The sequence below is a fragment of the Zea mays genome, chromosome 7, assembly GCF_902167145.1.
Source record: "Zea mays cultivar B73 chromosome 7, Zm-B73-REFERENCE-NAM-5.0, whole genome shotgun sequence".
Classification (NCBI taxonomy): Eukaryota; Viridiplantae; Streptophyta; class Magnoliopsida; order Poales; family Poaceae; genus Zea; species Zea mays.
The window spans coordinates 9,784,745-9,928,923 of record NC_050102.1 but is presented as its reverse complement, the minus strand read 5'-3'; the positions used below and the strand labels follow the sequence as shown (position 1 = coordinate 9,928,923).

The following is a 144,179-nucleotide window of genomic DNA, read 5'->3' as shown; positions in this document are numbered from 1 at the left end:
CCTCGCCTCGGCAAAGCCCGACCCTCCCTCGGGGGCTAAAAGGGGGGCAACCCCCTCTGCGTCGAAATTTTCCTCGAAAAAAGATCTCTTCTGCCAGAATATCTTTCGTGCTTTTTGACTACTTCGAAAAGTGGATCCTGAAAACGATGGAGTACACGTAAGCAGCCAAGGCTGACCGAGCCGAGGGACTCCTACGCCTCCGGGATACGGATACCTCACTCATCACCTTCTGCGATAAGTAACTCGCGTTCGGATAAGTGATTCCGCGAACCGAACAAGTCTTCACGATTCGGAAGCTCTTCTGCCAAAGCGATCCTTCGAGCCTTATCGACTGAGTCAGTGACAGGGCCTCATGGACGGGTGAAAGTGCGCGTAAGCGGTAAGGCCGACCGAGCCGAGGGACTCCCACGCCTCCGGGATATGGATACCTCACTCATCACCTTCCGTGAGAAGCAACTCTCGCTCGCACAAACATCCCTGTTGCCGGCAAAAAAGTCCAGATACTTGAAACAAGAGGAAAAGAGACGCAGCTGTACAACGCAGTGAGGGTGTGCGTTCTGGCCTCGGCGGCCGTTGAAGGCACACGCTACAAGACAATCTGATCCTGCAGGCTCGGGTCTTGACACTGGAAGGGGGCAGCAGCACCCTCGGCATCGACGACACCTTCGGCGAGGTCCGACCTAGCCTCGGACGGCGACACGGTCCAAGGATCTCCGCTCTAAGGGACAACGTCATTGCCACGCCCGGGCAATTGCTGCCTGGGTCTTCTCCGGAAATCTGGCCCGAGCAGGCGGCTCGGCCGGTCACTCTGGGGCCTCGGCCAACCATCTTCCAAGGGCGTCGGCCCGACCCGAGGCCTCGGCTGGTCAACTCCGGCGTCGGTCCCGCTAGCGGACAACCCGGCTAGGCTCCGGCCAACCAGGTTTCATTTTTGAGCCAACTCTGCCCCTGCTCGTGCTGATATCGCTACCCCTGGCCTCGGCTCGTCGAAGAGCGGCCAAGGGGTCCCTTTAACTAGGCTAGAGAAGCCTCAGACAACAAGGCCGACCGAGCCGAGGGACTCCTACGCCTCCGGGATACGGATACCTCACTCGTCACCTTGACACGGGGCGACTCACGCTTGGTGAAGCGGTTCAGACAACCAACAGGCAAGTCTTAGTGCTCGAAAATGAGGAAAAAACACGGCTCCGTGCCAAAATTACATACATGTTCAGGCCTCGACAGCCACAATGAACAAAAAACACTGGCATTCAAAGTGCCATTACAAACGGAACTCCGGTTCCCCCTGCGTAGGTACGAACAACCCGACTCCATGGGGGAGGGCCTGCGGAGCAACAGAAGACCGACGAACGGCACGCCGTCACCCGCTCCAGCAGCAGCGACGACGACGACTTCTGCCCCGGGGGGCTGAACAGCGGCAGCACTGACCTCAGGGCGGATGATGCTGCCAAGAGGCCCCCGCCCATGCCCAAACTCGTGAGGCAAGGACGGGCAGAAGGCCGTAGAGTTGGAGGTCGGTCCGTGGCCGACCCTGGCTATCTCGCCGGTGGAAGAACCTCTTCTAGCTGCCGTGGCAGACGCCGGCGCCGCGAGCGGCTCCGAAGCCACTCGCGTCCGAGACCCAGGCACGGTGCAGCTGCTGGCGCCACGGACGACGACCGCCCTTCCCTCCGATCACTGAGTGAAGGAGCGGGCCACCGCCCGCGCAGGGGCCGACCCCAACTCGGCACACTCCCCTCCCAGCCCTGGTGATCCTTGAGGCTGAGGGAGGGGCAGAGGCCGCAGCCCGGCTCGCTTTCCCCCACCATCAAGCTGGAGGTCACCATCTCGGATGACCGCCGGCGGAGGGGTGCAGCCGGGCTGCATGATGAAAATCCTTGAAGCCAAACGATGGCTGAAAGGTACCAACTCCCACGGAGTTGCGTTCCTCCAACGATGAGGCAAAAAGACGGCGGGTATCCCCCATCCGGGGGCTTGGAAGGTGGAAAGACACGATGCATAAGGGAGCGCGAAGACATGGTCGCCTTCCAAAGGGGTCACCCCCCTTTTTAAAGGCGACTATCCCTACTCGCGTCCTCAGCCGTCACGGACTGAGTCTTCTCCAACACGCTCCAAGGCCCTCCCCTGCGGCGCGGGGGCTGGGTCCCACATGTCATGCAAGCCGACTCAGAGCAGAAAAAGCCAAACCGCCGCGCGCGGTGCACACGACCGCCCAGCGGTTACAAGTGACCCTCCACTTTTGCCCAGACCAACGGGCGAAAGGGGCGGGCAGCCATGCGGACGGCATGCAACCGCGCTACGTGGGCACGCTTCTCCGACTCCCGACACGCCCAGCATGGAGGCCCAGGCCCACGCGTCACGCAACCGGCACGCCGGATGCTTCATGCAAGAAACTGCACCGCCACTTGCGCCACCGCCACGCCTCCTCGATTGCGGAACCAATACCGCGACTCGAGGCGACCCAGCGCACGACCCAGCAGCGCTAGCCTGGCGCGGCGGTCAATGCGGTCAAAAATGGGCCGGCAGTAATGACGGTGGCAGGCGGGCGGGAGCAGCGATCACGTCGTCAGCCAAGCTCACGTCCCATCCAGGGGCAGCAAGAGAACCCCCTCTCACGGCGTGAAGACAACGCGTCCGTGACCCGTTCCTCGAACGGCTCGCGCACGCGCAACGGCCGCCCCGCCAACCACTCGCCCCGTCGCATTAACTCCGCGGCGGGACAGGCGGCGCCTCTGGCAGGAGAAGCGGGCGACGCTTCGCCTTCGCCGTAATAACCGCGCCAAAAAAGGTACGCCGCGTCGTTCGATTTCGTATCCTTTTCCTTTTTTCCTCTTTCTCTCTCTCTCTTGCAACAGGGACCGGGAAAGGGGGATACCCCGAAAAGGATCCTTCCCCGTGAAGGAACCAGGCTCCGAGCCTCCTTACTGATCAGAGGTTCGAAGGTTGGCCCCCCGAAGGGTTCGACAGCTGCCTCAGATCATGTGGACCCTACACCCACTACTGGTCAGAGGTTCGAAGGCCGGCCCCCCGAAGGGTTCCACGGCCGCCTTAGGCTACTCGGGCTCCGCGCCCATTACTGATCAGGGGTTCGAAGGCTGGCCCCCGAAGGGTTCACAGCCGCCTCAGACGCCGAGCGAGGGATGACCAGGGGTACGTTCGATACATAACCAAGGCTCGGGCTGCGCTCCCGAGGTACCCTAGAACATTTCCGAGACCAGCGGGAGCGATCTTGTAACGGAATCCCATCGGAGGGAGGCATCGAGCCCTCGGACCCCGTCGCCAGGGGACCGGATCCGGCAGATCACCCGCAGGTACTTTTGGGCGTGCCTCTGGGCCCCTAGCCGACCCCTAACGAACGGGGCACGGACGTCCACTCGGATTACCCGCTTGCAGCTCACCGGAGACACCATGTTCGGCGCCCATCGAGGGCAACATGGCGCTTTCCCCCCTCCTCCTTGCGAAAAGGCGACGCAGGGGCATATGTAAAAAAGCCGAGTCTGTCCCTGATCGCCCTCTCGCCCTGTGCAGAGGCTCGGGGGCTGCTCTCGCAAACCCGTCTCTGGCCGAACCGTTGACAGCGTCAACATACCAGCCCGAGAACTTGGGACCCGACCGTACACCCGGGCTACGGCCAGCTCGCATGAGGAAACGACCAGACCAGCCGAAGCATTACGCGAGGCATTAAGACCTCGAAGGAGTGAAACCACTCCTCCGAGGCCTCGGGGGCTACACCCGGCGGGTGCGCTCGCGCGCACCCACTGGAACAAAATGCAACCGAGAAAGGCTGGTCCCCTTGCAAAAAAGTGCGACGAAAGCCTCCAAGCGAGTGCTAACACTCCCTTCGAGGCTCGGGGGCTACTGTCGGGGACCATAATTAGGGGTACCCTCAAGACTCCTAATTCTCAGCTGGTAACCCCCATCAGCATAAAGCTGCTAAGGCCTGATGGGTGCGATTAAGTCAGGGATCAGTCCGTTCGAGCGACTCGATCACGCCTCGCCCGAGCCTAGCCTCGGACAAGGGCAGCCGACCCCAGAGGATTTCCGTCTCGCCCGAGGCCCCCCTCCGACGGCGAACATATTCCCGGCTTGCTCGAGGCCCTGCCTTCGCTAAGAAGCAACCCAGACTAAATCGCCGCACCGACCGACCAAATCGCAGGAGCATTTAATGCAAAGGTGGCCTAACACCCTTATCCTGACATGCGCCCCCAGGCAGAGCCGAAGTGACCGCCGTCACTTCGCCGCTCCACTGTCCGGCCTGACAGAAGGACAGCGCCGCCTGCGCCGCGTCGACTGCAGTGCCACTTGACAGAGTGAGACTGACAGGCAGTCAGGTCCTGTAGAAGGCACCACAGGAAACTCCGCTCCCCCCGACCCAGGGCTCGGACTCGGGCTAAGTCCCGGAAGACGGCGAACTCCGCTCCGCCCGACCCAGGGCTCGGACTCGGGCTAAGTCCCGGAAGACGGCGAACTCCGCTCTGCCTGACCCAGGGCTCGGACTCGGGCTAAGTCCCGGAAGACGGCGAACTCCGCTCCGCCCGACCCAGGGCTCGAACTCGGGCTAAGTCCCGGAAGACGGCGAACTCCGCTCCGCCCAACCCAGGGCTCGGACTCGGGCTAAGTCCCGGAAGACGGCGAACTCCGCTCCGCCAGCCCCAGGGCTCGGACTCGGGCTAAGTCCCGGAAGACGGCGAACTCCGCTCCGCCCGACCCAGGGCTCGGACTCGGGCTCAGCCCCAGAGGACGACGAACTCCGCTTCGCCCGGCCCCAGGGCTCGGACTCCGCCTTGGCCTCAGCCGACGACCTCCGCCTCGCCCGACCAGGGGCTCGGACTCGGCCTCGGCCACGGAAGACAGACTCGACCTCGGCTTCGGAGAGGCTTCCACCTCGCCCAACCTAGGGCGCAGACCAGCCATGTCAACGGGAGGCGCCATCATCGCCCTACCCCGAGCTGACTCGGGCCGCAGGAAACAAGACCGGCGTCCCATCTGGCTAGCTCCGCCAGATAGGCAATGATGGCGTCCCGCATGCTCTGTGACGACGGTGGCTCTCAGCTCCCTTACGAAAGCAAGAGGACGTCAGCAAGGACCCAACTGCTCCGACAGCTGTCCCTCCGCCAGGCTCCATCGCTCCTCCGACGGCCACGACATCACACCAGCTGGGTGCCAAAATCTCTCCGGCTGCCACGATGGCATGTACTTAGGGCGCTAGCTCTCCCCCGCTAGACACGTAGCACTCTGCTACACCCCCATTGTACGCCTGGATCCTCTCCTTACGCCTATAAAAGGAAGGACCAGGGCCCTCTTAGAGAGGGTTGGCCGCGCGGGGACGAGGACGAGACAGGCGCACTCTTGGAGCCGCTCGCTTCCCTCTCCCGCGTGGACGCTTGTAACCCCCTACTGCAAGCGCACCCGACCTGGGCGCGGGACGAACACGAAGGCCGCGGGATTCCCACCTCTCTCACGCCGTCTCCGGCCGCCTCGCTCCTCCCCCCTTCGCGCTCGCCCTCGCGCTCGACCCATCTGGGCTGGGGCACGCAGCGACACTCACTCGTCGGCCCAAGGGACCCCCCGGTCTCGGAACGCCGACAAGTGCAAAAATTAAATTTCACATTTGTCACACTCCTTCGGTTCCCCAATTTTATTGGCAACTTACTCCTGCTTTGGTTCATCACATTTCACATCTTAACCAACAACTGCATGATAACAAAACCAGCATCAAATGTTGCCCCTCGAAATCGAACAGCGGAACCAAAGCAATTGGAAAAGTGAAATCATCTAACCTTTTAGTTTGTTGTACCTTGACCTCCTCTTTTAGGTCATCGCATTTCACATCTGAGATAACAACTACGTAAAAACAAAATTAGCATTAAAAACTTGTCCACAAACAATGGCAGCAGAAGCAATGTGACTACCAGTGACGAATCAGCGTGCCGAGTACGGGGCGGGGGAGGGGCATGCGTAGGTGGGGAGGAGCTCGGGGCGATGGACATCTGTTTTTAGAGCTTTACCAAGTATCAGGAGTCCTAGGATACCCTTGACAGCGAAGATTCTTGTAAGCTTTTTCCTTGCAGCGTCAGAATAAGGGATGGCAAGCCATGGCATTGAACTCATGCTTGCTTGGAATTCCCCCTTGCTGCGGTCTATCGAGACGAAGATGACCTCGAAGCTTCCCGGTCTCAAGATTTTCAGCTCGTTATACACCTCCTTGAGTTGTTTGGTGAAGACATGGCAAGGTGGGCACCAGTGTGCTCCAAAGTACAGGCCGACTGTCTTGCCAGCAAGGTCAGCTATAGGAATCTAAAAAGAAAAAAAAACATTGTCATAGGAGAAATTAAACTGTAAAACTAAACCAAGTTGATTAAATGGTCAGAATGAAAAAAATGCAAAGGAGGGCGCACTTAGTATGGCATCACAATCACCAACACAACAACTGCGTAGTAGTACTTATGGAAGTAGTTTTGGTTAATGAGAAATTTCACGAGTTTTTTTGTTCATTTACCTTTATGTCATCTGCACTGATGACATAGTCTCTCTCCTCGCAGCCAAGAAGCTCCTGAAGCCGGCCTCCTCCTCTCCTGGCATCGTCCATGCTCTCCAGCTCCCTCCTCCTCTGCGCACTGAACGGGTACGCATCTACTCCATACTCGCCAACCAGCCTCACCGCGTCCTCTCCACATCCCAGCCCACTGGACGGCGTCGCTGACACTGACAGAGGGATCAGTGTCGGGATACGCTCGATGGCGAAGCGCACGCACAGCTTCTGCCGTAGTAGGCCAGCAGCGTCGAACGGTACCGCGAGCCACGACATGCCCTGGAAGTGGTCCCGGAAGCTGGCCTCGTCGCGGTCCAGCGACACGAAGATTATCTCGACGCTCTTGCCGGCGCTCCGGAGCGCCGTGTAGGCCTGGAGTAGAGTCGGGGTGAAGCTCCTGCATGGCCTGCACCAGTGAGCCGAGAAGAAGAGGCAGATGCAGGCCGTCCTCTCTTCGATGGATGATAGAGGTACTTCCTGTTTTTTTTTTCACAAACAAGAAATCATTTCCTTATGAGAAGTAGCACAGCAGAAACAAAAACACACACACACTATGATTCCTCTCACCTTTCCTTCGTTCGAGAGAAGAAACTGAACGCCAGCCAACTGCGACATGTTGCCCTCTTTCTCCACCTCTTCCCCTCCTTCCATCTCTCCCGTATAGACGTGTTGCGCTGACGATGGAACAAAGAAAACCTGTCGATGTTCTGCGGTTTCGTCGTAAACATCGATGTGCTTCCGGTTTTAAGGATTGCCATTGCTACGGTAGGATAGGGATAGGCAGATAGCATCTTTGACATTGGCATGTTGTGTGTGCGATTGGTGGAGTAATATTCTAGCATTATGCTTCCCAACATCCCAGCGGACGGAGGGAGGGAGCCATGGTGGAAACATAAAGGCTACCTATGATTCGGCACCGGAAAGATACAGATAGCGCGGCGGCGGCACACACAACCGCCGCACCCGAGGAGAATGCAACGGCAGACGAATCAGCGAGAGATCTCCAAACCCCTAGCATTGGTTGATTACTTGAACGGAGTGCGCAGGGGGTGGTGGGCTGAGTGGGTGGGGTGGCGAATCGGCGGTAGTCTCGGGCTTGGGGCAACCTGGTCATCGCACGAGGGGGAGACGACGGTAGTCTTGGGTGAGGGGCGGGGTGACGGGGTCGGGCATTTATGGCGTGCAGCGGCGACCGTGGTGGGGGCGAGTGAGGTGGGCGCGGAGGAGCTGAACGCGCGGTGCGGGGGCGGCGCCATGGATCCTGCGGCGCAGCGAGATTAGTGGGGGAGGAGAGGGCGAGGGCGGAGCCGTGGGTGGATGCCTACTTTGCTCTCTTATAGAGTAGTAAAGATAGAAGTGTAGGACAGTAGGACACAGGACGAGCATATAAGGTTGAAACAATCTTTGCGAATCTTTGCGATTGAGCCCTGACAAAGAATCGATTTCTCATTTACAAAGTGATATCTGAGAGCATCAAGAGGGGGTGAATAGGTGATCCTGTAAAAATCAAACAATAATAGCCACAAGACTTAGTTATGATAGAGTTAGTACGACTAAGTAGCTTGAAGCGAGTTCTTGCGAGCACAAATAATCACAGAGAGAGCAATCACAAGAGACACACGATTTTATCTCATGGTTCGGCCAAGTAACACTTGTCTACTTCCACGTTGTGGCGTCCCAATAGACGAGGTTTGCACTCAACCCCTTTCAAGTGATCTAATGATCAACTTGAATACCACGACTTTCTTCCTTATAGTCTTTTTCCCGTTTGCGAGGAATCTCCACAAGTTGGGGCCTCTCGCCCTTACAATTAATATTGATCACAAAGAACGTGCAAGAGTAAGGTTGGGAAGAGCAACACACACAAGACTCAAATACGCAGCACAACCACGCACACAAGTCACGACTTGAGCTCGAAACACAACGCATGGAGTTCACAACTCAAATGGAGCTCAAATCACTATCACAAAGAATCGAATGCGTGAAGTTAGAGTCTTGGAGCCTTAGGATGCTTAGTGAATGCTTGAAGTTGGAGTCTTAGGATGCTTAGTGAATGCTTGGGTTCCTCCTCAATGCGCCTAGGGGTCCCTTTTATAGCCCCAAGTCAGCTAGGAGCCGTTGGAGAGAAACTTGGAAGGTCATCCTTGTCTTCTGTCGTGTGGTGCACCGAACAGTCCGGTGCACCACCGGATAGCTACTGTTCATGTCCGGTGCACGATTTCTTTCCATACGGAGAACAGTCGACCGTTGCAGCTTCAGGCCTGTTGGCGCATCGGACACTGTCCGGTGCCCCTGCCGACCGTTGGCGTGACCACGTGTCGCGCGAAGATTGCGCGGCCGACCGTTGGCGCTGGCGACCGTTGGCTCACCAGACAGTCCGGTGAATTATAGCCACGTTGTCTTTTTGCTTTTCCCGAGGGCGACGAGTTCGCCGCGGATGACTCACCGGACGGTCCGGTTCACCACCGGACCGTCCGGTGAATTATAGCCGTACGCCGTCGTCGAATCCCGAGAGCAGCATTTTCACCGGAGACCAGCCTGGTGCACCAGACACATCGAACAGTACGTTGTGCCAGGCCGAGCTGGACTTTGGCTGCACACAACCAAGTCTTTTGCAATTCGTTTCTTTTCTTCTCTGCTTTGTTTCTAACACTTAGACAAATACATTAGTATACAAAAACCAATTACTAAGTCTAGAAACATACCTTGTTATGTGATTTGCACTTCTTGCTTGTTTGGCACATAGTAACTCACTTACTATGTGTTGGACACTTAATCACCAAAACATTATAGAAATGGCCTAAGGGCATATTTCCCTTTCAATATCCCCCTTTTTGGTGATTATGCCAACACATCAAAAAGCAACCAAAATAAGTGCAACATCAGTGCAAATGAGGACCAAATTGTTTTTACTATAATTTGGCATATTTGGATCATTCTTTGCCACCACTTGGTTTGTTTTTGTAAATCAAATCATTTTTCCTATCTCTAAGTCAAACACACTTGTTTGGGCAAATCAAGAGATATTTCAATGGAAAAATTGATCAAGTACCAAAAACTCCCCCTTTTTCCATAATAAAAAAATTCTCCCCCACAAGAGACCAAATTTTGCAATAAGAGTATTTTGGACAAATCAAAAGTTCTAACTCTATTGTTTTCAAAATTCACAAGTGGTAGCTGATCCATTTGCTTTGTCCTTAATTTCTCCCCCTTTGGCATTAAGCACCAAAACAGGGTCATTCTTGGCCCTTTAACCCCATTGCCTCACAAAAAATGTCAATTAAGAGCAAAAAGTGAAAGGGAAATGTGCCCTTGGGCCATTTCTAAGTGTTTTGGTGATTTAGTGTTCAACACAAGTGCCTAAGTGTCAAATGGTGGACAAAGTACAAATCAAGTATAAATGTATGTTTCTCAGACTTAGTACATTGTTTTAGAGACTAATGTATTGTGTCTAAGTGCTGGAAATAGGAGAAATCAAATTGGAGAAGAGATGGCCTTGTTCAGCCAAAGCCAGCTCTGTCTGGGTGCAACGGACTGTCCGGTGGTGCACCGGACAGTGTCCGGTGCGCCAGACTGGCTCAGGCGAACTTGCTGCTCTCGGGAAGAAATTAACGGCGTACGGCTATAATTCACCGGACTGTCCGGTGTGCACCGGACAGTGTCCGGTGAGCCAACGGTCGCCGGGCCAACGGTCGGCCGCTTAATCCGGGCGCGACGCGTGGCCGAGCCAACGGCTAGAAGGGGGCACCGGACTGTCCGGTGTGCACCGGACAGTGTCTGGTGCGCCAACGGCTCCAAAGCGCTAACGGTCGGCTACGCCAAAGTAGGAAAGAAATCCGCACCGGACTGTCCGGTGGTGCACCGGACTGTCCGGTGCGCCAGGCGATAGAAGGCAAGATTTGCCTTCCTGGAATGCACTCAACGGCTCCTAGCTGCCTTGGGGCTATAAAAGGGACCCCTAGGCGCATGGAGTAGTAAATTAAGCATTCTCTAAGCATTCCTAAGCACTAAGACATCGATTCCGCGCTTTTGATTCCTTGCAATAGCAATTAGAGCTCTAGTTGAGTTGTGAACTCATTGAGTTGTGTTGTGAGCTCTTGTTGCGACTTGTGTGCGTGGTGTTGCTGTGATTTCTTGTCTTGAGTGCGTTGCTCATCCCTCCCTTACTCTGTGCTTCTTTGTGATCACCAAAGTGCAAACGGGATATAGAAAAGCAAAGCAAAACACCATGGTATTCAAGTGGGTCTTTGGACCGCTTGAGAGGGGTTGATTGCAACCCTCGTCCGTTGGGACGCCACAACGTGGACTAGGCAAGTGTTGGACTTGGCCGAACCACGGGATAAACCACTGTTTCTATCTGTGATTGATCTTCTTGTGGTTATCGTGTCTTGCAAAGACTCTTCTCTAGCCACTTGGCATTCTTGCGCTAACTCCTAATCAGTTTTTTGTGGCATTAAGTTTCAAGTTTACAGGATCACCTATTCACCCCCCCTCTAGGTGCTCTCAATTGGTATCAGAGCCGTTCTCTTCAAGAAAGGGACTAATCGCCCGAAGAGATGGATCCTAAGGGAAAGGGGATTGTGATCAATGATAAGGAGAAGGAGTCTTTCGTCAACGAGCCTAAAGATGACAAGCCTACCGACTTGGGCTCGGGCCACAAATGAAGAGACGGGAAGAAGAAGAAGACGAGGCGCATCAAGGAGATCGTCTACTACGACAACAGCGACGAGTCCACTTCTTCCCAAAAAGACAACAACGACAACGACTACGACAAAAGAAAGACGGTTAATTCAAACTTTTCTTTCGACTACTCTCGTATTCCGCAAAGTACAAATACTCATTTGCTCTCCATTCCACTTGGCAAACCTCCTCACTTTGATGGAGAGGACTACTGATTTTGGAGTCACAAAATGCGTAGTCACTTGTTCTCTCTCCATCCGAGCATATGGGAGATAGTAGAGAGTGGAATGAAATTTGATAGTACTGATAGTCCCATGTTCATTAACGAGCAAATTCACAAAAATGCACAAGCTACTACTGTTCTTCTAGCTTCATTGTGCAGGGACGAATACCATAAGGTGAGCGGCTTGGACAATGCCAAGCAGATCTGGGACACCCTCAAGATCTCACATGAGAGGAACGACATCACCATGCTCACCAAGATGGAATTAGTGGAAGGCGAACTCGAGAGATTCGCGATGATAAGAGGGGAGGAGCCAACCCAAACATACAACAGGCTCAAGACCCTCATCAACAAGATAAGGAGCTATGGAAGCACGCGATGGATGGACCACGACGTCGTCCGCCTAATGCTAAGGTCCTTTACCGTCCTTGATCCACATCTTGTGAACAATATTCGTGAGAATCCTAGGTACACGAAGATGACGCCCGAGGAGATCCTTGGAAAGTTCGTAAGCGGGCGGATGATGATCAAGGAGGCGAGATACATGGACGACGCGTTGAACGGTCCAATCCATGAGCCTCAACCCATTGCTCTCAAGGCAACGAGGAGCAAGGAGGCGCTACCCAGCAAGGTAGCACAAGTTGAGGCGGCCGGGCTCAATGATGAAGAGATGGCCCTCATCATCAAGCGCTTCAAGACGACGCTTAAGGAACGCAAAGGACAGCCTTACAAGAACAAGACGAAGGGGAAGCGCTCATGCTTCAAATGTAGTAAGGTTGGTCATTTTATCGCTAACGGTCTCGATAATAATAGTGACCAGGAACAAGGGAACAAGAGGGAAAAGAAGAAAGCTTACAAGAAGGCTAATGGCGAAGCACACCTTGGCAAGGAGTGGGACTCGGATTGTTCGTCGTCTGACTCCGACAACGAAGGACTCGCCGCCACCGCCTTCAACAAATCGCCCCTCTTCCCCAACGAGCGTCATACATGCCTCATGGTGAGGGAGAAGAAGGTATGTACTCGAAATACTACTTATACTTCTTCAAGTGAGGACGAGTCTAGTGATGATGATGAAATAGATTATACATGTTTATTCAAGGGCCTAGATAGAACCAAGGTTGATAAAATTAATGAATTAATTGATGCCTTGAATGATAAGAATAGATTATTAGAAAAGCAAGAGGATTTGTTGTATGAAGAACATGATAAATTTGTAGAGGCACAAAAATCTCATGCTTTAGAAGTTAAAAGGAATGAAATGCTTTCTTGTGAACTGTCTGCTTGCCATGAGACAATTTCTAGATTAAGGAGCATAAATGATAATTTAAATGCTAAGTTAGAAATAGCTAGTAAATCAACATCTTGTGTAGAAAATGTTGTAACTTGCACTAGGTGTAAAGATTTTGATATTGATGCTTGTAGCAAACACCTAGCTTCAATTTCTAAATTAAATGATGAAGTGGCTAGTCTTAATGCCCAACTTAAGACTAGCAAAAGTGAATTTGATAAGCTAAAATTTGCAAGGGATGCCTACACAATTGGTAGACACCCCTCAATTAAGGATGGACTTGGCTTCAAAAGGGAAGCCAAGAACTTGACATGTCATAAGGCTCCCATCTCTATCAAGGAGAAAGGGAAGGCCCCTATGGCAAATAGTGTGCAAAAGAACCATGCTTTCTTATACAATGATAGGAAATATTCTAGGAATGTTCATTGCAATAATGTTGTTTCACATGCTTATGATATGACTGCTTCTAGTTCCCATGTTGTGCATGGTAGAGATATGCCTAGGAAAAATATTCATCATGTGCCTAGAAAGAATATTGTTCATGTTCCTAGGAAAGTTATGAATGAACCCTCTACAATATATCATGCTTTAAATGCTTCCTTCGCTATTTGTAGAAAGGATAGGAAGATAGTTGCTAGAAAATTAGGGGCAAAATGCTAGGGAGACAAAACTTGCATTTAGGTCCCTAAGGATATTTGTACTAACCTTGTAGGACCCAACATGAGTTGGGTACCTAAGACCCAAGCCTAAATTTGCCTTGCAGGTTTATGCATCCGGGGGCTCTAGCTGGATTATCGACAGCGGATGCACAAATCACATGACGGGGGAAAAGAGGATGTTCTCTTCCTACGTCAAGAATAAGGATCCCCAAGATTCAATAATATTCGGTGATGGGAACCAAGGCAAGGTGAAAGGGTTAGGCACAATTGCAATCTCAAATGAGCACTCTATTTCTAATGTATTCTTAGTAGAGTCGCTTGGGTATAATTTGTTATCTGTGAGTCAACTTTGCAATATGGGATATAATTGTCTATTCACTAATGTAGATGTGTCTGTCTTTAGAAGAAGTGATGGTTCATTAGCTTTTAAGGGTGTATTAGACGACAAACTTTACTTAGTTGATTTTGCAAAAGAGGAGGCCGGTCTAGATGCATGCTTAATTGCTAAGACTAGCTTGGGCTGGCTGTGGCATCGCCGCTTAGCACATGTGGGGATGAAGAACCTTCACAAGCTTCTAAAGGGAGAACACATGATAGGTCTAACCAATGTTACTGTCGAAAAAGATAGACCTTGTGCAGCTTGTCAAGCAGGTAAACAAGTGGGAGGAGCGCATCACAGCAAGAATGTGATGACCACATCAAGACCTCTGGAGCTGCTACATATGGACCTCTTCGGACCCGTCGCCTATCTAAGCATAGGAGGAAGTAAGTATGGACTAGTTATTGTTGATGACTTTTCCCGCTTCACTTGGGTATTCTTTTTGCAGGATAAATCTGAAACCCAAGGGACCCTCAAGCGCTTCCTAAGGAGAGCTCAAAACGAGTTTGAGCTCAAGGTGAAGAAGATAAGGAGCGATAATGGATCCGAGTTCAAGAACCTTCAAGTGGAGGAGTACCTTGAGGAGGAAGTGATCAAGCACGAGTTCTCCGCTCCCTACACACCACAACAAAATGGTGTGGTAGAGAGGAAGAACATGACACTTATAGACATGGCGAGGACGATGCTTGGAGAGTTCAAGACCCCCAAGCGCTTTTGGTCGGAAGCCGTGAACACGGCTGAAAGGGAATTAGGCTTACACCTAGTTCCTAAATAATTTTGGTGGTTGAATTGCCGAACACAAATCTTTGGACTAACTAGTTTGCTCTAGTGTATAAGTTATACAGGTGCAAAAGGTTCACACTTAGCCAATAAAAAGACCAAGTGTTGGGTTCAACAAAAGGGCAAAGGAGCAACCAAAGGCTCCTCTGGTCTGGCGCACCGGACTGTCCGGTGTGCCACCGGACAGTGTCCGGTGCACCAGAGGACTTCAGCTCAAACTCGTCGCCCTCGGAAAAATCCAGTGTCAGCGCGCTAAAATTCACCGGACTGTCCGGTGTACACCGGACAGTGTCCGGTGCTCCGAAGAAAGACGCGGCTCAGGAACTCGCCAGCCTCGGGTTTTCACTCCAGCCGCTCCGCTATAATTCATCGGACATGTCTAGTGTGCACCGGACTGTCCGGTGCATCCTCGGGGCAACGGCTACTTCGCGCCAACGGTCACCTGCAGGCGCATTTAATGCGCGCCAGAAGCGCACAGTCGTCAGGCACGCGGAGCAGGCGCACCGGACATTCTACAGTACATGTCCGGTGCGCCACCGGACATCCAGGCGGGCCCAGAAGTCAGAACCCCAACGGTCGATCCAACGGCTATTTGGTGACGTGGCTGTCGCATCGGACATGTCCGGTGTGCACCGGACTGTCCGGTGCGCCATCGAACAGACAGCTTCACCAAACGGCTAGTTTGGTGGTTGGGGCTATAAATACCCCAACCACCCCACCATTCATTGCAATCCAAGTTTTCCACTTCCCAACTACTTACAAGAGCTCTAGCATTCAATTCTAGACACACCAAAGAGATCAAATCCTCTCCAAATTCCACACAACGCCCTAGTGATTAGAGAGAGTGATTTGCTTGTGTTCTTTCGAGCTCTTGCGCTTGGATTGCTTTCTTCTTTCTTGATTCTTTCTTGTGATCAAACACTCACTTGTAATTGAGGCAAGTGACACCAATCGTGTGGTGGTCCTTGCGGGAACTTTGTGTTCCAAGTGATTGAGAAGAGAAAGCTCACTCGGTCCGAGGGACCGTTTGAGAGAGGGTAAGGGTTGAAAGAGACCCGGCCTTTGTGGCCTCCTCAACGGGGAGTAGGTTTGAGAGAACCGAACCTCGGTAAAACAAATCCGCGTGTCTCACTTCATTATTCGCTCGCGATTTGTTTTGCACCCTCTCTCGTGGACTCGATTATATTTCTAACGCTAACCCGGCTTGTAGTTGTGATTGTTTTTTGAGATTTTCAGTTTCGCTCTATTCACCCCCCCTCTAGGCGACTTTCAATTGGTATCAGAGCCCGGTGCTTCATTAGAGCCTAACCGCTCGAAGTGATGTCGGGAGATCACACCAAGAGGGAGATGGAGACCGGCGACAAGCCCACTACAAGCCACGGGAGCACTTCATCGGAAGAATCCCGCACCAAGAGGAAGGAGAAGAAGAAGGACTCCTCCAAACGGAAGGAGAAAAGATCTTCTTCCTCACACCACAAGGAGAAGAAGGAAAAATCTTCTTCCCACAAGTCGCATCGGAAAGGCGACAAGCACAAGAGGATGAGGAAGGTGGTCTACTACGAAACCGACACTTCATCAACATCCACCTCCGACTCCGATGCACCGTCCGTAACTTCTAAGCGCCAAGAGCGCAAGAAGTTTAGTAAGATCCCCTTACACTATCCCCGTACATCTAGACATACTCCATTACTTTCCGTTCCATTAGGCAAACCGCCAACTTTTGATGGCGAAGATTATGCTAGGTGGAGTGATTTAATGAAATTTCATGTAACCTCACTCCACAAAAGTATATGGAATGTTGTTGAGTTTGGAGCACAGGTACCTTCTGTAGGGGATGAGGATTATGATACGGATGAAGTGGCCCAAATCGAGCACTTCAACTCCCAAGCCACAACCATACTCCTCGCCTCCTTAAGCAAGGAGGAATACAACAAAGTGCAAGGGTTGAAGAATGCAAAGGAGATTTGGGACCTACTCAAGACCGCGCACGAGGGTGATGAACTCACCAAGATCACCAAGCGGGAAACGATCGAGGGGGAGCTCGGTCGCTTCCGTCTTCGCCAAGGGGAGGAGCCACAAGATATGTACAACCGGCTCAAAACCTTGGTGAACCAAGTGCGCAACCTCGGGAGCAAAAAGTGGGACGACCACGAGGTGGTTAAGGTTATTCTAAGAGCTCTCATTTTTCTTAACCCCACTCAAGTTCAATTAATTCGTGGTAATCCTAGATACCCACTAATGACCCCCGAAGAAGTTATCGGGAATTTTGTGAGCTTTGAATGCATGATTAAAGGCTCAAAGAAGATCAATGAGCTTGACGAACCTTCCGAGGCACAACCGGTGGCCTTCAAGGCAACGGAGGAGAAGAAGGAGGAGTCTACGCCGAGTAGACAACCAATTGACGCCTCCAAGCTCGACAATGAGGAGATGGCTTTAATCATCAAAAGCTTTCGCCAAATCCTCAAGCAACGGAGGGGGAAGGACTACAAACCCCGCTCCAAGAAAGTGTGCTACAAATGTGGTAAGCCCGATCATTTTATTGCAAAATGTCCTATGTCTAGTGACAGTGACAGGGGCGACGACAAGAAGGGAAAGAGGAGAGAAAAGAAGAAGTACTACAAGAAGAAGGGCGGCGATGCCCATGTTTGCCGGGAGTGGGACTCCGACGAGAGCTCCACCGAGTCCTCCTCCGACGAGGACGCCGCCAACATCGCCGTCACCAAGGGACTTCTCTTTCCCAACGTCGGCCACAAGTGCCTCATGGCAAAGGACGGCAAAAGGAAGAAGGTTAAATCTAACTCCTCCACTAAATATGAATCTTCTAGTGATGATAATGCTAGTGGTGAGGAAGATAATTTGCGTATCCTTTTTGCCAACCTTAACATGGAACAAAAAGAAAAATTAAATGAGCTAATTAGTGCCATCCATGAAAAGGACGATCTCTTGGACTCCCAAGAGGACTTCCTAATCAAGGAAAATAAGAAACATGTTAAGGTTAAAAATGCTTATGCTCTAGAGGTAGAAAAATGTAACAAATTATCTAGTGAGCTAAGCACATACCATGACACTATTGACAACCTTAGAAATGAAAATGCTAGATTAATTGCTAAGGTTGATTCTCATGTTTGTGATACTTCAATTCCCAATCTTAGAAATGATAATGATGATTTGCTTGCTAAGATTAAGGAATTGAATGATTCTCTTGCTAGCCTTAAGATTGAGAATGAAAAATTGCTTGCTAAGGCTAAGGATTTTGATGTTTGCAAAGCTACTATTTCCGACCTTAGAACTAAAAATGATTTGTTACATGCTAAGGTTATTGAATTAAAATCTTGCAAACCCTCTACACCTAATGTTGATCATGTTTCTATTTGTACTAGATGTAGAGATGTTGATATCAATGCTATTCATGATCACATGGCTTTAATTAAACAACAAAATGATCATATAGCATTATTAGATGCCAAAATTGCCGAGCATAACTTGGAAAATGAAAAGTTTAAATTTGCTAGAAGTATGCTCTATAATGGGAGACGCCCGGGCATCAAGGATGGCATTGGCTTCCAAAGGGGAGACAATGTCAAACTTAATGCCCCTCCAAAGAATTTATCTAACTTTGTTAAGGGCAAGGCTCCCATGCCTCAGGATAACGAGGGTTACATTTTGTACCCTGCCGGCTATCCTGAGAGCAAAATTAGGAGAACTCATTCTAGGAAGTCTCACTCTGGCCCTAACCATGCTTTTATGTATAAGGGTGAGACATCTAGCTCTAGGCAACCAACCCGTGCCAAGTTGCCTAGAAAGAAAACTCCTAATGCATCAAATGATCATGCTATTTCATTCAAAACTCTTGATGCATCATATGTGCTTACTAACAAATTCGGCAAGGTAGTTGCCAAGTTTGTTGGGGGCAAACACAAGGGCTCCAAGACTTGTGTTTGGGTACCCAAAGTTCTTGTTTCTAATGCCAAAGGACCCAAAACCGTTTGGGTACCTAAAGTCAAGAACTAAAATTGTTTTGTAGGTTTATGCATCCGGGGGCTCAAGCTGGATACTCGACAGCGGGTGCACAAACCATATGACAGGGGAGAAAAAGATGTTCTCCTCATATGAGAAAAACCAAGATCCCCAACGAGCTATCACATTCGGGGATGGAAATCAAGGTTTGGTCAAAGGATTGGGTAAAATTGCTATATCACCTGACCATACTATTTCCAATGTTTTTCTTGTAGATTCTTTAGATTACAATTTGCTTTCCGTATCCCAATTATGTCAAATGGGCTACAACTGTCTATTTACTGATGTAGGTGTTACTGTCTTTAGAAGAAGTGATGATTCAATAGCATTTAAGGGAGTGTTAGAGGGTCAGCTATACTTGGTAGATTTTGATAGAGCTGAACTCGACACTTGCTTGATTGCTAAGACTAACTTGGGTTGGCTCTGGCACCGCCGACTAGCCCATGTTGGAATGAAGAATCTTCATAAGCTTCTAAAGGGGGAACACATTTTAGGACTAACCAATGTTCATTTTGAGAAAGACAGGATTTGTAGCGCATGCCAGGCCGGGAAGCAAGTTGGCACTCATCATCCACACAAGAACATCATGACTAGTGACAGGCCACTGGAGCTCCTACACATGGATTTATTCGGCCCGATCGCTTACATAAGCATCGGCGGGAGTAAGTACTGTCTAGTTATTGTGGATGATTATTCTCGCTTCACTTGGGTGTTCTTTTTGCAGGACAAATCTCATACCCAAGAGACCTTAAAGGGATTCTTGAGATGGGCTCAAAATGAGTTCGGCTTAAGGATCAAGAAAATTAGAAGCGACAATGGGACGGAGTTCAAGAACTCTCAAATTGAAGACTTCCTTGAGGAGGAGGGCATCAAGCATGAGTTCTCTTCTCCCTACACTCCACAACAAAATGGTGTAGTGGAGAGGAAGAATCGAACTCTATTGGACATGGCAAGAACCATGCTTGATGAGTACAAGACACCGGATCGGTTTTGGGCCGAGGCGGTCAACACCGCCTGCTACGCCATCAACCGGTTATATCTTCACCGAATCCTCAAGAAGACATCCTATGAACTCCTAACCGGTAAAAAGCCCAATATTTCATATTTTAGAGTTTTTGGTAGCAAATGCTTTATTCTTGTTAAGAGAGGTAGAAAATCAAAATTTGCTCCTAAAACTGTAGAAGGCTTTTTACTAGGATATGACTCAAACACAAGGGCATATAGAGTCTTTAACAAGTCCTCAGGACTTGTTGAAGTTTCTTGTGACGTTGTGTTTGATGAGACTAATGGCTCTCAAGTAGAGCAAGTTGATCTTGATGAGATAGGTGAAGAACAGGCTCCATGCAACGCGCTAAGGAACATGTCCATCGGGGATGTGTGTCCTAAGGAATCTGAAGAGCCTCCACATGCACAAGATCAACCATCCTCCTCAACGCAAGCATCTCCACCAACCCAAAATGAGGACGAGGCTCAAGATGATAAAGAGGAAGAACACAATGATGAGCCACCTCAAGATGACGGCAATGATCAAGGGGGAGATGCAAATGATGAAGACAAGGAGGATGAACAACCAAGGCCGCCACACCCAAGAGTCCACCAAGCAATTCAACGAGATCACCCCGTCGACACCATCCTCGGCGACATTTATAAGGGGGTAACTACTCGATCTCGGGTTGCACATTTTTGTGAGCATTACTCTTTTGTGTCCTCTATTGAGCCACACAGGGTAGAGGAAGCACTACAAGACTCGGATTGGGTGATGGCGATGCAAGAGGAGCTCAACAATTTCACAAGGAACGAGGTATGGCACTTAGTTCCACGTCCTAACCAAAATGTTGTAGGAACCAAGTGGGTCTTCCGCAACAAACAAGACGAGCATGGTGTGGTGACAAGGAACAAAGCTTGACTCGTGGCCAAGGGGTATTCACAAGTCGAAGGTTTGGATTTTGGTGAAACCTATGCACCCGTAGCTAGGCTTGAATCAATTCGCATATTATTAGCCTATGCTACTTACCATGGCTTCAAGCTTTATCAAATGGACGTGAAGAGTGCCTTCCTCAATGGACCAATCAAGGAGGAGGTCTATGTTGAGCAACCTCCCGGCTTTGAAGACAGTGAGTACCCTAACCATGTTTATAGGCTCTCTAAGGCGCTTTATGGGCTCAAGCAAGCCCCAAGAGCATGGTATGAATGCCTTAGAGATTTCCTTATTGCTAATGGCTTCAAAGTCGGCAAAGTCGATCCTACTTTATTCACCAAAACACTTGATAATGATTTGTTTGTATGCCAAATTTATGTTGATGATATTATATTTGGGTCTACTAACAAATCTACATGTGAAGAATTTAGTAGGATCATGACACAGAAATTCGAGATGTCTATGATGGGGGAGTTGAAGTATTTTCTAGGTTTTCAAGTCAAGCAACTCCAAGAGGGCACTTTCATTAGCCAAACGAAGTATACTCAAGACATTTTAAGCAAGTTTGGAATGAAGGATGCCAAGCCCATCAAGACTCCCATGGAAACAAATGGGCATCTCGACCTCGACACGGGAGGTAAGTCCGTGGATCAAAAGGTATACCGGTCGATGATTGGTTCATTGCTTTATTTATGTGCATCTCGACCAGACATTATGCTGTCAGTTTGCATGTGTGCAAGATTCCAATCCGACCCTAAGGAATCCCACCTTACGGCCGTAAAACGAATCTTGAGATATTTGGCTTACACACCTAAGTTTGGGCTTTGGTACCCTCGGGGATCCACATTTGATTTGATTGGTTATTCGGATGCCGATTGGGCAGGGTGTAAGATTAATAGAAAGAGCACATCGGGGACTTGCCAGTTCTTGGGAAGATCTTTGGTGTCTTGGGCTTCAAAGAAGCAAAATTCGGTCGCTCTTTCTACCGCCGAAGCCGAGTACATTGCCGCAGGCCATTGTTGCGCGCAATTGCTTTGGATGAGGCAAACCCTGCGGGACTACGATTACAAACTAACCAAAGTTCCTCTTCTATGTGATAATGAGAGTGCAATCCGCATGGCGGATAATCCCGTTGAGCATAGCCGCACTAAACACATAGCCATTCGGTATCATTTTCTTAGAGATCACCAACAAAAGGGGGATATCGAGATTTCCTACATTAACACTAAAGATCAATTAGCCGATATCTTTACCAAGCCACTTGATGAACAATCTTTTACCAGACTTAGGCATGAGCTTAATATTCTTGATTCTAGGAATTTCTTTTGCTAAACTTGCACACATAGCTCATAAGTATACCTTTGATCATATCTCTTTTATATGTTATGACTAATGTGTTTTCAAGTGTATTTCAAACCAAGTCATAGGTATATTAAAAGGGAATTGGAGTCTTCGGCGAAGACAAAGGCTTCCACTCCACTCTACTACTCATCCTTCGCCGTCACTCCGCATCACTCTCCAACGCTGGTATAATCTTCACTCATTTATCTTATGACCAATGAAGGAGAAAGTACTTCATAGGGCTCTAATGATTCCGTTTTTGGCGATTCATGCCAAAGGGGGAGAAAATATGAGCCCAAAGCAAAAGGACCGTACCACCACCCTAATTTTAAAATTAATGATTTTCAATTGAATGAAAAATTTCAAAATTGGTATCTCTTTGTGTCCTAAAGGGGGAGCAAGTAGTATTTCCAAAATTGATGTCTTAAAACCCTCTTGAACACTAAGAGGAGAATTTATTTGAGGGGGAGTTTTGTTTAGTCAAAGGAAAAGCATTTGAAACAAAGGGAGAAAATTTCAAATCTTGAAAATGTTTCTTTCAATCTTACTCATTTACCTTTGACTATCTTGCAAAAAGTTCTTGAAAAGAATTTACAACAGATTTTGCAAAACAAAACTAGTGGTGCAAATATGGTCCAAAATGTTAAAAACAAAGAAGCAATCCATGCACATCATGTAAGTATTTATATTGGCTCAATTCCAAGCAACCTTTGCACTTACATTATGCAAACTAGTTCAATTATGCACTTTTATATTTGCTTTGGTTTGTGTTGGCATCAATCACCAAAAAGGGGGAGATTGAAAGGGAATTAGGCTTACACCTAGTTCCTAAATAATTTTGGTGGTTGAATTGCCCAACACAAATCTTTGGACTAACTAGTTTGCTCTAGTGTATAAGTTATATAGGTGCAAAAGGTTCACACTTAGCCAATAAAAAGACCAAGTGTTGGGTTCAACAAAAGGGCAAAGGAGCAACCAAAGGCTCCTCTGGTCTGGCGCACCGGACTGTCCGGTGTGCCACCGGACAGTGTTCGGTGCACCAGAGGACTTCAGCTCAAACTCGTCGCCCTCGGAAAAATCCAGTGTCAGCGTGCTAAAATTCACCGGACTGTCCGGTGTACACCGGACAGTGTCCGGTGCTCCGAAGAAAGACGCGGCTCAGGAACTCGCCAGCCTCGGGTTTTCACTCCAGCCGCTCCGCTATAATTCACCGGACATGTCCAGTGTGCACCGGACTATCCGGTGCATCCTCGGGGCAACGGCTACTTCGCGCCAACGGTCACCTGCAGGCGCATTTAATGCGCGCCAGAAGCGCACAGTCGTCAGGCACGCGGAGCAGGCGCACCGGACATTCTACAGTACATGTCCGGTGCGCCACCGGACATCCAGGCGGGCCCAAAAGTCAGAACCCCAACGGTCGATCCAACGGCTATTTGGTGACGTGGCTGTCGCATCGGACATGTCCGGTGTGCACCGGACTGTCCGGTGCGCCATCGAACAGACAGCTTCACCAAACGGCTAGTTTGGTGGTTGGGGCTATAAATACCCCAACCACCCCCACCATTCATTGCAATCCAAGTTTTCCACTTCCCAACTACTTACAAGAGCTCTAGCATTCAATTCTAGACACACCAAAGAGATCAAATCCTCTCCAAATTCCACACAACGCCCTAGTGATTAGAGAGAGTGATTTGCTTGTGTTCTTTCGAGCTCTTGCGCTTGGATTGCTTTCTTCTTTCTTGATTCTTTCTTGTGATCAAACACTCACTTGTAATTGAGGCAAGTGACACCAATCGTGTGGTGGTCCTTGCGGGAACTTTGTGTTCCAAGTGATTGAGAAGAGAAAGCTCACTCGGTCCGAGGGACCGTTTGAGAGGGTAAGGGTTGAAAGAGACCCGGCCTTTGTGGCCTCCTCAACGGGGAGTAGGTTTGAGAGAACCGAACCTCGGTAAAACAAATCCGCGTGTCTCACTTCATTATTCGCTCGCGATTTGTTTTGCACCCTCTCTCGTGGACTCGATTATATTTCTAACGCTAACCCGGCTTGTAGTTGTGATTGTTTTTTGAGATTTTCAGTTTCGCCCTATTCACCCCCCTCTAGGCGACTTTCAACGGCTTGCCACGCCATCAACAGGGTCTACCTTAATCGCCTCCTCAAGAAGACGTCATACGAGCTACTAACCGGTAACAAACCCAATGTTTCGTATTTCCGAGTTTTTGGGAGTAAATGCTACATTCTAGTGAAGAAGGATAGGAATTCCAAATTTGCTCCCAAAGCCGTAGAAGGGTTTTTGTTAGGTTATGACTCAAATACAAAGGCATATAGAGTCTTCAACAAATCATCGGGTTTGGTTGAAGTCTCTAGCGACGTTGTATTTGATGAGACTAATGGCTCTCCAAGAGAGCAAGTTGTTGATTTTGATGATGTAGATGAAGAAGAAGTTCCAACGGCCGCAATACGCACCATGGCGATTGGAGATGTGCGGCCACAGGAACAAGATGAACGAGATCAACCTTCTTCCTCAACAATGGTGCATCCCCCAACTCAAGATGATGAACAGGAGGCGTGTGATCAAGGGGGAGCACAAGATGATCATGTAATGGAGGAAGAAGCGCAACCGGCACCTCCAACCCAAGTTCGAGCGATGATTCAAAGGGATCATCCCATCGACCAGATTTTGGGTGACATTAGCAAGGGAGTAACTACTCGGTCTCGATTAGTTAATTTTTGTGAGCATTACTCCTTTGTCTCTTCTATTGAGCCTTTTAGGGTAGAGGAGGCCTTGCTAGATCCGGACTGGGTATTGGCCATGCAGGAGGAGCTCAACAACTTCAAGAGAAATGAAGTTTGGACACTGGTGCCTCGTCCCAAGCAAAATGTTGTGGGAACCAAGTGGGTGTTCCGCAACAAACAAGACAAGCACGGGGTGGTGACAAGGAACAAGGCACGACTTGTGGCAAAAGGTTATGCCCAAGTCGCAGGTTTGGACTTTGAGGAGACTTTTGCTCCTGTGGCTAGGCTAGAGTCCATTCGTATTTTGCTAGCATATGCCGCTCACCATTCCTTTAGGTTGTTCCAAATGGATGTGAAGAGCGCTTTCCTCAATGGGCCAATCAAGGAGGAGGTGTACGTGGAGCAACCCCCTGGCTTCGAGGATGAACGGTACAACGACCACGTGTGTAAGCTCTCTAAGGCGCTCTATGGACTTAAGCAAGCCCCAAGAGCATGGTATGAATGCCTTAGAGACTTTTTAATTGCTAATGCTTTCAAGGTTGGGAAAGCCGATCCAACTCTTTTCACTAAGACATGTGATGGTGATCTTTTTGTATGCCAAATTTATGTCGATGACATAATATTTGGTTCTACTAACCAAAAGTCTTGTGAAGAGTTTAGCAGGGTGATGACTCAAAAAATCGAGATGTCGATGATGGGCGAGTTAAGCTACTTCCTTGGGTTCCAAGTGAAGCAACTCAAGGATGGGACCTTCATCTCCCAAACGAAGTACACACAAGATTTGATCAAGAGGTTTGGGATGAAGGACGCCAAGCCCGCAAAGACTCCAATGGGAACCGACGGACACACCGACCTCAACAAAGGAGGTAAGTCCGTTGATCAAAAGGCATACCAGTCTATGATAGGGTCTTTACTTTATTTATGTGTTAGTAGACCGGATATTATGCTTAGTGTATGCATGTGTGCTAGATTTCAATCCGATCCTAAGGAGTGTCACTTAGTGGCTGTGAAGCGAATTCTTAGATATTTAGTCTCTACGCCTTGTTTCGGGATCTGGCATCCAAAGGGGTCTACCTTTGACTTGATTGGATATTCAGACTCTGACTATGCTGGATGTAAGGTCGATAGAAAGAGTACATCGGGGACATGCCAATTCTTAGGAAGGTCCCTGGTGTCATGGAGTTCTAAGAAACAAACTTCTGTTGCCCTATCCACCGCTGAGGTCGAGTATGTTGCCGCAGGACAGTGTTGTGCGCAACTACTTTGGATGAGGCAAACCCTTAGGGACTTTGGCTACAATCTGAGCAAAGTCCCACTCCTATGTGATAATGAGAGTGCTATCCGCATGGCGGATAATCCTGTTGAACACAACCGCACAAAGCACATAGACATCCGACATCACTTTTTGAGAGACCACCAGCAAAAGGGAGATATCGAAGTGTTTCATGTTAGCTCCGAGAACCAGCTAGCCGATATCTTTACCAAGCCTTTAGATGAGCAGACCTTTTGCAAGTTGTGTAGTGAGCTAAATGTCTTAGATTTGTGGAACTTGGATTGATTTATAGCATACATGTGTTTATGCCTTTGATCATGTTCCTTATGCATTTTGTTGTTTACTTATGGTGCTCAAGTTGTACAAGCACTCCCCGGACCTTACAAGTCCATTTGCAAGTGATGCACAAATTTAGGGGGAGATGTGCTACAACTTGACCCTTTGAGACTAACTGTGTGCTTGAGTTTGCTTAACTTAGTCTCAAAGATGGTTTGAAAGGGAAAAGGTGGACTTGGACCATGCAAGACTTCCACTGCACTCCGATGAAAGAGTAACTTCTTCCAAGTTCATCTTTGCACTCTTATTGCCTTTTTACTCTAAGTTGAAGATTTTGGTGAGGCAATGGGGTTAAAGGGCCAAAATTGATCCCGTTTTGGTGCTTGATGCCAAAGGGGGAGAAAATAAGGCCAAAGCAATAAATGGATCAGCTACCAGTTGTGAATTTTGAAAATAGTAGAGTTAGAGTTTTTGTTTGTCAAAATACTCTTGTTTGTCTCTTATTGTCAAAAGTTGGTCTCTTGTGGGGAGAAGGCTTAATTATGGGAAAAGGGGGAGTTTTTGAAATCGTTGATCAATTTCTCTTGGAACAACTCTTGCTATGTCTCAACAAGTGTTTTTGACTTAGAGATAGGAAGTTGAGGTTGATTTGCAAAAACAAACCAAGTGGTGGCAAAGAATGATCCATATATGCCAAATTTGATTCAAAACAAATTTGAGTTCTTATTTGAATTGATTTTGTACTTGTTCTACTTGCTTTATGTTGTGTTGGCATAAATCACCAAAAAGGGGGAGATTGAAAGGGAAATGTGCCCTTGGGCCATTTCTAAGTGTTTTGGTGATTTAGTGTTCAACAGAAGTGCCTAAGTGTCAAATGGTGGACAAAGTACAAATCAAGTATAAAGGTATGTTTCTCAGACTTAGTACATTGTTTTAGAGACTAATGTATTGTGTCTAAGTGCTGGAAACAGGAGAAATCGAATTGGAGAAGAGATGGCCTTGTTCAGCCAAAGCCAGCTCTGTCTGGGTGCACCAGACTGTCCGGTGGTGCACCGGACAATGTCCGGTGCGCCAGACTGGCTCAGGCGAACTTGCTGCTCTCAGGAAGAAATTAACGGCGTATGGCTATAATTCACCGGACTGTCCGGTGTGCACCGGACAGTGTCCGGTGAGCCAACGGTCGCCGGGCCAACGGTCAACCACTTAATCCGGGCGCGACGTGTGGCCGAGCCAACGGCTAGAAGGGGGCATCGGACTGTCCGGTGTGCACCGGACAGTGTCCGGTGCACCAACGGCTCCAAAGCGCCAACGGTTGGCTACGCCAAAGTAGGAAAGAAATCCGCACCGGACAGTGTCCGGTGGTGCACCGGACTGTCCGGTGCGCCAGGCGACAGAAGGCAAGAATTGCCTTCCTGGAATGCACTCAACGGCTCCTAGCTGCCTTGGGGCTATAAAAGGGACCCCTAGGCGCATGGAGGAGTAAATTAAGCATTCTCTAAGCATTCCTAAGCACTAAGACATCGATTCCGCGCTTTTGATTCCTTGCAATAGCAATTAGAGCTCTAGTTGAGTTGTGAACTCATTGAGTTGTGTTGTGAGGTCTTGTTGCGACTTGTGTGCGTGGTGTTGCTGTGATTTCTTGTCTTGAGTGTGTTGCTCATCCCTCCCTTACTCCGTGCTTCTTTGTGATCATCAAAGTGTAAGGGCGAGAGGCTCCAAGTTGTGGAGATTCCTCGCAAACGGGATATAGAAAAGCAAAGCAAAACACCATGGTATTCAAGTGGGTCTTTGGACCTCTTGAGAGGGGTTGATTGCAACCCTCGTCCGTTGGGACGCCACAACGTGGACTAGGCAAGTGTTGGACTTGGCCGAACCACGGGATAAACCACTGTGTCTATCTGTGATTGATCTTCTTGTGGTTATCGTGTCTTGCAAAGACTCTTCTCTAGCCACTTGGCATTCTTGCGCTAACTCCTAATCAGTTTTTTGTGGCATTAAGTTTCAAGTTTTACAGGATCACCTATTCACCCCCCTCTAGGTGCTCTCAAAAAGGCAATGAGAGCATAAGTATGAACCTGGAGGTGAGTACACTAATACCGGAGTGCAGTGGAAGTCTTTGCATTGTCCAAGTCCACATTTCCTTTTCTATGCACCTTTGAGATTACATGAAGTATGAAAGTCGCCTAGAGGGGAGGTGACTAGGCAAATCTGAAATTTATAAACTTTAAGCACAACTACAAGCCGGGGTTAGCGTTAGAAATATAGTCGAGTCCGAAAGAGAGGGCGAAAACAAATCACAAGCGAATGAAGAGTGTGACACGGTGATTTGTTTTACCGAGGTTCGGTTCTTGCAAACCTACTCCCCGTTGAGGTGGTCACAAAGACCGGGTCTCTTTCAACCCTTTTGAAAGGGAAATGTGCCCTTGAGCCATTTCTATATTGTTTCGGTGATTAAGTGCCCAACACATATTCTCTAAGTGATAAATTGTGCCAAAGATTGAAGAAGTGCAAATCATGTAACAAGGTATGTTTCTAGACTTTAGTACATTTGGTTGAGCACTAATGAAGTTATCTAAGTGCTAGAAACAGGAAAAGAAAAGATTGGAAAAGAGTGCATGTGTACAACCAAGACTCAGCTCGGCTTGGCACACCGGACTGTCCGGTGCGCCAAGCTGGACTCCGGTGAACAGGCCACTCTTGGGAATGTTTGGCGGCGTACGACTATAATTCACCGGACTGTCCGGTGGTGCACCGGACTGTCCGGTGAGCCAACGGCCGCCAGCGCAACGGTCGGCAGGGGGCACCGGACTGTCCGGTGTGCACCGGACAGTGTCCGGTGCGCCAACTGACTCGGCGCTGCAACGGTCGACTTCACCAGAAAAGGAAGGAGATCGCGCACCGGACATGAATAGTGGATGTCCGGTGGTGCACCGGACTGTCTGGTGCGCCACCCGATAAAAGGCAAGAATTGCCTTATTTGTTGGTTTCCAACGGCTCCTAGCTGCCTTGGGGCTATAAAAGGGACCCCTAGGCACATGGAGGAGTCACCCAAGCATTCACTAAGCAATTCTAAGTCTCCACACTCCGTCTCCACGCATTTGATTGATCGTGTTAGTGATTTGAGCTCCGTTCTAGCTGTGAACTCTCTGTGCTTCATTTGAGCTCAAGTCTTGGCTTGTGTGCGTGTGTTGTGCTGTGTATTTGTGTGTGTTGCTCCCAACCTTACTCTTATGTTTACATTGTGATCTTTGTTGTAAGGGCGAGAGGCTCCAACTTGTGGAGATTCCTCGCAAACGGGAAAGGATATAAGCAAAGAAAAGCTGTGGTATTCAAGTTGATCATTGGATCACTTGAAAGGGGTTGAGTGCAACCCTCGTCCATTGGGACGCCACAACATGGAGGTAGGCAAGTGTTATACTTGGCGAACCACGGGATAAACCACTGTATCTCTTGTGTTATCTTTCTTTGTGATTATTGTGATTCGCAAGAGCTCACTCTATAGCCACTTGGTTCTTTTGAGCACTAACATCTTTATAACCAAGTTTTGTGGCTATTAGTTGTTGAATTTTACAGGATCACCTATTCACCCCCCTCTAGGTGCTCTCAATTGGTATCAGAGTTGTTCTCTTCACGTAAGGGAATAATCGCTCGAAGAGATGGATCCTAAGGGAAAGGGGATGGTGGTCAACGACAAGGAGAAGGAATCCTTCCTCAACGAGCCTAGAGATGACAAGCCCACTGACTCTGGCTCGAGTCACAAGAAGAAGGACGGGAAGAAGAAGAGGCGCATCAAGAAGATCGTGTACTACGACAGCGACGAATCTTCTTTACCAAGAGATGACGACGACGAGAAAAAGAAACCGGTTAATTCAAATTATTCATTTGATTATTCTCGTATTCCTTTTAACTCCAATGCTCATTTGCTTTCAATTCCTCTTGGTAAACCTCCACACTTTGATGGAGAGGACTACTCTTTTTGGAGTCACAAAATGCGTAGTCATCTATTCTATCTTCATCCTAGTATTTGGGAGATAGTTTAACATGGAATACAATTTGATAGTACCGATAACCCTGTGTTTATCAACGAACAAATTCATAAGAATGCGCAAGCTACCACTGTTTTGTTAGCATCATTGTGCAGGGACAAATACAACAAGGTAAGCGGCTTGGAGAACGCCAAGCAAATATGGGACACCCTCAAGATATCGCATGAGGGGAACGACACCACCATGATCACCAAAATTGAGTTGGTGGAAGGCGAGCTAGGAAGGTTTGCCATGATCAAGGGAGAGGAGCTGACGCAAACGTACAACAGGCTCAAGACCCTGGTCAACAAGATCAGGAGCTATGGGAGCACGAGATGGACGGACCACGACATCGTCCGACTTATGCTCAGGTCTTTCACTGTTATTGACCCTCATCTTGTGAACCTCATCCGTGAAAATCCTAGGTACACAAAGATGACGCCCGAGGAGATACTCGGAAAGTTTGTGAGCGGGCGTATGATGGTCAAGGAAACAAGATACGTTGATGATGCATTGAATGGCCCAATGCCCATCTATGAGCCCCAGCCCGTTGCACTCAAAGCAACAAGCAGCAGCAGGGAGGCGCTACCTAGCAAGGTGGCACAAGTTGAGGCTTCCGGGCTAAACGAAGATAAGATGGCCCTCATCATCAAGCGCTTCAAGACGGTGCTAAAAGGACACAAGGAGCATCCCAACAAGAGCAAAGCAAAGGGAAAGCGCTCCTGTTTTAAATGTGGTAAGACTGGTCATTTTATAGCAAATTGTCCCGATAATGCTAATGACCAAGAACAAGAAAAGAATGGGAAGAGGGAGAAGAAGAAGGCCTACAAGAAGGCGAAAGGCAAGGCACATCTTGGCAAAGAATGGGATTCGGATTGCTCTTCTTCTGACTCCGACGACAAAGGACTCGCCGCCTCGGCCTTTAACAAGTCATCTCTCTTCCCCAACGAGCGTCATACTTGCCTCATGGCAAATGAGAAAAAGGTAAGCGCTCGAGATACCCCTAAGTATACTACTTCAAGTGATGATGACTCTAGTGATGATGAAGTATATTACACAAGCTTATTCAAAGGTTTAGATAGAACCAAAGTAGATAAAATCAATGAATTGATTGATGCTTTAAATGAAAAGAATAGACTTTTAGAAAAGCAAGAGGATATTTTATATGAAGAGCATGATAAGTTTGTAAGTGTGCAAAAGTCTCTTGCTTTAGAGATTAAAAGGAATGAAATGTTTTCTTCAGAATTATTTGCTTTGTCATGAAACTGTGTCTAGCTTAAAGAGTATTAATGATGATTTAAATGTTAAGCTAGAAGTAGTTAATAAATCTAGTTCTTGTGTAGAGCATGTTGTCATTTGTAATAGGTGTAAGGATTTTGATGTTGATGCATGTGTTGAGCATCTTACTTCTATTACAAAATTAAATGATGAAGTGGCAAGTCTTAATGCCCAACTTAAGACTTGCAAAAATGACTTTGATAAGTTAAAATTTGCTAGGGATGCCTACACCGTTGGTAGACATCCCTCAATTAAGGATGGACTTGGCTTTCGAAAGGAAGTCAAGAACGTAACAAGCCAAAGGGCTCCCATTCCCAACAAGGAGAAAGGGAAGGCCCTTATGGATAGTAGTAATCAAAAGAATCATGCTTTCATGTATAATGATAGAAAACTTTCTAGAAGTTCTCATTATAATAAGAGTTATAATGCTTTTGATTCACATGCTATGATTGCTTCAAGTTCTAATTTTAATGGTAGGCCTAGGAGAAATTTTGTGTCTCATGCTCCTAGGAAAATGTGTAATAAACCTACTGAAAGTCGCCTAGAGGGGGGTGAATAGGGCGAATCTGAAATTTACAAACTTAATCACAGCTACAAGCCGGGTTAGCGTTAGAAATATAATCGAGTCCGAGAGAGAGGGCGCAAAACAAATTGCAAGCGAATAAAGAGTGTGACACACGGATTTGTTTTACCGAGGTTTGGTTCTCGCAAACCTACTCCCCGTTGAGGTGGTCACAAAGACCGGGTCTCTTTCAACCCTTTCCCTCTCTCAAACGGTCCCTCGGACCGAGTGAGCTTCTCTTCTCAATCAAACGGGAACAAACTTCCCCACAAGGACCACCACACAATTGGTGTTTCTTGCCTTGGTTACAATTGAGTTGTTCGCAAGAAAGAATGAAAGAAGGAAGCAATCCAAGCGCAAGAGCTCAAAAGAACACAACAAATCTCTCTCACTAATCACTAAAGCCTTGTGTGGAATTGGGAGAGGATTTGATCTATTTGGTGTGTCTAGAATTGAATGCTAGAGCTCTTGTAAGTAGTTGGAAGGTGGAAAACTTGGATGCCTTGAATGTGGGGTGGTTGGGGTATTTATAGCCCCAACCACCAAAATATGGCTGTTGGAAGTGTGCTGTCGCATGGCGCACCGGACAGTCCGGTGCGCCAGCCACGTCAGCAGACCGTTGGGGTTCGACCGTTGGAGCTCTGTCTTGTGGGCCCGCCTGGCTGTCCGGTGGCTCACCGGACAAGTCCTGTAGACTATCCGGTGTGCCACCCGCGCGTGCTCTGCTCCTCTACGCGCGCAGGCGCGCATTTAATGCGTTGCAGTCGACCGTTGCGCGAAGTGGGCGTTGCTCCCGCTGTCACACCGGACAGTCTGGTGTGCACCGGACACTGTCCGGTGAATTATAGTGGAGCGGATTCCCGAAGCTGGCGAGTTCAGAGTTGCTCTCCCTTGGGGCACCGGACACTGTCCGGTGGTGCACCGGACAGTCCGGTGAATTATAGCGGAGCCCTCTGAAAATTCCCGAAGTTGAAGAGTTTGGCTTGGAGTCCCCTGGTGCACTGGACACTGTCCGGTGCGCCAGACCAGGGTGCCTTCGGTTGCCCCTTGCTCTCTTTGTTTGAACCCTTTTTTTGGTCTTTTTATTGGCTTATTGTGAACCTTTGGCACCTGTAGAACTTATAGACTAGAGCAAACTAGTTAGTCCAATTATTTGTGTTGGGCAATTCAACCACCAAAATCAATTAGGAAATAGGTGTAAGCCTAATTCCCTTTCAATCTCCCCCTTTTTGGTGATTGATGCCAACACAAACAAAGCAAATATAGAAGTGCATAATTGAACTAATTGTAAGTGCAAAGGTTACTTAGAATTGAGCCAATAGAAATACTTATAAGATACACATGGATTGTTTCTTCATTATTTAACATTTTGGACCACGCTTGCACCACATGTTTTGTTTTTGCAAATTCTTTTGTAAATTCTTTTCAAAGTTCTTTTGCAAATAGTCAAAGGTAAATGAGTAAGATTTTGAGAAGCATTTTCAAGATTTGAAATTTTCTCCCCTTGTTTCAAAATGCTTTTCCTTTGACTAAACAAAACTCCCCCTCAAGGAAATCCTCCTCTTAGTGTTCAAGAGGGTTTTAAGATATCAATTTTGAAAACACTACTTTCTCCCCCTTTTGAACACAATAAGATACCAATTTAAAAATCAACCAATTTGAAAATCATAGTTTAAAATTAGGTAGTGGTGCGGTCCTTTTGCTTTGGGCTACTTTCTCCCCCTTTGGCATGAATCGCCAAAAACGGATACTTAGAGTGAAATATAAGCCCTTGTCTAACTACTTTCTCCCCTTTGGCAAATAAAACATGAGTGAAGATTATACCAAAGACGGAGAGTTGCTCGGAGCGACAACGAAGGATGTGTTACGGAGTGGAAGCCTTTGTTTTCGTCGAAGACTCCAATTCCCTTTCAATACACCTATGACTTGGTTTGAAATATACTTGAAAACATATTAGTCATAGCACATGAAAGAGACATGATGAAAGGTATATTTATAAGCTATGTATGCAAGACATCAACAGAAATTCCTAGAATCAAGAATATTTAGCTCATGCCTAAGTTTGTTAAAAGTTTGTTCATCTAGTGGCTTGTTAAAGATACCGGCTAATTGATCTTTAGTGTTAATATATGCAATCTCGATATCTCCCTTCTGTTGGTGATCCCTTAGAAAATGATACCGAATGGCTATGTGTTTAGTGCGGCTATGCTCAACGGGATTATCCGCCATGCGGATTGCACTCTCATTATCACATAGAAGAGGAACTTTGGTTAATTTGTAACCATAGTCCCTAAGGGTTTGCCTCATCCAAAGTAGTTGCGCGTAACAATGACCTGCGACAATATACTCAGCTTCAGCGGTAGAAAGAGCTACGGAATTTTGCTTCTTTGAAGCCCAAGACACCAAGGATCTTCCCAAGAACTGGCAAGTCCCCGATGTGCTCTTTCTATTGATTTTACACCCTGCCCAATCGGCATCCGAATATCCAATTAAATCAAAAGTGGATCCCCTAGGATACCAAAGCCCAAACTTAGGAGTATAAACTAAATATCTCAAGATTCGTTTTACGGCCGTAAGGTGAGCTTCCTTAGGGTCAGCTTGGAATCTTGCACACATGCATACAGAAAGCATAATATCCGGTCGAGATGCACATAAATAAAGTAAAGAGCCTATCATCGACCGGTATACCTTTTGATCGACAGATTTACCTTCCATGTCGAGGTCGAGATGCCCATTGGTTCCCATGGGTGTCTTGATGGGCTTGGCATCCTTCATCCCAAACTTATTTAGAATGTCTTGAATATACTTCGTTTGGCTAATGAAGGTGCCCTCTTGGAGTTGCTTTACTTGAAATCCTAAGAAGTATTTCAACTCCCCCATCATAGACATCTCGAATTTCTGTGTCATGATCCTACTAAATTCTTCACATGTAGATTCGTTAGTAGACCCAAATATAATATCATCAACATAAATTTGGCATACAAACAAATCATTGTCAAGAGTTTTAGTAAATAAAGTAGGATCGGCCTTTCCAACTTTGAAGCCATTAGTGATAAGAAAATCTCTTAGGCATTCATACCATGCTCTTGGGGCTTGCTTGAGCCCATAAAGCGCCTTAGAGAGTTTATACACATGATTAGGGTACTAACTATCTTCAAAGCCGGGAGGTTGCTCAACATAGACCTCTTCCTTGATTGGTCCATTGAGGAAGGCACTTTTCACGTCCATTTGGTAAAGCTTAAAGCCATGGTAAGTAGCATAGGCAAGTAATATACGAATTGGCTCAAGCCTAGCTACGGGTGCATAGGTTTCACCGAAATCCAAACCTTCAACTTGTGAGTATCCCTTGGCCACAAGTCGGGCTTTGTTCCTTGTCACCACACCATGCTTGTCATGCTTGTTGCGGAACACCCACTTGGTTCCTACAACATTTTGATTAGGACGTGGAACCAAATGCCATACCTTGTTCCTAGTGAAGTTGTTGAGCTCCTCTTGCATCGCCACCACCCAATCCGAATCTTGTAGTGCTTCCTCTACCCTGTGTGGCTCAATAGAGGAAACAAAAGAGTAATGCTCACAAAAATGTGCAACACGAGATCTAGTGGTTACCCCCTTATGAATATCCCTGAGGATGGTGTCGACGGGGTGATCTTGTTGGATTGCTTGGTGGACTCTTGGGTGTGGCGGTCTTGGTTCTTCATCCTCCTTGTCTTGACCATTTGCATCTCCCCCTTGATCATTACCGTCATCTTGAGGTGGCTCATCTCTTTGATCTTCTACTTCATCAACTTGAGCCTCATCCTCATTTTGAGTTGGTGGAGATGCTTGCGTGGAGGAGGATTGTTGATCTTGTGCAATTGGAGGTTCTTCGGATTCCTTAGGACACACATCCCCAATGGACATGTTCCTTAGCGCGATGCACGGAGCCTCTTCATTACCTATCTCATCAAGATCAACTTGCTCTACTTGAGAGCCGTTAGTCTCATCAAACACAACGTCACAAGAAACTTCAACTTGTCCAGAGGACTTGTTAAAGACTCTATATGCCCTTGTGTTTGAATCATATCCTAGTAAAAAGCCTTCTACAGTCTTAGGAGAAAATTTAGATTTTCTACCTCTTTTTACAAGAATAAAGCATTTGCTACCAAAGACTCTAAAATATGAAATATTGGGCTTTTTACCGGTAAGGAGTTCGTATGATGTCTTCTTGAGGATTCGGTGTAGATATAACCGGTTGATGGCGTAGCAGGCGGTGTTGACCGCCTCGGCCCAAAACCGATCTGAAGTCTTGTACTCATCAAGCATGGTCCTTGCCATGTCCAAAAGAGTTCTATTCTTCCTCTCCACTACACCATTTTGTTGTGGGGTGTAGGGAGAAGAGAACTCATGCTTGATGCCCTCCTCCTCAAGGAAGCCTTCAATTTGTGAGTTCTTGAACTCCGTCCCGTTGTCGCTTCTAATTTTCTTGATCCTCAAGCCGAACTCGTTTTGAGCTCGTCTTAGGAATCCTTTTAAGGTCTCTTGGGTATGAGATTTTTCTTGCAAAAAGAACACCCAAGTGAAGCGAGAATAATCATCCACAATAACTAGACAGTACTTACTCCCGCCGATGCTTATGTAAGCGATCGGGCCGAATAGGTCCATGTGTAGGAGCTCCAGTGGCCTATCAGTCGTCATGATATTTTTGTGTGGATGATGAACACCAACTTACTTCCCTGCTTGACATGCGCTACAAACCCTGTCTTTCTCAAAATGAACATTTGTTAGTCCCAAAATGTGTTCTCCCTTTAGAAGTTTGTGCAGATTCTTCATTCCAACATGTGCTAGTCGGCGATGCCAGAGCCAGCCCATGTTAGTCTTAGCAATTAAGCAAGTGTCGAGTTCAGCTCTATCAAAGTCTACTAAGTATAGCTGACCCTCTAACACTCCCTTAAATGCTATTGAATCATCACTCCTTCTAAAGACAGTAACACCTACACCTGTGAAAAGACAGTTGTAGCCCATTTTGCATAATTGAGATATGGAAAGCAAATTGTAATCTAAGGAATCTACAAGAAAAACATTGGAAATAGAATGGTCAGGAGATATAGCAATTTTACCCAATCCTTTGACCAAACCTTGATTTCCATCCCCGAATGTGATAGCTCTTTGGGGATCCTGGTTTTTCTCGTAGGAGGAGAACATCTCCTTCTCCCCTATCATGTGGTTTGTGCACCCGCTATCGATGATCCAACTTGAGCCCTCGGATGCATAAACCTACAAAACAAGTTTAGTTCTTGACTTTAGGTACCCAAATTGTTTTGGGTCCTTTGGCATTAGACACAAGAACTTTGGGTACCCAAACACAAGTCTTTGACCCCTTGTGCTTGCCCCCAATATACTTGGCAACTACCTTGCCGGATTTGTTAGTTAAAACATAAGAAGCATCAAAGGTCTTAAATGAAATGTTAGAATCATTTGATGCCTTAGGAGTTTTCTTCTTAGGCAATTTTGCATGGGTTGACTGCCTAGAACTAGATGTCTCACCCTTATACATAAAAGCATGGTTAGGGCTAGAGTGAGACTTCCTAGAATGAATTCTCCTAATTTTGCTCTCGGGATAACCGGCAGGGTACAAAATGTAACCCTCGTTATCTTGAGGCATGGGAGCCTTGCCCTTAACAAAATTAGATAATCTTTTAGGAGGGGCATTAAGTTTGACATTGTCTTCCCTTTTGAAGCCAATGCCATCCTTGATGCCAGGGCGTCTCCCACTATAGAGCATGCTTCTAGCAAATTTAAATTTTTCATTTTCTAAGTCATGCTCACTAATCTTAGCATTAAGTTGAGCTATGTGATTATTTTGTTTTTTAATTAAAGCTAGGTGATCATGGATAGCATCAACATTAATGTCTCTACATCTAGTACATATGGAAGTGTGCTCAACGGTAGATGTAGAGAGTTTGCAAGATTTTAATTCTACAACCTTAGCATGCAATATATCATTTTTACTTCTAAGGTCGGAAATGGAAGCATTGCAAACATCTAATTCTTTAGCCTTAGCAAGCAATTTTTCATTTTCATTCCTAAGGCTAGCAAGAGAAATGTTCAATTCTTCAATCTTAGCAAGCAAATCAACATTATCATTTCTAGGATTGGGAATTGAAACATCACAAGCATTTGAATCAACCTTAGCAATTAAACTAGCATTCTCATTTCTAAGGTTGTCAATAGTCTCATGGCAAGTGCTTAGCTCACTAGAAAGTTTTTCACATTTTTCTACTTCTAGAGCGTAAGCATTTTTAACCTTAACATGCTTCTTATTTTCTTTAATAAGGAAGTCCTCTTGGGTGTCCAAGAGATCATCCTTCTCATGAATAGCACTAATCAATTCATTTAATTTTTCCTTTTGTTGCATGTTTAGGTTGGCAAAAAGAATGCGTAAGTTATCCTCCTCATTACTAGCATTATCCTCATCGCTAGAGGTTTCATATTTGGTGGAGGATCTTGATTTTACCTTCTTCTTTTTGTCGTCCTTTGCCATGAGGCACTTGTGGCCGACGTTGGGGAAGAGAAGTCCCTTGGTGACGGCGATGTTTGCGGCGTCCTCGTCGGAGGAGGAGTCGGTGGAGCTCTCGTCGGAGTCCCACTCCCGACAAACATGGGCATCGCCGCCCTTCTTCTTGTAGTATCTCTTCTTCTCCTTTCTTCTCCCCTTCTTGTCGTCGCCCCTGTCACTGTCACTAGATAGTGGACATTTTGCAATAAAATGACCGGGCTTACCACATTTGTAGCAAATTTTCTTGGAGCGGGGCTTGTAATCTTTCCCCCTCCTTTGCTTGAGGATTTGGCGGAAGCTCTTGATGACGAGCGCCATTTCCTCGTTGTCGAGCTTGGAGGCGTCGATGGGTGTTCTACTCGATGTAGACTCCTCCTTCTTCTCCTCCGTCGCCTTAAATGCGACCGGTTGTGCTTCGGACGTGGAGGGGCCATCAAGCTCGTTGATCTTCTTTGAGCCTTTGATCATCAATTCAAAGCTCACAAAATTCCCAATTACCTCCTCGGGAGACATTAGTGTATATCTAGGATTTCCTCGAATTAATTGAACTTGCATAGGGTTAAGAAAAACGAGGGATCTTAGAATAACCTTGACCATTTCATGGTCATCCCATTTCTTGCTCCCGAGGTTGCGCACTTGGTTCACCAAGCTTTTGAGCCGGTTGTACATGTCTTGTGGCTCCTCCCCTTGGCGAAGTCGAAAGCGACCGAGCTCCCCCTCGATCGTTTCCCGCTTGGTGATTTTGGTCACCTCGTCTCCTTCGTGCGCGGTCTTTAGCGTGTCCCAAATCTCCTTGGCACCTTTCAACCCTTGCACCTTATTATACTCCTCTCGACCTAGAGAGGCGAGGAGTATCGTTGAGGCATGGGAGTTGAAGTGTTGGATTTGGGCCACTTCGTCCTCATCATAATCTTCATCCCCTACGAATGGTACCTGTACACCAAACTCAACAACATCCCATATACTTTTGTGGAGTGAGGTTAGGTGAAATTGCATCAAATCACTCCACCTAGCATAATCTTCACCATCAAATGTTGGTGGTTTGCCTAATGGGGCGGAAAGTAAAGGTGTATGTCTAGAAATGCGAGGGTAGCGTAGGGGGATCTTACTAAACTTCTTGTGCTCATGGCGCTTAGAAGTTACGGACGACGTATCGGAGCCAGAGGTGGATGGCGATGAGGTGTCGGTCACGTAGTAGACCACTGTTGGGTCTATGCTTCGTCGCCGAAGGTCTTCAAGGGAGAAGCAGTTTTCGACTGAAGTTGTTTGCACGAGATGGCCGAAGGTTCCTTTTCATAAAGCTTCGGCATTGCAAACCGACTTAAAGATAGAATGACCTTTTAGTCCATAAAGGTCTGAGTCAATGTTGTAAGTTTTTATAAGGGGCATACTTGTAATTCCTCACAGGCTGCGTCCTGTGCCTATAAATAGTGAACAGTATTCCGTTACTGTTCACGCATTCTGGTATTTGCAATCGCATCTCTCGGAATACAATCTTTGTCAAGGCATAGGTATCATTGTATTTAATGATTCAATATATTAAGTGAATATAATATGATACATCTGTGATTCATTCATCTATTTTGTACCTTTTATTTTACATTATTTTACAATGTTCATTGAAAATTTATCACGAAGGTTGAACTTTGTAATAATACTTTCATCAACCTTCGTCCAAGACCCATTATCCTCAAAGGAATAATGTTTCACGGACGAAGGATAGTATCATTTAACATTTTATGTTGCCTTGTTCTTAATTCATAGCATTTGAGAGCAAGTCCCCAACAACCACCTTCCTCATCTTCTTCTTATCACCACTCCGACGCGACTTGTGTGAAGGGGATTCATTTTCCTTCCCCTTCCCTTTGTTGTAGGACTCTCCCGATGGAGCCTTCCCGTGGCTTGTAGCGGGCTTCTCGCCGGTCACCATCTCCTTCTTGGTGTGATCTCCCGACATCACTTCGAGCGGTTAAGCTCTAATGAAGCACCGACTTTGATATCATTTAATTTAAAAAGTATTAATGATGATTTAAATGTTAAGCTAGAAGTAGTTAATAAATCTAGTTCTTGTGTAGAGCATGTTGTCATTTGTAATAGGTGTAAGGATTTTGATGTTGATGCATGTGTTGAGCACCTTACTTCTATTACAAAATTAAATGATGAAGTGGCAAGTCTTAATGCCCAACTTAAGACTAGCAAAAATGACTTTGATAAGTTAAAATTTGCTAGGGATGCCTACACCGTTGGTAGACATCCCTCAATTAAGGATGGACTTGGCTTTCGAAAGGAAGTCAAGAACGTAACAAGCCAAAGGGCTCCCATTCCAACAAGGAGAAAGGGAAGTCCCTTATGGATAGTAGTAATCAAAAGAATCATGCTTTCATGTATAATGATAGAAAACTTTCTAGAAGTTCTCATTATAATAAGAGTTATAATGCTTTTAATTCACATGCTATGATTGCTTCAAGTTCCAATTTTAATGGTAGGCCTAGGAGAAATTTTGTGTCTCATGCTCCTAGGAAAATGTGTAATAAACCTACTGAAAGTCGCCTAGAGGGGGGTGAATAGGGCGAATCTGAAATTTACAAACTTAATCACAGCTACAAGCCGGGTTAGCGTTAGAAATATAATCGAGTCCGAGAGAGAGGGCGCAAAACAAATCGCAAGCGAATAAAGAGTATGACACACAGATTTGTTTTACTGAGGTTCGGTTCTCGCAAACCTACTCCCCGTTGAGATGGTCACAAAGACCGGGTCTCTTTCAACCCTTTCCCTCTCTCAAACGGTCCCTCGGGCCGAGTGAGCTTCTTGTTGGGGGCCTTCGGCTTCCGAAGGTCCTCAAAAACATAATTTGACAATGTTTTCCAAGTATGCGAGCAGGTATCTTCGGAATTAGGTTGCGGGTATACAAGAGCATGATCAAGACGAAGCTTGACTGAAATGGAAGACGATCATGACGAAGGATGAAACGATCACGAAGCTATGTGCAGAAAAGCTTCGGCATGACAGCAGAAAAGAGGAACCGACTTAAAGATGAAAAGCCAAATTAGACCTCGAAGAATTACTATAGAGTTATTGATAAAAGCAAAGGACATTAATGTAATTTTACACGGGCTGCGTCCCTTGCCTATAAATAGATGAACAGTACTCCCGTACTGTTCACGCTGACATTGGCATTCGCTTTTTGCATCACGCCTGTACCTTTACTTTCCGTCAAACCGAAGGTACATTTGTAATTTGCTATTGTGAATATGATAATGCAAATAAAAGGGAGTTGATGATAATGTTTATATTATTTTTCCTATCTTGTATATGAATTTTTCCTCATTGTTTATTGTGCTCATGAAAGCTTTTTCTTCACAACCTTCATCCGAAATTCATTATATCCGAAGGGAAATAATGTTCTGAAGGACAAAGGGGTTTGATATTTAACATTTTATGTTGCATTGTTCTTAATTCATAGCATTTGAGAACAAGTCCCCAACATTGGCGCCCACCTCCGGTGAACTCACTTCCATTTCTTGAGCTTTGAACACCTTCGGCAAGCATCACCTTCGTCATGCCGCCGAAAAAAGCTTCAGCGACAGGGGCTGCCACTCTGCAGCCGCTGGACCCCAATCAGGACGTCCTTTCTCTTAGAGAGGCCCGAAGCCAGAAGAGGAAGGCCACCAGTCCAACGCCTCCGGAGGACGACTTGGACCAGGAAATCCAAAACCTGGAGATGCTTCATCAACAGGTGCAACAAAAGAAGGAGAAGATGGCTCGTCTAGCTGACCTTCAGAGGCAAATAGATGAAGCTTCGGAAGAGGTTCGTCATCTTGCTCAAGATGACCAGAACCGAAGGCCTCCGCGCAGAGAGCTTCATCAGGAAGGCTTCTACAATGAGGATGACTGGTATGAAGATTTCCATCATGGAAATTTTGCTTTTGATGATGCTTCTCCTCTATCAACAGAATTGCAGGCTACACCATGGCCCCAGTCTTACAAGCCACCCCAGCTCCCCATGTACGACGGTCATACAGACCCGAAGCAATTCTTGATGAGCTATGAAGCAACCATATCTTCGTATGGTGGCAATACTGCAGTCATGGCAAAGTCTTTTGTCATGGCCGTCAAGAGTGTCGCTCAAACCTGGTACTCCTCTCTTCGGCCAGGGACAATCACCTCATGGCAGAAGCTGAAGGATATGTTGATAACCAGCTTCCAAGGGTTTCAGACGAAGCCAGTTACTGCTCAAGCTTTATTCCAGTGTACCCAGGACCACGAAGAATACCTTCAGGCGTATGTCCGAAGGTTTCTGCGTCTGAGGGCACAGGAGCCAACAGTGCCCAATGAAATTGTCATTGAGGCCATGATTAAGGGACTTCGGCCGGGACCTTCAGCGCAATACTTTGCCAGGAAGCCACCACAAACTTTGGAGAAGCTGCTCCAGAAGATGGACGAGTATATCCGAGCTGACAATGACTTCCGCCAAAGAAGGGAGGAGGCATTCAGGTTCTCTGAAATGACCAGGGGCTTCGGAGGAAGATTTCATCCGAGGCACGTCAGGTCAATTCATAACTCCACTCAAAGTGATGATAGAGGGAGCCAACAGCAAAGGCCACAATACTCTTCGCAAGCTTCGAGGCAACAACAAAGCTCTGTTCGGCCGCTAGCGCCAAGGGGCAGAGGCGCCAGGGGCTTCGGGGGAAGATTTGGGGATCAGCCAAGAAGAATTTACTACCTATTCTGTGGTGAAGACAAGGGCCATACCACCAGGATGTGCCATGTCACCATCTAGAAGCAAAAGGAGATAGCAGAAGCTGCAGCACAACAGAGTCAGCCGAAGCAGGTCATGCACACTGCTTCGTACCATTCGCCTTACATTCCAGAATATGTAGGCAATCACTCTGCAGCTTCTGTTGCTTCGGCAAGTCAACCCCAAGCATCTTGGCAACAGCCTCCACCGCCACCACCAACGCAGCGAGGTCAGCAGCCAGAAGGGAGTCAGCACACTCACCTTCAGAGGGACTTCAGAGAGGAGTCCGAAGCTCGCACAGTCAATAGCACTGTGCCAGAGTCGAAGCACATTTACTAACAGATATCCTACCTCCACAGCAGTTTTTTCGCATTTTCACATTCAATATTACTTTTTTGTTAATAAGGAACAATTATGGGAAGTCTAAGTGTCTTTTATCGTTTTTCAATTTCTTGTAACAGTTTCGCTTTTTGCCATAATGAAAATATATCTTCTCCATAGGCTTGAGTTGCCGAAGCATAAGAATTTATGGTGGCACGAAGGACCTTTGAATTATCAAAAATTTGTTCTAAGAGACACAGTGCAATTTATTCGAAGCAGTAAAAAGTCGTTCCTAAGGGAGCACAGTGTAAGTTTTCTGAGCCTACAGCGAAAAATAAGTGCTGATTCCGCTGAAAGTAAAAGGTGAAGAAGCTCCTAAGGGAGGCTTACAGCGAAAAATAAACGCTGATTCCGCTGAAAGTAAAAGGCGAAGAAGCTCCTAAGGGAGGCTTACAGCGAAAAATAAACGCTGATTCCGCTGAAGTAAAAGGCGAAGAAGCTCCTAAGGGAGGCTTACAACGAAAAGTCAGCGTTGATATAAAAAGATTGTGTGCTCTATTGCAGGGATGTGTGTATCTTCGACACAAATATCATTTTGCATAACATAACATCATCACATCATTTTGCATAACATAAGCATCATACAACATATTGCATGTGGAACAAGAAGGGGATACAATATTGATCTTCGGAGAATGTTTTGAAAAAGAGAAAATCGTGCTAAGGCACAAGATAAATTGAGAAGAAGTGTAGCTTCATTAGAGAGACAACATAAAACTTTTTTATAGCTTCGGAGAATGTTTTCACGAAGCTTGGATATTCTTCATCAGAGAAGTATGGAAATTCTTGTGATATATAAGATTTTCTTCACGAAGCATGAAAAGAAGGGAGGTGTTTTTTCGCCGAAGGCTCAAAAAACGGTATGTATGCAAAATTTCATGCATCGTAAAGAATTGAACCATAAATAGATTATATATTACATTCAAAGTTACAAAGTATTACACATGTTACATTCCAAATATTTTTACAATATCATTTATTCTTCCCTAAGAACTACTTCTGCAGCTTCGTTCAGTAGCTGATCGACAACTTTGTCCATGATGGATTCGGCCATTTTTCTAATTTCGTCGTCCCCTTCGGGTGGGGGCCCAGAGATGCCTCAGAAGGTTCTGAGGGAGGAGAAGATACGGCTATATTACTATTACAAACCGCGAACAAAGTTTGAAATAAAAAATTACAACAGAATAAAAACCATTAGTTAATACCTATTTGCCCTTCGGGCTCTGCGCTTTTCTCAGCAGCCTCTGCTACCTTCCTAGCATCATGGATGCCTTTTTCGCTTTTTTGAATGATTTCTTGAGCCATTTCTCAGCCGCCATTGTCCCAGATGTCGGTGAAAAATTTTCCACCAACCAGGCTTGCTTCGACCGAGGGGTCCTTTATATCTTCAGAAGACAAGGCAGTTTCGGATTGCGCTAAAGATTTCACATGACCACAGCCCTTTCTTTCCAAAACAGTAGCAATCCCCCTGGCGCCTGAAAAAGCACATATGTCTCCGCGGCTATTCAAGATTTCTTCGAAGGCCTCAGCTTCGTGACTAATCCATTCAATCGGGCCTTCTGGATTCCCCCTTGTGAAATTTTCTTCGCTAGAGAATGCGCCAACGCTGGCGAAGCTGGATTTTATCTTCTTAACACACTCTATGGATTTATCATAGCACCTTTTCTTGGAAGCACGAAGCTCTTCAACATTTATTTCCAAATGATTTGCCCATTGATCGCTAAGTTCTCGTTTTGTTTCTTCAAGTATGCGTTCTTCTTTAGCTCTGGCCAGCTGTTTCCGAAGATCCTGAATTTCGCGTTTTTGGGCTTCAGCTTGAGCCTTAGAGGTAGCTTCGTCTTCCTTTATTTTGTCCACCAGTGTAAGCATAATTTTATCTTTTTCCAAACCTTCGTTCCTCAGCTTAATAACTTCTGTTCGTAGGTTGTTGAAAGCAATATTATAGCTCTCGTCTTCGGCATTCTTTTGCGCTCTCAAAGCGTTGCTCAGTATTAAACCCTATATGAAAAAGAATTAGTATAAGAATAAAAGAATGATTCAAAAATTGTAAATTTCCAAATATACAATTCTCATACCTTCAGACTATTATACGCAAGGCTATCCGCAAGATCATCCTTCGTCATAGCGCAGAGCCCAGCTTCAAGCTTCGGGAACCCCATACTTCTAGTCATCTCCCGGCAGACAGATAATTCTTTGTTGTCTGGGAGGCAGTATAAGAAGTCATCTTCATCTGTGTCGTTGAACACTAAGGCCCCCTTCGGATACTTCAGTTCTCGGGCATAGTGATTAGCTTCAAAAAACTCTTCTTCAGATAATCTCTTCCCCGAAGCATGTCGTACAATATAGTCACGTATTTTGGAAGATGCTTCGGGGGCAGCAGTGCTAGTTTCTTCACTCAAAATTTGTTCTGTCATTTCTGTTTTTTCAGCTTCCAAGGATTTCACCTTGGCAGGCTCTGAAGGCCCGGCTTCAGTTTCAGACTGTGGCTTTGAAGCTTCGGCGTCAAAGGTTTCAGTGTGCACTTCGGAAGTTTTAGCAATTTTCTTGGGAGTTGTGCTTGAAGATTTAATTGTCTCTAATACATCTAGCACATTGACCATCCTTTTTCTTTTAGGGGTCACTGCTGGACCCTTATGGCTTTTTGTTGCCTTAGTTTTTGCCGAAGGACTCAAGACTTCTGATGTCTTTTCTTCTTCAGCCCTCGTTTCTTCTATTTTTTCAGTCACTGGCACTTCGGCCAGCACTTCAATATTTGGCAGGGGAGCTATCTCTTTAGCTTCAGTGGCCGAAGGAGTCCCACCGACAAATGCAGGCACTGTGGCCGATTCAATATAACGTGGTCGGTGTGTGAGAACTTTTACCCTTCTCCTCTTCGGCGCCGGCTCGCTAGGAGCGGCTGAAGCAGTCTCCTTCGCAGAAGATGCATTCTTTCTTTTTTCACCCCGTGCTGGATAATGGTAGTCAGGGTAGACAAACCCAATTGCATCAAATACCCAATTGAGTCTTTTCCTTTTTCGGCCTCCGAAGGCCGCCGATAATGCAGTATCTTCGACCTTTGAGTATACACCAAGTAATTCATCACTGATGGCCTCAATACTTTTCAACCAGTCATCATCTGGCTCAACGAATTTATCTCCGTATTTAAATGTGTATTTCAGCCTGACTAGTCCACCTTCGTCAGTTTCTTTAATAGTCTCCTTCGGCATTTTGAAAGGGAATTAGGCTTACACCTATTTCCTAAATGATTTTGGTGGTTGAATTGCCCAACACAAATAATTGGACTAACTAGTTTGCTCTAGTGTACAAGTTATACAGGTGCCAAAGATTCACACTTAGCCAATAAAAAGACCAAGTATAGGGTTCAACAAAGAGAGCAAGGGATAACCGAAGGCACCTCTGGTCTGGCGCACCGGACTGTCCGGTGCACCACCGGAAAGTGTCCGGTGCACCAGAGGACTCCAAGCCAAACTCATCACCTTCGGGAAAATCCAGAGCCGCTCCGCTATAATTCACCTGACTGTCCGATGTACACCGGACAGTGTCCGGTGCCCCAGGGGAAGCGACTCTGGAACTCGCCACCTTCGGGAATTTGCTCCGCTATAATTCACCGGACATGTCTGGTGTACACCGGACTGTCCGGTGAACCAGCAGAGCAACGGCTACTTCGCGCCAACGGTCACCTGCAGGCGCATTTAATGCGCGCCCGAAGCGCGCAGAAGTCAGGCACGCGCGAGACGGTGCACCGGACAATCTACAGTACTTGTCCGGTGTACACCGGACAGCCAGGCGGGCCCAGAAGTCAGAAGCTCCAACGGTCGAATCCCAACGGCCTGGTGACGTGGCTGGCGCACCGGACATGTCCGGTGTGCACCGGACTGTCCGGTGCACCATACGACAGTCAGCCACCACCAAACGACTAGTTTGGTGGTTGGGGCTATAAATACCCCCAACCACCCCACATTCAAGTAATCCAAGTTTTCCCACTTCAACTACTTACAAGAGCTCTAGCATTCAATTCTAGACACACCCAAGTGATCAAATTCTCTCCAAACTCCACACAACACCCTAGTGATTAGAGAGAGAGATTTGCTTGTGTTCTTTCGAGCTCTTGCGCTTGGATTGCTTTCTTCTTTCTTTGATTCTTCATTGCGATCAAACTCACTTGTAATTGAGGCAAGAGACACCAATCTTGTGGTGGTCCTTGTGGGAACTTTGTGTTCCAAGTGATTGAGAAGAAAAGCTCACTCGGTCCGAGGGACCGTTTGAGAGAGGGAAAGGGTTGAAAGAGACCCGGTCTTTGTGACCACCTCAACGGGGAGTAGGTTTGCAAGAACCGAACCTCGGTAAAACAAATCCACGTGCCTCACTCCTTATTCGCTTGCGATTTGTTTTTCACCCTCTCTCGCGGACTCAATTATATTTCTAACGCTAACCCGGCTTGTAGTTGTGATTATTTTTGAGAATTTCAGTTTTGCCCTATTCACCCCCCTCTAGGCGACTTTCACATTTCCCATTTTTCCACAAGTGGCCATACTCTGAAGGCAATATGTTCTTGGACCAAATCCCTTGTCCCAATATAAGAGCAAACAACACCGAAGGCTCTCTGGCATTCTTCGGCTGCTTCATTCATTTCCACCTTCAGCCTCCGCAGGCCGAAGCGTTGCCAGATGGGGCGCATAATGATCCTTTTTATATCTTCCCGTGATTTCAAGTCATTCTTCACGTAAAACCATTTCGTCATCCAGTCGCCAGGCCACCTCTTTTGAAAGGTCGGCACGGGGCAGCTTGACCCAGACCGGGGCCGAAGCTGTAGCAACCAAAATTGTTGTGATACTGTTCCTTACCCCAGGGTTTTGTCTCGTACAATAATTCATGTATGTTGCAGAAACTTTTCGCATTAGGTTCCAAGCCTTGGCTTCTCACGGCCCACACGAAGATATTCATCCTTATGATTGCTTCGGGGGTAAGTTGGTGAAGGTAGATTTCAAATAACTTCAGTACCTCTACAACAAAACTGCTTAAGGGAAATCGTAGTCCAGCTTTCAAGAAGCTTCGGAATACCACGAGTCCACGACTTCATTTTCCTCAGGAGTCGGACAAGTCTTCTCTCCTTCATCAGCCCTCACAACGGACAAGTACCGGAAATATCTGCCCCTCATGTTGACAAGATGATTTTCTTTAATACTTGATTTACCAAAAACCGCATGGCTTGGTCGCCAAGGTCGATCTTCGGAGTCTTCACCACCACTATCCACATCATAATTGTCACTGTCACCAGTATCTTCAGATAAACCCTCCAAAATTTCTTTAGTAATCTTCTCTGTATTAGTCTTCGACATTGATTGAAGAAAGCCCAGATGCATCTCCTCAGAAAGACTTAGCTTCGAGTCACCAACAGCTTTTTTATCTTCAGACATCCTTGCAAACGCTGAGAAAGTGCTCTCGAAACCGAAGCTTAAAAATCCAAAAGGCCAAGCAAGTGTTGTTGCGCGTAGGCTAAAAGTTGGGTGAGTAAAAGCAGTTGGCAAGAGAGCGTGCCAAATAAACCCGTGATGAGCTCTTATTTATACACCTAGTGCGTTGAAAACTGGAGGGTCCCGCTTGTCAAAGACTGTTGCTATTCTAACAAAGAGAAGGTGTTTTTTCGGACCTTCGGCTTAAGGCCTTCGTCCATATCGCAATATGAATTTATCATTACAGCAAATTAATATTGTGAGGGGCTACTGTTGGGGGCCTTCGGCTTCCGAAGGTCCTCAAAAACATAATTTGACAATGTTTTCCAAGTATGCGAGCAGGTATCTTCGGAATCAGGTTGCGGGTATATAAGAGCATGGTCAAGACGAAGCTTGACTGAAATGGAAGACGATCATGACGAAGGATGAAACGATCACGAAGCTATGTGCAGAAAAGCTTCGGCATGACAACAGAAAAGGGGAACTGACTTAAAGATGAAAAGCCAAATTAGACCTCGAAGAATTACTATAGAGTTATTGATAAAAGCAAAGGACATTAATGTAATTTTACATGGGCTGCGTCTCGTGCCTATAAATAGATGAACAGTACTCCCGTACTGTTCACGCTGACATTGGCATTCGCTTTTTGCATCACGCCTGTACCTTTACTTTCCGTCAAATCGAAGGTACATTTGTAATTTGCTATTGTGAATATGATAATGCAAATAAAAGGGAGTTGATGATAATGTTTATATTATTTTTCCTATCTTGTATATGAATTTTTCCTCATTGTTTATTGTGCTCATGAAAGCTTTTTCTTCACAACCTTCGTCCGAAATTCATTATATCCGAAGGGAAATAATGTTCTGAAGGACGAAGGGGTTTGATATTTAACATTTTATGTTGCCTTGTTCTTAATTCATAGCATTTGAGAACAAGTCCCCAACACTTCTCTTCTCAATCAAACGGGAACAAACTTCCCTGCAAGGACCACCACACAATTGGTGTTTCTTGCCTTGGTTACAATTGAGTTGCTCGCAAGAAAGAATGAAAGAAGGAAGCAATCCAAGCGCAAGAGCTCAAAAGAACACAACAAATCTCTCTCACTAATCACTGAAGCCTTGTGTGGAATTGGGAGAGGATTTGATCTATTTGGTGTGTCTAGAATTGAATGCTAGAGCTCTTGTAAGTAGTTGGAAGGTGGAAAACTTGGATGCCTTGAATGTGGGGTGGTTGGGGTATTTATAGCCCCAACCACCAAAATATGGCTGTTGGAAGTGTGCTGTCGCATGGCGCACCGGACAGTCCGGTGCGCCACCGGACACTGTCCGGTGCGCCAGCCACATCAGCAGATCGTTGGGGTTCGACCGTTGGAGCTCTGTCTTGTGGGCCCACCTGGCTGTCCGGTGGCTCACCGGACAAGTCCTGTAGATTGTCCGGTGTGCCACCCGCGCGTGCTCTACTCCTCTGCGCGCGCAGGTGCGCATTTAATGCGTTGCAGTCGACCGTTGCGCGAAGTAGCCGTTGCTCCGCTGTCACACTGGACAGTCCGGTGTGCACCGGACACTGTCCGGTGAATTATAGCGGAGCGGATTCCCGAAGCTGGCGAGTTCAGAGTTGTTCTCCCTTGGGGCACCGGACACTGTCCGGTGGTGCACCGAACAGTCCGGTGAATTATAGTGGAGCCCTCTGAAAATTCCCGAAGGTGAAGAGTTTGGCTTGGAGTCCCCTGGTGCACCGGACACTGTCTGGTGGTGCACCGGACAGTCCGATGCGCCAGACCAGGGTGCCTTCGGTTGTCCCTTGCTCTCTTTGTTTGAACCCTTTTCTTGGTCTTTTTATTGGCTTATTGTGAACCTTTGGCACCTGTAGAACTTATAGACTAGAGCAAACTAGTTAGTCCAATTATTTGTGTTGGGCAATTCAACCACCAAAATCAATTAGGAAATAGGTGTAAGCCTAATTCCCTTTCACCTACCTCTGACTTTCATGCTTGCAACACTACGTATGTACTTTCATGTAAAAATGAAAAAGTGGTTGCTAGAAAGATGGGGTCCAAATGCAAAGGAGACAAGACTTGCATTTGGGTCCCAAAGACTATTGTAACTAACCTTGTAGGACCCAACAAGAGTTGGGTACCTAAAACCCAAGCCTAATTTGCCTTGCAGGTTTATGCATCCGGGGGCTCAAGCTGGATTATCGACAACGGATGCACAAATCATATGACGGGGGAGAAGAAGATGTTCACTTCCTACGTCAAGAACAAAGATTCCCAAGATTCGATCATCTTTGGAGATGGGAATCAAGGCAAGGTTAAAGGACTAGGAAAGATAGCCATTTCATCCGAGCATTCCATATCAAATGTGTTTTTAGTTGAATCGCTCGGGTACAATCTATTATCTGTTAGTCAACTATGTAATATGGGATATAATTGTCTATTTACCAATGTAGATGTGTCTGTCTTTAGAAGGAGTGATGGTTCATTAGCTTTTAAGGGTGTACTAGACGACAAACTCTACTTAGTTGATTTTTCGAAAGAGGAGGCCGATCTAGATGCATGCTTAATTGCTAAGACTAGCATGGGCTGGCTGTGGCATCGCCGTCTAGCACATGTTGGGATGAAGAACCTTCATAAACTTCTAAAGGGAGAACATGTGACCAATGTATGTTTCGAAAAAGATAGACCTTGTGCAGCTTGTCAGGCAGGTAAACAGGTGGGAAGCACTCATCACAACAAGAATGTGATGACCACATCAAGACCTCTGGAGCTACTTCATATGGACCTCTTCGGACCCGTCGCCTACCTCAGCATCGGGGGAAGTAAGTATGGTTTAGTAATTGTTGATGATTTTCCCGCTTCACTTGGGTATTCTTTTTGCAGGATAAAACAGAAACCCAAGGGACTCTTATGCGCTTCCTAAGGCGGGCTCAAAATGAATTTGAGCTCAAGACGAAAAAGATAAGAAGCGACAATGGGTCCGAGTTCAAGAATCTGCAAGTGGAGGAGTACCTTGAGGATGAGGCATCAAGCACGAGTTCTCTGCCCCCTACACACCACAGCAAAATGGTGTGGTAGAGAGGAAGAACAGGACGCTTATTGACATGGCGAGGACAATGCTTGGAGAGTTCAAGACGCCTGAGCGGTTTTGGTCGGAAGCTGTGAACACAGCTTGCCACGCCATAAACCGGCTCTACCTTCATCGCCTCCTCAAGAAGACCTCATATGAACTTCTTACCGGTAACAAACCCAACATATCATACTTTCGTGTATTTGGGAGCAAATGTTACATTCTAGTGAAGAAAGGTAGAAATTCTAAATTTGCTCCCAAAGCTGTAGAAGGGGTTTTACTAGGTTATGACTCAAATAAAAGGCGTATAGAGTCTTCAACAAATCATCAGGTTTGGTTGAAATCTCTAGCGACATTGTATTTGATGAGACTAATGGCTCTCCAAGAGAGCAAGTTGATCCTGATGATATAGATGAAGATGATGTTCCGACGGCCGCAATACGCACCATGGCGATTGGAGATGTGCGACCACAGGAACGACAAGAGCAAGATCAACCTTCTTCCTCAACGATGGTGCACCCCCAACTCAAGATGATGAACAGGTTCATCAAGAAGAGGCGTGTGATCAAGGGGGGCACAAGAAGAACAAGTTATGGAGGAAGAAGCACCACCGGTCCCTCCAACTCAAGTCCGAGCGATGATCCAATGGAATCACCCCGTCGATCAAATTATGGGTGATATAAGCAAGGGAGTAACTACTCGCTCAAGATTAGCTAATTTTTGTGAGCATTACTCGTTTGTCTCTTCTATTGAGCCTTTCAGGGTAGAAGAGGCCTTGCTAGATCCGGACTGGGTGTTGGCCATGCAGGAAGAGCTCAACAACTTCAAGAGGAATGAAGTTTGGAGCCTGGTGCCACGTCCAAAGCAAAATGTTGTGGGAACCAAGTGGGTGTTCCGCAACAAGAAGGACGAGCACGGGGTGGTGACAAGAAACAAAGCTTGACTTGTGGCAAAAGGTTATGCCCAAGTCACATGTTTGGAGTTTGAGGAGACTTTTGCTCCTGTAGCTAGGCTAGAGTCTATTCGCATTTTGTTAGCCTATGCCGCTCACCATTCTTTCAGGTTGTTTCAAATGGACGTAAAGAGCGCTTTCCTCAACGGGCTAATCAAGGAGGTGTACGTGGAACAACCCCCTGGCTTTGAGGATGAACGGTATCCCGACCATGTGTGTAAGCTCTCTAAGGCGCTCTATGGACTTAAGCAAGCCCCAAGAGCATGGTATGAATGCCTTAGAGATTTCCTAATTGCGAATGCTTTCAAGGTTGGGAAAGCCAATCCAACTCTTTTCACTAAGACTTGTGATGCTGACCTATTTGTATGTCAAATTTATGTCGATGACATAATATTCGGTTCTACTAACCAAAAGTCTTGTGAGGAATTTAGCAGGGTGATGACACAGAAATTTGAGATGTCGATGATGGGCGAGTTGAACTACTTCCTTGGGTTCCAAGTGAAGCAACTCAAGGACGACACCTTCATATCCCAAATGAAGTACACGCAAGACTTGCTCAAGCGGTTCGGGATGAAGGACGCCAAGCCCGCGAAAACACCAATGGGCACCGACGGACATGTCGACCTCAACAAAGGAGGCAAGTCTGTTAATCAAAAGGCATACCAGTCTATGATAGGTTCTTTGCTTTATTTATGTGCTAGTAGACCGGATATTGTGCTTAGCGTATGCATGTGTGCTAGATATCAATCCGACCCAAGGGAATGTCACCTTGTGGCCGTTAAGCGAATTCTTAGGTATTTAGTTGCTACGCCTTGCTTCGGGATCTGGTATCCAAAGGGGTCTACCTTTGACTTGATTGGATATTCAGACTCCGATTATGCCGGGTGCAAGGTTGATAGGAAGAGTACATCAGGGACGTGCCCATTCCTAGGAAGGTCCCTGGTGTCTTGGAGTTCTAAGAAACAAACCTCCGTTGCCCTATCCACCGCTGAGGCCGAGTATGTTGCCGCAGGACAGTGTTGCGCGCAACTACTTTGGATGAGGCAAACCCTCCGGGACTTTGGCTACAATATGAGCAAAGTCCCACTCCAATGTGACAATGAGAGTGCAATCCGCATGGCGGATAATCCTGTTGAACACAGCCGCACTAAGCACATAGACATCCGACATCACTTTTTGAGAGACCACCAGCAAAAGGGAGATATCGAAGTGTTCTATATCAGCACCGAGAACTAGCTAGCCGATATCTTCACTAAGCCTTTAGATGAGAAAACCTTTTGCAGGCTGCGTAGTGAGCTAAATGTCTTAGATTCACGTAACTTGGATTGATCTATAGCATACATGTGTTTTATGCCCTTGATCAAGTTACTTTATGCATTTATGAGATTCATTGTTTATTTATGGTGCTCAAGTTGTGCAAGGGATCCCCGGACCTCACAAGTCCATATGTGAATGATGCACATATTTAGGGGGAGAAGTGCTACAACTTGACCCTTTAAGACTAACATGTGTGCTTGAGTTTACTTGATGTAGTCTCAAAGGTGAATTGAAAGGGAAAGGTGAACTTGGACCATGCAAAGACTTCCACTGCACTCCGGTATTAGTGTACTAATCTCTAAGTTCATTCTTAAGCTCCGATTGCCTTTTTGCTCTTAATTGACATTTTTGGTGAGACAATGGGGTTAAAAGGCCAATAATAATCCTGTTTTGGTGCTTAATGCCAAAGGGGGAGAAATTAAGGCCAAAGCAAATGGATCAACTACCACTTGAGAATTTTGAAAATAGTAGAGTTAGAACTTTTGATTTGTCAAAATACTCTAATTGTCAAAATTTGGTCTCTTGCGGGGAGAATTTATGATTATGGGAAAAGGGGGAGTTTTTGGATCTTGATCATTTTCACTCTTGGATTATCTCTCTTAATGCCCAAACAAGTGAGTTTGACTTAGAGATAGGAAAATGAATTTGATTTGCAAAAACAAACCAAGTGGTGGTAAAGAATGATCCAAATATGACAAATTTGAGTCAAAAACAATTTGGTCTTCAATTCGAATCAATGTTGCATGTTTTGCATTTGCCTTTTGATGTGTTGGCATAAATCACCAAAAAGGGGGAGATTGAAAGGGAAATGTGCCCTTGAGCCATTTCTATATTGTTTTGGTGATTAAGTGCGCAACACATGATAAATTGTGCCAAAGTTTGAAGAAGTGCAAATCATGTAACAAGGTATATTTCTAGACTTTAGTACATTTGGTTGAGCACTAATGAAGTTATCTAAGTGCTAGAAACAGGAAAAGAAAAGATTGGAAAAGAGTGCCTGTGTACAGCCAAGATTCAGCTCGGCTTGGCACACCGGACTGTCCGGTGGTGCACCGGACAGTGTCCGGTGTGCCAAGCTAGACTCCGGTGAACAGGCCGCTCTCGGGAATGTTTGGCGGCGTACGACTATAATTCACCGGACTGTCCGGTTGTGCACCGGACTGTCCGATGAGCCAACGGCCGCCGGCGCAACGGTCGGCCGCGCAATCCGCGAGCGACGCGTGGCCCGCGCCAACGGTCGACAGGGGGCATATATAAAAAATAAGTATTTTTCATCGTGATAAAAAGACACTACATACATATAAGCCTGCTAATGGCAAAAAACCCAACCCACATCCAAATCTAGTAACATTTACATCCATCCCACAACCACCTAAAACATAAGAAGGAAATTAAACCCAACTCACACAATAACATTATTCACCCTAAACCAATCCATAACTAGGTGGAAACCCATGAAAAACCCGCGGGTTCAACTTGTTAAGACATCAACATACACAGTGACATTAAAGCTACATGTAAATTTGTCAATGTGTATGTATGATACATACACGGTATGATAATTGCAATTGGGGTTTCTTACCCGTCATATAAAATGTACTTACACAAATTATACGATAGACACGATGAGATTGAACACAATGACTAATTTAGATAAAGCATAAATTATTATAAAAGTTAAAAACATATTTAAATAACTACCTTATTTAAATAAAATATATCTATATGATATATAGAAATAGTAATGCACATGTTAAGCACAAGTTGAAACGATTGTCTCATGGCTGTAAGGATTTTTGTAGCTTACCATTTAACTCGTTTGTATAGTAGTTAGTTTTCGTTGTTAATGTACAACCCTATTTATCTCTCACAAAATTTGGTTCTTATGTCTAAATCGACAGTAAGTTTATAACTCGTTTCTACTCTCCTCTTATCTCTTACATCTTAACATTTAGCTAGCTTATAGCCTCTTTGACAATCTCCAACAATTTATCTATTCTATCTCTTATCTTATATTTCAAATTTTACTCTATAAATAGTACGACCTACAATGTAAAACAATATTTTATATGACTATATGCACGCTGGAGACAGGGACAATCACGAGATTTTAGAGGCCCACGTCAAGGTTTAAAATAGATGCCCTTTAGATATTTTTATGTATAAATGTTACTAATATAAACACTAAAGATACATGTAAAAATATATTTATATTAAACAACGGGTAAATAAAAAGATACATATTTCAACATCACTTTAAAAACTTTTTTTTAGGTTTTAACATGTTTACCTATAACCAGGTTATGGATATGTTGTAGTATTTCGCAGCTAAACTATTGTATCATATATTAAATATGTATTTAAGATGAGGCTCTATAAATTTAGGGTGTATTTGGTTACAATGATAGAACAGGATGAGGTGGAACGATAACTCAAATAATGTTATTTAGTTTAGAGTTAAAAGGATAGAATAGGACTACATTAATTTTATTCATAGTTGTCTCTTAAAAGTGGAGATGAGAGGCCGCTAAGGCCGCAGCTGACCGGAGACAACCTCTTAGACGGTGCAGTAAACAAAAACACAACATCGTGCCGTCGTGCATGAGCAGCACCTCGACGGCACGGGCGCTACCGACACCTGTCCCCGTCGGCCCATCTGTGGCCTAGGCCCACTTCATCAGCGCCACTTGCCATGCCCTCACTCACTCCACCGACTAGCGCCGCCAGCGAGGCAGCGACCGCGATCGCGACCCTTTCCTCCTCCGTCTCTCTCCCGCCGCGCCAGTTCCGGTCCCCGCCCCCCGACGCTTTATCCCCATCCCCCGTCCCCTCGCCTTCCAGAACCTTCCTTTCCCGAAATAGCCAAATCCATACCCTATCCCCCTACCCACCATTCCAGAGCCACTGCATCTAGTAGGCTGCTGAGCTACCCACCCTCCCCGCGCTCGTGACGGCTCACCCACCCCCGCCGTGGTTCCGGGCAACAGGGAAGAAGATCCCGCCCTGGTGCCACCACGAGGTCCCAGAAGCTCCCGCCTTCCCGCTCAAATCTCTCCTATTTCTGGTTCCCGCCGCGGAAGATCAACTTCTTGCTGTGTTCGTCGTTTCAGGCACCCGGCGGCTTTGATTTCCTCTCCGCCCCTGGCGTCTGGCGTGGTGCTCTGGCCCCCAGTTTGTCGGCTGCTTTCTACCTGTACTTGCAGAGCTGTAGGTGGGGGTAAACATGGTGAGGTGGTCTTGCCAGGATGACACCTTATCATGTTCCCTATCCCCGTGCTAGATGCGCGCCGGCCGCCGTGTGTGTGTATGCCTTAACGTCGATGCGTGCCTTGTACTCCTGTGTGGCCGTGTGCTAGGGGCAGCTGCTCGTTGCTGCTCTTTTACAACGGAGTTTTACTGACATTGTCCAACAGACTATTCCATTCCGGTGTCAGAGCAGAGATTTTAGCATCGTTACTCGGATTAGGAGGGTAGGATCCGGCTATGGACTCAACGCTGAACCAGGTGAAGGAGGAGAGCCATGGGGAGGGAGGAGATTTGATGGCAGGCACGGTGGAGGCCGCGGATGGGCCGTCCGCGGCCGTCGCCGCGGCACCAAAGCCGATGGAGGGTCTGCATGACCCTGGGCCGCCGCCGTTCCTCACCAAGACATATGACATGGTCGACGACTCGGACACCGACCTGATTGTGTCTTGGAGCGCCACCAACAACAGCTTCGTGGTGTGGGATCCGCACGCCTTCGCCACGGTGCTGCTGCCCAGGCACTTCAAGCACAACAACTTCTCCAGCTTCGTCCGGCAGCTCAACACCTATGTAAGTGTTTGTTTGCCCATTACAGTTCAGCATGGAATGGTTCATGATGCTGAGGTGTTAACAGGGTTGAATGTTCAGCTCCCAAACACAACACTGTTGACTATTTTGCAAGTAGTTGGTGCAATCCTCGAAATTGCCTTGTTATGTTTTGTGGTCAGCATTGGAACAGCAAAGTGGCACATATAGGCATTGAAGTTTGCTGTGCACTATCTAACTATTCTGATTGGGTTGTGAGAACCTCCTCTCTTGTTTTTGGTGATAAGAACATTTGTAAACATATACGTGCTGTTTGGTTTGGTCCTTTTTGTCCGTTATCGATTCACAGAGTAAATCGATTGTGTTGTTTTGTGTTTGGTTAGAACAGTTTGTGTTGATTCACAGAACTATCAGCGCTATCCATTCCCAGAGCTATAGCAGTGAGTGATCGTGGCGGCATGTGACTCCATCCCCGTTACCGTTCAGGGTGCTGAACCAAACAGCACCATATATAATTAATTAAACAAATAAGTTTAATTGACAGCGTATTCAGGCATGAATGTATAATGGAAGTTAATACTACAGTTGCATATTACATAGTCTTTGTGTACAAGCACATAGAAACCCCAGACAAGTTGATTTTAGTTATCATGAGGAATGTGCTTCGCCACATCTGCTCATGTTGTCCTTAAAGGAAGGAAATGAAGAAGATAACCTTGTTGGCATTTTGGAAAATATTACTGCTGTGTTTTTAGCAAACAACCATCTATAAAGGATAATATATTTTTGAATTGTCATTTTCCTTAAGCTATTCAACAGCAGCATCACCCTTCGTGTGCTGTACTTCTCTGTTTTGATGCCAGGGCTCCTTTTCTTGAATTAATAGCAGCTGGAATACTTCTGAATGCCCACTCTTTGGAGCTATTTATAATGATGTGCATAGTTGAATAGTAACATCTTAGGTCATGTGTCACTGTCAGATGCTAAACTTCATGCTGTTCTTGCACTTTGTGTTGTTCCTCTCATGGATTCTTCTCTCTCAATGAAGTCGATATTTCTGGAGCGAAACAATATTTTTGCAATAATGATCTCTAATTTTTTATCCTTCATTGTTTTCTTATTTTCTTTTGAATGAGGCAGTACATGACAGGTCCTTGAAACAGTAGAAAAGGATGAGTATTGATTTATTAAAGAAGAAAGATAACAAATTGAATGAAGAAGTAACTGAAAACAATGCAAACTGAAACTGTGCAAAAGTTAACTGGAACGTATCCTAAAGAGGTAATGCAGGTCACCTTTTTGTTTGATTTCACTTTAGCTCTTACTGCTGATCTGATGAAAAATTAACCATTTTTTACTGCAATATACCAGTCATATCTTCTTGCCTTGAGGTCTTTTGAAGCTAACCATTGCCTGATGCTGTTTGCTCGTCTATCCAGGGTTTCAGGAAGGTGGATCCTGATCGGTGGGAATTCGCGAATGAGGGCTTTTTACGGGGACAGAGACACCTCCTGAAGAACATCAGGCGTCGAAAACCTCCTGCTCAGAATGCCACAAACCAGCAGTCCATTGGGCCTTACCTTGAGGTGGGACATTTTGGATATGATGCAGAGATTGACATGTTGAAGAGAGACAAGCAGTTACTGATGGCAGAAGTGGTGAAGCTAAGGCAGGAGCAGCAGAACACAAAGGCAAATCTCAAAGCGATGGAGGATAGGCTACAAGGGACTGAACAGAAGCAGCAGCAGATGATGGCGTTCTTGGCACGTGTCATGCGGAATCCTGAATTCTTGAAGCACCTGGTTTCCCAGAATGAGATGAGGAAGGAGCTTCAAGATGCTATTTCAAAGAAAAGAAGACGGCGCATCGACCAAGGGCCTGAAGCTGATGACTTGGGGGCTAGTAGCAGCTTGGAGCAAGGTTCACCGGTCCTGTTTAATGCCCAGGACCCAGTTGAATTCCTTGTCGACGGAATCCCAGCTGACCTCGAGAGCCCAGCTTTCGATGGCCACGGCCTGATTGGGCCACATGATATTGATATTGATATTGATATTGGCAGTACCTCTGAGCAGCAGCAAGACATGCCCCAGGAGGATCTGAATGACAACTTCTGGGAGCAGTTGCTGAACGAAGGACTTGGCGAGGAGAACGATAGCCCTGTAATCGAGGATGATATGAATGTGCTGTCTGAGAAGATGGGTTATCTCAACTCAGATGGCCCAACATCTAGCAATTAGTCTTGGCTTCGTTGCTGTTTTGTTATTTCCATCTTACCAGAACCCGCAGCTCCTGAATTGTGTTCACTGTGTCAGCAAGACTAGGCAATTCTGCTTCCGTTGCTCGGTTTCCATGCCCTTCTGAATTCCTCGCCAATGGTAGGGCTTGCTTCCATGAGAATTGGCTGGCATTCGCCATGGTGTCAAGGGAGAACTGCTAGGTGCATCTGATGTGATCTGACTAGTGATTGCTGCTTGCCACTGGAGTGGCTGTTTTAGGCGACGCCAGCGATCTGTTGGTTGTTTTACGACCCTGCCCGTCAGGAATTCAGTCTGTAGTTATGTACAGTGACAGCGACTCAGCAAGTAGTACTGATGGTTATACATGTTTCTGTCAGTGGTTGTGTGCAAACTGTTTGTCTAATTTCATGCGGTGGAAGCTTTGTAGTGTTGCGGTTCTGAAGTACTACTGGATTTCAGTTCGAATTAAGTACTATACTGGATTTCTGTTCGAAGATCTGGGATTTTTTTATTCACCTCAATAAAGACGACGGAAAATTCAAGAAATGGCTCTCGCATTGCTGCTTTATTTGGTCTGCGAAATTCGGAAGATAAATTCGTGATTATAGAAATGAGATTAAATGGTTTGTTTTGGGAAAAACATTGTTGTAGACACAAACACACAACATACCCGGATTATAATATGTCTATATTGTATAATGTAAGTTATTTAAACTAATATTTAGTTCAAACTAAGTTAAAGGTCATTATAATCTACTTAAATTATATAATCCAACTTATTTTGAACTAGATGGTAGTTTAAAATAAATTAGATTATATCGTAACATGATCTGCTATGCGACAAAGTATGTGAATGACGGGCTCTTCACTTAGTGGTAGGGACAAAACCAAAGTTAACTGCAGTAATTTTGTCGTCCACTTTGCAATACGTCCAATAACATATCGTTGTCGCAACAACACTCTCAATGGAAATGACGTAATCACTAAGATTTAATGTGCCTAAGGCCTTTCGTTCGTATCGGCCGGATTGGTATGTTTCTAACCTCCTTCCAGGTTGTACAAATTGGCCTGGATTGGAATCCGATCTAGTTATTTGTTTTGACCCGGATCGAGAATAAATCCATCTGATTTTGACTTCCCATTCTCACTGCTCTACCTAGAACAAATCCAAGTGTTCTCTCACGTGGATCGATTCCAGGCCAAGAATGATTGTTCCACTCGATCCTAGGCTGACTGGCTTCCTGACCTGGCTTTGATCTAGGTTTGCCGAACGGAAAGAGATATACCAAGCACCGTGCAGAGAGAAAATTCTGGTTCTCTCAATACCTAGTTTTGACATTATAGAAGGCTTCATCACTAACAAAGTAGACTGGTCGCTGGACCTCACGAGTAGTATGGTGAATAGTATGGCGCGAGGAGTCCAACTCAAGGGGTCTAGGTTCAGAGAGATAATAGCCTCCACGGAGGCACCTTTGGGCTCAGATTCCACCCTTATAGGATCACCTGACACATAGAAGTTGCAACATCCACTTGTGGCCATGAGCAATTTAGGGACGCCAGATATTCACAGGGGAGCCCTTCAGTTGCCAGGGGATTCCGATATTCACTCAGAATTGTCCCGAGGGTCTAAGGCCACTGGTGTTCATGGAGCCCTAACTACGCTTAGAACCCTCAAACATTCATGTTAGGATTATCAAAGGGCCTTAAGAGTTCGTGTGAGATCCTAAGGGTGAGACTACCCGTAACAGTTCTCCTAAATTTGTCTCCTATATCCCACTTTTACGTCACGTCATCCAGATTCCATCTCTACTTTTCTCTCTCTCGTAGCAGTTCCACCTAAACTCCCACTACAACCATAAAATATCATTTATCATGCCTATTCAACATCATTTATCTAATTTTCTCCGACTAACAAATACTGGCGTGCACGTAAATCCACAAAGAGGTTGGCTTTTTTGTTTGGTTTGGTAATATTTTATCACTCCACACAAGGTAGTAGTCCAATATTTTTCCACTCCTCATTTTTTGTTTGGTTTATTTGTGTAATAGATTTAGTTGATCCAACACCACTTCATTCTTAATAGTTAATTAGTTAGTATTAAAATGAGGAATTGAACTATCCCACTAAATTTATAAAATAGACTCATGATACACCAGAATGGAGTGATTACTCACACCTAAATAAATCAATCAGTCTAGACGTTGATGAGCTGGGCGCCGGTGAGCAGTGAAGGCGAGCGCGACGAGGCCAAGCATGGCGAAGCGGCCGTTCCAGAGCTCGGCATCGGCGCTCATGACGGCGCCGCTCCTGACCTCGGCGCTGTCGCTGTCCCCATGCATTGAGCAACGACACGAGTGACGCGATGGAGAGCACGACGGTCGTGGCCGCCAACCAGGCTAGTCCGGAGCCGGCGTCGGTCTCGACGGCGAGCGCGGACACGAAGCCCACCATGGCGAGCCGGCCATTAGTGCGCTCGGGAGCCGGGCCGCCGAACGCCAGCGCGTCCCACAGCCTGGGGCCCGCCGCCTTTGCCCTGGCCGTCGGGGCGGCCGCCGCTGCAGGAGTATGTGGCGAGGAGAACGAAGGTGGAGGTGGTGGGCGCGGTCGTCGTCGTCGTCTCTTCCGCTGTTAGATCAACGTACTCGCTCTGGACCCTCGCGATCAAGGCATGCCGGTGGCGCGGCGCGAGCGCACACGACGCCTGGAAGGCACCGGCACGACTTGCACTGGCGGTGGCGATGGAGCTCACGGAGGCCATCACTGGTATAGAGAAACTCTATACAGGTGGTATTAGAATTATTTATACTGACGTTTTTCAGTACCGTTAATGATAGGAGCTAGTAGAAATATATTTCTACTAGTGGTTGATTTAATGTGCATTGTTTGAAAATATATATTTTCAATGACAGTTACTTAAGCCGGCTTCGTATGTTTATTTTCACTGACGCGCGTTAACTAAGAACGTCAGTATAAATTTGTACGTACTACCAACTTAGAGCTGTTTTCAACTCGGACATTACCGTTGCTGTAACGCTGACATGCCACAGTGTGTGGGAGGAACTGTGGAGAACTGGAGATGGAGCCGTTGGCTCGTAGCAGCAGGCAAGACTGCAAGAGAGACTTGCTGTAGCAAGAGCAGCGTCGATGGCTTTTGCTCCTTTGCTTCACCTTTCTCGCTGTCGAGTCGAGTGGTTGCCACACCGCGGGTGGCGGCTTTTTTTATAGAGCTACTACTAGTGGAGGTGCCGCCCGCCCGCCCGCCCGTGACGACGAGGTGGGCGGCCAGCCGGCCACGTCGGCGGGGAGGCTCACGAGTCACGTCGGTAGGCGACAAGTACACTAGGGGCTATCGGGCTAGTCAGCTAGTGTATCCGCACGACGTGGAGTGGCCGAGTGAGCCAGGAAAGGATCACGAGCGAACTGGGTGGATGGCGTCGCCATCGACGTGGACGGCCAGTCCGCCGCGCAGGTTGGCAAGGCCGCAAGGACGAGGTGGCCGGCTCTCGTCGCCTAGAATTGGCGGAAGATTCTACGTGTAGTAGATTACGGGATGCATGCACTTATTATATATTTTAAAACTTCATTCCACAAACATTATCATGTACAGTTTCACACCATCTATTTTACACAATTTACTAAAGACAGTCTAATGAGCAATATATTTTAAACTATAAAATTTAAAGATCATATCAAATTATGATAGGGCACTATTTATATTTATATTTGAATTAAAATTAATTAAAGACTATAATTTATTGCCATCCCTTTGTGCATATGCTTGGCAAGAGTGGGGCAGGATATCGATACTATCCAAACTACTTGCTAGCTAGGGAGGCACTGTTATCCAGTGATATTTTAGCAGAGGTACATCCATTCATCATTCTGGTTTAACGAGCGACTGAACCCGATTAGGACTTAGGAGTGACATTTAAACTTGTGGAACCTGCTGAGTGCTGAGTTCTAAAAAAATTGGAGAAAAAACATAGTTAATGAACCGAATCAAATACCAATGCTATTCATACGTTTAGCACTATATTTGGCACTAGACGGTCCGACTATGTGGCCTACACGGTATGTGCCCGCGATCACTCAGGCGAAACCGCGAAAGTTCTTATTCTATACAACCTATCGTGAGAATCTGTTGGATCTCGTCTAAGAACAGTCCAGACCATCTCCTCTATAAATATAAAGGGGTGCAAATGATTGAGAACCATCGAACACATTCCAATCAAATCAATCTATTTACTTTATTTATCATTCATGTGCTAGGAGTAGATATAATGTTGTAGCCCTAGTGGTAGCTCCACAGCCTTATCTTCACCTCTATTCGACTCTACGTCATATAGAACCGTTTGGGTGACCTGCCGAGCTCAAGACGATCATAGGGTCTTACCTGATGAGGTCTGTCCCGTGGGGCAAGATCTAATTCTTCTACTTCACTCAAAATTTCTTCCTTGGTCTATTTTCTTAATTCCTAGGTGACTCTACACCGTCTGGTGATGTCTCGGGTGGCATACCGACCTCGAAGCACCCTAATATCTTCCCCAGAGTACGAGATCTAGATTACAACGAGAAAGAAGACTCTGCACTATCGCGGATCGTCTGGCCCAGACAGTAGCGAAGCTAGCAAATATTTTATTGGGGTCATCAGTATTTTCTACTAGATCTTTACTATAGAACTATTGTTATTAACACCTTTTTTCATTAGATATTCAGAAAATTATCGGGGTCAGCTGACCCCCAAAATAGGGCTGGCTCCGCCCCTGGGCCCAGAGTGCGGACCGTCCAGAGTGATGCAGAAAGTAAACGCTCCTACACCAAGGTCACATACCGTCCGACCTAGATCTACGGATCATCCACGAAGAGCGCCGTCATACGGTACACACCTAGTGTTTGCACGATGCATTGCTAACTCTTCTTACCTTTTTATTATAGCGGTCATTCCCTTTTTATTAACACTAGTACAGATAAGCTCTATACTGACGGTCCTAAACATATTTACAGTGACGTTTTTCGTAACCGCCAGTGCTAGAGGTCAGTAGAAATCACCATTTTTACAGGCGGGTAACTGAAGACCGCCAGTGAAAATCGATTTTCACTGGCGGTCGACGTAATAAAACCGCCAGTGCAAATCGTTTCCAGAAAACATAAAACAAATTTTAAAAATAGTAAAAAAAGTCGCGGCATTTTTCGCGCGCTACGCGGTTGTGAGGAATCGAACCGTAGACCTCACCCTTGCGCGTACCCTCCACTACCACTCCGTCTATGACATGACTTGTGTCTAGTTTGTAGTTGTTTTCTCCACATATTACAACCATTTGAGTGTAAATTGCTTATTTGAGACCCTAAACGAATTCAAATAAAAAAGTTGTCAACTACAAAGATAAATAACTTTTGAAGTTCTACAACTTTTATTTTGACACTTTTTTCATCCGAGGTAGTTTGCAAAATTTGAATTTTAAATTTGCCATACTTAGATTCAATTTTTGAGAACCTAAATGAGTTCAAATAAAAAAGTTGTCAACTACAAAGTTTCATAACTTTTAGAGATCTACAACTTTTATTTTAGTGGTTTTATCATACGAGGTCGTTTGAAAAACTCGAAAAATTAAGGATAAAAATGATTTCTAGTGGCGGTTCCTTAAGAAAACCGCCACTAGAAATCGTATTTTTACTGGCGGTTCCTTAAGAAAACCGCCACTACAAATCATGGATTTCTACTGGCGGTTTTCTTAAGGAACCGCCACTAGAAATACGATTTCTAGTGGCGGTTTTCTTAAGGAACCGCCACTAGAAATAGCACAGTCGGTGGATAACCGGATCCGTCTGTAAAAATATATGGGTGCCGCAGGCTTTGAGCCTTTTTGTACTAGTGTAATAGAACCATTCCACAATTTTTTCAGGTGCCAAAAAATTATTATTACGTTTTTTTTCAGGGAACCCTATAGAAGACAGTAAATTTCCAAGCTATTGTAATTACGCATGCATGCATACGTATACGTACGCGTATTACCAATTACCATATACTACATTATCCTTTTACAAATTAAACGTACTACCAGTCTATCACAGCTGTACGTTGCGGCTTGTATGTATTTTACACGTTGACGAAGGGCGCGCCGGTAAGGTACTCGGTGACGGCGAGCGCGACGAGGCCGAGCATGGCGAGGCGGCCGTTCCAGAGCTCGGCGTCGGCGGTCATGAACCGGCCGCTCCTGCCCTCGGCGCTCTCCCCCTGGAGCAGCGGCACCAGGGACGCGGCGGACAGGACAGCGGCGGTGTACGCGAACCACGCGAGGCCGGCGCCGTTGCCGGCCTGCGAGAGGATGCCGTCGCCGCGGGTGGCCTCGACGGCGAGCGCGGACACGAAGCCCACCATCGCCAGCCGCCCGTTGATCCGCTCCGGCGCGGGCCCGCTGAACGCCAGCGCGTCCCAGAGCCCCAGCTTCCGAGCAGCCGGCGCCGCGCTCGCGCTCGTGTCGGCGGCAGCGTCATCGGCCTGCTGGGAGGCCCTGGCGAGCAGCGCGAGGCGGCGCGGCGGCGCGGCGACACGGCCGCGGAACCCCGCCGGAAGCCGGGCGGCGCGCCTGGCGCGCGCGCCGGGGGCGGAGAAGGCGGGGGAGCTCGCGGTCGCGGAGGCCATCACCGTGGTCGCCATCGGAAGCGCACGTTCGTACGTACGGGTAGTTGCTGGGTGCTGGGCTGCTGGCTAGCTATTAGCTGTGACTGTGATACTCAGATCGGAGTAGTTGCGGCCTGCGGCTTTTGCTTCTGCTGCTGTTGTGACGCGCTATATGGCTGGTGGTTTTTATAGAGGTGGCGGAGGGCGGGCCGTGACGAGGTTAATTGGCCATCGTGGCGGCGGCGGGGGCCACGTCGGCGGGCGATTCACGGCCATGAACAATTGAGCTGCTGGGGACGGCAAGCCGGCAAGGCACGGCTGTGGGCTGTGGCCTGTGGCCTGTGGGTATGAAGTGTGATCGCGTTTCGCATCAACGTGGACGGCTAGGGCGCCATGCATGCCGCATGCAAGTGTTTTGCAGGAGGTGGGGATAGACCGTCGCCGGGTAGGCCGTAGGCGTGGCTCGCTCCTCCTCCAAAGAAGCGAGGGGAGGGCCGGGGCAGCCGGGCAGGTACACGTACTACGCACTGTTAGCCTTTGTTATCGTGTACAAGACTCATAGAAGGAGGCGATTATTTATTTATTTTTTGACGAAAAGGGATCTCTCCCCTATTTCATTAAAAAACAGGAAACATGATGTTCTGCAATCACTGACACACCGATATTGTCCTAGTCGCAGCATGTCACTGGCAACAAAGCACAACATCTAATCCAGCTATAGCTTGCAGCAGACCTAAGTACCTGACTCAAAAACTATTGCCATTAAAAGATGACTTAGACAGGAAAAAAGGTTTAACCAAGACATTATTACAGATCGACATCCTGATATAAGAACCATAAGAGTCTCTAGGTTCAAGATCAGAAAGAAGCATCTTCGCCAAAAAGGATCCCCGCGCATCCAATCACTGCGTCGACCTCCTGTCAACTGGAGACCACCCTCAAGCTCGAATGAAGAAATCACTAGCCATTTTTTTGGATATGGTTGCTTCTTTCCTCCAGCATCTTTCTTGCCGATTTTTTCTGTAATAAAATCCATGAGTTCATTCAAAAACAACACAATATAAAGATGTCTAACGTATTAACTACTCTTTTATCTTCAAAGCAAGCTTCGTTTCTTATTTTCCAAAGAGTCCAAAAAACTGCACTACACCCCACTGTTAACAAATTCTTATCCCATTTATTGAAGAGATGGAGCCGGCAGCTAAACATCTCACTGGGGTTCTTGGGAATACAGATGAGATGTAGTACCGCCTGCACCACTCTTCAGATGAATTTCGCTATCTGACAGTCAAATAAGATGTGTTGCGTAGTTTCTAAGCAATCACACCAAGTGCAATTAATATTTCCTTGCCAATTCTTTTTGCTAAGATTTGCCAATTCTTTCTGCTAAGATTTGCTAAGATGTGTAGCGAATATTTATTTGTGGCTGATAACTTTGGGTTTAACTTCGTCCCAGCGATTTTGGACTTACTGATCGATGATCAGCTAAAGCGATGAGGAGACGCGCTATCGTTGGTCTACCTATATATATCTAGAAAATAGAGATGAGTAATGCACACGCAGTAGTCTGTCGTCGTGCCTTTTGTTTTCTATATGTGGCAGTATCTTTGACTCTTTTTGTACACGTTGTTCCCGTTTTGTGCTTCTCACCGGAACGTACGAGAAATCATCTTTTGGTCCGAGGAATAATCTCTGTATTCTATCGTTTTTTTTTCTCATTCCTCATTTTTATTTTTATTTTGTTTTATTTTATATTTTTATTTTATTTGTGAAATAGAATAGCTTGGCGTATCATCGTATCAATATTCACAAACTCATAAATAGTGCTAGTGCAGTTATTCCATCGAATTTGACCAATAAATTTACGATGCAACAACGACCATCTTATCCGAGATACAATCAATCTTCAAATCAAACACAAACGATCAAGCTATAGAAAATCGATGGATGATAACTCTCTTATCGATTTACTAGTTAGATGTTCGTGCGTTACGACGGCACACAAATTATTCGATAAAAATATTAACGCGTAATGATTATATATATAAAAACAAACAACACATGTTATCATCGACTACAAACTCGCTTATTGACAGAAACCCAAAGCATGACATTAATCTCAAACAAATATGTCATTTACTTAAGAATTGGTGTGGTTGGATGGGATGGTGCAAGCATCGAGGTTGATGAAACACTGAGAAGCTAGTTTAGAATTTAGAGCCTTATACAACATGTTCAGACTTTGATAGCCTGGGAGCATTGTTTAGAATTTAGAAGCTCTTGAGGTATAGAGGAAATGGAAGATTGTATTACCATAAATCTAGATCAAACGCACAACATGCTCAATCTGGGAATGAATAAATCAAACTTACATCCACAAGAATCAGCCTCCATCCACAACTTTTGTACCTTGGCATCACGCTAGTACTAATCCTCGTCTACCATAGGAAAGATCATGCATGTAATCATGTGCTGCATAATATTCATGTTTTAAAAAAAATACTTAATACCAGTAGAAGGAACCTGGTAATGGATAAAACAAGTATAGATTAGTATCAGTCAAACAAACTCATAAACCATGCATATGCCACAAAATCATAGAGCATGAGAAGTAAACAAACTTGTAAATATGAAGGACATTGTCATCATAGAAGTTGCATACAGGATTTGTCATTAATAGAACTATATTAAAAGTATTATCACCTTTGTGCTGGTCCATCACCGATGTCTGACCAACACTCTAGCCATATATATTTTCATCAGTTAGCCCATTAATAGGTAGAACAGTTGCTAGATATAGTTACCTTAGATGAAACAAATGATGTTTTGCTGAGGTCAAAGCATTCTAGAGGAAGATACCTGAAAAAGAATAAGAAAAAGTGTAATGAGACATGCCTATCGTTCCAAAGGAACAATGGCCATAAATTTTTTTCTCTTATTGAATTCACAGTCATTAAGTTCTTTGTTAAGTCTTACTCCTGCTAGTTTGCTCATCTCTATTGTCTTCCAGCTCTCACCTTCTCATTCACCATGCACCACCATCACTCCCTTCCCCGCTCTCGCACCCCATGCTACCTCCCCGAACCCAAATGCTGCTCTTACCCATCGCCCTAGTCCCCGGAGTCCACAGCCTCATTCCTGTCAGTCCTCCACCGGCCTTGAGACTGGTGTTTTTGTCCCCAGCCACCCATACATGATGTAGAATGCAGAGTGTGTTTGACTGTATCTCATGTATGTGTGACTGTTAGCTGAATTATGCTCGTTTCAATAAGCATCTATGTATGTGTGATTGTTTAAGCCTTCTTTTGTGGTTGTATGTGTGAAAGAAGTGACATCATGTAAGGGTGTGATACATATTCATTTGTGAGCAATTCAATTAACTTTTAATTGTTTGTTGAATTCATTTAGTACAAGCTGGCACTTTAAAGTGTCAGCAAGTTAATTGTTACAGTTACCTGTTAACTATGAACTATTAACTGAATTTGTGACTGTGTAGGTGTGAAAAAGTGAAAACATGTATGTGTGTGATACATATTCATTCAATTAGCCCTGGGTTTCAAAATTTGGATGCCAGATAAGAGTGCTCAACATGGGCTAATTATGGACTGATAAGAGCTAGTGGAGGCTAATTGGTAGTTAGACCCATTAGCTCTTATTAGCCCCTGTTTAGCCCATTGTCTCAAGATGGACTAATTTTTAGCCCAAGATCCAAACATCCCCTAAGTGCTAAACTTATCACTGTTATGCCATATGATAAGAGACATGGCCGATCAATTTACTGCACATAAAAGTGGAAAGAAGCACCAAGAGTATCTGACACAGTAACAGACGGGAAGAAGGAAGCACCAAATTACCTGGTCTTTGTTTCTTGAACATTCTTATCAGACACCGAATACAATAATGTGTAGTTTTTCAAATCAAACACTTTGTAAGTTTTTGTTGTGGATAAGGTGGCAATAGAACAGATTCACAGAAGATTCAATTTCTTTTAGCCATTACCAAAGTCGACTCAGCATACCTGTCTTGAACATAGTAAGTCAAAACTTTCCATTAACACCATCAAACTCTACAAATCCAGGCATTTTCATGGACTCAGACTCAAAAAGAGAGGAACCAACATCCAATTATCTTGTCCTCGGTGAACCTTGAACAATTGGGAAAATTTTAAGGAAGATGACATGATAAAAAAGCAATTGCATTGACAAAGCATACTTTGTTTGAGTTGGTCTATATGGTAGAGCACTGAAATTTTGAGAACCATATACTGATACAATAATGAGCGAATCAGTATTCTTGTTTGTAAAATAAACTTTGGATAACTTCATCTGGACTTCCGTTCAGAAAGCAGATTCTCTGATTTGTCTTTAGAAATATGTAAAGATAATCTGAGGACAACCAGAGCAAACAGAAAGAGATTGTAAGAAGGCAAGAATACCATGCCTCTACTAAAAGTAGCACATACTCCTGGCTATGATAGAGCAAAAGACTATACCACGTGTTGCAACTATCTCAATTATTTTTGACCTTTTCCTCAAGTAAGGGAGTAGCAAAGTGTTCTCCTTTGGATCATGAGTGTCAAACTCTTCCTACAAGTGACAACAAAGATACTTTATAAAAACTTAAGTGCAGTAAACCGATATTACAAAAAACAGAACTTAAGATAAACTCATTGTTGCACAAACAGTGACAAAATGACATATGATGTGAAGGTTGTCAACTCTAATATGGTGATTTCTTGCCACAAAATGATTGTGCTTGTATCAGTAGGGGTGGTCCAAAAGATCACCGAAGAAGTTCTGAAAGAAGAAAAACAGAGATGGAAGGTGGACATTAGAAACTAAGCCAATACCTGCTCACGCGGCAACAGATACATCACGAGCGAACAACACTGAATATGTAGCATAGAAGCCTGAAATCCAATATTGTTGCTGTTTTTTTGTTTCTATCAGCAGTATAGTGTCATGTACAACAATGAGAAAACACACATTATGTACTGGACCAATGCAAAATAACTGAAGGTGCAGACTGCAGAATGCACACCAGAAATAATCAGGGGACCTCATTTCTGGGTGTCCGACAAATAGACGTATAAGATATACCACTCTTGAATCACTCCCTCTTCAAACAATATATCCACTCTAACCCAGTTTTAACACTATTTTTCACATGTTTTGTGGTTTGCCATTCACTATAGAAACCTAGCTGCTAGCCGCATGTCCGTGTGAAGGGGCATGGAAAAAACATGACCTAGACACTCGATCAATATAATATAATATAATTAGATTAAAAAAATAAAATACTTAAACATAGTAAAACACACCATACCAATTGTAATTCTCGAATTGATCTCTAGATCAATTTTTGCTGATTTTAGGTTTCCTTATTACGTGTAACTGTTCATGTGTGGTCTTGAACGTTGAACGTTGTAGCCCTTACATCCGAATTGGTGTCAACCGGTATAAAGATTCAGATATTAAAAGGGAAATGTGCCCTTGGGCCATTTCTATAATGTTTTAGTGATTAAGTGTCCAACACATAGTAAGTGAGTTACTATGTGCCAAACAAGCAAGAAGTGCAAATCACATAACAAGGTATGTTTCTAGACTTAGTAATTGGTTTTTGTACACTAATGTATTTATCTAAGTGTTAGAAACGCAATAGAGAAGAAAAGAAACGAATTGCAAAAGACTTAACTGTGTGCAGCCAAAGTCCAGCTCGGCCTGGCACACCGGACTGTCTGGTGGTGCACCGGACAGTGTCCGGTGCGCCAGGCTGGTCTCTGGTGAAAATGCCGCTCTCGGGATTCGACGACGGTGTACGACTATAATTTACCGGACGGTCCGGTGAGTCATCCGCGGCGAACTTGTCGCCCTCGGAAAAAGCAAAAAGGCGACGTGGCTATAATTCATCGGACTCTCCGGTGGTGCACCAGACTGTCCGGTGAGCCAACGGTCGCCAGCGCCAACGGTCGCCAGCGCCAACGGTCGCCAGCGCCAACGGTCGCCAGCACCAACGGTCGGCCGCGCAATCTTCGCGTGACACGTGGTCGCGCCAACGGTCGACAGGGGGCACCGGACAGTGTCCGGTGCGCCAACAGGCCCGAAGCTGCAATGATCGACTGTTCTCCGTATGGAAAGAAATCGTGCACCGGACATGAACAGTAGCTGTCCGGTGGTGCACCGGACTGTCCGGTGCACCACACGACAGAAGGCAAGGATGGCCTTCCAAGTTTCTCTCCAACGACTCCTAGCTGACTTGGGGCTATAAAAGGGACCCCTAGGCGCATTGAGGAGGAACCCAAGCATTCACTAAGCATCCTAAGACTCCAAGACACCAACTTCAAGCATTCACTAAGCATCCTAAGACTCCAAGACTCCAACTTCACGCATTCGATTCTTTGTGATAGTGATTTGAGCTCCATTTGAGTTGTGAACTCCATGCGTTGTGTTTCGAGCTCAAGTCGTGACTTGTGTGCGTGGTTGTGCTGCGTATTTGAGTCTTGTGTGTGTTGCTCTTCCCAACCTTACTCTTGTGCGTTCTTTGTGATCAATATTGTAAGGCCGAGAGGCTCCAACTTGTGGAGATTCCTCGCAAACGGGAAAAAGACTATAAGGAAGAAAGTCGTGGTATTCAAGTTGATCATTAGATCACTTGAAAGGGGTTGAGTGCAACCCTCGTCCATTGGGACGCCACAACGTGGAAGTAGGCAAGTGTTGGCCGAACCACGGGATAAAATCGTGTGTCTCTTGTGATTGCTCTCTCTGTGATTATTTGTGTTCGCAAGAACTCGCTTCAAGCTACTTAGCCATACTAACTCTATCATAACTAAGTTTTGTGGCTATTAGTGTTTGATTTTTATAGGATCACCTATTCACCCCCCTCTAGGTGCTCTCAATTGGTATCAGAGCCGTACTCTTCATCTAAGGGACTAACCGCCCGAAGAGATGGATCCTAAGGGAAAGGGGATGGTGGTCAACGACAAAGAGAAGGAGTCCCTCTTCAACGAGCCAAGGGACGACAAGCCCACTGACTCAGGCTCAAGTCACAAGAAGAAGGACGTGAAGAAGAAGAGGCGCATCAAGAAGATCATCTACTACGACAGCGATGCATCTTCTTCTTCACCAAGAGAGGACGACGATGATGATTCTTCGTCAAAGAAAAAGATGGTTAATCAAAACTATTCTTTGATTATTCCCGTATTCCGTACAATTCAAATGCCCATTTACTTTCTATTCCTCTTGGAAAACCCCCACACTTTGATGGAGAGGGTTACTCATTTTGGAGTCATAAAATGCGTAGTCATCTATTTTCTCTCCATCCTAGCATTTAGGAAATTGTGGAAAATGGAATGCATTTCGATAGTACGGATAACCCTGTGATGATAAATTAACAAATTCATAAGAATGCACAAGCTACCACTGTTTTGCTAGCATCTTTGTGCAGGGATGAATATAATAAGGTGAGCGGCTTGGACAACGCCAAGCAAATCTGGGACACCCTCAAGATATCTCATGAGGGAAACGACACCACCATGGTCACCAAAATGGAGTTGGTAGAAGGCGAGCTGAGGAGATTTGCGATGATCAGGGAGAGGAGCCAACGCAAACCCACAACAGACTCAAGACCCTGGTCAACAAAATACGAAGCTACGGAAGCACAAGATGGACGGTTTTGGGACAGATCATGATGTCGTCCGACTCATGCTAAGGTCATTTACTGTAATTGACCCCCATCTTGTCAATCTTATTAGTGAAAACCCCAGGTACACCAAGATGACACCCGAGGAGATCCTCGAAAAATTCGTGAGCGGGCGCATGATGGTAAAGGAGGCTTGATACGTGGACGATGCACTCAACGGTCCACTACCCGTCTATGAGCCACAACCTGTTGCTCTCAAAGCAACCAGCAGCAGGGAGGCGCTATCAAGCAAGTTAGCACAAGTAGAAGCTGTCGGGCTAAATGAAGATGAAATGGCGCTTATCATCAAGCGCTTCAAGACCGCACTTAAAGGACTCAAGGAGTACCCCAACAAGAATAAAACAAGGGGAAAGCACTCTTGCTTCAAATGCGGTAAGACTGGTCATTTTATTGCTCAATGTCCCGATAATGAGAATGACCAGGGACAAGAAAGACATGGGAAGGAGAACAAGAAGAGCTATAGGAAGGCGAAAGGCGAGGCTCATCTTGGAAAAGAATGACATTCCGACTGCTGAGAGCACCTAGAGGGGGGGGGTGAATAGGTGATCCTGTAAAACTTAAAACTTAAGCCACAAAACTTGGTTAAGTGTTAGCACAATAATCACCAAGTGGCTAGAGAGAAGTCTCAGCGAAACACAATAACCACAAGAGGACAATCACAGAGATGACACAGTGGTTTATCCCGTGGTTCGGCCAAGACCAACGCTTGCCTACTCCACGTTGTGGCGTCCCAACGGACGAGGGTTGCAATCAACCCCTCTCAAGCGGTCCAAAGACCCACTTGACTACCATGGTGTTTTGCTTTGCTTTTCTTAATCCCGTTTGCAAGGAATTTCCACAACTTGGAGTCTCTTGCCCTTACACTTGAAGTTCACAAAGAAGCACGGAGCAAGGGAGGGATTAGCAACTCACACAAGACCCAAAGATCACAGCAAATACGCACACACAAGACCCAGACTTGAGCTCAAGAGACTAGCACACTAGAACGGAGCTCAAATCACTAGAATGTCGAACAAGTGTGCAGGATTGGAGTGTGAGTGATCAAGAGTGCTCTAGGAATGCTTGGTGTACTCCTTCATGCGCCTAGGGGTCCCTTTTATAGCCCCAAGGCAGCTAGGAGCCGTTGAGAGCAATCTGGGAAGGCAATTCTTGCCTTCTGTCGCGTGGCGCACCGGACAGTCCGGTGCACACCGGACACTGTCCGGTGCCCGATTTCTTTCCTTAAATGGCGCAGCCGACCGTTGCCAGCCAGAGAGCCGTTGGCGCACCGGACATGTCCGGTGCACACCGGACAGTCCGGTGCCCCCTTCTAGCCGTTGGCTCGGCCACGTGTCCCGCGCAGATCGCGCGGCCGACCGTTGGCTCACCGGATAGTCCGGTGCACACCGGACAGTCCGGTGAATTATAGCCGTACGTCGCCGGTGAATTCCCGAGAGCGGCCAGTTTGCTCGAGCCAGCCTGGCGCACCGGACACTGTCCGGTGCTCCCAGACTGAGCAGACTTGGGCTGAACAAGGCCATCTCATTTCCAATTCGATTTTTCCTGTTTCCAGCACTTAGACACAATACATTAGTCTCTAAAACAATGTACCAAGTCTGAGAAACATACCTTTATCCTTGATTTGTACTTTGTCCACCATTTTACACTTAGGCACTTGTGTTGGACACTAAATCACCAAAATACTTAGAAATGGTCCAAGGGCACATTTCCCTTTCAATCTCCCCCTTTTTGGTGATTTATGCCAACACAATATAAAGCGAGTAGAACAAATACAGAATCAATTCAAATAAGAACTCAAATTGTTTTGATTCAAATTTGACATATATGGATCACTCTTTGCCACCACTTGGTTTGTTTTTGCAAATCAACTCAAATTTCTATCTCTAAGTCAAATACACATGTTAAGACATAAAGAGAGTCATTCCAAGAGAAATTGATTCAAGATTTCAAAAACTCCCCTTTTTCCATAATCAACATTTCTCCTCACCAGAAGCTCAACATTTCTCCCCACAAGAAGCCAACTTTTGACAAGAGAGACAATAAAAGAGTTTTGACAAACGAAAAGCTCTATTCTACTATTTTCAAAATCTCTCAAGTGGTAGCTGATCCATTTATCTCTTTGGCCTTTATCTTCTCCCCCTTTGGCATCAAACACCAAAACGGGATTAATTTTGGCCCTAGAACCCCATTGCCTCACCAAAATCTTCAATAAGAATACAAAGGCAATAAGAGTACATGAGATGAACTTGGAATAAGTTACCCTCTCATCAGAGTGCAGTGGAAGTCTTTCATGGTCCAAGTCCACCTTTTTCCTTTCAACCCTTCTTCGAGACTAAATCATCAAACTCAAGCACATGGTTAGTCTCAAAGGGTCAAGTTGTAACACATCTCCCCCTAAAAATGTGCATCACTTTGCAACAGACTTGTGAGGTCCAGGGAGTGTTTGTACAACTTGAGCACCATTATTAAGCAACAAAATGCATAAGGAACATGATCAAGGGCATAAACACATGTATGCTATAAATCAATCCAGGTTCCGCGAATCTAAGACATTTAGCTCACTACGCAACCTGCAAAAGGTCTTCTCATCTAGAGGCTTGGTAAAGATATCGGCTAGCTGGTTCTCGGTGCTAACATGAAACACTTCGATATCTCCCTTTTGCTGGTGGTCTCTCAAAAAGTGATGCCGGATGTCTATGTGTTTTGTGCGGCTGTGTTCAACAGGATTTTCCGCCATGCGGATAGCACTCTCATTATCACATAGGAGTGGGACTTTGCTCAGATTGTAGCCAAAGTCCCTGAGGGTTTGCCTCATCCAAAGTAGTTGTGCGCAACACTTTCCTGCGGCAACATACTCGGCCTCAGCGGTGGATAGGGCAACAGAGGTTTGTTTCTTAGAATTCCATGACACCAGGGACCTTCCTAAGAATTGGAACGTCCCCGATGTACTCTTCCTATCGACCTTACATCCAGCATAGTCGGAATCTGAATATCCAATCAAGTCAAAGGTAGACCCCTTTGGATACCAGAGCCCGAAGCAAGGCATAGCAACTAAATATCTAAGGATTCGCTTCACTGCCACTAAGTGACACTCCTTAGGATCGGATTGAAATCTAGCACACATGCATACGCTAAGCATAATATCCGGTCTACTAGCACATAAATAAAGTAAAGACCCTATCATTGACCGGTATGCCTTTTGATCAACGGACTTACCTCCTTTGTTGAGATCAGTGTGTCCGTCGGTCCCCATCGGAGTCTTTGCGGGCTTGGCATCCTTCATCCCAAACCGCTTCAGCAAGTCTTGCATGTACTTCGTTTGAGAGATGAAGGTGCCGTCCTTGAGTTGCTTCACTTGGAACCCAAGGAAGTAGTTCAACTCGCCCATCATCGACATCTCGAATTTCTGCGTCATCACCCTGCTAAACTCTTCACAAGACTTTTTATTAGTAGAACCAAATATTATGTCATCGACATAAATTTGGCACACAAAAAGATCACCGTCACAAGTCTTAGTGAAAAGAGTTGGATCGGCTTTCCCAACCTTGAAAGCATTAGCAATTAGAAAGTCTCTAAGGCATTCATACCATGTTCTTGGGGCTTGCTTAAGTCCATAGAGCGCCTTAGAGAGCTTACACACGTGGTCGGGGTACCGTTCATCCTCGAAGCCAGGGGGCTGCTCCACGTACACCTCCTCCTTGATTGGCCCGTTGAGGAAAGCGCTCTTCACATCCATTTGGAACAACCTGCGACTTGGGCATAACCTTTTGCCACAAGTCGAGCCTTGTTCCTCGTCACCACTCTGTGCTCGTCCTGTTTGTTGCGGAATACCCACTTGGTTCCCACAACGTTTTGCTTAGGACGAGGCACCAGCGTCCAAACTTCATTTCTCTTGAAGTTGTTGAGCTCCTCTTGCATGGCCAACACCCAGTCCGGATCTAGCAAGGCCTCCTCTACCCTGAAAGGCTCAATAAAAGAGACAAAGGAGTAATGCTCACAAAAATTAACTAGTCGAGATCGAGTAGTTACTCCCTTGCTAATATCACCCAGAATTTGGTCGACGGGATGATCCCTTTGAATCATCGCTCGAACTTGGGTTGGAGGTGCCAGAAGCGCTTCTTCCTCCATCACATGATCATCTTGTGCTCCCCCTTGATCACACGCCTCCTGTTGATGAACCTGTTCATCGTCTTGAGTTGGGGGATGCACCATAGTTGAGGAAGAAGGTTGATCTTGCTCCTTTTGTTCCTGTGGTCGTACATCACCAATCGCCATGGTTCGTATAGCGGTCGTCGGAACATCTTCTTCGTCTACATCATCAAGATCAACAACTTGCTCTCTTGGAGAGCCATTAGTCTCATCAAATACAACGTCGCTAGAGACTTCAACCAAACCTGAGGATTTGTTGAAGACTCTATACGCCTTTGTATTTGAGTCATAACCTAACAAAAACCCTTCTACAGCTTTGGGAGCAAATTTGGAATTCCTACCCTTCTTCACTAGAATGTAGCATTTGCTTCCAAATACACGAAAGTAAGATACATTGGGTTTGTTACCGGTTAGAAGCTCATACGATGTCTTCTTGAGGAGGCGGTGAAGGTAGACCCTGTTGATGGCGTGGCAAGCCATGTTCACATCTTCCGACCAAAAACGCTCGGGGTCTTGAATTCTCCAAGCATCGTCCTCGCCATATCGATTAGCGTCCTGTTCTTCCTCTCTACCACACCATTTTGTTGTGGTGTGTAGGGAGCGGAGAACTCGTGCTTGATCCCTTCCTCCTCAAGGAACTCCTCCACTTGAAGGTTCTTGAATTCGGACCCGTTGTCGCTCCTTATCTTTTTCACCTTGAGCTCAAACTCATTTTGAGCTCTCTTTAGGAAGCGCTTGAGGGTCCCTTGGGTTTCAGACTTATCCTGCAAAAAGAATACCCAAGTGAAGCGGGAAAAGTCATCCACAATAACTAAACCATACTTACTTCCTCCCATGCTTAGATAGGCGACGGGTCCGAAGAGGTCCATATGTAGCAGCTCCAGGGGTCTTGATGTGGTCATCACATTCTTGCTGTGATGTGCTCCTCCAACTTGTTTACCTGCCTGACAAGCTGCACAAGGTCTATCTTTTTCGAAAGTAACATTGGTTAGACCTATCACGTGTTCTCCGTTTAGAAGCTTGTGAAGGTTCTTCATCCCCACATGTGCTAAGCGGCGATGCCACAGCCAGCCCATGCTAGTCTTAGCAATTAAGCATGCATCTAGACCGGCCTCCTCTTTTGCAAAATCAACTAAATAAAGTTTGTCGTCTAATACACCCTTAAAAGCTAGTGAACCATCACTTCTTCTAAAGACAGACACATCTACATTTGTAAATAGACAATTATATCCCATATTGCATAATTGACTAACAGATAGCAAGTTATATCCAAGAGACTCAACTAAAAATACATTACAGATAGAGTGTTCATTTGAAATAGCAATTTTACCTAATCCTTTTACCTTGCCTTGATTCCCATCACCGAATATTATTGAATCTTGGGAATCCTTGTTTTTGACGTAGGAGGTGAACATCTTCTTCTCCCCTGTCATATGGTTTGTGCATCCGCTGTCGATAATCCAGCTTGAACCCCCGGATGCATAAACCTGCAAGGCAAATTTAGGCTTGGGACTTAGGTACCCAACTCTTGTTGGGTCCTACAAGGTTAGTCACAATTGTCTTAGGGACCCAAATGCAAGTTTTATCACCCTTGCATTTTGCCCCTAATTTCCTAGCAACTATCTTCCTATCCTTTCTACAAATAGCAAAGGAAGCATTTAAAGCATGATAAATTGTAGAAGGACCATCCATAACTTTCCTAGCAACATGAACAATATTCTTTCTAGGCACATGATGAACATAACTCCTAGACATATCTCTATCATGCAAATACGAAGAACTAGAAGCAGACATAGCATAAGAATCATAGGCATGTGCATCAAAAGCATTACAACTCCTATGAGACTGTCTTCTATCATTGTACATAAAAGCATGGTTCTTTTTAGTACTACTTGCCATAGGAGCCTTCCCTTTCTCCTTGGCGGAGATGGGAGCCTTATGGTTTGTTAAGTTCTTGGCTTCCCTCTTGAAGCCAAGTTCATCCTTAATAGAGGGGTGTCTACCAACCGTGTAGGCATCCCTAGCAAATTTTAGCTTATCAAAATTACTCTTGCTAGTCTTAAGTTGGGCATTAAGACTAGCCACCTCATCACTTAATTTAGAAATTGAGGCAAGGTGTTTGCTAGAAGCATTAATATCAAGGTCTTTACACCTATTGCAAGTTTCAACAATTTCTACAGAAGATGTTGATTTACTCGCTATTTCTAACTTAGCATTCAAATCATCATTAATGCTTCTTAAGCTAGAAATTGTCTCATGGCAAGAAGATAATTCACAAGAAAGCATTTCATTTCTTTTAACTTCTAGAGCATGAGATTTTTGTGCTTCTACAAATTTGTCATGTTCTTCATACAACAAATCCTCTTGTTTTTCTAAAAGCCTATTCTTATCATTCAAGGCATCAATCAATTCGTTAATTTTATCTACCTTGGTTCTATCTAGGCCCTTAAATAAACATGAATAATCTATTTCATCCTCATCACTAGATTCGTCCTCACTTGAAGAAGCATAAGTAGAGTTTCGAGTACATACCTTCTTCTCCCTTGCCATAAGGCATGTGTGACGCTCGTTGGGGAAGAGGGATGACTTGTTGAAGGCGGTGGCGGCGAGTCCTTCATTGTCGGAGTCGGAAGAGGAGCAATCCGAATCCCACTCCTTGCCTAGATGCGCCTCGCCCTTTGCCTTCTTATAGTTCTTCTTCTCCCTCTTGTTCCCTTGATCCTGATCACTATCATTGTCGGGACAGTTAGCAATAAAATGACCAAGCTTACCACATTTGAAGCATGAACACTTTCCCTTTGTCTTGGTCTTGCTTTGCTGCCCCTTGCGACCTTTTAGCGCCATCTTGAATCTCTTGATGATGAGAGCCATCTCTTCATCATTAAGTCCGGCCGCCTCAATTTGTGCCACCTTGCTAGGTAGCGTCTCCTTGCTTCTTGTTGCCTTGAGAGCAAGAGGTTGAGGCTCATTGATTGGACCATTCAATGCGTCGTCCACATATCTTGCTTCCTTGATCATCATTCGCCCGCTCACGAACTTTCCAAGTATCTCCTCGGGCGTCATCTTGGTGTACCTAGGATTCTCACGAATATTGTTTACAAGATGAGGATCAAGGACAGTAAAAGACCTTAGCATTAGTCAGACGACGTCGTGGTCCGTCCATCGCGTGCTTCCATAGCTTCTTATCTTGTTGACAAGGGTCTTGAGCCGGTTGTACGTTTGAGTTGGCTCTTCTCCCCTTATCATAGCGAATCTCCCGAGTTCGCCCTCCACCAACTCCATCTTGGTGAGCATTGTGACGTCATTCCCCTCATGAGAGATCTTGAGGGTGTCCCAGATTTGCTTGGCGTTATCCAAGCCGCTCACTTTGTGGTATTCATCCCTGCACAATGAAGCTAGAAGAACAGTAGTAGCTTGTGCATTTTTATGAATTTGCTCATTGATGAACATGGGACAATCCGTACTATCAAAGTGCATTCCACTCTCCACTATCTCCTATATGCTAGGATGGAGAGAGAACAAGTGACTACGCATTTTGTGACTCCAAAATCCGTAGTCCTCTCCATCAAAATGAGGAGGTTTACCAAGTGGAATAGATAATAAATGAGCATTTGTACTTTGAGGAATACGAGAGTAATCAAAAGAAAAGTTCGAATTGACCGTTTTCTTTTTCTCGTAGTCGTCGTCGTCCTTTTGGGAAGAGGAAGACTCGTCGCTGTCGTAGTAGACGATCTCCTTGATGCGCCTTGTCTTCTTCTTCTTCCCGTCTTTGCGCTTGTGGCTTGAGCCCGAGTCGGTAGGCTTGTCATCCTTCGGCTCGTTGAAGATAGACTCCTTCTCGTTGTTGTTGACCACCATCCCCTTTCCCTTAGGATCCATCTCTTCGGGCGATTAGTCCCTTCTTGAAGAGAACGGCTCTGATACCAATTGAGAGCACCTAGAGGGGGGGTGAATAGGTGATCCTGTAAAACTTAAAACTTAAGCCACAAAACTTGGTTAAGTGTTAGCACAATAATCACCAAGTGGCTAGAGAGAAGTCTCAGCGAAACACAATAACCACAAGAGGACAATCACAGAGATGACACAGTGGTTTATCCCGTGGTTCGGCCAAGACCAACGCTTGCCTACTCTACGTTGTGGCGTCCCAACGGACGAGGGTTGCAATCAACCCCTCTCAAGCGGTCCAAAGACCCACTTGAATACCACGGTGTTTTGATTTGCTTTTCTTAATCCCGTTTGCAAGGAATTTCCACAACTTGGAGTCTCTTGCCCTTACACTTGAAGTTCACAAAGAAGCACGGAGTAAGGGAGGGATTAGCAACTCACACAAGACCCAAAGATCACAGCAAATACGCACACACAAGACCCAGACTTGAGCTCAAGAGACTAGCACACTAGAACGGAGCTCAAATCACTAGAATGTCGAACAAGTGTGCAGGATTGGAGTGTGAGTGATCAAGAGTGCTCTAGGAATGCTTGGTGTACTCTTTCATGCGCCTAGGGGTCCCTTTTATAGCCCCAAGGCAGCTAGGAGCCGTTGAGAGCAATCTGGGAAGGCAATTCTTGCCTTCTGTCGCGTGGCGCACCGGACAGTCCGGTGCACACCGGACACTGTCCGGTGCCCGATTTCTTTCCTTAAATGGCGCAGCCGACCGTTGCCAGCCAGAGAGCCGTTGGCGCACCGGACATGTCCGGTGCACACCGGACAGTCCAGTGCCCCCTTCTAGCCGTTGGCTCGGCCACGTGTCCCGCGCAGATCGCGCGGCCGACCGTTGGCTCACCGGACAGTCCGGTGCACACAGGACATATCCGGTGAATTATAGCCGTACGTCGCCGGTGAATTCCCGAGAGCGGCCAGTTTGCTCGAGCCAGCCTGGCGCACCAGACACTGTCCGGTGCACCACCGGACAGTCCGGTGCTCCCAGACTGAGCAGACTTGGGCTAAACAAGGCCATCTCATTTCCAATTCGATTTTTCCTGTTTCCAGCACTTAGACACAATACATTAGTCTCTAAAACAATGTACCAAGTCTGAGAAACATACCTTTATCCTTGATTTGTACTTTGTCCACCATTTTACACTTAGGCACTTGTGTTGGACACTAAATCACCAAAATACTTAGAAATGGTCCAAGGGCACATTTCCCTTTCAACTGCTCCTCATCCGACTCTGACAATGAGGGACTGACGGCCTCAACTTTTGACAAGTCGTCGCTCTTCCCCAACAAACGCCACACCTGCCTCATGGCCAAAGAGAAGAAGGTAAGCATGCAAGATTCTCCTAAGTACTCTACTTCTAGTGATGAGGATTCCTCCGATGATGAAGTAGATTACTCTAGTCTATTTAAAGGTTTAGATAGAGCCAAAGTAGAGAAAATTAATGAATTAATTGATGCTCTAAATGAAAAGGATAGACTTTTAGAAAGCAAGAGGATATTTTGTATGAAGAACATGATAAATTTGTTAGTGTTCAAAAATATCTTGCTCTAGAAATTAAAAGAAATGAAATGCTATCCTCTGAGTTGTCCGCATGCCATGAATCTGTCTCTAGTTTAAAGAATTTAAATGATGAATTAAATGCTAAGCTAGAGGAGGCAAATGCAACTAGATCTTGTGTAGAACATGTAGTTATTTGCAATAGATGCAAGGACTTTGATGTAAATGCTTGTGATGAACATCTTATTGCTATTACTAAATTGAATGATGAAGTGGCAAGTCTTAATGCTCAACTTGAGACTTGCAAAAATGATTTTGATAAATTAAAGTTTGCTAGGGATGCCTACACTGTTGGTAGACACCCCTCAATTAAGGATGGACTTGGTTTTCGAAGGGAAACCAAGAACTTAACAAGCCAAAAGGCTCCCATTCTCACCAAGGAGAAAGGGAAGGCCCCTATGGCTAGTAGTACTCAAAGGAATCATGCTTTAATTTATGATAGGAAAATTGCTAATCGTGCTTATAGGAGTTATGATCATGATGCTTTTGATTCACATGCTATGTTTGCCTCTAGTTCTACTTTTGTTCATGGTAGAAGTAGGCCTAGGAGAAATCACGTTGTGCATCATGTGCCTAGAAAAATGTGTAATATACCTACTACTGTTTTCCATGCTTGCAACACTTCTTTTGTACTTTCATGTAAGAATGAAAAAGTGGTTGCTAGGAAGTTGGGAGCCAAATGCAAGGGAGACAAGACTTGTATTTGGGTTTCAAAAACTATTGTGACTAACCTTGTAGGACCCAACAAGAGTTGGGTACCTAAGACCCAAGCTTAAATTGCCTTGCAGATTTATGCATCCGGGGGATCTAGCTGGATAATCGACAGCGGATGCACAAACCACATGACGGGGGAGAAGAAGATGTTCACCTCCTACGTCAAGAACAAGGATTCCCAGGATACGATTATTTTTGGAGATGGGAACCAAGGCAAGGTCAAAGGTTTGGGAAAGATATCCATCACAAGCGAGCACTCTATTTCAAATGTAGTTTTAGTAGAGTCATTAGGGTACAACCTCCTGTCCGTAAGTCAACTGTGCCACATGGCGAGAACGATGCTTGGAGAATTCAAGACGCCCGAGCGGTTTTGGTCAGAAGATGTGAACACAGCTTGCCATGCCATAAACCGGCTCTACCTAAATCGCCTTCTCAAGAAGACCTCGTACGAACTTCTTACCGGTAACAAACCCAACGTCTCTTACTTTCGTGTATTTGGGAGCAAATGTTACATTCTAGTGAAGAAAGGTAGACATTCTAAATTTGCTCCTAAGGCAGTAGAAGGATTTTTACTAGGGTATGACTCAAATACAAAGGCGTATAGAGTCTTCAACAAATCATCGGGTTTGGTTGAAGTCTCTAGCGACGTTGTATTTGATGAGACTAATGGATCTTCAAGAGAGAAAGTTGATCTTGATGACATAGATGAAGATGATGTTCCGACAGTCGCAATATGCACGATGGCGATAGGTGATGTGCGACCACATGAACAACAAGAGTAAGATCAGCCATCTACCTCCACAATGGTGCATCCTACAACTCAAGACGGTGAACAGGTACCTCAAGAAGAGGGACAGGATCAAGGGGGAGCACAGGAAGAACAAGTGATGGAGGAAGAAGCACCATGGGCCCCTCTGATAGTCGCCTAGAGGGGGGTGAATAGGGCGAATCTGAAATTTATAAACTTAAGCACAACTACAAGCCGGGTTAGCGTTAGAAATATGAACGAGTCCGAGAGAGAGGGTGAAAAACAAATCGCAAGCAAATAAAGAGTGAGACACAAGGATTTGTTTTACCGAGGTTCGGTTCTTGCAAACCTACTCCCCGTTGAGGTGGTCACAAAGACCGGGTCTCTTTCAACCCTTTCCCTCTCTCAAACGGTCACTTAGACCGAGTGAGCTTCTCTTCTCAATCAAACGGGACACAAAGTCCCCGCAAGGACCACCACACAATTGGTGTCTCTTGCCTCGGTTACGATTGAATTGATCACAAGAAAGAATGAGAAAAAGAAGCAATCCAAGTGCAAGAGCTCAAATGAACACAAGTCACTCTCTCACAAGTCACTATTTGATTTGGAATGAACTAAGGACTTGGGAGAGGATTTGATCTCTTTGGTGTGTCTTGTATTGAATGCTATAGCTCTTGTAAGGTGTGGGAAGTCAGAAAACTTGGATGCAATGAATGGTGGGTGGTTGGGGGTATTTATAGCCCCAACCACCAAACTAGCCGTTTGGTGAAGGCTGTTGTCGCATGGCGCACCGGACAGTCCGGTGCACCTGCCACGTCACCAAACCGTTGGATTCCGACCGTTGGAGCTGCTGTCTTCTGAGCCACTGGACAGTCCGGTGGTGCACCGGACAGGCACTGTTCAGTGTCCGGTGCGCCATCTGGTTCTGCTCTGACTCTGGTGCGCACTGTAGCGCATTTAATGCCTTCTGCAGACGACCGTTGGTGTGAAGTAGCCGTTGCTCCGCTGGCACATCGGACAGTCCGGTGCGCCACCGGACACTGTCCGGTGCTACACCGGACAGTCCGGTGAATTATAGCGGAGCGGCCTCCAGAATTCCCGAAGGTGAGCAGTTCGGAGTTGAAGTCCCTGGTGCACTGGACACTGTCCGGTGGTGCACCGGATAGTCCGGTGTGCCAAACCAGGGCACACTTCGGCTGACATTTGCTCTCTATATTTGAATCCTTTCTCGGTCTTTTTATTGGTTTGTTGTGAACCTTTGGCACCTATAGAACTCATAATCTAGAGCAAACTAGTTAGTCCAATTATTTGTGTTGGGCATTTCAACCACCAAAATCAATTTGGGAAAAAGGTGTAAGCCTATTTTCCTTTCAATCTCCCCCTTTTTGGTGATTGATGCCAACACAAACCAAAGCAAATATAGAAGTGCATAATTGAACTAGTTTGCATAATGTAAGTGCAAAGGTTACTTAGAATTGAACCAATAAATATTCTTATAAGATATGCATGGATTGTTTCTTTATTTTTTTAACATTTTGGACCACGCTTGCACCATATGTTTTGTTTTTGCAAATTCTTTTTGTAAATTCTTTTCAAAGTCCTTTTGCAAATAGTCAAAGGTAAATGAATAAGATTTTGAGAAGCATTTTCAAGATTTGAAATTTTTTTCTCCCCTATTTCAAATGCTTTTCCTTTGACTAAACAAAACTCCCCCTCAATGAAATCCTCCTCTTAGTGTTCAAGAGGGTTTTAGATATTAGTTTTGAAAGGGGTTGTACCAATTTGAAATTTTAATAAGATACCAATTGAAAAATCATCAATTGAAAAATCTTTTCTTAACTCAAATTTTTGAAAATTGGTGATGGTGCGGTCCTTTTGCTTTGGGCTAATACTTTCTCCCCCTTTGGCATGAATCGCCAAAAGCGGATACTTGAGTTTGAGTGAAATTTAAGCCCTTTTTACTTTCTCTCTCTACGGTAAATAACATATGAATGAAGATTATACCAAAGTTGGAGAGTGGCGCGGAGCAACGACGAAGGGTGAGTAATTTGATGGAGTGGAGTGGAAGCCTTTGTCTTCGCCGAAGACTCCAATTTCCTTTCAATCTATGACTTGGTTTGAAATACACTTGAAAACACATTAGTCATAGCATATAAAAGAGACATGATCAAAGGTATATTAATGAGCTATGTGTGCAAAAACATCAAAAGAAATTCCGAGAATCAAGAATATTTAGCTCATGCCTAAGTTTGTTAAATGTTTGTTCATCTAGTGGCTTGGTAAAGATATCGGCTAATTGTTCTTTGGTGTTAATATATGCAATCTCGATATCCCCCTTTTGTTGGTGATACCTTAGAAATGATACCGAATGGCTATGTGTTTAGTGCGGTTATGCTCAACGGGATTATCCGCCATGCGGATTGCACTCTCATTATCACATAGAAGAGGAACTTTGGTTAATTTGTAACCATAGTCTCTAAGGGTTTGCCTCATCCAAAGCAATTGCGCGCAACAATGGCCTGCGGCAATATACTCGGCTTCGGCAGTAGAAAGAGCTACAGAATTTTGCTTCTTTGAAGCCCAAGACACCAGAGACCTTCCCAAGAACTGGCAAGTCCCTGATGTGCTCTTTCTATTAATTTTATATCCCACCCAATCGGCATCCGAATAACCAATTAAATCAAATGTGGATCCTCGAGGGTACCAAAGGCCAAACTTAGGAGTATAAACTAAATATCTCAAGATTCGTTTTACGGCCCTAAGGTGAGCTTCCTTAGGATCGGCTTGGAATCTTGCACACATGCATACAGAAAGCATAATATCCGGTCGAGATGCACATAAGTAGAGTAAAGAACCTATCATCGACCGGTATACCTTTTGATCTACGGATTTACCTCCCGTGTCGAGGTCGAGATGCCCATTGGTTCCCATGGGTGTCTTGATAGGCTTGACATCCTTCATCCCAAACTTGTTGAGAATGTCTTGAATATACTTTGTTTGACTAATGAAGGTGCCCTCTTGGAGTTGCTTCACTTGAAATCCCAAGAAATACTTCAACTCCCCCATCATAGACATCTCGAATTTTTGTGTCATGATCCTACTAAACTCTTCACATGTAGATTTGTTAGTAGACCCAAATATGATATCATCAACATAAATTTGGCATACAAACAAATCATTTTCAAGTGTTTTGGTAAAGAGTGTAGGATCGACCTTTCCGACTTTGAAGCCATTAGTGATAAGGAAATCTCTTAGGCATTCATACCATGCTCTTGGGGCTTGCTTAAGCCCATAAAGCGCCTTAGAGAGTTTGTATACATAGTTAGGGTACTCACTATCTTCAAAGCCGGGAGGTTGCTCAACATAGACCTCCTCCTTGATTGGTCCATTGAGGAAGACACTTTTCACGTCCATTTGGTAAAGCTTAAAGCCATGGTAAGTACCATAGGCAAGTAAAATGCGAATTGATTCTAGCCTAGCTACGGGTGCATAGGTTTCACCGAAATCCAAACCTTCGACTTGTGAGTATCCCTTGGCCACAAGTCGGGCTTTGTTCCTTGTCACCACACCATGCTCATCTTGCTTGTTGCGGAAGACCCACTTGGTTCCTACAACATTTTGGTTAGGACGTGGAACTAAATGCCATACCTCATTCCTTGTGAAATTGTTGAGCTCCTCTTGCATCGCCACCACCCAATCCGAATCTTGAAGTGCTTCCTCTACCTTGTGTGGCTCAATAGAGGAAACAAAAGAGTAATGTTCACAAAAATGAGCAACACGAGATCTAGTAGTTACCCCCTTTTAAATATCACCGAGGATGGTGTTCACGGGGTGATCTCGTTGGATTGCTTGGTGGACTCATGGGTGTGGCGGCCTTGGAACTTGTTCATCTTCCTCATCTTGATTATGTGCATCTCCCCTTGATCATTGCTCTCCTCTTGAGGTGGCTCATCTTCTTGAACTTCTCCTTCATCTTCTTGAGCCTTGTCGGCGTTTCGAACCCGGGGGGTCCCTGGACCGACGAGTAAATTGTCGCCGCGTGCCCCAGCCCAGATGGGTCGGCGCGAGACGGAGCGCGAAGGGGGGATGAGAAGCCGGAGGGAGACAGGCGTGAGAGGTGAAACCCGCGGCCTTCGTGTTTGTCCCGCGCCCAGGTCGGGTGCGCTTGCAGTAGGGGGTTACAAGCGTCCACGCAGGAGGGAGCGAGCGGCCCTGCGCGAGCGCCGTCCCGTCCTTCTCCGCGCGGCCAACCCTCTGTAAGAGGGCCCTGGACCTTCCTTTTATAGGCGTAAGGAAAGGATCCAGGTGTACAATGGGGGGTGTAGCAGTGTGCTAACGTGTCTAGCGGAGGAGAGCTAGTGCCCTAAGTACATGCCATCGTGGCAGCCGGAGAGGTTTTGGCACCCGGTTCGTGTGGTGTCGTGGCCGTCGGAGGAGCGCTGTAGCCTGGCGGAAGGACAGCTGTCGGGGCTGTCGAGTCCTTGTTGACGTCTTCTTGCTTCCGTAAGGGGGCTGAGAGACGCCGTCGTCATAGAGCGTGCGGGGCGCCATCATTACTTGTTTAGCGGAGCGAGCCAGATGGGACGCCGGTCTTGTTCCCCGTAGCCTGAGTTAGCTTGGGGTAGGGTAATGATGGCGCCTCCTGTGACGTGGTCGGTCCGAGCCCTGCGTTGGGCGAGGTGGAGGCTCCTCCGGGGTCGAGGTCGAGTCTGTCTTCCAAGGCCGAGGTCGAGTCCGAGCCCCTGGGTCGGGCGAGGCGGAGACCGTCGGCTGAGGCCAGGGCTGAGTCCGAGCCCTGGGGTCGGGCGAAGCGGAGTTCGTCGTCTTCCGGGGCTGAGCCCGAGTCCGAGCCCTAGGGTCGGGCGAAGCGGAGTTCGTCGTCTTCCGGGGCTGAGCTCGAGTCCGAGCCCTGGGGTCGAGCGAAGCGGAGTTCGTCGTCTTCTGGGGCTGAGCCCGACTCTGAGCCCTGGGGTCGGGCGAAGCGGAGTTCGTCGTCTTCCGGGGCTGAGCCTGAGTCCGAGCCCTGGGGTCGGGCGATGCGGAGTTTCCTATGGCGCCTGAGGCCGGACTTGGCTGCTGTCAGCCTCACTCTGTCGAGTGGCACAACAGTCGGAGCGGCGCAGGCGCGCGTTGTTCTCTTGTCAGGCCGGTCAGTGGACCGGTGAAGTGACTATGGTCACTTTGGCTCTGCCGACTGGAGGGCGTGCGTCAGGATAGAGGTGTCAGGCCACCTTTGCATTAAATGCCCCTGCGATTCGGTCGGTTGGCGTGGCGACTTGGCCAAGGTTGCTTCTTGGTGAAGACTGGGCCTCGGGCGAGCCGAAGGTGTGTCCGTTGCTGGAGGGGGTCCTCGGGCGAGACGTAAATCCTCCGGAGTCGGCTGCCCTTGCCCGAGGCTAGGCTCGGGCGAGGCGTGATCGCGTCCCTCGAATGGACCGATCCTTGACTTAATCGTACCCATCAGGCCTTTGCAGCTTTGTGCTGATGGGGGTTACCAGCTGAGATTTAGGAGTCTTGAGGGTACCCCTAATTATGGTACCCGACAGTAGCCCCCGAGCCTCGAAGGGAGTGTTAATACTCGCTTGGAGGCTTTTGTCGCACTTTTTTGCAAGGGGACCAACCTTTCTCGGTTGCGTTTTGTTCCAGTGGGTGCGCGCGAGCGCACCCGCCGGGTGTAGCCCTTGAGGCCTCAGAGGAGTGGTTTGACTCCTTCGAGGTCTTAATGCATTTCGCAATGCTTCAGCTGGTCTGGTTGTTCCCTCATGCGAGCTGGCCGTATCCCGGGTGCACGGTCGGGTCCCAAGTTCTCGGGCTGGTATGTTGACGCTGTCAACGGTTTGGCCGGAGCCGAGTTTGCGAGAGCAGCCCCCGAGCCTCCGCACAGGGCGAGAGGACGGTCAGGGACAGACTCGACTTTTTTACATACGCCCCTGTGTCGCCTTTCCGCAAGGAGGAGGGGGGGAAAAGCGCCATGTTGCCCTTGGAGGGCGCCGAACATGGTGTCTCCAGTGAGCTGCTGACGGGTAATCCGAGTGGACGCCCGTGCCCCATTTGTTAGGGGTTGGCTAGAGGCCCGAAGGCGCGCTCCAAAAGTACCTACGGGTGATCTGCCGGACCCGGTCCCCTTTTGACGGGGTCCGAGGGCTCGATGCCTCCCTCTGATGGGATTCCGTTACAAGATCGTTCCCGCTGGTCTCGGAAATGTCCTAGGGTACCTTGGGAGCGTAGCCCGAGCCTTGGTTATGTATCAAACGTACCTAGGGTCATCCCTCGCTCTGTGTCTGAGGCGGCTGTGAACCCTTCGAGGGCCAGCCTACGAACCCCTGATCAGTAGTGGGCGTGGAGCCCGAGTGGCCTGAGGCGGCCGTTGAACACTTCCGAGGGGCCGGGCCTCGAACCTCTGACCAGTAGTGGGCGCGGAGCCCGAGCACTCTGAGGCGGCTGTTGAACCCCTTCGAGGGGCCAGCCTTTGAACCTCTGATCAGTAGGGGGCTCGGGGCCCGTTTCCTTCGCGGAGAAGGATCCCTTTCGGGGTATCCCCTTTCCCGGTCCCTGTTGTAAGAGAGAGAAAGAGGAAGAGGAAAAAGAATACGAAATCGAAATGATGTGGCGCACCTTTTTTGATGCGGTCATTATGGCGAAGGCGAAGCGTCGCCCGCTTCTTCTGCCAAAGGTGCCGCCTGTCCTGTCGCAGAGTTAATGCGACGGGACGACCGGTTCACGGGGCAGCCGTTGCGCGTGCGCGAGCCGTTCGAGGAACGGAACACGGGCGCGCCGTCTTCACGCCGTGGGAGAGGGTTCCCTTGCTGTCCCTGGATGGGACGTAAGCTTGGCTGACGACATGACCGCTGCTTCCGCCCGCCTACCACCGCCATTACTGCCGGCCTGTTTTTGGCCGTATTGACCGTCGCGCCTGGCTGGCACTGTTGGGTCATACGCAGGGTTGCCTCGAGTCGTGGTACTGGTTCCGCAGTCGAGGAGGCGCGGTAGTGGCGCGAGTGGCGGTGCAGTTGCTCGCACGTAGCAACCGGCGCGCCGGTTGCATGACGTGTGGGCCTGGGCTCCATGCTGGGTGCGTTGGAAGTCGGAGGGGTGCGCCCACTTGGCGCGGTTGCATGCCGCCTGCATGGCTGTCCGCCCTTTCACCCGCTGGTCTGGGCGATAGTGGAGGAATGCTTCTAACCGCTGGGCAGTTGCACGCACCACGCGCGGCGGTTTGGCTTCTTCTGCCCTGGGCCAGCTTGCATGACGCGTGGGACCCAGCCCCCGTGCCGTAGGGGAAGGACCTTGGAGCGTGTTGGAGAAGACTCAGCCCGCGATGGCTGAGGACGCAAGTGGGGAGAGTCACCTTTAAAAGGAAGGTGATCCCCTTGAAAGGTGACCATGTCTTTGTGCCCCCTTATGCATCGCGTCTTTCCACCTTCCGAGCCCCCGGATGGGGAACACCCGCAATCCTTCCACCTTCTCGTTGGAGGAACGCAAGTTCGCGGAAGTTGGTACCTTTCAGCCATTGTTCGGTTTTAAGGATTTTCATCACGCAGCCCGGCCGCATCCCCTCGCCGGTGGTTACCCAAGACGGTGACCACCAGCCCTTGGGTGGGGAGAAGCAAGCCGGGCTGCGGCCTCTGCCCCTCCCTCAGCTTCAAGGATTTTCATCATCAGTGCTGGGGAGGGGAGGCGGCGAGTTGGGGTCGGTCCCTGCGCGGGCGGCGGCCCGCTCCTTCCCTCAGTGATCGGGGGGAAGGGCGTTCGCCGTTCGTGGTGCTGGCAGCTACCGCGTGCCCGGCTCTCTGACCCGAGCGGCTTTGGAGCCGCTTCCGGCGCCGCCTTCCGCCACGGCAGCCGGAAGAGGTTTCTCCGCCGACGAGATAGCCGGCGCCGCCCACAGACTGACCTCCAACTCTATGGCCTTCTTCTCGTCCTTGCCTCTCGAGTGAGGGCGTGGGCGGGGGCCTTATGGCAGCAGCATCCGCCCTGAGGTCATCGCTGCTGCTGTTCGGCCCCCCGGAGCAGAAGTCGTCGTCGTCGCTGTTGGAGCGGGCGGCGGCGAGCCACCCGTCGGCCTTCTGTTGCTCCGCAGCCCCCCCAATCGTGTGGGGTTGTTCATACCTGCGGAGGTGGAACCGGAATTCCATTTGTAATGGCACCTTGAATGCCGGTATTTTGTTCATTGCGGCTGTCGGGGCCTTAACATGTATGTATTTTTGGCACGGAGCCGTGTTTTTTCCTCATTTCGAGCACTAAGACTCGCCTGTCGGCTATCTGAACCGCTTCACCAAGCGTGAGTCGCCTTGTGCAAAGGTGACGAGTGAGGTATCCGTATCCCGGAGGCGTAGGAGTCCCTCGGCTCGGTCGGCCTTGTTGTCCGAGGATTCTCTTGCTTAGTTAAATGAACCCTCGGGCGCTCTTCAATGAGCCGAAGCCGGAGGTAGCGGTGTCGGCACGGACAGAGGCAGAGTTGGCTCGAAAAGAAGATTTGGTCGGCCAGAGCCTGGCCGGGTCGTCCACTGGCGGGACCGACGCCGGAGTCGAGTTGTCGGGGCCGCGAGCCTGGCCGATGTCCTCGGGGGACAGCTGGCTGAGGCCTCGGGGTGGCCGGCTGAGCCGTCTGCTCGAGCCGGATTCCTGGAGAAGACCCTGGTGGTGATGGCCCGGGCGTGGTGCTGATGTCGTCCTTCGGAGTGGGGATCCTCCAACCGCGTCGCCGTCCGAGGCTAGGTCAGACCCCGCCGAAGGTGTAGATGACGCCGAGGGTGCTGCTGCTCCCTTTAACTGTCAAGGTCCGAGCCTGCAGGATCGGGTTATCTTGTAGTGTGCGTATGTTTTCTGCGGCCGCCGAGGCCCAAACACACTGTCGTCGTGTTGTAAAGCTGCGTTTCCTTTCCTCTTGTTTCGAGTGTCTGGACTTATTTGTCGGTAACCGAATTGTTTGTCCGAGCGAGAGTTACTTTTCGCGGAAGGTGATGAGTGAGGTATCCGTATCCCGGAGGCGTAGGAATCCCTCGGCTCGGTCGGCCTTGCCGCTTACGTGCACTCTTACTCGTCCATAGGGTTCTGTCACCGACGCAGTCGAGAAGGCCCGAAAAATCGTTTCGGCAGAGGAGTTTTCGAGCGTGAAGACTTGTTCGGTCCGCGGAATCACTTATCCGAGCGTGAGTTACTTATCGCAGAAGGTGATGAGTGAGGTATCCGTATCCCGGAGGCGTAGGAGTCCCTCGGCTCGGTCAGCCTTGGCTGCTTACGTGTACTCCGTCGTTTTCAGGATCCACTTTCGAAGTAGTCGAAAAGCACGAAAGACATTCTGGCGGAAAAGATCTTTTTCCGAGGAAAATTTTGACGCAGAGGGGGTTCCCCCTTTTAGCCCCCGAGGGAGGGTCGGGCTTTGCCGAGGCAAGGCTGACCCTTCCTTGATGACTAAACTTTGCGTGTGAACGAGGTATACGAACAACTTGAAAGCATCTTAAGGGTAGAAGCGACGTAGCTGTCGGATGTTCCAAGCGTTGCTGTAGACCTCGCCTTGACTGTTGGCCAGCTTGTACGTCCTGGGCTTCAGAACTTTGGCGATGACGAACGGCCCTTCCCGGGGAGGCGTGAGCTTGTGCCGCCCTCGGGCGTCTTGTCGCAGCCGAAACACCAGGTCGCCCACCTGGAGGTCTCGGGACCGAACCCCTCGGGCGTGGTAGCGTCGCAGTGACTGCTGGTACCGCGCCGAGTGTAGTAAGGCCATGTCCCGAGCCTCTTCCAGTTGGTCCAGTGAGTCTTCTCGATTAGCTTGATTGCTTTGGTCGGCGTAGGCCCTCGTCCTCGGGGAACCGTATTCTAAGTCTGTGGGCAAGACGGCCTCGGCCCCATAGACTAGAAAGAACGGTGTGAATCCCGTGGCCCGGCTCGGTGTCGTCCTCAAACTCCAGACCACCGAGGGGAGTTCCTTCATCCACCGCTTGCCGAACTTGTTGAGGTCGTTGTAGATCCGAGGCTTGAGTCCTTGTAGAATCATGTCGTTGGCACGCTCTACTTGCCCATTCGTCATGGGGTGAGCCACGGCGGCCCAGTCCACCCGAATGTGGTGATCCTCGCAGAAGTCCAGGAACTTTCTGCCGGTGAACTGGGTGCCGTTGTCGGTGATGATGGAGTTCGGGACCCCAAAGCGATGGATGATGTTGGTGAAGAACGCCACCGCCTGTTCGGACCTGATGCTGTTTAGGGGTCGGACCTCGATCCACTTGGAGAATTTGTCGATGGCGACCAACAGGTGCGTGTAGCCCCCGGGTGCCTTCTGCAAGGGGCCGACTAGGTCCAGACCCCACACAGCAAACGGCCAGGTGATGGGTATGGTCTGTAGAGCCTAAGCGGGCAGGTGGGTCTGCCTTGCGTAGAACTGACACCCTTCGCAGGTGCGGACAATTCTAGTGGCGTCGGCCAGTAGAAACCTTTTTGGAAGGCGTTTCCTACAAGGGCTCGAGGTGCTGCGTGATGACCGCAAGCCCCCGAGTGTATCTCTTGCAAGAGCTCCTGGCCTTCAGCGACGGAAATGCATCGCTGGAGGATGCCCGAGGGGCTGCGGTGGTAGAGCTCCTTCCCGTCTCCCAGCAAGACGAACGATTTGGCGCGCCGCGCCAACCGCCGAGCTTCGGCTTGGTCGAGGGGTAGCTCTCCTCGGTGGAGATATTGCAGGTACGGGGTCTGCCAGTTTCGATTAGGCGTGACCCCGCTCCGCTCCTCCTCGATGCGCAGTGCCTCACCCTCGGGGCCGAGGGTACCTCGGGCCGAGCCGAGGGTGCCTCAGACTGAGCCGAGGGTGCCTCGGACTGAGCCGAGGGTGTCTCGGGCTGGGCCGAGGCCTCCACGAGCTCGGGCGTGTCGTCGGTCTTGACGGAGGGTTGATGCAGGTCTCGGGAGAAGACGTCTAGGGGAACCGTTGTTCGCCCCGAGGCTATTTTAGCCAGCTCGTCCGCAGTCTTGTTGTGGCGTCGGGCGATGTGGTTGAGCTCGAGGCCGTAGAACTTGTCTTCCAGGCGCCGAACCTCATCGCAGTAGGCTTCCATCTTCGGGTCGCGGCAGTGGGAGTTCTTCATGACTTGGTCGATAACGAGCTGCGAGTCACCGCGAGCGTCGAGGCGTCGGACCCCCAACTCGATGGCAATGCGCAACCCGTTGACCAGAGCCTCGTACTCAGCCACATTGTTGGACGCCGGGAAGTGGAGGCGTAGCACGTAGCGTAGGTGCTTCCCGAGGGGCGAGATGAAGAGCAGGCCTGCGCCTGCTCCTGTCTTCATCAGCGACCCGTCGAAGAACATGGTCCAGAGTTCCGGTTGGATCGGAGCTGTTGGGAGCTGGGTGTCGACCCATTCAGCCACAAAGTCCGCCAAGACCTGGGACTTGATGGCCTTCTGAGGGGCGAACGAGATCGTCTCACCCATGATTTCCACCGCCCACTTTGCAATTCTACCGGAGGCCTCTCGGCACTGGATGATCTCCCCAGGGGGAAGGATGACACCACAGTTACCGGATGAGACTCGAAGTAGTGTCGCAACTTCCGCCGCGTTAGGATCACCGCGTACAGCAGCTTCTGAATTTGTGGGTAGCGGATCTTGGTCTCGAACAGTACCTCACTGATGAAGTAGACTGGCCTCTGGACGGGCAATGCATGCCCCTCTTCTCGTCTCTCAACCACAATCGCGGCGCTAACCACCTAAGTGGTCGCGGCAACGTAGATCAAGAGGGCTTCTCCGGCAGCGGGGGGCACCAAGATGGGCGCGTTCGTGAGGAGCGCCTTCAGGTTCCCGAGGGCTTCCTCGGCCTCAAGGGTCCAAGTGAAGCACTCGGCCTTCCTTAAGAGGCGGTACAGAGGCAGGCCTCTTTCACCGAGGCGCGAGATGAAACGGCTCAGAGCCGCAAGGCATCCCGTGACTCTCTGTACGCCTTTCAAGTCCTTGATGGGCCCCATGCTGGTGATGGCCGTGATCTTCTCCGGGTTGGCCTCGATGCCCCGCTCGGAGACGATGAACCCCAAGAGCATGCCTCGGGGAACCCCGAAGACACACTTCTCGGGATTGAGCTTCACGCCTTTCGCCTTGAGACATGGGAATGTCGCTTCAAGGTCGGAAAGGAGGTCGGAGGCTTTCTTCGTCTTGACTACGATGTCATCGACGTAGGCCTCGACCGTTCGGCCAATGTGTTTGCTGAACACGTGGTTCATGCACCGTTGGTACGTTGCACCCGCATTCCTCAAACCAAACGACATGGTAACATAGCAGTACATGCCGAAGGGTGTGATGAAAGAAGTCGCGAGCTAGTCAGACTCTTTCATCCTGATCTGGTGATACCCCGAGTAGGCATCGAGGAAAGACAGGGTTTCGCACCCAGCAGTGGAATCCACGATTTGATCGATGCGAGGCAGAGGGTAGGGAACTTTCGGACATGCTTTGTTCAGACCAGTGTAGTCTACACACATCCGCCATGTCCCTCCTTTCTTTCTCACAAGCACAGGGTTGGCAAGCCATTCGGGATGGAATACCTCTTTGATGAACCCTGCCGCCATTAGCTTGTGGATCTCCTCGCCTATGGCTCTGCGCTTTTCTTCGTTGAATCGGCGCAGAGGCTGCTTCACGGGTCAGGCTCCAGCTCGGATATCCAGCGAGTGCTCGGCGACATCCCTCGGTATGCCGGGCATGTCCGAGGGACTCCACGCGAAAACGTCGGCGTTTGCGCGGAGAAAGTCGACGAGCACTGCTTCCTATTTGGGATCGAACCCGGAGCCGATCCGGATCTGCTTGGAGGCGTCGCTGCTGGGGTCGAGAGGGACGGATTTAACCATCTCTGCTGGCTCGAAGTTGCCGGCGTGGCGCTTCACGTCTGGCGCCTCCTTAGAGAGGCTCTCCAGGTCGGCGATGAGGGCCTCGGATTCGGCGAGGGCCTCGGCGTACTCCACGCACTCCACGTCGTGTTCGTACGCGTGTCGGTACGTGGGGCCGATGGTGATGACCCCGTTGGGGCCCGACATCTTGAGCTTGAGGTAGGTGTAGTTGGGGACGGCCATTAACTTGGCGTAGCATGGTCTCCCCAGCACTGCGTGGTAGGTTCCTCGAAACCCGGCCACCTCGAACGTGAGGGTCTCCCTTCGGAAGTTGGAGGGTGTCCCAAAGCAGACGGGTAGATCGAGTCGTCCGAGGGGCTGGACGCGCTTCCCGGGGATGATCCCGTGGAAAGGCGCAGCGCCTGCCCGGACGGAGGACAGATCGATCCGCAGGAGCCCGAGGGTCTCAGCGTAGATGATGTTGAGGCTGCTGCCTCCGTCCATGAGGACCTTGGTGAGCCTGACGTTGCCGATGACGGGGTCGACAACGAGTGGGTATTTCCCCGGGCTCGGCACGCGGTCGGGGTGGTCGTCTTGGTCGAAGGTGATGGGCTTGTCGGACCAGTCTAGGTAGACTGGCGCCGCCACCTTTACCGAGCAGACCTCCCGACGTTCTTGCTTGCGGTGCCGAGCCGAGGCGTTCGCCACTTGCCCACCGTAGATCATGAAGCAGTCGTGGACCTTGGGGAACTCTCCCGCCTTGTGATCTTCCTTCTTATCATCGTCGCGAGCCCTGCCACCCTCCGCGGGTGGCCCTGCCTTGTGAAAGTGGCGCCGAAGCATGGCGCACTCCTCAAGGGTGTGCTTGACAGGCCCCTGATGATAGGGGCACGGCTCCTTGAGCATCTTGTCGAAGAGGTTGGCACCTCCAGGAGGTTTACGAGGGTTCTTGTACTCGGCGGCGGCGACAAGGTCCGCGTCGGCGGCGTCGCGTTTCGCTTGCGACTTCTTCTTGCCTTTCTTCTTGGCGCCGCGCTGAGTTGACGCCTCGGGGACATCTTCCGGTGGGCGGCCCTAGGGCCGCTTGTCCTTCCAGAAGATGGCCTCAACCGCCTCCTGGCCAGAGGCGAACTTGGTGGCGATGTCCATCAGCTCGCTCGCCCTGGTGGGGGTCTTGCGACCCAGCTTGCTCACCAGGTCGCGGCAGGTGGTGCCGGCGAGGAACACGCTGATGACATCCAAATCGGTGATGTTGGGTAGCTCGGTGCGCTGCTTCGAGAATCGTCGGATGTAGTCCCGGAGAGACTCTCCCGGCTGCTGGCGGCAGCTTCGGAGATCCCAGGAGTTTCCAGGGCACAAGTACGTGCCCTGGAAATTGCCGGCGAAGGCTTGGACCAGGTCGTCCCAGTTGGAGATCTGCCCCGGAGGCAGGTGCTCCAGCCAGGCGCGAGCGGTGTCGGAAAGGAACAGGGGGAGGTTGCGGATGATGAGGTTGTCATCGTCCGTTCCACCCAGTTGGCAGGCCAGCCGGTAGTCCGCGAGCCACAGTTCCGGTCTCGTATCCCCCGAGTACTTTGTGATAGTAGTCGAGGTTCGGAACCGAGTCGGGAACTGCGCCCGTCGTATGGCGCGGTTGAAAGCCTGCGGACCGGGTGGTTCGGGTGAGGGACTCCGATCCTCCCCGCTGTCGTAGCGTCCCCCACGCCTGGGGTGGTAGCCTCGGCGCACCCTCTCGTCGAGGTGGGCCCGACGGTTGCGGTGATGGTGCTCGTTGCCGAGGCGACCCGGGGCCGCAGGCGCTGTGTTGCGCGTGCGCCCAGTGTGGATCGAGGCTTCCCACATGAATCGGGAAGTCGCGGCGCGATGTTCCGAGGGGTACCCCTGCCTTCGGGAGGCGGAGCTTTCGGTCCGTCGGACCACGGCGTCCTCCAGGAGATTCTTGAGCTCTCCCTGGATACGCCGCCCCTCGGTGGTTGATGGCTCCGGCATCGCGCGGAGAAGTATTGCCGCTGCAGCCAGGTTCTGGCCGACCCCACTAGAAACCGGTGGCGGCCTTACCCTGACATCGTCGGCGACGCAGTGCTGGATGCCTTGGGGTAGATGACGCACTTCTCCGGCCAGAGGTTGGCCCGCCCATTCCTGCCCATTGTCCCGGCGGAACGGCTCAAGTGTTCCTGCTCCCTCGTCGAGCCTGGCCTGCATCTCGCGGATTTGCTCAAGCTGTGGGTCATGACCCCCCGCCGGGACGGGGACCACAACTAGCTCCCGAAGGATGTCAACGCGAGGCGCAGGCCTAGGGAGGTCACCGTTCTCCGGCATACCAAGATGGTTGCCTTCGTCGGGACCCCCTAGATCGACGTGGAAACATTCACGACTTGGGCCGCAGTCCTCATCGCCGAGGCTGCAGCTACCGTCGGAATAGTCGGAAAGGCAGTAGTCGCATGCGGTCATAAAGTCCCGCATGGCACTGGGGTTATCAAGTCCGGAGAAATCCCAACTAAAGTCGGGCTCGTCATCTTCCTCGGACCCCGAGGGCCCGTAGGTCGAGACGGCCGTCAACCGGTCCCAGGGTGACCGCATACGATACCCCAGAGGGTTTGGACTCGCCTCTATGAGAGCGTCCACCAAAGCGAAGTCGCTTGGTGGGTCGAGGCTGAATCCAAAAGGCGTGAGATGGGAATTGGTCGGTACCTCTTGGTCGACGGGCGCTGACGAAGTCACGTCAGGGGTGGACCGCACCGCCGTCTCAGGTACGAGGGTGACGCCCAGCAAGTCCTTTGCGAGCGTGCTGGCGTCGTCCGTTTGCTTGGGGTTGGCGTGTTGCGGGGAGACGGCGCTCATCTTCGTCTCAGACGCGAGGTCGATGCCCGACGTGCCCCTCGTTGGGGCGCCGGCGCCGTCGACTCGCTCGACAGCCGACGAGGTGCCGCCTCCTGCTTGGCTTTGGTTGCCCTGCCTCCTCCTCCGTCGGCGGGGGAGGGGACGGGGCGAGCTCGAATGTTGTTCTTCCACCACGCGGGGAAGACGTCGTCGATTCTGCCGCCGGGGGGCGGGTTGTCGGCCGCCATTGTCGTTGTCGCGCGGCGGGGGAAGGAGTATCATGTCGTAGCTGCCGTCGAGGGACATGAACTCAAGACTCCCGAAACGGAGCATCGTCCCTGGCTGGAAAGGTTGCTGGAGACTGCCCATCTGGAGCTTGACGGGAAGTTGTTCGTCAACACGCAGCAGGCCCCTACCTGGCGCGCCAACTGTCAGCGTTTCGAACCCGGGGGTCCCTGGACCAACGAGTAAATTGTCGCCACGTGCCCCAGCCCAGATGGGTCGGCGCGAGACGAAGCGCGAAGGGGGGGAAGAGAAGCCGGAGGGAGACAGGCGTGAGAGGTGAAACCCGCGGCCTTCATGTTTGTCCCGCGCCCAGGTCGGGTGCGCTTGCAGTAGGGGGTTACAAGCGTCCACGCGGGAGGGAGCGAGCGGCCCTGCGCGAGCGCCGTCCCATCCTTCTCCGCGCGGCCAACCCTCTGTAAGAGGGCCCTGGACCTTCCTTTTATAGGCGTAAGGAAAGGATCCAGGTGTACAATGGGGGGTGTAGCAGTGTGCTAACGTGTCTAGCGGAGGAGAGCTAGTGCCCTAAGTACATGCCATCGTGGCAGCCGGAGAGGTTTTGGCACCCGGTTCGTGTGGTGTCGTGGCCGTCGGAGGAGCGCTGGAGCCTGGCGGAAGGACAGCTGCCGGGGCTGTCGAGTCCTTGCTGACGTCTTCTTGCTTCCGTAAGGGGGCTGAGAGCCGCCGTCGTCATAGAGCGTGCGGGGCGCCATCATTACTTGTTTAGCGGAGCGAGCCAGATGGGACGCTGGTCTTGTTCCCCGTAGCCTGAGTCAGCTTGGGGTAGGGTAATGATGGCGCCTCCTGTGACGTGGTCGGTCCGAGCCCTGGGTTAGGCGAGGTGGAGGCTCCTCCGAGGTCGAGGTCAAGTCTGTCTTCCAAGGCCGAGGTCGAGTCCGAGCCCCTGGGTCGGGCGAGGCGGAGACCGTCGGCTGAGGCCAGGGCTGAGCCCGAGTCCGAGCCCTGGGGTCGGGCGAAGCGGAGTTCATCGTCTTCCGGGGCTGAGCCCGAGTCCGAGCCCTGGGTTCGGGCGAAGCGGAGTTCGTCGTCTTCCGGGGCTGAGCCCGAGTCCGAGCCCTGGGGCCAGGCAAAGCGGAGTTCGTCGTCTTCCGGGGCTGAGCCCGAGTCCGAGCCCTGGGGTCGGGCGATGCGGAGTTTCCTATGGCGCCTGAGGCCGGACTTGGCTGCTGTCAGCCTCACTCTGTCGAGTTGCATAGCAGTCGGAGCGGCGCAGGCGGCGCTGTCCTCTTGTCAGGCCGGTCAGTGGAGCGGCGAAGTGACTACGGTCACTTCGGCTCTGTCGACTGGAGGGCGTGCGTCAGGATAGAGGTGTCAGGCCACCTTTGCATTAAATGCCCCTGCGATTCGGTCGATTGGCGTGGCGACTTTGCTAAGGTTGCTTCTTGGTGAAGACTGGGCCTCGGGCGAGCCGAAGGTGTGTCCGTTGATGGAGGGGGTCCTCGGGCGAGACGTAAATCCTCCGGAGTCGGCTACCCTTGCCCGAGGCTGGGCTCGGGCGAGGCGTGATCGCGTCCCTCGAATGGACCGATCCTTGACTTAATCGTACCCATCAGGCCTTTGCAGCTTTGTGCTGATGGGGGTTACCAGCTGAGATTTAGGAGTCTTGAGGGTACCCCTAATTATGGTCCCCGACAAGCATCATCCTCATCTTTAGTTGGTGGAGATGCTTGCATGGAAGAAGATGGTTGATCTTGTGCTTGTGGAGGCTCTTTGGATTCTTTAGGACACACATCCCCAATGGACATGTTCCTTAGCGCGACGCACGGAGCCTCTTCATCATCTAGCTCATCAAGATCAACTTGCTCTACTTGAGAGCCGTTAGTCTCATCAAACACAATGTCACAAGAAACTTCAACTAGTCTAGAGGACTTGTTAAAGACTCTATATGCCCTTGTGTTTGAATCATATCCTAGTAAAAAGCCTTCTACAGCCTTAGGAGCAAATTTAGATTTTCTACCTCTTTTAACAAGAATAAAGAATTTGCTACCAAAGACTCTAAAATATGAAACATTGGGCTTTTTACCGGTTAGGAGTTCGTATGATGTCTTCTTGAGGATTCGGTGTAGATATAACCGGTTGATGGCGTAGCAGGCGGTGTTGACCGCCTCGGCCCAAAACCGATCCGAATTCTTGTACTCATCGAGCATGGTTCTTGCCATGTCCAATAGAGTTCTATTCTTCCTCTCCACTACACCATTTTGTTGTGGGGTGTAGGGAGAAGAGAACTCATGCTTGATGCCCTCCTCCTCAAGGAAGCCTTCGATTTGAGAGTTCTTGAACTCCGTCCCGTTGTCGCTTCTTATTTTCTTGATCCTTAAGCCGAACTCTTTTTGAGCCCGTCTCAAGAATCCCTTTAAGGTCTCATGGGTATGAGGTTTTTCCTGCAAAAAGAACACCCAAGTGAAGCGAGAATAGCCATCCACAATAACTAGACAGTACTTACTCCCGCCGATGCTTATGTAAGCAATCGGGCCAAATAGATCCATGTGTAGGAGCTTGAGCGGCCTGTCGGTCGTCATGATGTTCTTGTGTGGATGATAAACACCAACTTGCTTCCCTGCTTGACATGCGCTACAAACCCTGTCTTTCTCAAAATGAACATTAGTTAGTCCCAAAATGTGCTCTCCCTTTAGAAGCTTATGAAGATTCTTCATCCGAACATGAGCTAGTCGGCGGTGCCAGAGCCAACCCATGTTAGTATTAGCAATTAAGCAAGTGTCGAGTTCAGCTCTATCAAAATTTATTAAGTATAGCTGACCCTCTAACACTCCCTTAAATGCCACTGAATCATCACTTCTTCTAAAGACAGTAACACCTATATCCGTAAAAAGGCAGTTGTAACCCATTTTACATAATTGTGAAACTGAAAGCAAGTTGTAATCTAAAGAATCCACAAAAAAACATTTGAGATGGAATGGTCAGGTGATATAGCAATTTTACCCAATCCTTTGACCAAACCTTGATTCCCATCCCCAAATGTGATAGCTCGTTGGGGATCTTGGTTTTCTCGTAGGAGGAGAACATCTTCTTCTCCCCTGTCATGTGGTTTGTGCACCCGCTATCGATGATCCAACTTGAGCCCCCGGATGCATAAACCTACAAAACAAATTTAGTTCTTGATTTTAGGTACCCAAACGGTTTTGGGTCCTTTGACATTAGATACAAGAACTCTGGGTACCCAAACACAAGTCTTTGACCCCTTGTGCTTGACCCCAACATATTTGGCAACTACTTTGCCGGATTTGTTAGTCAAAACATAAGATGCATCAAAAGTTTTAAATGAAATGTTAGAATCATTTGATGCAATAGGTGTTTTCTTCTTAGACAATTTAGCACGGGTTGATTGCCTAGAACTAGATGTCTCACCCTTATACATAAAAGCATGATTAGGGCCAGAGTGAGACTTCCTAGAGTGAATTCTCCTAATTTTGTGCTCGAGATAACCGACAGGGTACAAAATGTAACCCCCGTTATCTTGAGGCATGGGAGCCTTGTCCTTAACAAAGTTAGACAATCTTTTAGGCGGGGCATTAAGTTTGACATTGTCTCCCTTTTGGAAGCCAATGCCATCCTTGATGCCAGGGCGTCTCCCACTATAGAGCATGCTTCTAGCAAATTTAATTTTTTCATTTTCTAAGTCATGCTCATTAATTTTGGCATTAAGTTGAGCTATGTGATCATTTTGTTTCTTAATTAAAGCTAGGTGATCATGAATAGCATCAACATTAATATCTCTACATCTAGTGCAAATGGAAACATGCTCAACGGTAGATGTAGAGGGTTTGCAAGATTTTAGTTCAACAATCTTAGCATGTAAAATGTCATTTTCACTTCTAAGATTGGAAATGTTAACGTTGCAAACATCTAAGTCTTTAGCCTTAGCAATTAATTTTAAATTCTCATTTCTAAGGCTAGCAAGAGAGACATTCAATTCTTCAATCTTAGCAAGTAAACTAATATTATCATCTCTAAGATTGGGAATTGAAACATCACAAACATTTGAATCAACCTTAGCAATTATTTTAGCATTTTCATTTCTAAGGTTGGCAAAAATATCATGGCAAGTGCTTAGCTCACTAGATAGTTTTTCACATTTCTCTACTTCTAGAGCGTAAGCATTTTTAACCTTAACATGCTTCTTGTTTTCTTTAATTAGGAAGTCCTCTTGAGAGTCCAAGAGTTCATCCTTCTCATGAATAGCACTAATTAATTCATTTATTTTTTTCCTTTTGTTGCATGTTTAGGTTGGCAAAAAGGGTGCGCAAATTATCCTCCTCATCACTAGAATTATCTCCATCACTAGAGGATGCATATTTAGTGGAGGATCTTGATTTTACCTTCTTCCTTTTGCTGTCCTTTGCCATGAGGCACTTGTGGCCGACGTTGGGGAAGAGGAGTCCTTTGGTGACGGCGATGTTGGCGGCGTCCTCATCGGAGGAGGAGTCGGTGGAGCTCTCGTCGGAGTCCCACTCGCAGCACATATGGGCATCGCCGCCCCTCTTCTTGTGGTACCTCTTCTTTTCTCTCTTCTTGCCCTTCTCGTCGTTATCCCTGTCACTATCACTTGATAATGGACATTTTGCAATAAAGTGACCGGGCTTACCACACTTGTAGCACACTTTCTTGGAGCGGGATTTGTAGTCCTTCCCCCTCCTTTGCTTGAGGATTTGGCGAAAGCTCTTAATGATGAGCGCCATTTCCTCGTTGTCGAGCTTGGAGGCGTCGATGGGGAGTCTACTTGATGTAGACTCTTCCTTCTTCTCCTCCATCGCCTTGAATGCGACCGGTTGTGCTTCGGGCATGGAGGGGCCATCTTGCTCGATGATTTTCTTTGAGCCTTTGATCATCAATTCAAAGCTCACAAATTTTCCTATTACTTCCTCGGGAGACATTAGTGTGTATCTAGGATCACCACGTATTAATTGAACTTGCGTAGGGTTAAGAAAAACGAGTGATCTAAGAATAACCTTGACCATTTCATGGTCATCCCATTTGGTGCTCCCGAGGTTGCGCACTTGGTTCACCAAGGTCTTGAGCCGGTTGTACATCTCTTGTGGCTCCTTCCCTTGGCGAAGCCGGAAGCGACCGAGCTCCCCCTCGATTGTCTCCCGCTTGGTGATTTTTGTCACCTCGTTTCCTTCGTACGCGGTCTTGAGTACGTCCAAAATCTCCTTGGCACTCTTCAATCCTTGCACCTTGTTATACTCCTCTCGACTTAGAGAGGTGAGGAGTATAGTGGTGGCTTGGGAGTTGAAGTGCACGATTTGGGCCACATCGTACTCATCATAATCTTCATCCCCTACGGACGGTACCTGTACACCAAACTCAACAACATCCCATATGCTTTTGTGGAGTGAGGTTAGGTGATATCTCATCATATCACTCCACCTAGAATAATCTTCACCGTCAAACGTCGGTGCTTTGCCTAATGGGACGGAAAGTAATGGAATATGCTTAGGAATGCGAGGATAGCGTAGGGGGATCTTACTATACTTCTTGCGCTCTTGGCGCTTAGAAGTGACGGACGCGGCATCAGATCCGGATGTAGAGGGCGAGGAAGAATCGGTCTCGTAGTAGACCACTTTCTTCATTTTCTTCTTCTTCTCGCCACTCTTGTGCGTTCGAATGCGTGAAGGGGATCCATCCTTCTTGTTGTTGGTAGACTCCCTTGATGGAGCCTTCCCGTGACTTGTAGCGGACTTCTCACCGCCGATCACCATCTTCTTGGCGTGATCTCCCGACATCACTTTGAGCGGTTAAGCTCTAATGAAGCACCGGGCTCCGATACCAATTGATAGTCGCCTAGAAGGGGTGAATAGGGCGAATCTGAAATTTATAAACTTAAGCACAACTACAAGTCGGGTTAGCGTTAGAAATATGAACGAGTCCGAGAGAGAGGGTGAAAAACAAATCGCAAGCAAATAAAGAGTGAGACACAAGGATTTGTTTTTACCGAGGTTCGGTTCTTGCAAACCTACTCCCCGTTGAGGTGGTCACAAAGACCGGGTCTCTTTCAACCCTTTCCCTCTCTCAAACGGTCACTTAGACCGAGTGAGCTTCTCTTCTCAATCAAACGGGACACAAAATCCCCGCAAGGACCACCACACAATTGGTGTCTCTTGCCTCGGTTACAATTGAGTTGATCACAAGAAAGAATGAGAAAAAGAAGCAATCCAAGCACAAGAGCTCAAATGAACACAAGTCACTCGCTCACAAGTCACTATTTGATTTGGAATGAACTAAGGACTTGGGAGAGGATTTGATCTCTTTGGAGTGTCTTGTATTGAATGCTATAGCTCTTGTAAGGTGTGGGAAGTCAGAAAACTTGGATGCAATGAATGGTGGGTGGTTGGGGGTATTTATAGCCCCAACCACCAAACTAGTTGTTTGGTGAAGGCTGCTGTCGCATGGCGCACCGGACAGTCTGGTGCGCCACCGGACACTGTCCGATGCGCCTGCCACGTCACCAAACCATTGGATTCCGACCGTTGGAGCTGCTGTCTTCTGAGCTACCGGACAGTCCGGTGGTGCACCGGACAGGCACTGTTCAGTGTCCGGTGCGCCATCTGGTTCTGCTCTGACTCTAGCGCGCACTGTAGCGCATTTAATGCCTTCTGCAGACGACCGTTGGCGCGAAGTAGCCGTTGCTCCGCTGGCACACCGGACAGTCTGGTGCGCCACCGGACATTGTCCGGTGCGCCACCGGACACTGTCCGGTGCTACACCGGACAGTCCGGTGAATTATAGCGGTGAAAGGGAAATGTGCCCTTGGGCCATTTCTAAGTATTTTGGTGATTTAGTGTCCAACACAAGTGCCTAAGTGTTAAAAGGTGGACAAAGTACAAATCAAGTATAAAGGTATGTTTCTCAGACTTAGTACATTGTTTTAGAGACTAATGTATTGTGTCTAAGTGCTGGAAACAAGAGAAATCGAATTGGAGAAGAGATGCCCTTGTTCAGCCAAAGCCAGCTATGTCTGGTGCACCGGACTGTCCGGTGGTGTGTCCGGTGCGCCAGACTGGCTCAGGCGAACTCGCTGCTCTCGGGAAGTGATTAACGGCGTACGACTAAAATTCACCGGACTGTCCGGTGTGCATCGGACTGTCCGGTGAGCCAACGGTCGGCCGGGCCAACGGTCGGCCGCGCGATCCGCGCGAGACACGTGGCCGAGCCAACGGTCGGAAAAGGAGCACCGGACTGTCCGGTGTGCACCGGACAGTGTCCGGTGCGCCAACGGCTCCAGACCGCCAACGGTCGACTTCGCCAGATAAGGAAGGAAATCCGCACCGGACAGTGTCCGGTGGTGCACCGGACTGTCCGGTGCGCCAGGCGACAGAAGGCAAGAATTGCCTTCCTGGATTGCTCTCAACGGCTCCTAGCTGCCTTGGGGCTATAAAAGGGACCCCTAGGCGCATGGAGGAGAATACCAAGCATCCTTTGAGCATTGTTGATCACTCACACTCCATTCTTGCGCACTTGTTCGACATTCTTAGTGATTTGAGCTCCGTTCTAGTGTGAAACTTGTGATAGTCTCTTGAGCTCAAGTCTGGGTCTTGTGTGTGCGTATTTGCTGTGATCTTTGTATCTTGTGTGCGTTGTTCATCCCTCCCTTACTCAGTGCTTCTTTGTGAACATCAAAGTGTAAGGGCGAGAGGCTCCAAGTTGTGGAGATTCCTCGCGAACGGGATATAGAAAAGAAAAGCAAAACACCGTGGTATTCAAGTGGGTCTTTGGACCGCTTGAGAGGGGTTGATTGCAACCCTCGTCCGTTGGGACGCCACAACGTGGAAGTAGGCAAGTGTTGTACTTGGCCGAACCATGGGATAAACCACTGCGTCTATCTGTGTTGATTCTCTTGTGGTTATTGTGTTTCGCTAAGACTCTTCTCTAGCCACTTGGCATTACTGTGCTAACGCTTAACCAAGTTTTTGTGGCATTAAGTTCAAGTTTTACAGGATCACCTATTCACCCCCCCTCTAGGTGCTCTCAATTGGTATCAGAGCCGTTCTCTTCAAGAAAGGGACTAATCACCCGAAGAGATGGATCCTAAAGGGAAGGGGATTGTGATCAATGATAAGGAGAAGGAGTCTTTCGTCAACGAGCCTAATGATGACAAGCCTACCGACTCGGGCTCGGGCCACAAACGCAAAGATGGGAAGAAGAAGACAAGGCGCATCAAGGAAATCGTCTACTACGACGACAGCGATGAGTCCACTTCTTCCCAAAAGGACAACGACGACAACGACTACGACAAAAGAAAGACGGTTAATTCGAACTTTTCTTTCGATTACTCTCGTATTCTGCATAGCTCAAATGCACATTTGCTTTCCATCCCTCTTGGCAAACCTCCACACTTTGATGGGGAGGACTACGGATTTTGGAGTCACAAAATGCGTAGTCACCTGTTCTCTCTCCATCCAAGTATATGGGAGATTGTTGAGAATGGAATGAAATTTGATAGCTCGGATAGTCCTGTATTTATTAATGAACAGATTCATAAAAATGCACAAGCTACTACTGTGTTGTTAGCCTCTTTGTGCAGGGACGAGTATCATAAGGTGAGCGGCTTGGACAATGCCAAGCAGATCTGGGACACCCTCAAGATCTCTCATGAGGGGAACGACGTCACCTTGCTCACCAAGATGGAGTTGGTAGAGGGCGAGCTAGGGAGATTTGCAATGATAAGGGGCGAGGAGCCAACCCAAACATAAAACCGACTCAAGACCCTCATCAACAAAATAAGGAGCTACGGAAGCACGTGATGGACGGACCATGACGTCGTTCGCCTAATGCTAAGGTCCTTTACTGTACTTGATCCACATCTGGTGAACAATATTCGTGAAAATCCTAGGTACACCAAGATGTCGCCCGAAGAAGTTCTTGGGAAGTTCATGAGCGGGCGAATGATGATCAAGGAGGCGAGATACGTGGACGACGCATTGAATGGTCCAATCAATGAGCCTCAACCCTTTGCTCTCAAGGCAACAAGAAGCAAGGAGGTGCTACCTAGCAAGGTGGCACAAGTTGAGGCGGCAGGGCTAAATGATGAAGAGATGGCTCTCATCATCAAGCGCTTCAAGACGGCGCTAAAGGGTCACAAGGGGCAGCCAAGCAAGACCAAGACAAAGGGGAAGCGCTCATGCACTACACCATGACACATTATTGCCTACGGACTATCTGATGGTAAAACACCTGAATAACGTCTCACAGTCCGTCGGTAAAAAGTTTTAACGACAGATAATGTGTGTCGGCGAAAGTCCTGTCGGCAATACGCTTTACCGGCAGACATATATGTACCGACATACTATCTGTCGGCAATGTTTATGTTTTTGCCGACAGACATATCATTGCCGTCAGACATACTTTTGCCGACAGACATATATGTGTCGACGGCTTGTGTGTCGCTAAAAGTCTATATGCCGACAGATTGTCTGATGTTATTCCCTATGTGCAGTTTAAAAAAAATAATCCATGCATACAAATATATGCTAATGAAACAAATAATAAACCGATTATGATGCACATTGCAGGACAACTTGAATAATATTTAGCTCAGAATATATGAAATTTGATTAGTAAAAGAAAGAGATCAATCTTTGACTTTGAATTCCAACATATATTTGTTTAGAACACGATTCCTGTGATGAACATATAAAAATAATAGCATACACGAATTTCCTAAATTTTTGAAGTGATCGTTCAGTTCTATTACATGCAAAAGTATAAATATACATCTAGCAAACTAAAATCTCTCCATCGGCTGGGTGTTACGCCAACAGCTAGCATGCATGCGAGTAATCATTTTTTTCACACTTCAAGCAATATGATCCTTGCTTCCAGCTCCTCTTCCTACAACATAATTTGATAATATGTCAATTATTGTATCAGCAGGTCTATAAACTCCCAACAGAAAATACAAACTGAAAGTGCAATAAAGGTCTATTAATACATATATTTATGTAATGAATGCACATGATTACAAAGAAGGGAAAATATCTAATGCAAATGATGGAGAGGTGCATATATATAGTGCACATATACAATCTCAGTCATTGATCTCTGATCCAACAAATGATATATAGTGCACATATACAATCGCAGAAATGATGTACTGAACAGAACAGAACAGAACTGAGCTGAAGTGATGTACTGAAGAACTGCAACAAGAGAAGGATTGCAAAAAAAACAGAAACATGACTTTGGGAAAAAATAGCTGAGAGCAATGCCACCTAGGAGGTTTGGTATAAACCGAGTTCCTGAAGCTATTACAGATTTCAGATTCCTGTCTACTACCTGATTGCTAAAGTGTTGCATCAGCGAATGGCTTGTAACCAGAAAATTTATCAACTGAGTGGCTGAACAGAACTGAACTGATCGAACAGAACTGATGAGCAGAAATAATGTACTGATGAACAGAACTGAGCAGAAATGATGTACTGAACAGAAGAGAAATGAACAGAACTGAGCTGAAGTGATGTACTGAAGAGCTGGAGAAGGATTGTGAAAAACAGAAACAAGACTTTGGGAGAAAAATAGCTGAGAGCAATGCCACCTAGGAGGTTTCCTAAAGCACCAGCAGAAGAGCCAAACATCCAAGCAAACAATTATGATCCATTGCAAACAATTACATATTAGAGACAAGAATTGTCTACAAAATCAGAGATTGATTCAGATGCACAGTTATGCAATAGTACCATTCACTCAGTTTTTAATCCATCTCTACACTTATACACAAATATATATGAAGAAAATATTTACCTGCTGCTGCTGTAGAACCTTGGGTCAATGTTGATTTTTTGTTACGACTCATCTAAAAATACAGAACATTAGAAGCTTGTTCTATTAATTACATAAATAAAATACAAGGTTGTAGTATTACCTTGTTCGTTGGCCATGCAACGGGCATAAAAAGAGCATCTCCCATACTCTCTACACCTAAGTATGGTCGTGGTAGAGTACTTTCCCTTTTTAGCACACGAGTCACAAAAACCTGTGTAAACTCCCTTCCAAGAGGAACATCTGCAACCTTAGTGGTTGGGTCGGTTGAGATAATATTTGCTATTGCAACAGGAACTTCTGATCTCATCATAGAATATAATATGACTTCTTTACCAACCTAATAAAATATGCGAAGTAAGATTACAAAGTTCAAATAATAATGAAACATAAATATGAAGTGATAGATGAGAAATTACATGATTATCATCTGCATTTTGAGGTGATCCATGATTTCTTTGAGGTACCATTGTTGCAATGTCTCGCCTGCGACTTTGCTCTTCAATAGTATTAACATCTTCACGATTCCTTGGACGGCCCATAGTGCTTGCAACTCGCCTAGTAAGCTGCAAGTCATCTTCAACCATATTTGGTGAATGGTCATTACCATTGTAACCATGTGCCACCTCATCTGACCGATGCACCCTTGAGTTCTAAAGAAAAATAAAAAGGGAAAAAGTGTTAGTGAGATAAAGGAAACAAGCCTAATTAACAAGATAGACGGCGAACTGCTCGATATATGCTACACTGGCTAAACATATGCAATATTATATCACCTGTCGAGAATTAGACCCATGTTGTGATGGGCTTTCTATATGTTGCACCCCTTGAGCTGCTACCATCATTTGATAAATTTGATCCATTTTCTCTTTCATTTGATTCATATCCTGTCTTAAGGCTCTAACCTCTTGCTCAGACTGACTGCGAGCTTGCAATGCCATTTGAAGCTTTGTTGATATTTTCATTTGAGTTCCAGGAGTGCCTACATCTTGTGGAGTTGGTCCTAAGCCTAAACCACGAATACGACCTCTTGGTTCTTTCTCTCCAAAAACATGTGCATATAAATCACCATCTTCAATACTTCTGTCCTTCAGTTCTGGGTTCTCAGCAACAACTTCTTCAAATTTATTCTTAAGAGGACCACACATATATTATATTTTGTTCACTTATATTTTAATTATTACACAAATCAAAAATATGTGTGTACTCACAATGAATATTTCTGCTCCAGGTAGAGGCACAATATCCCCTTCTTTGTTCTTACGCGTGTGTGTTCTAACATATATTTCATCTCTTCTCGCAGGGCGTCCTTGTTGCTCGGCCTACAAGAAAACATGATTTGGTCCAGTAATTGACTAGAATTTTCATAAATTAAACTAATTATACAAACTAGTGATTATAATTTTTTTACCAGTTCATGCCCCACACGAGCATAACTCTTGCTACCAGCTGCATGCGACATAGTCAGCTTTGAACGATTATCTTTACCTCTGTTTGTACGAACCTACAACATAAATATGAATCTATCAAAACAATAATACAAATTCATTCATACAATAGTTTAATGAAGGTTTATATCTCAAAAAGCAATTCAAAACAAATCAGCATGTACCTCGGCTTCTGGAGACATCCAATAAGTTATCAACCACTCCCAATCAGATTCTTTCACCCTTTCATCCCTTTTAGCAATAAGCTCTTCAAAACTCAATGTTTCATCAAAATATTTGCTCTTTAGGTCAGCCTTAAACTCTCTCCACTTTTTTGCTGCAGATGTTATAACATAATCTATACCAGATTCATCCACTTCATAGTATTCCTGTTTCAACAAAAATGTAGTTGATTACCAAATCTACTGACAATAGGCTAAGCCAAATTATCTCACTAAATCAGATTACCTTCACTTTTGTCCATAACTCAAACTTCTTTTTAGAATCAACTAGTCTCCAATCCTCACAAGAAACCGGGATATTTTTCCTCACCAAAGTTCCTATGAAATTACCAAACTCTTTGCTGTTCCTACCAACTGGTTGTCCATATTCATTAAGGGTAATGCAGATTTTAGGCCCACCACTACTTGAATATATGTTCTTCTTCAAGGTTGGGCCCCTTCCTTTCCTTATATTTTGATGCCCAATAGGTTGCTCTGCTTATTACAGGAGATAAAACAGATGAAAACCTTTCTAGATAACTATTTTCAAAATTGCTACAATAAATTTAAAGTTTGTTTGATTTTTACCTTCATCATTGATGGGATTTTCAGATTCTTCATAACTATTTTCAGAAGTACTATCCTCGTGGTTATCATCAACAATATCCCTTTCAGTCCTTGATCGCAAAGTAGGACCATTAGTTGAAGCTGCTAATGTCCTTGTCTACACACAAAGAAATGAAAACATTACTAATCGTCAAGACATGAGGAGTACATGCCCGAGTAATAATGAGAGAATCAATAGATCTAGCATGCGAAATTGTATGTGCATGTTTAAACTAATTAAAGATCATCTAGATACAAGCAACATAGCACAAATTCAGACTTGGTCAAACTTAGAGTAGTTGAACTTAGCACAAATTCAGACTTGGTTTCTCTGCCGATTGTAAGTGTTAATGATTTCTTTGCAGAATTGATCAAACATAGAGTAGTTGAACTTAACACAAATTCAGATTCGTTATATTTCAATGACACGTATTTCTGAAGTTTCAGATTGGTTAATAACTGAATTTTAATTCAGTTCTGAAACCTGAATGGCAGCAAGTTGCCCAGTTTGGAGCTCTATGATAATTATTTTATGGAGATTTTGGTTAAGAGTTATATAGTAAAGTCAAAGTCCATATGAAGGGGAACAATGTTTATGCAAAGGGTTGACTTGTTATTGTGTAGAATTTGGAGAAAAAGGAGTGACAAAACCCTCTGTGAGACTCAGTGTGATGCTGTTTCAGATTTCTGAAACTGAATTTTCAGTGACATTGGCTGTACTTTGGGGCACTGTAACTTTTGATCCTTTCATTTTTGGTCTTGGACTGATGCAACAAACTAATAGAGCTATAGTTGGAGAATGCTTTTGGTTGAAAGGGATGGGTTTGTTGCCATGGTGATTTGTGCAATAACAAGGCTTGAATAGGGAGGTGCAGATGGTGCAGCAGGGCTGTTTCAGTCACGTTCAGAGTTTGGTTTGGAAACTGAACAAGATCATCTCATGCTGCTCGCCCTTGTTTGTGTTTATAGGCTGAGATGTGTATGGGATGGATGCCTGATGTCTAGAAGCCTCACTCCCAACTGAAAGTATCTAGTTTTGGATATTTGGTTTCTAATGCATGTCATTTGATTTATTCTTTATTTTTCCATTTTGCTACAGAATTCTCAGTCCAAAACCACAAGAATTTGCTGCACCAAGACTCTAAACTGATCACTAACACTGAAATTCAGTCTCTGCCAGATACTATTTCGAGTCTGAAAATTCAGACTACACTAACTGCGCTGAACTTCTTCAGTTCGACTGCAGAGCCAAATTCATCTTTCTTTTGCTCCCATTTTTTATAGGGACGGAGCTACCTCCCTACATCAAACTTGCACACTAATATATGTTCTTCAACTCTTCTTATAAAGATATGGCTTAATACTCCAAGGATCAAGCACTAGAGAGCTCCAAAGTTGAGCCAAACACACAATGTCTGTGTGCTGAAACAAGACTAAGTCTGAATTTCAGATTTAGCACATTGAATCTTTGAACTACTGTTACTTTGAATATCAAATATGCCATTAAGTTCTTTTCATCATCAAATATGCCATTAAGTTCTGTCAGCTGCCAGACTCCAACTTCAGAATTCTGGAATAAGGACTGAGAACCTTTGAATATCTTCCTAATTTGGTTCTTTATTTTGGATTGGATTTAATTGATAGGTTGCTTAAGTTTTTCTATCAGCCACACTTAATTTTGTTGTCTTTTTTTTTTCTCTATCTGCAAGGAAATTTTTACAAGTTTTCCTTTCGTGATTAATGGACAAAAAACTTGGTAGTTACTATTTGGGTTTATGAGCTTTTCCATTCCATCTCCCATTTGTGAAACTGGATTTGGTATTTAATTTGGTGTGCCTTGCCAGTAAGTTCCTTTCCTCTCTCTTCACATATTCAATGGGTTTATCCACTGGTACTGCCATGGACCCATAGCCTGGCCTATGATCGGACGTTAAACAAGTACTGAAGCCTGATTGGTAAGATGTTAAGCCACTGCTTTTAGTTACACCGACTGAACAAGGAAACTTGTACTTTACCTTTTGTTTTTAATATGTTTCAGTTCTGTGTTACTTAGTTAGTTGCTGTTTGTGTGCATAATGACCATAATAGACATCTGCAGCTGTGGGTGCTAATGTTAAGATAACTAATGCTAGCTGGTATTGCTTTGGATCTACAAAAGATGACATAGAAACAAGTGAAGGCAGAGTCATGGAAGTCAACTGAATGGTTCTACGATTCATATTCTATCGTGCAAATTGGAAGGCATTTTTTTTAATTTCGAAAGGCCAACAGACTGCTACTGTAGTAACTCCTCAGGATAGGGAGAAACAATGTAACTATGACCCGAAAGGGCTCTGGTTTTGAGCCATGGCAGTCACCTTCGTACTTTGCCATTGATGATGAGGAAGAGGAGGCTGCCGCTGCAGCTGAGGCGCTAAAGTTGGATGGTGAATTCGAGCTATGAGGGGTTAGCCGGTTAGGAGTTGGCATCTCCTTCGTGCCAGTGGTGATATCGGCGTTGTATGTCCCACCAGAGGACAAGTGTCATAGACTGGTATATAGTCCATATCCTTTTGTTTTTCCTTTTGAGTTGGCTACATTTTGTCTTACTGTAATTGGGTATTGACAACAACCATGTGTGTGTTAAGCAATGCAGTTTGGTTTTGCCTTAAATTTTATACACAGTCATTGAGATGAGGTCGTTCTAGATGTTCATTTTCTTTACATAGTTAAAACTGAGCTTATGATACTGAATGTACTTCTGAGTTCTGACTTGCTGAAGTTCATCTGTATACTTTCACTTTGCTCTTACGCTATAGGAACCCCCTACTTTTAAGGGTCCAGATACATGTTGGCTTAATATTCAAATGTGACTTTTCCTATATTTTCTATGTCACTCAGGGAAAAAACAAAGATTCTGTTGCCACAGAATCGCCTACAAGGAGTTGTAGATGCTGTTTAGTTGTGTAATTTGCATTAGTGCCTGTTTGGAACAATGGGGATTGCTCCACAAACTTTTATGATTCACAAGGACTTGAAATTTGGATCCCAGTTCCCCAATTCCAAACTGTTTTATTATTATTTTTTCATCTATTGCTGACTTGAAGTTGGTCTGGGCTTTGTATAAAATCATCTCTTATTGTACATATGATGGGAATTGAATGTTCCAAATCCTTCTCTTTTGACCCTATGACCCTGGAATTCTCCTTCATCCTTCTATTAGTGGTCAGGTACTCAGGTATCTCTTCAGTACCTGATCATTTGACTGGACTGGATGCCTCTTTTACAATGTCTGAGATTGTTTTTTTTTCTCGAAACACGCAGGAGAGCTGCATTGAATCTTTGGTACAATGTCTGTGTGCTGAAACAAGACTAAGTCTGAATTTCAGATTTAGCACATTGAATCTTTGAACTACTGTTACTGTCAGTTCCAACTGGTTTTAGTGGCATTACCCTTAATCCAACTTGCACACCAAAGTATGGTCTTCCACTTTGGTACAGCACTCACAGCCCAGAACTACATGGATCAGCCCTTAAGGAGTATCCCAAATCTGCTTCAGACTGAAAAATCAGCAGGACTGAATTTAAGTCTGATTTTCCAAACTGAACACTACATCTTTAGACTCCTTTTTATACCAATTCCATATAAATTTAGAGCTTCAACACTTAATAAAAGTTGTTCTCCTATAGTTAATCTACAAGTTTACTATAGCAACCTTTTGCCAAAACCCCCCAGATTAAATCATACAGGGGTCCAGAAATAGGTAAAGCAAACTGTTTTTAGCTGAACCAAAACTGTATCAAGTTGGAAATCTGCAATTTACTCCAAATTTCTCTTCAAAACTTGAAAATCTCAACACATGAAATTTGCTTGGTTTTGGAAACTCTATAACTGTACTATTAAATTAAATGTAAAAAAACATGAACTTATTAAATAGGGAAATATATTAACCTTATGTTTCTTATTGGCTCGATGTGATCCATTTCCTTCTTCATTAACCATAGTACTAGGTACATGGAGATTAAGAGATCTCATCCTCTTCATATTTTCTTTTATGTTGGCAGCCCTTTGTAGTTCATATTCATTGACCTCCGTTTCTTTACCCATTCCTCTTCCTCTTACAAACTTTCCTCCTGAATCAAGACATAAAGAGATTACAATCAAGACAAAGAGATTACAACGTAAAATGAAACATTTTTGCGTAAACAGATATAAACATATCTTACTTGCTAGGTTGGTTTTCGGCAATCATTATTCCATCTATATCAGTCCTAACACAACTACCACCAATAGATACATTAACTTGTGTGTTTGCATCCAAATCTGGCAAGAAAGAACCTATTTCTGTACTATTGTCTAGCCTTTCTTCCATATCATACATGTCACGTTGTTTTGACTTTAAAACAGCAAACCAATCAGCATCAATAGGATCTTGCACATAGTAAACTTGAGTTGCCTGAGATGCAAAAATAAATGGCTCATCTAATTCCTTGTCACCGGTATTGAATAAATGCTTGAAGTTGACCATTGTCACCCCAAACTTGTCTATTTTGACCCATTTGTCTCATACTTGGTTATCAATCCAATCACATTTGAACAATACTATTTTTCCCTGGTGATGGTAGTTCAGCTCAAGAATGTCTTTTATAACACCATAATAAGTTTTGCTCATTGATACTGGGTTATTATTGTTTGTCCCATCAAAACTTGTTGCATGTGCAACTAGGGCTACACCACTACACTGCACTGACCTACCCACATCATAAGAATGTGTATGGAAATTTATCCCATTTATAGAATAACTATCATAAGAATGTGCAACCATGTTAGGCTCCTTAGCTAATATTGTTATCTCCTCAGGTACTTCCTCACTCGTTGTTTCCACCTGATGATTTTGAAGATTGTTATTGTACTAAAAAAATAATGTGGAACTATATTCTATATAAACATTTTCCTAGATACTTACATGTGACTTAAACCACTCGTGAAAAGTCTCATAGTGTAAACGACTGATAGCTCTTTGATTTTGATGACCAGCAGAGTAAAGGTATTCTATATGTTTCCTAAACAAACATTATAATTTAGTAATCATGAAATAAATGGATGATATTGATTATAAAATATAATGTTCAACTTACTTCAAGTAAGGCTCTATATGGTCATAGTTGAACAAGACATATCTATGTGCTTGAAGCCATGTTTTGTGGTCTAATGTGACACTACGCTTACCAACCAATCCACGACCTATGTTATGGAAGAAAGGGGTGGTATTGATTAAATCAACATCCAAGCCATCATCATTTCTTTTTTTCCGGTTAAATCTAGTTTCACAATGTAAATAGCGAGAACAGAATGTGAGACTCTCATCAAATAGATAACTTTCTGCAATTGACCCTTCTGGGTGACTCCTAGTGCGAACATGGCCCTTACATCTCATTAAAAACCTATAAAGGAGAAATGGCATATATGTTAAACCTCCCTTTGAGTAAAACTAAGTTTAATTTATTTCTAAAATATATCAAAATTTACCTCTCCACTGGGTACATATTACGAAATTGAACAGGGCCAGCAATTCTGACTTGAGTAGGGAGATGAACCATTAAGTGTACCATAATATCAAAAAAGGATGGCAAGAATATAGTCTCAAGAATGCTTAGAGTCTCAGCTATTTCTGACTCTAGCTTATGCATATCGCTTATACGAATAACTGGCGAATAGATTTGCTTGAAAAAATTGCTCACACGAATCAGTGCAGCACTAACTATTTCTGGTAAAATCCTTCTCACAGCAAGTGGGAGTAAATACTGTAACAGAACATGGTTATCATGGCTCTTTAGCCCAACAAGCTTCTTCTCCTTCACATCCACATTGTTTCTTATATCTGATGCATATCCATCTGGAAATTTTACTCCTTTCAATACCTCACAAAATAACGTCTTCTCAGATGCACTCATTGTATATGATGCTGGTGGTAAATATAACTTGTCACCCACTGGAATAGGATGAAGCTCAGTTCGAATGCCTAGGGACTGAAGATCCAAACGATATTTCAAGTTATCCTTGGACTTCCGTTGAATGCCTAGGAGGGTGTTGACAATGTTATCACACACATTCTTCTCGATATGCATGACATCTAAATTATGTCGTAACATTAAATCCTTCCAATATGGAAGCCTAAAAAAAATAGACCTCCTTTTCCATATGATAGGAGGCTCCCCTTCCTTCTTTTTTGCTTTCTTTTTATGTTGGCAACCTTTCCCATGCATTGTGTGCATATTCTCTGTTTGCAATAAAACTTCCTCTCCAGAAAGTGGTCTAGGCGCTGGCCTGTCCTCAACTTTACCATCAAACGAATCTAGATCAAATCTATATGGATGGTTTGGGCCCAGGAATCTACGGTGTCCCATATAACAATTTTTTGTACCTTGTTTCAATCGTAGAGAACATGTATATGAGTGGCATTCAATACATGCTACTTCACCTGATGTAGTACATGCTGCAATGTACCCTAGGCCTGGATAATCAGATATGGTCCATATTATTGCAGCACGTAATTGAAAATACTCATGCTTTGCAGAATCATATGTTCTCACCCCTTCAACAAACATATCTAGCAGATCATCAATTAGTGGCTCAAAATAAACATCTATATCACTACCAGGAGATCTACGGCCTGGAATGAGCAATGAGATAATGAAATTCGTTTGCTTCATACACAACCATGGTGCAAAGTTATATGGGATGAGAATAACAGGCCAAATGCTATAACTAACATTCATGGACCTAAACGGATTAAAACCATCTGTAGCTAAAGCAAGTCTAATGTTGCGACTGTCAGAAGCAAACACTGGGTGCTTTTGGTCAAAATCCTTCCAGAGAGGTGAATCTGCAGGATGCCTTAGTAATCCATCTTGTATACGCTCCTCATCATGCCACCTCATGTCACTTGCTATCTTAGATGACAGAAATAACCTCTGAAACCTTCTTTTTATTGGAAAATAACGAAGAACTTTGCATGGAACCTTGTGTACACGTTTTCCATTTAAACTTATCCTTTTTGATTTCCAGCGTGACCTTTCACATGTGGGACATGCATCATACTTAGCATACTCCTTCCTAAACAAAATACAATCATTTTCACATGCATCAATTTTGATATACCCGAGTCCTAGACACTTAATTACTTTCTTTGCTTCATTGAAATTTTTTGGTAATGCCAAGCCATCAGGGAAAGCCTCCATTAGTAGATCTAGTAGCATATCAAAACTTTTATCTGTCCACCCTCCAAGCAATTTCAAGTGAAGAATTCTAATTAAGAAATGCAACTTTGAGAACTTCTTACACCCTGGGTATAGGTCTTGGGTATTATCTATCGCTAACTGATTGATGGCTTCTAAATCTACATCAGTTTCATCTAAACCATCAGATACTTCAAAATCCCCTTTATCATCTAGACCACCAGCTAAGTCATGAACCAAATTGGCTATGTCATCTTCGTCTGAATTGTTTACAGCCTCTGTATCAGTGTAGTCATGACTATTAATAGGCACAGAGTCTCTTTCCCCATGATAAGTCCACCTTTTGTATCCCTCTTGAAAGCCATCACATATCAAGTGCGAACGAACTTCATTTTCATCTTTCCATAGAGAATTAACACATTTTCTACATGGACATAGAATTTTGTTTCCGCTTATAGAATTGCTAAACGCAAACTCAATAAATCCAACTACCCCATCTATGTAGACCTTCGTGTGCCTATAAATATTAGGTACAAAAACGATATGTTGATCAAAGGTGATTACTACAAAATAATGGTTTATAGTACATTGTTAGAAATATACCTAGGTTCATTCATCCACCTTTTATCCATGTTGTACCTTAACAAATAGTGGGTGAAATGTACCCTTCCTAGCCTCAAAGTAGAGGTGGAAAAAGGGGAATCGTTACAAGTATTAAAGATAAAAGCTAAATTAATTACTTTTTTCCCAGTTTAGATAGTTCTGATCAACAGAAGATGAAAAAGTTAAGGCTAGAGATTACCACTGACCAATGGCTATCGTTCAGGCGTCGTGCACCACTGAATTTATTGTCGCCGGCTGTCTGTCCACAATACTTGCCAGCAGATTTCTCAACACAAAACTGATCTTTGGCTATGCTCCTTATTCCAATAGATATATGCACCCATACCAGAAAAAGAACATAAAAATATTTTCAAATTTGAACTTAAAAATATTTTCAAATAAGGATCAGATAGTTCATGAAGACACATGTGAATGTTTTCTGCACAAAAAACTCTTTAACACTTTAGTTTGTTGTGCATTCGTACTTTTGTGCCTTAGAATAATATGGATCGATTAGTCGATCAGACATCCTAATCATCCAAGACTCTAGAAACCGACCAACCTATATAATACGCCCATCTGCTATGGTGTTGCGGTGGACATGGATTCAAACACTGAACCGCGAGTGGAGTAGGAATTGCAGGCCGACAAACAAGCAATAGCCATACGCCCATACGTCCATGAACCTATCTTGTTAGGTCGAGATATTGTTGGTGGGACTAATGGCAGAGCCACTACTCAGACACCCTATAGGACTGCTAGGTGGCAAAGTGTAAAGATTATATTTAAGAAGGAACAATATAAATATTTTTGTATATATAATAAATATTACTCGGGCCCTAAAAGCTTCTGGCTCTAGTATTGGATGGGACGGTGCTGGGACCTAGGACGATGGAGCTCCAAAAGAAACAGGTTAGGATGGCATGTGTTGTTCCGATATTGCAAGCGCAGAGCCAACTTCTTTCATCTAAGAAAGATAGAGATAGGGAAACAAAGCTTCTACCATATAGGAGGAACTGTGAGGACTAAGGATGATCAGAAGAACATTTCTGGACACTGGATGATGTAGCTAGCATTGCCACCATGTTAGTGACGAGTCCTAAACAACGCTATTATTAAACTCACTATCGTACCTTTCTAGAAATTTAATCTGATAGTACATATTTCAGTATTTTGATTATACGGAATGATTTGTGCATTTAGCCTCCAGGACTTATAAATTGGACTGCTTGAAATGTTCCTGTATTACATGATTTTTGTGACAGTGTGATCCTTTGTAGTAGCATTAGATAGGGAATTCGTTTGATTTGTAGGCACGAAATTGCAACGATAGTACTTGGAATATCTGCAATTATCTGTTTTGAGGTCTGTCTTAATTAACTCAGTTCTAAATAAGATTAGTTGCTAGTACTTGGAATATCTGCAACTGCAACTCTACCTCTGAACTCAGTGGCGGGGCTAGGATCTTTCTAAGGGTAGGGCCAGATATAACACTAAAAAAAATTGTACCTCTTAAAAAGTTTAAACAATACAAATGCATAAATAATGGCACATATAAACTTCATTTGAATAAAATAATTGCAATGTAACGTAAAATTGACTTATATAAGTGGTTACCTAATTAAGAAAAGATAGATCCTCATCTTAATGATCAATTAATCCATTGTTTTGGTCTAACAACAATCAACACAGACCAACTAGGAATGGGAGAACGTGGCTCACCAGTCACAGGCAGAGTAGCGGAGTCGTCCTGGTTGCGCGCCGGTGCAGTGCACACCTGCTCGACGGCTTGCCTCGCCGCACGCACTAGCGGCCGCGCGGGCCCTGCCACCCTGGTTACCTAGGGTTTACTCGGACGCGGCGGCGCGGTGTTTAGTTTTTGACGGCGGGTTGAAGGAGTAGTCTCGCGTGGGAGGACTGGGAGACGCACGCGCGCGCGTATAGGAAAAGAGAGGGGACTGGGAGACGCACGCGTATAGGAAAAGAGAGATACAGGGATCGGAATTAGTTATGTTTATTTATTAATTAGTTATAGATGCGTACGCTGTATATATTTATTTATAAATTAGCTATACAATACGTACTTAATCGAAAAGAGAGATCCTAGCTATACCATGCGTACATTATTAGGATCACATTTGCCTGAGATACGCCCAACTTAGCTTGCTACTGTAAACTAACGAGTAAAATATTGAGTAGGTAATATACCAAAAGTAAATCAAATAATTCTAAATAGCGCATCGGAGATGTTTTTTATCTTTTTAATTTGCCAAGGGTCTCACGAGTTCGATTCCTCACATCCATTTGCCGACAAATGATCTGATGCGAATTTTTTCCGACAGACGTTGCGCCACCGATAATCATTTATACCGACAGATGGACTATCACAATAGATCAACAATATTGCCGACAGATTGGCAAACGCCAATCCCATAACTACCGACAAATGGTGCGATGGTAATATTTTGCGACAGACAGACTGTCGCCAAAAGTCTATTTTTACCGTCAGATGTTTGACGCTAATTTTGTGTCATGGTGTAGTGATGCTTCAAGTGTGGTAAGATTGGTCATTTTATTGCTAACTGCCCCGATAATGATAGTGACCAGGAACAGGGGAACAAGAGGGAGAAGAAGAAGGCATACAAAAAGGCTAAGGGTGAGGCACACCTTGGCAAGGAGTGGGACTCGGATTGTTTGTCATCCGACTCCGACAATGAAGGACTCGCCGTCACCGCCTTCAACAAGTCATCCCTCTTCCCCAACGAGCGCCACACATGCCTCATGGCGAAGGAGAAGAAGGTATGTACTCGAAACAATGCCACTTATGATTCTTCTAGTGATGATGAGTCCAGTGATGAAGAAATAGATTACTCTAGTTTGTTCAAGGGATTGGATAGAACTAAAATAGATAAGATTAATGAATTGATTGATGCCTTGAATGAAAAGGATAGACTTTTAGAGAAACAAGAGGACCTTTTATATGAAGAGCATGACAAATTTGTAGAGGCACAAAAATCTCATGCTTTAGAAGTTAAAAGAAATGAAATGCTTTCTTGTGAACTATCTTCTTGCCATGAGACAATTTCTAGCTTAAGAAGCATAAAAGATGATTTGAATGCTAAGCTAGAAATAGCTAGTAAATCTAACTCTTGTGTAGAACATGTTATGATTTGCAATGGGTGTAAAGATTTTGACATTGATGCCTGTAGTGAACACCTAGTTTCAATTTCCAAATTGAATGATGAATTGGCTAGTCTTAATGACCAACTTAAGACTAGCAAGAATGAATTTGATAAGCTAAAATTTGCAAGGGATGCCTACACGATTGGTAGACACCCCTCAATTAAGGATGGACTTGGCTTCAAGAGGGAAGCCAAGGACTTAACAAGCCATAAGGCTCCCATCTCCATCAAGGAGAAAGGGAAGGCCCCTATGGCAAATAGTGTGCAAAAGAACCATGCTTTCTTATACAATGATAGGAAATATTCTAGGAATGTTCAATGCAATAAAGTTGTTTCATATGCTATGACTGCTTCTAGTTCCCATATTGTGCATGATAGAAATTTAGCGAGGAGAAATGTTATTAATCACATGCCTAGAAGAAATGTTGTTCATGTTTCTAGGAAAACAAGTAGTGAACCTTCTACAATTTATCATGCTTTAAATGCTTCCTTTGCTATTTGTAGAAAGGATAGGAAGATAGTTGCTATAAAATTAGGGGCAAAATGCAAGGGAGACAAAACTTGCATTTGGGTCCCTAAGGATATTTGTACTAACCTTGTAGGACCCAACATGAGTTGGGTACCTAAGACCCAAGCCTAAATTTGCCTTGCAGGTTTATGCATCCGGGGGCTCTAGCTGGATTATCGACAGCGGATGCACAAACCATATGACGGGGGAGAAGAAGATGTTCACCTCCTACGTTAAATACAAGGATTCCCAAGATTCAGTAATATTCGGTGATGGGAATCAAGGCAAGGTAAAAGGGTTAGGTAAAATTGCTATTTCATCCGAGCACTCTATATCTAACGTGTTTTTAGTTGAGTCTCTTGGATATAATTTGTTATCTGTTAGTCAATTATGCAATATGGGATATAATTATCTATTCACAAATGTAGATGTGTCTGTCTTTAGAAGAAGTGATGGTTCATTAGCTTTTAAGGGTCTATTAGACGGCAAACTTTATTTAGTTGATTTTGCAAAAGAGGAGGTCGGTCTAGATGCATGCTTAATTGCTAAGACCAGCATGGGCTGGCTGTGGCATCGCCGCTTAGCACATGTGGGGATGAAGAACCTTCACAAGCTTCTAAAGGGAGAACATGTGATAGGTCTAACCAATGTTACTTTCGAAAAAGATAGACCTTGTGCAGCTTGTCAAGCATGTAAACAAGTGGGAGGAGCGCATCACAGCAAGAATGTGATGACCACATCAAGACCTCTAGAGCTGCTACATATGGACCTCTTCGGACCCGTCGCCTATCTAAGCATAGGAGGAAGTAAGTATGGACTAGTTATTGTTGATGACTTTTCCCGCTTCACTTGGGTATTCTTTTTGCAGAATAAATCTGAAACCTAAGGGACCCTCAAGCGCTTCCTAAGGAGAGCTCAAAACGAGTTTGAGCTCAAGGTGAAGAAGATAAGGAGCGACAATGGGTCCGAGTTCAAGAACCTTCAAGTGGAGGATTACCTTGAGGAGGAAGGGATCAAGCACGAGTTCTTCGCTCCCTACACACCACAGCAAAATGGTGTGGTAGAGAGGAAGAACAGGATGCTTATAGACATGGCGAGGACGATGCTTGGAGAGTTCAAGACCCCCGAGCGCTTTTGGTCGGAAGTCGTGAACACGGCTTGCCACGCCATCAACAGGGTCTACCTTCATCGCCTCCTCAAGAAGACATCATACGAGCTACTAACCGGCAACAAACCCAATGTTTCGTATTTCCGAGTTTTTGGGAGTAAATGCTACATTCTAGTGAAGAAGGGTAGGAATTCCAAATTTGCTCCCAAAGCCGTAGAAGGGTTTTTGTTAGGTTATGACTCAAATACAAAGGCGTATAGGGTCTTCAACAAATCATCGGGTTTGGTTGAAGTCTCTAGCGACGTTGTATTTGATGAGACTAATGGTTCTCCAAGAGAGCAAGTTGTTGATCTTGATGATGTAGATGAAGAAGAAGTTCCAACGGCCGCAATACGCACCATGGCGATTGGAGATGTGCGGCCACAAGAACAAGATGAACGAGATCAACCTTCTTCCTCAACAATGGTGCATCCCCCAACTCAAGATGATGAACAGGAGGCATGTGATCAAGGGGGAGCACAAGATGATCATGTAATGGAGGAGGAAGCGCAACCGGCACCTCCAACCCAAGTTCGAGCGATGATTCAAAGGGATCATCCCGTCGACCAAATTTTGGGTGATATTAGCAAGGGAGTAACTACTCGATCTCGATTAGTTAATTTTTGTGAGCATTACTCTTTTGTCTCTTCTATTGAGCCTTTCAGGGTAGAGGAGGCCTTGCTAGATCCGGACTGGGTGTTGGCCATGCAAGAGGAGCTCAACAACTTCAAGAGGAATGAAGTTTGGACACTGGTGCCTCGTACCAAGCAAAATGTTGTGGGAACCAAGTGGGTGTTCCGCAACAAACAAGACGAGCACGGAGTGGTGACAAGGAACAAGGCACGACTTGTGGCAAAAGGTTATGCCCAAGTCGCAGGTTTGGACTTTGAGGAGACTTTTGCTCCTGTGGCTAGGCTAGAGTCCATTCGTATTTTGTTAGCATATGCCGCTCACCATTCTTTCAGGTTGTTCCAAATGGATGTGAAGAGCGCTTTCCTCAACGGGCCAATCAAGGAGGAGGTGTACGTGGAGCAACCCCCTGGCTTCAAGGATGAACGGTACCCCGACCACGTGTGTAAGCTCTCTAAGGCGCTCTATGGACTTAAGCAAGCCCCAAGAGCATGGTATGAATGCCTTAGAGACTTTTAATTGCTAATGATTTCAAGGTTGGGAAAGCCGATCCAACTCTTTTTACTAAGACTTGTGACGGTGATCTTTTTGTGTGCCAAATTTATGTCGATGACATAATATTTGGTTCTACTAACCAAAGTCTTGTGAAGAGTTTAGCAAGGTGATGACTCAAAAATTCGAGATGTCGATGATGGGCGAGTTAAGCTACTTCCTTGGGTTCCAAGTGAAGCAACTCAAGGATGGGACCTTCATCTCCCAAACGAAGTACACACAAGATTTGATCAAGAGGTTTGGGATGAAGGACGCCAAGCTCGCAAAGACTCCAATGGGAACCGACGGACACACCGACCTCAATAAAGGAGGTAAGTCTGTTGATCAAAAGGCATACCGGTCTATGATAGGGTCTTTACTTTATTTATGTGCTAGTAAACCGGATATTATGCTTAGTGTATGCATGTGTGCTAGATTTCAATCCGATCCAAGGGAATGTCACTTAGTGGCGGTGAAGCGAATTCTTAGATATTTAGTCGCTATGCCTTGCTTCGGGATCTGGTATCCAAAGGGGTCTACCTTTGACTTGATTGGATATTCAGACTCCGACTATGCTGGATGTAAGGTCGATAGGAAGAGCACATCGGAGACGTGCCAATTCTTAGGAAGGTCCCTGGTGTCATGGAGTTCTAAGAAACAAACTTCTGTTGCCCTATCCACCGCTGAGGCCGAGTACGTTGCCGCAGGACAGTGTTGCGCGCAACTACTTTGGATGAGGCAAACCCTCAGGGACTTTGGCTACAATTTGAGCAAAGTCCCACTCCTATGTGATAATGAGAGTGCTATCCGCATGGCGGATAATCCTGTTGAACACAGCCGCACAAAGCACATAGACATCCGGCATCACTTTTTGAGAGACCACCAGCAAAAGGGAGATATCGAAGTGTTTCATGTTAGCTTCGAGAACCAGCTTGCCGATATCTTTACCAAGCCTTTAGATGAGCAAACCTTTTGCAAGTTGCGTAGTGAGCTAAATGTCTTAGATTCGCGGAACTTGGATTGATTTATAGCATACATGTGTTTATGCCTTTAATCATGTTCCTTATGCATTTTGTTGTTTACTTATTGTGCTCAAGTTGTACAAGCACTCCCCGGACCTTACAAGTCCATTTGCAATTGATGCACAAATTTAGGGGGAGATGTGCTACAACCTGACCTTTTGAGACTAACTGTGTGCTTGAGTTTGCTTAATTTAGTCTCAAAGGTGGTTTGAAAGGGAAAAGGTGGACTTGGACCATGCAAGACTTCCACTACACTCTGATGAAAGAGTAACTTCTTCCAAGTTCATCTCTATACTCTTATTGCCTTTTAACTCTTAGTTGAAGATTTTTGGTGAGGCAATGGGGTTAAAGGGCCAAAATTGATCCCGTTTTGGTGCTTGATGCCAAAGGGGGAGAAAATAAGGCCAAAGCAATAAATGGATCAGCTACCACTTGTGAATATTGAAAATAGTAGAGTTAGAGTTTGTGTTTGTCAAAATACTCTTATTTGCCTCTTATTGTCAAAAGTTGGTCTCTTGTGGGGAGAAGGTTTAATTATGGGAAAAAGGGGGAGTTTTTGAATCCTTAATCAATTTCTCGTAAAATATCTCTCTTTATGTTTCAACATGTGTGTTTGACTTAGAGATAGGAAATTGAGATTGATCTGCAAAAACAAACCAAGTGGTGGCAAAGAATGATCCATATATGTCAAATTTGAATCAAAACAATTTTGAGTTCTTATTTGAATTGATTTTGCACTTGTTCTACTTGCTTTATGTTGTGTTGGCATAAATCACCAAAAAGGGGGAGATTGAGAGGGAAATGTGCCCTTGGGCCATTTCTAAGTATTTTGGTGATTTAGTGTCCAACACAAGTGCCTAAGTGTTAAAAGGTGGACAAAGTACAAATCAAGTATAAAGGTATGTTTCTCAGACTTAGTACATTGTTTTAGAGACTAATGTATTGTGTCTAAGTGCTGGAAATAGGAGAAATCGAATTGGAGAAGAGATGCCCTTGTTCAGCCAAAGCCAGCTCTGTCTGGGTGCACCGGATTGTCCGGTGGTGCACCGGACAGTGTCCGGTGCGCCAGACTGGCTCAGGCAAACTCGCTGCTCTCGGGAAGTGATTAATGGCGTACGGCTAAAATTCACCGGACTGTCCGGTGTGCACCGGACTGTCCGGTGAGCCAACGGTCGGCCGCGCGATCCGCGCGAGACACGTGGCCGAGCCAACGGTCGGAAAAGGAGCACCAGACTGTCCGGTGCGCCAACGGCTCCAGATCGCCAACGGTCGGCTTCGCCAGATAAGGAAGGAAATCCGCACCGGACAGTGTCCGGTGGTGCACCGGACTGTCCGGTGCGCCAGGCGACAGAAGGCAAGAATTGCCTTCCTGGATTGCTCTCAACGGCTCCTAGCTGCCTTGGGGTTATAAAAGGGACCCCTAGGCGCATGGAGGAGAATACCAAGCATCCTTTGGGCATTGTTGATCACTCACACTCCATTCTTGCGCACTTGTTCGACATTCTTAGTGATTTGAGCTCCCTTCTAGTGTGAAACTTGTGATAGTCTCTTGAGCTCAAGTCTGGGTCTTGTGTGTGCGTATTTGCTGTGATCTTTGTGTCTTGTGTGCGTTTCTCATCCCTCCCTTACTCAGTGCTTCTTTGTGAACATCAAAGTGTAAGGGCGAGAGGCTCCAAGTTGTGGAGATTCCTCGCGAACGGGATATAGAAAAGAAAAGCAAAACACCGTGGTATTCAAGTGGGTCTTTGGACCGCTTGAGAGGGGTTGATTGCAACCCTCGTCCGTTGGGACGCCACAACGTGGAAGTAGGCAAGTGTTGTACTTGGCCGAACCACGGGATAAACCACTGCGTCTATCTGTGTTGATTCTCTTGTGGTTATTGTGTTTCGCTAAGACTCTTCTCTAGCCACTTGGCATTACTGTGCTAACGCTTAACCAAGTTTTTGTGGCATTAAGTTCAAGTTTTACAGGATCACCTATTCACCCCCCCCCCCCTCTAGGTGCTCTCAAGCGGAGCGGCCTCCAGAATTCCCGAAGGTGAGCAGTTCGGAGTTGAAGTCCCTGGTGCACCGGACACTGTCCGGTGGCACACCGGACAGTCCGGTGTGCCAGACTAGGGCACCCTTCGGCTGACATTTGCTCTCTATATTTGAATCCTTTCTCGGTCTTTTTATTGGTTTTTTGTGAACCTTTGGCACCTGTAGAACTCATGATCTAGAGCAAACTAGTTAGTCCAATTATTTGTGTTGGGCATTTCAACCACCAAAATCAATTTGGGAAAAGGTGTAAGCCTATTTCCCTTTCACCCTCCAACTCAAGTCCGAGCGATGATCCAAAGAAATCACCCCGTCGATCAGATTCTGGGTGACATAAGCAAGGGAGTAACAACTCGCTCATGTTTAGCTAATTTTTGTGAGCATTACTCGTTTGTCTCTTCTATTGAGCCTTTCAGGGTAGAAGAGGCCTTGCAGGATCCGGACTGGGTGTTGGCCATGCAGGAAGAGCTCAACAACTTCAAGAGAAATGAAGTTTGGAGTCTGGTGCCACGTCCCAAGCAAAATGTTGTGGGAACCAAGTGGGTGTTCCGCAACAAGCAAGACGAGCATGGGGTGGTGACAAGAAACAAGGCTCGACTTGTGGCAAAAGGCTATGCCCAAGTCGCAGGTTTGGATTTCGAGGAGACTTTTGCTCCTGTGGCTAGGCTAGAGTCTATTCGAATTTTATTAGCCTATGCCGCTCACCACTATTTTTGGCTATTTTAAATGGATGTGAAGAGCGCATTCCTCAATGGGCCAATAAAGGAGGAGGTATACGTGGAACAACCCCCTGGCTTTGAGGATGACAGGTACCCCGACCATGTGTTCAAGCTCTCTAAGGCGCTCTATGGACTTAAGCAAGCCCCAAGAGCATGGTATGAATGCCTTAGAGATTTCTTAATTGCTAATGCTTTCAAGGTTGGGAAAGCTGATCCCACTCTTTTTACAAAGACTTGTGATGGTGATCTTTTTGTGTGCCAAATTTATGTCGATGACATAATATTTGGTTCTACTAACCAAAAATCTTGTGAGGAGTTTAGCAGGGTGATGAATCAAAAGTTTGAGATGTCGATGATGGGTGAGTTGAACTACTTCCTTGGGTTCCAAGTGAAGCAACTCAAGGATGGCACCTTCATCTCCCAAACGAAGTACACTCAAGATCTTCTCAAGAGGTTTGGGATGAAGGACGCCAAGCCCGCGAAGACACCGATGGGAACCGACGGGCATGTCGACCTCAACAAAGGAGGTAAGTCAGTTGATCAAAAGGCATACCGGTCTATGATAGGGTCATTACTTTATTTATGTGCTAGTAGATCGGACATTATGCTAAGTGTATGCATGTGTGCTAGATATCAATCCGACCCCAAGGAATGTCACCTTGTGGCCGTTAAGTGAATTCTTAGATATTTAGTTTCTATGCCTTGCTTCGGGATCTGGTATCCAAAGGGGTCTACCTTTGACTTGATTGGATATTTAGACTTCGATTATGCTGGATGCAAGGTTGATAGGAAGAGTACATCAGGACCGTGCCAATTTCTAGGAAGATCCCTGGTGTCTTGGAGTTCAAAGAAACAAACATCCGTTGCCCTATCCACCACTAAGGCCGAGTTTTCAGCCACACTTCAAGGCATCCAAGTTTTCAGCCAACACATTCAATACAAGAGCTCTAGACTTCACTCCAAGACACAAAAGCAAAGATCAAATCCTCTCCAAGTCCCAAACACATTCCAAAGATTTAGTGGCTTGCGAGAGAGAGAGAGAGACCTTTGTGTTCATTTGAGTTCTTGTCGCTTGGATCGCTTTTCTTCTTCCCATTTCTTGTTCCTAAGACATTTGTAATCAAAGCAAGAGACACCAATTGTGTGGTGGTCCTTGTGGGGACTAAGTGTCCCAATTGATTGAGGAGAAAAGCTCACTCGGTCTAAGTGACCGTTTGAGAGAGGGAAAGGGTAGAAAGAGACCCGGTCTTTGTGACCACCTCAACGGGGAGTAGGTTTGCAAGAACCGAACCTCAGTAAAACAAATCACCGTGTCACACTCTTCATTCACTTGTGATTTGTTTTCTCCCTCTCTTTCGGACTCGACTATATTTCTAACGCTAACCACGGCTTGTAGTTGTGCTTAAAGTTTATAAATTTTAGATTTGCCTATTCACCCCCTCTAGGCGACTTTCAATTGGTATCAGAGCCCGGTACTTCATTAGAGCCTAACCGCTCGAAGTGATGTCGGGAGCTCACACTAAGAAGGAGATGGTGACCGGCGAGAAGCCCACCACAAGCCACGAGAAAGCTCCATCGGGAGAGTCCGACAACAAGAAGAGGGAGGAATCACCTCCCCGCGTCAAGTCGCACCGGAGTGGCGACAAGAAGAAGATAATGAAGAAAGTGGTCTACTACGAGACCGATTCTTCGTCTCCTTCCACCTCCGGCTCCGACACGCCGTCCGTCACTTCTAAGTGCCATGAGCGCAAGAAGTTTAGTAAGATCCCCTTATGCTATCCTCGCATTTCCAAACGCACTCCTTTACTTTCCGTCCCACTAGGCAAACCACCGGTTTTTTACGGTGAAGATTATTGTATGTGGAGTGATAAAATTAGGCACCATCTAACCTCACTCCACGCTAGCATTTGGAACATTGTTGAATTTGGAGCGCAGGAACCATCCGTGGGGGATGAAGGCTATGATTCGGACGAGGTAGCCCAAATCCAGCACTTCAACTCCCAAGCCACTACTATACTCCTCGCCTCTCTAAGTCGAGAAGAGTATAATAAGGTGCAAGGGTTGAAGAGTGCCAAAGAGATTTGGGACGTGCTCAAGACCGCGCACGAAGGAGATGAGGTGACCAAGATCACCAAGCGGGAAACGATCGAGGGGGAGCTCGGTCAATTTATGCTCAACCAAGGAGAGGAGCCACAAGCCATGTACAATCGGCTAAAGACCTTGGTGAACCAAGTGCGCAACCTCGGGAGCACCAAATGGGATGATCATGAAATGGTCAAGGTTATTCTAAGATCACTTGTATTTCTTAATCCTACACAAGTTCAATTAATTCGTGGTGATCCTAGATACAAGCTAATGTCTCCCGAGGAGGTTATAGGGAAGTTTGTGAGCTTTGAGTTGATGATCAAAGGATCCAAACAAATCATCGAGCGAGGCGCCACCTCCACACCCGAGGTGCAACCCATCGCATTCAAAGCGACGGAGGAGAAGAAAGAAGAGTCTACGTCAAGTAGGCTCCCCATCGACGCCTCCAAGCTCGACAATGAGGAGATAGCCTTAATCATCAAAAGCTTTCGCCAAATCCTCAAGCAAAGGAAGGGGAGAGACTACAAGTCCTGTTCCAAGAAGGTTTGCTACAAATGTGGTAAGCCAGGTCACTTTATTGCTAAATGTCCATTATCAAGTGATAGTGACAGGGGCGACGACAAGAGGGGAAAGAAGAAGGAGAAGAAGAGATACTACAAGAAGAAGGGCGGTGATGTCCATGTTTGCCGTGAGTGGGACTCCGATGAGAGCTCCACCAACTCCTCCTCCGACAAGGACGCCGCAGACATCGCCATCAACAAGGGTCTTCTCTTCCCCAACGTCGGCCACAAGTATCTCATGGCAAAAGACGGTAAAAAGAAGGTAAAATCTAGAGCCTCCACTAAATATGCAACATCTAGTGATGAGGAAAACTCTAGTGATGATGAAGATAATTTGTTTGCCCTTTTTGCCAACCTAAACATGCAACAAAAAGAAAAAATTAAATGAATTGATAGGTGCTATTCATGAGAAGGATGAACTCTTGGATAGCTAAGAGGACTTCCTTATTAAGGAAAATAAGAAGCATGTTAAGGTTAAAAATGCTTATGCTCAGAAAGTAGAAAAATGTGAAAAATTAACTAGTGAGCTAAGCACTTGCCATGATACTATTTTCAACCTTAGAAATGAGAACGCTAAATTAATTGCTAAGGTTGAAAAATTAAATGTTTGTGATGATTCTCTTGTCAAACTTAAAAATGATAATGCTAATTTGATTGCTAAGATTGACAAGTTGAATGAATCAATTGCTAGCCTTACGATAGAAAATGATAAATTGATTACTAAGGCTAAAAATTTAAATGTTTGCAATGATATTGTTTCCAATCTTAGAAATGAAAATGTCATGTTACATGCTAAGATTGATGAGTTAAATGTTTGCAAACCCTCTACATCTACCATTGAGCATGTTACTATTTGTACTAGATGTAGAGACATTAATGTTGATGCTATTCATGATCACCTAGCTTTAATTAAACAACAAAATGATCACATAGCTCAACTTAGTGCTAAAATCAATGAGTATGACTTAGAAAATGAAAATTTTAAATTTGCTAGAAGTATGCTCTATAGTGGGAGACGCCCAGGCATTAAGGATGGCATTGGCTTCCAACAGGGAGACAATGTCAAGCTCAATGCCCCTAATAAATTGTCTAACTTTGTTAAAGGCAAAGCTTCCATGGCTCAGGATAACGAGGGTTACATTTTATATCATGCTGGTTATCCCGAGCACAAAATTAGGAGAATTCATTCTAGGAAGTCTCACTCTGGCTCTCATCATGCTTTTATGTATAAGAGTGAGTCATCTAGCTCTAGGCAATCAACCCATGTTAAATTGCCTAAAAAGAAATCTCCTAATGCATTAATTGAACCCAATGTTTCATTTAAGACTTTATGCATCATATGTTTTAACTAACAAATCAGGCAAAGTAGTTGCCAAATATGTTAGGGGCAAACACAAGGGCTCCAAGACCTGTGTTTGGGTACCCAAGGTGCTTGTTTCTAATGTCAAAGGACCCAAGACCGTTTGGGTACCTAAGAACAAAGCCTAAACTTATTTTGTAGGTTTATTCATCCGGGGGCTCAAGTTGGATCATTGATAGCGGGTGCACAAACCACATGACTGGGGAGAAAAGGATGTTCTCCTCCTATGAGAAAAACCATGATCCCTGAAGAGCTATCACATTCGGGGATGGAAATCAAGGTTTGGTCAAAGGACTTGGTAAAATTGCTATATCACCTGACCATTCTATTTCCAATGTTTTTTCTTGTAAATTCTTTAGATTACAACTTGCTTTCAGTTTCTCAATTATGCAAAATGGGCTACAATTGTCTTTTACAGATGTAGGTGTTACTGTCTTTAGAAGACGTGATGATTCAGTAGCATTTAAGGGAGTGTTAGAGGGTCAGCTATACTTAGTTGATTTTAATAGAGCTGAACTCGACACTTGCTTAATTGCTAAGTCTAACATGGGTTGGCTCTGGCATCGCCGACTAGCCCACGTTGGGAGGAAGAATCTTCATAAGCTTCTAAAGGGAGAGCACATTTTAGGACTAACAAATGTTCATTTTGAGAAAGACAGGATTTGTAGCGCATGTCAAGCAGGAAAGCAAGTTGGTGTTCATCATCCACACAAGAACATCATGACGACCGATAGGCCGCTTGAGCTACTCCACATGGATCTATTTGGCTCGATTGCTTACTTAAGCATCGGCGGGAGTAAGTACTGTCTAGTTATTGTGGATGATTATTCTCGCTTCACTTGGGTGTTCTTTTTGCAGGATAAATCTCAAACCCAAGAGACCTTAAAGGGATTCTTGAGACGGGCTCAAAATGAGTTCGGCTTAAGGATCAAAAAGATTAGAAGCGACAATGGGACGGAGTTCAAGAACTTACAAATTGAAGGCTTTCTTGAGGAGGAGGGCATCAAGCATGAGTTCTTTTCTCCCTACACTCCACAACAAAATGGTGTAGTGGAGAGGAAAAATAGAACTCTATTTGACATGGCGAGGACCATGCTTGATGAGTACAAGACTTCGGACCGATTTTGGGCAGAAGCAATCAACACCGCTTGCTACGCCATCAACTGTCTCTACCTTCACCGAATCCTCAAGAAGACATCATATGAACTCCTAACCGGTAAAAAGCCCAATGTTTCATATTTTAGAGTCTTTGGTAGCAAATGCTTTATTCTTGTTAAAAGAGGTAGAAAAATCTAAATTTGCTCCTAAGGCTGTAGAAGGCTTTTTACTTGGTTATGATTCAAACACAAGGGCATATAGAGTCTTTAACAAGTCCATTGGACTAGTTGAAGTTTCTTGTGACATTGTGTTTGATGAGACTAACGGCTCTCAAGTAGAGCAAGTCGATCTTGATGAGTTAGATGATGAAGAGGCTCCATGCGTCGCACTAAGGAACATGTCCATTGGGGATGTGTGTCCTAAGGAATCCGAAGAGCCTCCACAAGCACAAGATCAACAATCTTCTTCCATGCAAGCATCTCCACCAACTCAAGATGAGGATCAAGCTCAAGATGATGAAAATGAAGATTAAGAGGAGCCACCTCAAGAGGAGGACAATGATCAAGGGGGAGATGCTAATGATCAAGACAAGGAAGATGATCAGGGTCCAAGACCGCCACACCCAAGAGTCCACCAAGCAATACAAAGAGATCACCCCGTGAACACCATCCTTAGCGATATTCATAAGGGGTAACTACTCGATCTCGTGTTGCTCATTTTTGTGAACATTACTCTTTTGTGTCTTCTATTGAGCCATACAGGGTAGAAGATGCATTAAGAGATTCGGATTGGGTGTTGGCAATGCAAGAGGAACTCAACAACTTCACGAGGAATGAGGTATGACATCTTGTTCCACGTCCTAACCAAAATGTTGTAGGAACCAAATGGATCTTCCGCAACAAGCAAGATGAGCATGGTGTGGTGACAAGGAACAAAGCCCGACTTGTGGCCAAGGGATATTCACAAGTTGAAGGTTTGGATTTCGGTAAAACCTATGCACTCGTAGCTAGGCTTGAGTCAATTCGTCTATTACTTGCCTATGCTACTTACCATGGCTTTAAGCTCTATTAAATGGACGTGAAAAGTGCCTTCCTCAATAGACCAATTAAGGAGGAGGTCTATGTTGAGCAACCTCCCAGCTTTGAAGATAGTGAGTATCCTAATCATGTTTACAAACTCTCTAAGGCGCTCTATGGGCTCAAGCAAGCCCCAAGAGCATGGTATGAATGCCTAAGAGATTTCCTTATCGCTAATGGCTTTAAAGTAGGCAAAGTCGATCCTACTCTCTTTACTAAAACCATTGCAAATGATTTGTTTGTATGCCAAATTTATGTTGATGATATCATATTTGGGTCTACTAACAAATCTACTTGTGAAGAGTTTAGTAGGATAATGATTCAAAAATTCGAGATGTCTATGATGGGGGAGTTGAAGTATTTTTTAGATTTCAAGTGAAGCAACTCCAAGAGGACACCTTCATTAGCCAAACGAAGTACACTCAAGACATACTCACCAAGTTTGGAATGAAGGATGCCAAGCCCATCAAGACACCCATGGGAACCAATGGGCATCTCGACCTCGACACGGGAGGTAAATCCGTAGATCAAAAGGTATACTAGTCGATGATAGGATCTTTACTCTATTTATGTGCATCTCGACCGGATATTATGCTTTCCGTATGCATGTGTGCAAGATTTCAAGCCGATCCTAAGGAAGTTCACCTTAGGGCCATAAAACGAATCTTGAGATATTTAGTTCATACACCTAAGTTTGGTCTTTGGTACCCCAAGGGATCCACTTTTGATTTAATAGGATATTTATATGCTGATTGGACAGGGTGCAAAATTGATAGAAAGAGCACATCAGGGACTTGTCAGTTCTTGGAAAGATCCCTGGTGTCTTGGGCTTCAAAGAAACAAAACTCAGTAGCTCTTTCAACCGCCGAAGCCGAGTACATTGTCGTAGGCCATTGTTGCGCGCAATTGCTTTGGATGAGGCAAACCCTTAGGGACTATGGTTACAAATTAACCAAAGTCCCTCTCCTATGTGATAATGAGAGTGCAATCCGCATGGCGGATAATCCCGTTGAGCACAGCCGCACTAAGCACATAGCCATTCGATAACTTTTTGAGGGATCACCAACAAAGGGGGGATATCGAGATAGCCTATGTGAGTACCAAAGAACAATTAGTCGATATCTTCACCAAGCCATTAGATGAGAAAACCTTTACCAAACTTAGACATGAGCTAAACATTCTTGATTTTAGGAATTTTGATTGATATTTTGCACACATAGCTCATTTATGTACCTTTGATAATCTCTCTTTCATTTGCTATGACTAATGTGGTTTTCATGTGTATTTCCTACTAATTCATAGATTGAAAGGAAAATGGAGTCTTCGGCGAAGACAAGGCTTCCACTCCACTCCATCACATTATTTCTCCTTCGCCGTCACTCCGCATTGTTCTCCAACTTTGGTATAATCCTTCACTCATATATTATTTGTCCAAGGGGGAGAGAGTTTAAAAATGGCTCTAAAGACTCTGTTTTTGGCGATTCATGCCAAAGGGGGAGAGAGTAGCTCAAAGCAATAGGACCGCACCACCACGCCAATTTCAAAATTTTTTGAAACAAGTCTAAGTTTTAAATGTTGTTTTCAATTAGTATTGTATTTGAGATATATTTCAAAAATTGGTATCTAAAACCCTCTTGAACACTAAGAGGAGAATTTCATTGAGGGGGAGTTTTGTTTAGTCAAAGGAAAAGCATTTGAAACAGGGGGAGAAAATTTCAAATCTTAAAAATGCTTCTTGAAATCTTATTCATATACCTTTGTCTATTTGCAAAAAGACTTTGAAAATAATTTCCAAAAACATTTGCAAAAACAAAACATGTGGTGCAAGTATGGTCCAAAATGTTAAAATGAAGAAAGCAATCCATGCATATCTTATGAAAATGTAAATTGGTTTAATTTCAAGTAATCTTTGCACTTACCTTATGCAAACTAGTTCAATTATGCACTTATATATTTGCTTTGGTTTGTGGTGGCATCAATCACCAAAAAGGGGGAGATTGAAAGGGAAATAGGGTCAAACCTTTTCCTAAATGATTTTGGTGGTTGAATTGCCCAACACAAATAATAGGACTAACTAGTTTGCTCTAGATTATAAGTTCTACAGGTGCCAAAGGTTCACAATAAACCAATACAAAGTTAAAAGAAAGGGTTCAAAAAGAAAGGAGCAAAGCATCCGAAGGCTGCCCTGGACTGGCGCACCGGACTGTCCGGTGTGCCACCGGACAGCGTTCGGTGCACCAGGGAGATCCACTCCGAACTGCTCAGCTTCGGGTTTCTAGGGAGCCACTCCACTATAATTCACCAGACTGTCCGGTGTAGCACCGGACTGTCCGGTGTGCCAAGCGGAGCAACGGTCGCCAGCGCAACGGTCGAGTTCAACGGTCGGCTGACAACGCTACGGTGCGCGGACTGCGCGCGCAGAGTCAGAGCAGCGCCAGAAGGCGCACCGGACAGTGAACAGTGACTGTCCGGTGCACCACGGAACTGTCCGGTGGCCCCACTTGTCAGAGCTCCAACGGTCGAATCCTAATGGTTGGGTGACGTGGCTAGCGCACCGGACAGTGTCCGGTGGCGCACCGGACTATCTGATGCGCCCATCGACAGCAGCCTTCACCAACGGCCATTTTGGTGGTTGGGGCTATAAATACCCCCAACCAGCACACTTCAAGGCATCCAAGTTTTCAGCCAACACATTCAATACAAGAGCTCTAGACTTCACTCCAAGACACAAAAGCAAAGATAAAATCCTCTCCAAGTCCCAAACACATTCCAAAGATTTAGTGGCTTGCGAGAGAGAGAGAGACCTTTGTGTTCATTTGAGTTCTTGTCGCTTGGATCGCTTTTCTTCTTCCCATTTCTTGTTCCTAAGACATTTGTAATCAAAGCAAGAGACACCAATTGTGTGGTGGTCCTTGTGGGGACTAAGTGTCCCAATTGATTAAGGAGAAAAGCTCACTCGATCTAAGTGACCGTTTGAGAGAGGGAAAGGTGAGAGCACCTAGAGGGGGGTGAATAGGTGATCCTATAAAATTCAACAACTAATAGCCACAAAACTTGGTTATAAAGATATTAGTGCTCAAAAGAACCAAGTGGCTATAGAGTGAGCTCTTGCGAATCACAATAATCACAAAGAAAGATAACACAAGAGAAACAGTGGTTTATCCCGTGGTTCGGCCAAGTATAACACTTGCCTACCTCCACGTTGTGGCGTCCCAATGGACAAGGGTTGCACTCAACCCCTTTCAAGTGATCCAATGATCAATTTGAATACCACGGCTTTTCTTTGCTTATATCCTTTCTCGTTTGCGAGGAATCTCCACAAGTTGGAGCCTCTCGCCCTTACAACAAAGATCACAATGTAAACACAAGAGTAAGGTTGGGAGCAACACACACAAATCCGCAGCATAACACACGCACACAAGCCAAGACTTGAGCTCAAATGAAGCACAGAGAGTTCACAGCAAGAACGGAGCTCAAATCACTAACACGATCAATCAAATGCGTGGAGACGGAGTGTGGAGACTTTGAATTTCTTAGTGAATGCTTGGGTGACTCCTCCATGCGCCTAGGGGTCCCTTTTATAGCCCCATGGCAGCTAGGAGCCGTTGAAAACCAACAAGGAAGGTAATTCTTGCCTTCTGTCGGGTGGCGTACCGGACAGTCTGGTGCACCACCAGACAGCCATTGTTCATGTCCGGTGCGCAATCTCCTTCCTTTTCTTGCAAAGTCGACCGTTGCAGCATCGAGTCAGTTGGCGCACCGGACACTGTCCGGTGCACACCGGACAGTCCGGTGTAGACAAGTATTATATTGTTGATGCATGCTATTATAATCGGATCTGCTATTTAGCTCCTTAGTATTACTTTGGGAGCTTGGACAGTTTGGAATCACAGAAACAAGTGTACCTTTGATGGTCTAGCCCCCAGTTTGGCTCAGGTGCTTAGGCAATCAAAGGAGGAGTGTGATTTATGGGTGGCGGTTGGAGCCAAGGGTATCTCCCTGCTGTTGGCAGGCACTCAGATGATGAATGGGGTGGTGAGTCAGTTGTAGATTTGTTTGTGTTAATGAGTGTGTTTAGGTTTCTTAGTTTTTGGCCTCCTTGATGGGGTTTGTATTAGAGTTTGTCCTTTTCTCCTTGTTAATATAATGATGTGAAGTTCTCTTGCGCGTTCCAGAAAAAAATATCTAGCTCCTTAAAAGGGTGGCATATGTTGGAGTGGCACAGATAGATCTGATTATGGGCCACTCGATTCAACCTGTACGGATCATAGTTTTTGACCCGCAACAATCACGAACCAGGCACGTGCCATGATTTTTGAACCAAACCTAACCCAACCTAAAAAACCGACCCAAAGACAAAAAAAACTCGACCCGTCACTATGCACGGGTCGGAGACGTGCCGTGCTAAACGACCCACGACCCGACCTTGACTTGACTCGACCCGACGTTGAACAGATCTTGGCACAGGTGTCACACCCAGATTTAAAGGCAATCCCAGACGTGAATCAAATGTGTGATAGGATCAAGTCTCACGCATTTGTTTCACGCTCGGGTTTGCCCTTAAATCCGGGTGTGATAGAAATGGTATCAGATGATTTTTGAACCAAACCTGACCCAACCTAAAAAACCGACCCAAAGACAAAAAAAAACTCGACCCGTCACTATGCACGGGTCGGAGATTGAGAGCACCTAGAGGGGGGTGAATAGGTGATCCTGTAAAAACTTAAACTTATAGCCACAAAAACTTGTTAAGTGTTAGCACAATGATTGCCAAGTGGCTAGAAAAGAGTCTCAACAAAACACAATACCACAAGAGATTAATCACAGAGATGACACAGTGGTTTATCCCGTGGTTCGGCCAAGACCAACGCTTGCCTACTCCACGTTGTGGCGTCCCAACGGACGAGGGTTGCAATCAACCCCTCTCAAGCGGTCCAAAGACCCACTTGAATACCACGGTGTTTTGCTTGCTTTTTCTCAATCCCGTTTGCGAGGAATCTCCACAACTTGGAGCCTCTCGCCCTTACAATTGAAGTTCACAAAGAAACACAAAGCAAGGGGGAATGAGCAACGCACACAAGACTTCAAAAGATCAGAGCAACAACACGCACACAAGTCGCAACAAGAGCTCGCAACACAACTCAAAGAGTTCACAACTCCACAAGAGCTCTATATGCTATCACAATGAAACGAATGCGCGAGATCGATGTCTTGGTGCTTAGGAATGTTGTAGGAATGCTTGGTGTACTCCTCCATGCGCCTAGGGGTCCCTTTTATAGTCCCAAGGCAGCTAGGAGCCGTTGAGCACAAATCTAGAAGGCCAATCTTGCCTTCTGTCGTCGGGTGCACCGGACAGTCTGGTGCACACCGGACACTGTCCGGTGCCCGATCTCCTTCCTTAAATGGCGAAGCCGACCGTTGCAGATGCGGGAGCCGTTGGCGCACCGGACATGTCCGGTGCACACCGGACAGTCCGGTGCCCCCTTCCGACCGTTGGCTCGGCCACGTGTCCCGCGCAGATCGCGCGGCCGACCGTTGGCTCACCGGACAGTCCGGTGCACACCGGACAGTCCGGTGAATTTTAGCCGTA

The 144,179-nt window shown here is 46.3% G+C and overlaps 5 protein-coding genes and 2 pseudogenes across 5 annotated transcripts; 1 reads left to right on the top strand and 6 right to left on the bottom strand.

Moving 5' to 3' along the window:
• The first annotated feature begins 57,310 nt into the window (after window positions 1–57,310).
• On the top strand, window positions 57,311–60,878 carry LOC100280318 (uncharacterized). The gene is made up of 3 exons (NM_001153244.1): window positions 57,311–57,431; window positions 57,523–58,225; window positions 59,641–60,878. The coding sequence occupies exons 2-3, from the start codon at window positions 57,896–57,898 to the stop codon at window positions 60,436–60,438; spliced, it is 1,128 nt and encodes a 375-aa protein (NP_001146716.1). The 5' UTR covers window positions 57,311–57,431; window positions 57,523–57,895; the 3' UTR covers window positions 60,439–60,878.
• On the bottom strand, window positions 62,406–63,607 carry LOC103632010 (early light-inducible protein pseudogene; annotated as a pseudogene).
• On the bottom strand, window positions 66,344–67,221 carry LOC541918 (early light-inducible protein ELIP). Its single transcript, NM_001111581.3, has one exon. It carries the CDS (start codon window positions 67,095–67,097, stop codon window positions 66,537–66,539), a length of 561 nt encoding a protein of 186 aa, NP_001105051.2. The 5' UTR covers window positions 67,098–67,221; the 3' UTR covers window positions 66,344–66,536.
• A 2,343-nt stretch (window positions 67,222–69,564) lies between these two features.
• LOC109941018 (uncharacterized) lies at window positions 69,565–112,098 on the bottom strand (annotated as a pseudogene).
• Window positions 112,099–112,615: 517 nt separating this feature from the next.
• Window positions 112,616–116,715, bottom strand: LOC109941017 (uncharacterized). Its single transcript, XM_020541462.1, has 9 exons — window positions 116,656–116,715; window positions 114,797–114,932; window positions 114,456–114,703; window positions 114,173–114,376; window positions 113,972–114,064; window positions 113,772–113,882; window positions 113,337–113,690; window positions 112,980–113,213; window positions 112,616–112,900 (listed from the first exon to the last, which is right to left on the bottom strand). The coding sequence occupies exons 1-9, from the start codon at window positions 116,713–116,715 to the stop codon at window positions 112,631–112,633; spliced, it is 1,710 nt and encodes a 569-aa protein (XP_020397051.1). The 3' UTR covers window positions 112,616–112,630.
• Window positions 116,716–118,751: 2,036 nt separating this feature from the next.
• Window positions 118,752–119,351, bottom strand: LOC109940934 (uncharacterized). The gene is made up of 2 exons (XM_020541325.1): window positions 119,021–119,351; window positions 118,752–118,927 (listed from the first exon to the last, which is right to left on the bottom strand). Exons 1-2 carry the CDS (start codon window positions 119,320–119,322, stop codon window positions 118,894–118,896), a joined length of 336 nt encoding a protein of 111 aa, XP_020396914.1. The 5' UTR covers window positions 119,323–119,351; the 3' UTR covers window positions 118,752–118,893.
• A 546-nt stretch (window positions 119,352–119,897) lies between these two features.
• Window positions 119,898–121,041, bottom strand: LOC103632008 (uncharacterized). Its single transcript, XM_008653866.2, has 2 exons — window positions 120,324–121,041; window positions 119,898–120,238 (listed from the first exon to the last, which is right to left on the bottom strand). Exons 1-2 carry the CDS (start codon window positions 120,944–120,946, stop codon window positions 119,929–119,931), a joined length of 933 nt encoding a protein of 310 aa, XP_008652088.1. The 5' UTR covers window positions 120,947–121,041; the 3' UTR covers window positions 119,898–119,928.
• Window positions 121,042–144,179: the final 23,138 nt, after the last annotated feature.

What these genes read in the sequence shown, in the direction of transcription:
- LOC541918 (NM_001111581.3), bottom strand. Translation starts at nt 67,097, where the DNA reads ATGGCGACCACGGTGATGGCCTCCGCGACCGCGAGCTCCCCCGCCTTC.
- LOC109940934 (XM_020541325.1), bottom strand. Translation starts at nt 119,322, where the DNA reads ATGGTCAACTTCAAGCATTTATTCAATACCGGTGACAAGGAATTAGAT. An exon ending in GCCGAAAACCAACCTAGCAA is followed by an intron (nt 118,928 to 119,020) that starts GTAAGATATGTT and finishes GTCTTGATTCAG; the next exon opens with GAGGAAAGTTTGTAAGAGGA.
- LOC103632008 (XM_008653866.2), bottom strand. Translation starts at nt 120,946, where the DNA reads ATGTTACGACATAATTTAGATGTCATGCATATCGAGAAGAATGTGTGT. An exon ending in AATATGTACCCAGTGGAGAG is followed by an intron (nt 120,239 to 120,323) that starts GTAAATTTTGAT and finishes TCTCCTTTATAG; the next exon opens with GTTTTTAATGAGATGTAAGG.
- LOC100280318 (NM_001153244.1), top strand. Translation starts at nt 57,896, where the DNA reads ATGGACTCAACGCTGAACCAGGTGAAGGAGGAGAGCCATGGGGAGGGA. An exon ending in TCCGGCAGCTCAACACCTAT is followed by an intron (nt 58,226 to 59,640) that starts GTAAGTGTTTGT and finishes TCGTCTATCCAG; the next exon opens with GGTTTCAGGAAGGTGGATCC.
- LOC109941017 (XM_020541462.1), bottom strand. Translation starts at nt 116,715, where the DNA reads ATGGCAGTACCAGTGGATAAACCCATTGAATATGTGAAGAGAGAGGAA. An exon ending in GGATGTCTCCAGAAGCCGAG is followed by an intron (nt 114,065 to 114,172) that starts GTACATGCTGAT and finishes TTTATGTTGTAG; the next exon opens with GTTCGTACAAACAGAGGTAA. An exon ending in CTGGAGCAGAAATATTCATT is followed by an intron (nt 113,691 to 113,771) that starts GTGAGTACACAC and finishes GGTCCTCTTAAG; the next exon opens with AATAAATTTGAAGAAGTTGT.